The 144,179-nt window shown below is 43.9% G+C and overlaps 1 protein-coding gene across 3 annotated transcripts; it reads left to right on the forward strand.

Moving 5' to 3' along the window:
• The first annotated feature begins 11,335 nt into the window (after positions 1 to 11,335).
• On the forward strand, positions 11,336 to 102,831 carry LOC115775961 (spermatid perinuclear RNA-binding protein-like). Of its 3 annotated transcripts, XM_030723514.1 has the most exons (19): positions 11,336 to 11,587; positions 22,472 to 22,700; positions 49,024 to 49,119; positions 57,019 to 57,248; positions 59,015 to 59,180; positions 64,389 to 64,533; positions 73,439 to 73,557; positions 77,520 to 77,615; positions 77,789 to 77,900; positions 79,927 to 80,024; positions 82,409 to 82,502; positions 82,691 to 82,759; positions 88,647 to 88,855; positions 90,076 to 90,225; positions 91,982 to 92,116; positions 94,275 to 94,415; positions 94,703 to 94,826; positions 95,777 to 95,827; positions 102,255 to 102,831. In XM_030723514.1, the coding sequence occupies exons 3-19, from the start codon at positions 49,117 to 49,119 to the stop codon at positions 102,341 to 102,343; spliced, it is 2,031 nt and encodes a 676-aa protein (XP_030579374.1). In that variant the 5' UTR covers positions 11,336 to 11,587; positions 22,472 to 22,700; positions 49,024 to 49,116; the 3' UTR covers positions 102,344 to 102,831. The 3 variants fall into 3 exon arrangements, with proteins under 3 accessions (XP_030579374.1, XP_030579372.1, XP_030579375.1); XM_030723512.1 differs by lacking the exon at positions 22,472 to 22,700; XM_030723515.1 differs by lacking the exons at positions 22,472 to 22,700; positions 102,255 to 102,831 and adding an exon at positions 95,923 to 97,525.
• Positions 102,832 to 144,179: the final 41,348 nt, after the last annotated feature.

Raw genomic sequence — 144,179 nt, forward strand, 5'->3', positions numbered from 1 at the left:
TGTTTCTGCCTCGTCACAGTTTTCTGGTCAGCAGCTCGCATGTCAAACAGCAGCTAACCTCAGCACTTCTCAGGGCTTTAACACTGTTTGTATCCCGCTCTGACTGATGGCTGAGTGACGTGTGCATCCAGAAAATGTTGATCAGGCGGTGGATTTATCATCCACATGTTTGTTTCTGCAGGCAGACAGTTTAATGGCAGCAAAAAAAAGTTAAAGAAACTCTTTGAAAACACATCAGATCTCAATGGGAAAGTTATGCTGAATATCTGAACTGATACAGGCTGGGTGACGTGTTAGGAATGAAAGGAAGCCACAGTGTTTGATCCATCCATCCATCCATTCGCTTCCGCACATCCTGTTAAGGGTCGCGGGGGGGCTGGAGCCTATCCCAGCTGTCATAGGGCGAGAGGCAGGGTACACCCTGAACAGGTCGCAGGGCCAACACGGAGTGACAGACAACCTTTCACACTCACATTCACGCACTCAGTCACACCTATGGGCAATTTAGATTAGCCAATCAACCTAACCCCAGTAAAGTGCATGTCTTTGGAATGTGGGAGGAAACCGGAGTACCCGGAGGAAACCCACGCAAGCACGGGGAGAACATGCAAACTCCACACAGAGAGAGGGAGAGGCCTGGGCCAAGGTGGAATCGAACCCAGGCCTTCCAGATGGTATTCTAACTGTGAGGCAGCAGTGCTAACCACTGCGCCACCGTGCTGCCCGCAGCCACAGTGTTTGATGGAAATGAAAATGATCAACCTACAGAGGCTGAATTCAAAGACACCCTGAAAATCAAAGTGAAGAATGATGCAGCAGCTGCAACATTTAGCTGAAATTTCATTGCAGCAGCTCACAGTGGTGCTCAGGAGTTTGTGTGCATTCCTGACAATGAATGTTGACCACAGACGGTGTCAAGGGTTTCATCCTGATACCTGATGGCGGTCAGGGTGCCGTTGCCTAGCCTGTAGAGGTCTGTGTGTCCCTCCACGGATATGCCAGCACAGACCGTCAATGACCACCACCAAACCGGTCATGCTGAACGATGTTCCAGGCAGCATAATGTTCTCCACGGCTTCTCCAGACCCTTTCTCAGGTCTGTCACATGTGCTCAGAGTGAACCTGCTCTCACCTGTGGAAAGCACAGGGCTCCAGTGGAGGACCTGCCAGTTCTGGTATTCTGTGGCAAATGCTAATCGGGCTCCACGGTGCCGGGTAGTGAGCACAGGGCCCAGCAGAGGACGTCAGACCTGCAGGCCAGCCTCATAACGTCGGTTTCTCTGCTGGAGGTCATTTTGTAGCTCTGCAGTGCTCCTCCTGTTTCGTCCTTAGATAAAGGAGCAGATACGGTCCTGCTGATGGGTTAAGGACCCAGTGATGTCATAGTTACCTTGAAAAAGTAATCTGATTTCTGATTACTGATTACTCCTTTAAAAGTAATTTAGCTACTTTACTGATTACTTAATTTTAGAAGTAACTAAGTTAGATTACAAGTTACTTTATTAGTTACATTTGACAGCTGCCGGTGTTGTGCCAAAAAGTGATCATCTGCCAAAAAAGCGATTTCCGGTAGTTGCCAAAAAATGATCACCTGTATTTAAACGGCTGTAAATGACTTGTGGATCTGTAACCTGACCTGTAATCTGTGAAGTATATATCAAACATTTCTCTCATGAATGACATCAGGTCATTTTGAGTGAGAAGCAGCATTTCTATCACAAGGTAGAAGCTGCACTCAGTTCTTGGCAAAGTGACTTTTATATATTCATTTTTTTTTTACATTAAAAATGTCAGACAGTTTCAGAAATCTGTCTCAGAAAGCTGCAGAAATCACAACAAATATAACATCACAGTTCAATAAAGATATTTGAAGTGACCAAAAATTGATTATAATGTAGGTACAATAACACAGACTCCTAAAGATTGTTGAAAAACAGGTAATTTCTGCATTTTATATATAAGCCCTTCATAAATCATGCTGACTGCACTCTGTTTACCAATATAAGCAAAGACATTACACATAAAAACACACAGAAACATCAGAATCACTTTATGACAGACGATCACTTTTTGGCACAACACTGGCAACACCCCCGCTGCCTCAACATAAAAATGACAACCACAAAACAAGGGCAAGTCAGCCATGTTTAAGGTTAACTGTGTTTAAAACACAAAGTACAGGGAACACGAGACTGTCAAAGTAAAACAGGAAGTAACCCAACATGGTACACGCAGCCTTAACACCTGCTGTAGGAGGATGGCACACAGAGGGAAATAAACAAGGGTCAAGACACGGGAAGACCAGAACACAGGGAAATCAGAATAAGAAACAAATAACTATAATAATATAACCAAAAACAGAATAGAGTTTACACAACTTAATGTGTTTAATTTCTCTGAGCATTCAGGTTCACAGTGTGGATCGTTTGCTGGGACTAAAAGGACAGATCATACTTCTCCCATATTCGCTTCTCTTCAGTGGCTCTCTGTGCAATCATTCTGCTCACATACAAAGTCCTGAATGGTCAGGACCTCCCGTATCTTCAGCACCTGTTAGTATCGTATTACCCCAGCAGAGCACTTAGCTGTCAGGCTGCAGACTCACTCGTGGTTCCCAGAGTTTCTGAAAGTAAAGTGGCAGCGCCCCGAGCCCTCAGGCTCCTGAAACCAGCTCCCAGTTTGGATCCAGGAGGCAGGCACCCTTTAATCGGGGCCGGATCCGGCTGCTTATCATCAGCTTCTCTATTTTTTGTTTCGTCTTGTTTGTTGTTTGCAGTTTCTCTGTGCACCTCTTTTCTGAGTTTTTTTCACCCACCTCAACCCCACAGCAGGTGGCGGCCCCCCCCCTGAGCCTGCTTCTGTTAAAACAGAGCTCTTCCTCCCCACTGTTGCCAAGTGCTGCTCGTAGGGGAATATCTATTGAGATCCTCTCTAATATCACAGGATCTTCACAACATAAATCATCTGTTGTGATTTGGCAGCATGTAAATAAAACCAAACAGAGCTTTTTAAATAGTGACCCCCCCATCTCACTCTCTTTCTATTGAAATCAGTGAGAATGAGGATTTGAATCTGAACGTGGCCTAAAAAGCAGTCAGACTGCACAATGTAGCAGGAATGGAAGCCTAAATATCAGGATAGCTCCTCAAAAGTTTTCGCCTTGCATAAATCCACAGGATCGTGATAAGTGTGAAACCAGAGCAGCCAAGAGTGGGACAATCCAAACGTGTGTGTGTTTGTATGAAAACAGGCTGCAGCAGTGAGGGAGGCTCTCTCACTCCACAGTACACCTGCTGTTAAGTGACGCAGATAGGGCTGCACACACACACACACACACACACGCACTCACCCCTGTAACCCAGCACTTTGCTGATGCAGCAGTACAACAGCCAGCGTGTCTCTCCATCTAAACAGTGTTACTTGAGAGCGGTACAACATGACAGATAAGCCTCGTCCTTCTCTCTGCTTGAAGGGCTGAGACGGCTGCTGATGCACACCGTTACAGACAGACGTGGGGGACCTGACGTCTGTGGCGTTAAGCACACACCAGATGGAGGGAGTCAGTTTTGTGTTTGTGTGTGTTTGTGAATGTGAGAGTTGAGTTTGCATGTGAGAAAAAAAAAGAAATGAAGGAGGAGAAGGAAAGCTGAAAAACTGTGAGTGTCCTTGCTGCAACACGAGACGTGGCAAACACAACAATGGTGCGCACACATCGGTTCAGACCACAGGAGCCTAAATGATCAGCTGCCACATGTCATCTTCATCAGCTCCAACTCTCAGCTAAACCTGAGTGTGATTATTAATTAACAAGAACAGCCAACTAAGCATGGAAATTGCTGCAATTACTGTTATTTTCAACACGACATGGCATAAAGTCATCAAAATCAACTGCTCATTTGGGTAATTTGTGATGTATATGAGTATGCTGCATATTAATCTGCACGGTGGTGGTGACTCACCCACAGGATTACTTAGGGTTACCTGAATTGCCTCGCCTTCTGCTGCCAGAGAGCTTTTCTGCTTTTGCACCTGAGATCAAATCAAAAAGCAAGATGCTCTACTCTGCCGGAGATTCTGGGAACCAAAAACATATATCAATATAGATCATGAAGTATTAATACCATAATATATGCGCATTATTGCCATAACATCAATACTTCATTTTTAAGTATCACAGTCACTGTCAGGAGATGATTGGCACCACTAAGATAGCAACAGGGAGGCTCATACACAGGTATGGATGTGAGAGTCGTGGCTGTTCCCTGTGAAGGCCCAGTGACCTGTGGGGTGTAAACTTCAGGAAGGGCTACACCAGAAAATGGGAATCAGATCAAGGACGTGATATTTTTGGTTTCCTGGCCTTTCCAGCGCCTCACAGTGACGTGTGGGGCTGTAGCTGCACACCTCTCCAGGTCAGCGATATGCTGAAGTCATAGACAGGAAACCTTTGTGTGACAGCTCGGTCTGATGGGAAAAGGTGAGATGGTCACAAAAACACAGGCCAGCTGTTTGTGTTTGATTTGTTCCTTTTATTCTTTTATCTCCTGCACCGCGGTGCACTCTGCCTGGATGAAAAAGTGTAATATATTATTGCTTCTATGGTGATCAGAATATTTACCATTAGCTGATGATGGCTGGTGGTGGGAGGAGTATTTAAAACTGTTCCTTTGCTAAAAGTGCCGACGCCACGCTACGAAAACACCCCACTACAAGTAAAACTGGAATATTTTACTTAAAGTATCAAAGTAAAAGTATTTGTTTTGCTGAAAAATGTTGAAGTTACATGAATTGAATCACTCCTGAGGTCGGCTTTAGAGGTCAGAGTTCAGCAAAAAAATGGCCTCTTTAAAATGATCTAGATTAATGTAACAAAAATATCACAGCTCAGTTAGAAGGTTTGAGAACTCTATGACAAGATCAACAGGGAAATATAAATATAAAAAATAAATAAGGAGGTGTGTTAGTGAAACAGCTGTTTAGCACATCTGTACAGCTAAGTGGTTTCTCTTAATGAAACCTGCAGCTGCTTCACGGTGGAAACCTGATCTGAATATCTCTGAGAGGGAGTGTTTAAAAAGGTCTTCAGACTGCAGTCAGACTCGTCTACATCAAACATGCTGGCAAAGATGATTAACAACAGAAATGCATTTGTGTAGAAGTCAGAGTAATTGTTCGTATACTTGCCACCGCTGCCTCTGTTTCCACGTATCTAACACACAGATCATGACTGATCTCAGGGCAGTCAAAGCAGAGTCAGGAGCAGCTTATCTGCATGCTGGTCTCCTGTCAGGCTCCCATCAAAGGCCAGAGGGTTACGCTTTGTAGATGGAGCAAAGACACACCCGCCAATCATCAGTCGAGCTCGATCCAGAGACGACGACCAGCTGCAACTTCAAGACGACAGAGACGTACAGGATGGAGGCGTGAGCATGAGCTCCTTCATGAGATGTAAGGAGAGAGGTCACCCATGGCCCAGGGTGTATCCCAGCTTTTCCCAGCCGGGATAGGCTGGGACAGCATGGATGGCTGGATGGAGGGACTGATGTAAACAGAGAGATACATACCTGGAGATAAACTGTATAAGTGCTTGCATGGACATGAATGCTCCACATTATCTGTCAGGTCTTTGATAATTCTGTGTCCCATGCTGCTCACGGAGGTCCAATGAGAGCATTTCAGAATTCCCAGGTGGCTCTTGCAGTTCCGGGTGTTCCGGGTTGCAGCTCCAGATTAGGTCATCCAGCTCAATGAGTGCATTCAAATCCCAGCTGGACACATATCTCTTCTCAGTCACCTTTCCAGTCTCAGATTAGTTTCAATTCACCAGCGAATAATTTCTTTTAATAATCAGCAAATAATTACATTCATTAGTATCACTACAGTGTAATGTTCAGTTTGCTGATGGTTTACCTGCTGTGCAGCACTTTGTTTAATTATACACAAACATATGAAATGTATATAAATAAACTGACTTGACTACATGTAGTAGAGCGCAGTGGTTCAGGTGTGCCATGGAATTTGGTGACTGTACTTTATTGCTGTACTATCAGACTGCTCAGAGAGTTATGAAGTCACTCGTTTCCCCCGAAGGAAAAAAAATCCTTTAAAACCTTCTGTCAGGGGCAATTTCCAGATAAATGATGGAAGTGAGACACATCAAAGGTCGTGTGTGATATTGACGAGGTTAGTAATGGGGAAAGAGGTCACTTTCATTTATGGAGCAAACCACAAATAAATTGGGGAATAAAAAGTATCCTGAAAGCTTTCGGTCTTCAGCCCTCAGAGGCTGACATCCCTCTGAGGGAGCAGGACCCGAACCACAGACAGCAAGCAGTTGGGAATTTAGATGTCCAGATGCCACAAAGCAGCTGTCAGTACTGCCCTCATGACAACTCAGTGTCCTGGAGGCTATTTTGTGCAGATGAAAATATCGGTGTACCCTGAAATTTGAGCTTGCCCTTTGGTCTGCCTCAGGCACAAAGGAGCTTAAAACCCACCCAAAAAAGCTTTTTTCAGACGTGGGATCATCGCTGGCTTCATCCAGCGGTTAAAATGACATCACTCAGGCATGACTCACGTCTGTGTTAATGTTCCTCACAGCTTCACTCCAGCAACACTAACATAAGAAGCCACAGGAGTCTCAGATATGAGGGCAAACTGTCCATGTAGATTTAAACCAAACTATAAGTGAAATCATGGGTTTAACTTTGCTGGGCGTGTTGGGCACAGGGGCGGTCGGAATGGTTGGAAGCTGGGCTACGTGCTGCAAAAGGTGGAATTTGTGACATCCTGTATTTGGGACATACCAGATCTTCTTCTGCGATACTAAATAGCACGCTAATATGGTTACTGGACCACACCCTCCATGTGCCCTGTTGGCCACACCCCCACAACAGTGACATCCTTAGAAGGTCTAAAAATCTCCTTCCACAGAGAGCACCCAGACTGCCAGGCCTTTGCACTGTAGACGTGTCTGTCTGCATGCTCACAGAACACATGCTTCCCCTCTTTCCTCTCTAATTTACAGACATGTAAGAGTTGCGTTGCTGTGAAATCAAAACTTTAACAATCTTCACACCTTTGCTGTGAATCTTCACACAAATCCCACTGTCCCGCTCTCGTATTTAAATGAGCTCCACATGACCGAATGCAGCAGGAAAAATGAAGAGTTCTTCTGTTGGATTTCATCAGTTCCAGGACAGAGGCTGCACTCACACCCCGAGGCAAACATTTTAGGGCACATGCAGCCATTTGTGGAAAAGTACCTCCTTTGCTGGGGCAACCTATCTGTTTCCATCTGGGCTGTCCTGGCGTCAGTGGTTGAAGGCAGGATACACCCTGGAAAGGTTTTCAGTCCATCACAGTGCTGACATAGACAACCACACACCCATCCATACCTAAAGCCAACTTAGACTCAACAATGAAGCTAAACAGCATGTGTTTGGACTGCCTGAGGACAGTTCAGCTCTGCTTTGGTGCCTTTTGAGAACCACATGTCTGCAGGTCTAAGAGCTGGGTTCTCGGTTTATGTGCTGTTACCATTAGAAGCTGAGCTCATTTCTGCGAGAAGCAAAATCATGGCTGCATCTGCCAATCACTGGTGAGTTCTTGAACTTTGTGGTATGCTACTCTGGTGCCAGCAGCCACTCTGTTTTTGGGCACAGAGTTACCAAACTGCTCCTAGATTGGCACCGTCACCAGGTAAGTGGAAATGGAGTAAACACGCAGAGGCTGCAGCTGACAAACAGGTTTGAACCATCAACCTTTTTCTTTCTTTTTAAGGATATTATCTAATTGCAGTTCATGGTCTTCTGGTGACTTCAACATTTTATTGTCACTTCTGTGAGTGCTGTTGTCTGCCTGGTTGTGTTGTTTGTTGTTACATGTATGTGGCTGTGTGTTTGCTGTATTGTTTATGCACCTTGGTCCAGATGGAATCATATGTTGTTCACGTGCAGCCTACACTCTGTATACAGAAGAATGACAGTAAAGTTGACTTGACACTTCCTGCTGTGAGGCTGCTTTGCTAACCGCTGCACCACCACGCCGCTGCAGCACTAAACATCACAATAACTTTAGACTGATTCACAGAATAAGGCACCTTTAAAAACAGAGAAGAGGAAGTATACTCAGAAGGTCACTTTAAACAGAAAGAATAGTTACATCAAATAAAATACATCCATCTTCTTCCACTTATCCAGGGCTGGGTCGCAGGGGCTGCAGCCTAAACCCAGACCTCCCTCTCCCCAGCCACCTCCTCCAGCTTATCTGGAGGAACACGGAGGCGTTCCCAGACCAGCCGAGAGATATAATCTCTCCATTGTGTCCTGGATCTGCCTCGGGCCTCCTCCCAGTAGGACATGCCCAGAACACCTCAGCTGGCTCCTTTTGATGTGGAGGAGCAGCGGCTCTACTCTGAGCCCCTCCTGGATGGCTGCCCTCTTCACCCAGAGGCCAGCCACCTGAATAACATTAAGGTAAATTAAAGCATGTCCACAAGACTGCAGCGTTTCATAACCCCTCTGAGGTTGTGTTTGGTCCAGACTAGCAGAAAGACTTTTGGGAATGATGACGCAGGCACCCGTATTTACCTCTTAGCGTGACTTATCAGCCACAGAAATCAAGCCAAAACACATTTCAGATAGGCTCACATTCCTCCTGTGATTTCAGCCTTCATATGTGGGCGTTGTCCCATCACCGTGGCATATTTGATTGGCAACACCGATGTTTTCTGCTCTGCTCTTTCTGCTGTTCTTCACTTGTGTTATTTTCTACGTGCAGCCAACCCTCTACTTATGCACGCAAGTCTATTTCCCAAACACTCATCTGGCAGGATTTTTACATTTAAAAAAAGTCTTCTGAAAACGAACACAGTGTTCATGCAATCTTTGTCCTCAGCCCTGAAACAGTGAGAAGGGCCGCAGAGAGGAGAAGAGGTAAGGCTAGGATAACATTCCTGCTACGTAGCTCGGGGCCAGACCCAGACGGGCTTCAAAAGCTCTCAGTAAAATCTTAAAATCAGTGATGAAATGACCGGGAAGCTAGGAACTGGATGAGGTGATGATGCCATCTGCAAAACTACTAACAGCCAAGTTTGAGGGGCGAGAGTGCCTCTTCCTTTACTGCAGAACGGAGGGAATGATAGAAGTCAAGGCTCCAGAAAAGAAGCGGGTTGGAGTGTGAGGGCACTGATTTGATTCTTGAGATGGTCCTTAATTGAAAGAATGACTTACTTAATGCTACTAATTTTGTAATACATGCTACAGATTGTGTTTTATTCAAAGTGTTGAATTCATGCCTTTGAAAGCTGGTGTGCAGTTCATGGATGAACTGTGCAGTTGCATCACATTTTCTGTGGATAATTCAGCAGCAAAGTGATTCACAGTAACTGGTGAGTGCAGGGAGTGACTTTGTTGTGGGCTGAAGTCAAATTATCTTTGAGAATATCGCATTACAAGCAGTCAGACTGAGGTGCACGCTGACCGCCACAGAGGCCTGAGTGGCTGTTCTGCAGGAACCTGCGAGTGACTGCACACAAAGTAAACAGTGAACCAAAGCACGGTGTGATAGTTTTCAAATTAGAGGCTGCAGATGGAACATTGAAACAGATGAATGGAGGGCGTGCACGCACAGTAAGAATAGCTGTGGATGGTCGTCCACTAATCTGAAACCCAGCAGAGACCAGCCTCCTGATGCGGTTACATTAAAGTTGCAATTTTGAGCTCTATTTTTAGCACAGCTGTGTTATCTGTCTGCAGGGAACTTCAGCCCCCCTCAGCCTTTACACCTCACCCTGTGCAAGCTGCACATCTCACAGAATCCACATCTCAAAGGCAGAGAAGCTCTTCCCAGCACAGGTTACTCTGTACTGTACAGCAAATTTGAGCCCAAGCGTGGAAGATCTGTTATGCTCAAATTAAACCTCCATGGATGAGTGAAAATAATGAAAACAAGTGCAGGTTTATTACAAATGGACAGAAGTTGCTGCGTGTAGGTACAGTAGCTGAACATCTGAGGACCTGAAGCAGAACCGATCAATAAAAAGTTCATCGACAGAAAATTATCCACCAGTTATGGCTCAGGTAGAGCACAGCGAGTGATCTGATCCCTTGCCACTCTGCATGCCCTCCATGTGCCTTTGAGCAAGACACTGAATGCCAAGTTGCTGCAGATGGCACACCAGCATCTCCCATATGAGCTCTGTGGACGAGTGAGTAAATAAGTCTGTAGACCCACAAAGGTTAACAAAGAGCTACGTGAGCGTGGTGCATCTACACCCCCCCACTGTTTCTGTATTATGAACTGAGTTTTAGCTGCAGACTTACAGCAGATAGATTTGATAGAACAGAAGCTTTTCTGCACTTTTTCTGTTCATTACTTGAGAAAAACACAAAACTCGATTAGATTAAAAAAAAACTTGTGTAACTTCTTTCAGCAGGAATTTCCCGGTTAAAAAAATCTTTAAGGATACAAAAGAAAATCCTACGTGAACCAGTCCCAGAGGATTTATCCTAAAGACTTTCACATATATGATTTTAATAGATTTAATCATTTTAGAATTTCTACAAAATCATGACAGAATTCAACCCAAAGGACTTTTACTTGATTCACTGTATAAAAGTGCATCTTCTTCTGGGAGATAATCCTGTGGGATTAAGTGCCATAGACGTCCAAAACATGAGCAATTAGTCTTTCCAGTGCCTGAGCAAAAATAATTAAAGGATTTTACACTTAGTGGAATGAGTTTAAGTAAAAAAGAAACCTACATTCACAAAAGACTTTACAGACGGACAGATATAATTACATAATTTTAAACGTTGCCCCTTTTGTGCTTTTATAGGACTTAATCCTATAAGATAATGTTATAGGTAAGATTCATGTTTATGTGGTAAAAATAATCAAAGATTTTAGAGGTTAAAAACTAGCTAAACTATTATCATTACATTTCTTATAATAACCAAATAGAGTTTAATTCTCTGAGACTGGTTCCCAAACCAAACTGATTTATATGAAAAAGCTGTTTTTTTGTTTTTTTTTCTGGGAACTGCAACTTTTAAATCGTACAATCCTATTTATCTAAAAATGTAACACTGCGTCCCAAAGGCGGAAAATTACAGAAGAACATGTTTTTGTTTCTCGTCTGAATTCTTAAAGCGTTCGTGCCTTTTAATTATTCCTGTCCTTGTGCTCTAAAGACAGACTGACCGGGCCACCAACACCATTTATAGACACAAACTGGACTGGCGCTGCTGGAGCGCATCATCTTCTCATTAGACGATCTCCGTTTTTGCAGTAGCGCTCTTCGTGCGCATGCGCGGCCTCAGTCCCCCCCCGCACTGAGCGCTGACAGGCAGCAGGCTGGCCGGAGACCGTCGCTGCTGCCGCCGTTGTTTTTGCCGCTTCCGCCGGTTTCAGTCCACGTTGTGAGCTGCCGTCCGGATACAAAGTGACACCAGAGCGGGACTTAAATTCAGCTAAAGGAAAGAAACAACAGCCGCAAAGTGTTTCGGAGGCTTTGGACTCGCTGACCGGCTCAGCTTTCTCCTCTCCCGTCCTCCTCCCGGTCGTCAGCGGACAGTCGGTGGAGGTAAGTGTCCGCTTTTTGTGACAGTTTTCAGGATGAGCGGGCGGCTGCTGCCGCGCCGTTTAACTTCAGACTGGCTTTAGCTCAGCATCGGGACTCTGTCTTTTGCCTGAATGTGTGAGCAAACTGCTTGTTAACGAGACGGCCGGTTAAACGGGAAGTTTTCCTCCGTCCGCACCGCGTGGAGACCAGCCGACCGTCCTGAACGCGGTTTTCAGGGAAAACTGTTGTTTCACCGTCCGCACTTCCCATTCGGGTATAAAGCTGCAGCTGAAGGTAGTACATGTACTACCTGTTAGTAAGTGCCAAATGAAGTTGTCGCCTCCGTCCGTTTGCGGCTCTGACCAGCGGAGGAAGAGCACCTGTTTGTTCGGTGTGTTTCAGGTAGGCCCGCATAGCGCAGATGCACCTGCGCCCTGATTGATTCATCACATATTACCCTGCGGGTTTCCACTTAACAGCATCGCTACTTTGCAGCCTTGTTAGTGCTGCATGTTTAATCTGGTGCACCGGCTCCCAGTACTGCTGTAAATATCAGGCGCTCTGCTGGAAAAGGCTGAAATATGGATTTTTGGACAAAGAGCCTTAGTATTCATGCTACTCTGAGGCGTGTCCAGAGGGGGGCATTGAGGGGGTTCCGGGCCCTCCTGGAATATGAGTTCCCAAAAAACAAATATCAGCAGGACAAACTGTGAGAAGTTTTCAGATGCTGTGCATTTATATTCCACCGACAGCAGAGGGGAAAACTATTGCTGAAGGTGGGATCCGCAGAGCAGACTGTGGCCTGTTGTAGCTGTTTACTGTCACCAGGGGGCAGTGTCAGAAATATGTGGACCAGTTGGTCTGTGGAGCTACTCTTGCTTGTGTGTTGTTGTTGTTGTTGTTGTTGTTGTTGTGGTGCTCTCCAGTTCATCAAAAATCAAGATAGAGCTTCTTCCTGTTCTTTCCTTTCACAATAAAAGTCTTACACACTACACAGCATACACACAATGGGTCTTATGGGCTGTGCCATTTTATGTCATCCCAGTTTAATATATATATGTCTGTGACATAAAAGCAAGAAGGTCTGGGTTTGATTCCACCTTGGCCCGGGCCTCTCTGTGTGGAGTCTGCATGCTCTCCCCGTGTCTGTGTGGGTTTCCTCCCACAGTCCAAAGGCATGCAGTTAGTGGGGTTAGGTTAGCTGGTCATTCTAAATTGCCCCATAGGTGTGAATAGTTGTCTGTTGCTCTGTGTTAGCCCTGCGGCAGGTGTACCCTGCCTCTCGCTTTAGCATAGCTGGGATAGGCTCCAGGCCCCCCGCGACCCTGAACAGGGTAAGTGGAAGAGGATGGACGGATGGATATAAAAGTGAAATATTTCACAGTATCATTGCTACAGCAATGCCATGTGTTTGAGTGTCCTGGTGCACACAACAACAAGACTAGCCCAGGCATGATTGAGAGCAAGAGCCATGTGTCAGCCTCTGATAAAGATTTAGTACCTAAACAGGAAGCTCCTTCAACAACCTCGAAGAAAGCACGAAAGCACAAACTTGTTTCACCACTTGAGGCGAAAACACAACGTTGTGCTCAACGTTGTGTTTTCGCCTCAAGTGGTGAAACAAGTTTGTTGTTTGTAGCTTCAGCAGGAACAGTTTTCTTACATACTGTGCAAAGCACCGTGCTTTCTTCAAGGTCGTTGAAGGAGCTTCGAAGGAGGTGGGAACGTGCAGCCCAGAAGTAAACGACTGGGTCGGCCGGGCAGTCGGCCTCCGTATGACAGGAAGAGTAAACGCTGGGTGGAAATCAGCGATGCAGTTACATGGTGGGAAACCAGAGCTTTAAGCAGCTGGTTTAAAAGCTCGACCCCAGAATGCAACATCCCAGGTAGAAGATGATTTTCAGCTTTATTATGTGACAGTATTGTGCAGCTGCTGAACAGTTAGAAGGTTAAGTTACTTTAGTTATTGTTAAACTAAAGTGTGAATCAGTTAACAGGATTACCGAGGCTACTTTTGTGCTTGCATTTGACACATGCTGTGTAACTACTATCACACTATAATGCTGCTGCTGGCACCATGTTTCAGTAAATTAACACTTTGAATTAGTTATTGTGTCATCAGTGACCGGAGCTCACTGGGAAAGGATGGAAAATGATCCACACACACACACACACACACACACACACACCAGATTGTAGGATTTGAATCAAATCTGATCTTTGAGAGTTACGAGAAGGAAAAAAAAAAAAAAATCAAGAAAATTTCTTGAAACTATTTTTGCCCCCTCACTAAAGCTTTTTATTTAAGCTTGTGATAACAGCACACATCAGTCACACACAACAGTACACAGCAAAAATGTACATGAGCTACAGAGTAAAATACAAAAAAACAGAATTTATGGACTTCAGTGCAAATGAAGCCTAAAATATTAAAGACCTGTTGCCCTGTTTCCAAATTCAACTTTGAAATGGGAGCAAAGGGCTTTATAGATAAAAATACTGCAGTGGTTGAGTGTACAGAACGACAAAGCAGACAGTTTACTAAAATAAGACTGGAATAAAATCCTAAAGCTCTTAAGATGCATGCATATAAATAACATCGCCTTCGTCCTGCACTGGCATAAAAGCAACAAAAGTCTTTCTGGTCTCAAGATGATAAGAAGTCAAATAATGTTGGCATGTTTGCTGAGGATAAAGGGTCAGACCTGCGCAGCTGCTGCAGCTGTAATGATGATGTTCAGGGACGGGGAGAGGACACAGGCTGTGGTTATTTGAATGCACCCTGAACCGCGTCTGTTTAATGACAGGATTCACCCCGTGGAACAGAGTTTTAAAATGCATCCACCTGATTTGAAAAGTCCCAGTTAGGCCATCAGTTCCTTTTATATTTTATTTTAACTGTGCATTTTTTTTTATTTCAGTAAAACCGTGCAGGATAAACGTGCAGAAAGTCAAACCTGACAGCTGGAAATGAAAAATAACAAATGTCCTTTTCAGACATGAATATTAATATGTACAGTGTACCATTCACAAAATGCCCTGTAAATTATTCATTGTGTATTAAATGATATCAGGCATCTTATAGTTTTTAATTATTAATTAGGGGATTAATTCCTCGTCCTATAAATAGCTGCAGCTGTGAGTGGTGGTGTCGGAGAAGCCGGCCTGCTGACAGTTGTTTCTTTTTTACGTCCGCCCTCGTTACTCGTCTGCATTTAGAGGCTTTTGTTCCGTTCACGACCTTAAACCACCAAGTAAATCACATTTCCTTCTCTGCACTCTGTGCTTCTCTTTGTTGGCATTTTCTTCTTGTGAAACAGTAATTATACATGGAAATGATACAACTTCAGAGTGTATGCATCAGTTTATGGGTAAAGCTGATTCAAGATCAGTTTTATAAATGTGCATTTCTTTGTAAAATTGACCAAAAGAATGCATGTGCAGTCCATTGGTGTCCATGCAAAATATTCCAGTAACTGAAAGTTAAGCGCCGACCTTCAGGAAAACGTGCAGACCTTTCCTTTAAGACCAGTTTTCTCCAGGGAATCATTATGGAAGTTGATGTACTAGATGGTTGAAATACTGCAGCTGACCTGCTAATCAAGCAGATCATGCCAGTCACTGCTCTTAAGAATTAAGGCTACAATCTTTACGCACCACATACTTCATGGCTATCTGCCGACTGCAAACACCGGCTGAGTCCAGCTGGGAAAGACCTGCCGCACCGGTCATGTCGTGTCTTAATCACACGCGTAATAAGCCTGACAGTCGCTAAGTGTGTGCCCAGCTTTAGACGTGTGCTCCACCACCACCATCCTCAAAGCACCAGTGAACATCAGTATTTGGAGTATCCTTTGGAAGACTGGGGTTCACCGTCAGAGTCCTCGGAGTTTGAGAATCAGCGGTGAGGAGCGCAGAAGCGGTTCAGGTGGCCCAGAACACCTTACACACCACACAGAAAGCACCTGAAGAAGGATTTGCATGTTACCACGGCAGTAGTTGAAGCTTTGAGAAATTCAGGTGTCAAACTCGTTTTAGTTCACTGGCCGCATACAGGCCAATGTGATATAAAGCGTGCCGGACCGGTAAAGTACGGTGGCCCTGAGGGGTCAAACGCACTGCAACTTTAGGAAACACCAACAAATAGAAAAAATGCTGCAGAAGCTAAACACAACAGAAATGTTTCTGGGGAGGCGATAACGTGACGGAACAGCTGCGGGAAGGACAAGCTAACAGGAAACGGCTAATAGCAAACGTGTACCTGCAGCATTATATGAATGATGTGATTTAAACACATTACCTGCATCGTTTTCTCCCACACTCAAGAAGCCTTCGCTTCTTTTAAGTGTGCGTCACTGTTGTAGACAGGTGACTTATGTTGCTTCAGGAGCACACATGGTGCAGTTTTTAACAGAAACATTAGATTAGTTTGAAGTCATCTAAAGTCCACCGAAGAATGTAATGCTGGTCAGTGTGCAGCTACGCTAACACCTCCCTGTAAGACGCTGCCTGCTTGTGGTGAAAGTTTTCATTAAAGGATTTGACAAAAAGTACTTTAATAAGTTCAACAAAGCTTCTCTATAATGCCTGCTATTGGGGTGCAGATAATGTAGTACTACACATCCATACTACAGTACTGTCTGGAGTGATCACGGTGTTGGCAAACTGATATCCTTAACCTCACTGAGAGATGATTAAGAGCTGCTCTTATTTCCTGAGGGGGGGGGGGGCCACAGCTGATGGATTCGTATTTTTGAACTGGAATTTTACACCGGACCCCCTTCCTGACGCAGCCCCCCCCCCCCCCCCCGAGGCTGGGTCTGTGTCTCCCCTCCCAGTCTCAAACCAGGGAGCCACCACGTAACCAAACTGGGAAAAACGGGGAAAAAATGGGAAAAGGGGGGGGGGGGGGGGGGTACTACATGTTGTTTGTTTAAAATTGGGTCATTTTAGCCAGTTGCTAGGTGTTGCTAGGCAACCTGATGATGTCATGATATGGGACATAGATACAAACCTTCGGGGGGGGTGAGATGTATACTCCAGACGGTCCAGGAGGAGTTTGTGGACAAAGAATCAGATAAACACACACAGGCAGAGTTTGTGTGTTACAGGAAGAGTTGTGACGGCCTGAAAGCAGAGCGCTCACAGAGCAGCAGACAAAATAAAATCATTTCCAGCACCTGAACTCTAAACATGAACGAAATCATGGTTTTAATTTTGATGATGCTTTTTGGGCCACATCACCCAGCACGTGTCTGTTCTTGCATCCAACAAACAGGTTATATGACTTAGAGTTATGGACGGGTTTGTGTGAGGATGTTGCTCGAGTTTGGGCCAACTTAGCAGTGATTAACCTTTGGAGTCGTCACCAAGGATCCTTGGACATTTATCGTCTCATCTTCACAAATGCATGTCAAACGGAGATAAGAAACTCTGGGATTTCTCAAGAATCCCCCCCCACCTACCCAACCAACTGATCCAAGACTGAAGTCATCACCATGTGGAGGGAGTTTTTAGCTCTGGGGGAGGTTTCCAGTCTTGGACTGCGCTTGTAATGAGTGAGTCAGAGTCACTGAGAGGAATTCAAAGACCAAAAGCTGGTCTTTTTTTAATCAGGAGTAAGTTAATTTATTAATGAGTGTTAATGGTGCTACTGTATCATCTGTCTTTACCAGATTGATATGAACCAGCTGATTACGACTCAACAGTCATTTCTGATGCTGCTGCTGTTTACAGTTTGAGTTAAATGAGGATCAAATAAAGAAAGATGGGGATGGTACGGCAACAGATGCTCTCCTGATCAGGTTTTATGTCTTGAGAAGCAACAGTGAAGATGTTGCACGAGACATTGGGACCTTCTGGTCCTTACCTGCTCCTGTACTGGACAGTCACCAGCATAAAGGGTGGAAATATTCCTGTTTGGGAACAAAGAGGAGCCCTGTACTTCCTGCCGAGTGCAGCTTCTCTGCATTTGCATTTCCTGCGTTTGCCTGAACCTGATAAACACTCGTCACACACGCGTCACAGGTTCAGGTTTCAGCCGGGGTTCTGTGTGCTCGGTGAGCAGATGGCTGCTCCGATCCCAAGGAATGTAAATGGAAACGGTAACCGGAGCCTAATGTTTGAGGACAGCCTTCTCGGGACGGGGTGCAGCTGAAAGTGTTGACGAGGATGCAGCACTGCCCTTATAAATGAGGATCGTGTGTGTGTGCGTGCGTGTGTGACATTTTGATTTCAATTATCGTAGTCCTACGCTGTGTGTAAGGAATACACAAACGTTTTCTCAACAGTAAATCCTCAGCGTGGACTCTGGAGCTGGTTCACGTCACATCAGTACAATCCCATCACGTCTCTGAAATTAAAGAAAAACTGAGAAAATGTTAATGTCGATTTTAAGAACATGTCATCTGTAACTGGAGTATTTGGGATGTGCTGCTATTGAGCAGTTAACTCATTATTGGTGTCATTATTCATCCATCCATCCTCTTCCACTTATCCTGTTCAGGGTCGCGGGGGGGCTGGAGCCTATCTCAGCTGTCATAGGGCGAGAGGCAGGATACACTTGTACAGGTCACCAGCCTGTCGCAGGGCCAACACAGAGAGACAGACAACCATTCACACTCTCATCCACACCTATGGGCAATTTAGAGTAGCCAATTAACCTAACCCCAGTAACTGTATGTCTTTGGACTGTGGGAGGACACCCACGCAGACATGGGGAGAACATGCAAACTCCACCCAGAAAGGCCCGGGCCGAGGTGGAATCAAACCCAGGACCTTCTAGCTGTGAGGCAGCAGTGCTAACCACCACGCTGATAAAACGCGTTCATTTAAAAGTATCCAGACTTGGCTCCGATGTTTTTCTCTTTTCAGTCACCTCTCTGTGGAGTAGAACAATGACCTGCCTACTATGTGATAGTCTTTTACGTGCGAGTAACCGGTCATGTGACAAATGGAAGCCTATCATGGCCGAGTACAGACCGACTTCACAGTCTGAAGCAGCTCCGGTGAGCTGGCAGAGCTGTGGTTCGAAGATAACCTCACAGTTTCCCACTCACATTAATGCTCTAATAATGAGCGTGCAGTGAAGCTAACAGTGACAGAAGTACTTTAATAATCTCGTCTGACAGGTGTGTTTCTCTACCAAACAAGGAAGTCCAAACCATCGGGACAAATTAGGAGAAAAAGGTCAGAGGTCAAGCTGACCCTCATGGAAAACGTGCTGCTGGAAACTGTAACAGCTTTAAGGTGACGGTGGCAGATCAGTCGAGCACTGAGAAAACAAAGAGTGATAAACATGACAGCAAACAGAAGAGGGTCATGTGACCCTGTGAGGCTGTCACACCTGTCGCTCTGCTGTTTGTTTTCTTTAAACTTGGGCATTATTTAATATGAACACTCAGGTCCATCATATGAAAGTGACCGGTTCAGTCATGGAAGCTTATTTTCATCTGTTAGCAGGAAATGGAAATTCTCTGCTGCTCGTTTCATGCTTGAAGTCAAAATGTCTGATGCCCTGACACACACACACGGTGAAGGTGTTTTTGACTACAGTCAGTTTGAACTGTGTCTATTGTCTGCAGCCTTTAAAATCACAATAGAAATTCCCAGAACAACAGAGCTTACTTCACAAAATGTACATTTTGGGGCCGCTGCTCCCGATGACCTCATTCATTTATAAGCAGGGTTTTCTTATTGTAGATTTTTTTTATTAAACTGTTGTCCTGTGTTGTTCTGTCGTTGATGTTTGGGTTCCTGGATGAGCACAGGAACGTCCCTGCTGTAATTATCCGAGTCCACGGGGACTCAGCCTGCGTTTACACGAGAACGATCTGGTGGGAAAAAAGTAACATTCACGCAGAAATGTTTAAAAAAACGCTCGCCGTTCACACGGAACCGCACGATGTTAACAACGCCGTAGTTCCCATACCAGTCCACAAGTTGGCGGTGTGGGTATTGGAGTTGCAACCATAGTGCTCCTGTGCCAGCACCTCCCGTTTTATCCGTTTACACGGAGACCGGAGCGCTTCGAAAACGCTGCACTCTGGAACACGTTTTCAAATTGTGCCGTTTTCTGGGTCTCGAAACGCCGTTGTCGTGTAAACAAACGGCCAAAACACAACAAAACTTTATTATTTTCACCGTAAACGTGCTCATGCAAATGGGGCCTTAAGTATCTGCAAACATCTCGGGCTTAGCTGTGCATCCTGTTAATTTATTAGGAAGTGAGAGCGTGCTAACAAATGGTAGCTCCAGTAAGCAACAATCAATCTGGGTTTTTAACTAAAACTGTTAGATAATAACCCTGAAAAAATGGTTCCCCCAGTGAACCATGCATTTATAAAACTGATGAACAGCCTATCGAGATGAGAGGGCAATTTTCACAGTGCAGCTAAAGGGCTGATGAGCTCATGGCATGGCGAGGTGTCTGCCCACCTGTCCACAGCTCACAGATTGCTCCTATAATATTGGTCAGAATTTAAACAGACTCACAGATAACCATCATCTGATGGTCTTGAAGCAAACTGCTCATATTTGTTGTTTTATGGCCAGTAAGCTGTTAACTGTGATGGGTCGTGAGCTGGATGAGCTCTTACGTCATTGACGTTGTGGTTCCACATTATATCGAAATGCGGCTGCGGTAAATCAGAGGAAGCCGTCGGCACAGCTCCTTGGGCCTAACCGCTCTGTGAACAATAGGACTGTTAGTCATTACCGTGAAATTCCCTGTTATGGTTTATCTGCAGTTAAACACTGGGAGACTTTCTGACAGTAAATCTTTACTTTGGTGTAGAATGGCAGGGCGTGGGCGATAACCTTGTTGTTAAGAAGACTGTGAAACCAACAACAGTCCACACATCCGGCTCAGATAAATGAATAGTTCTCTCTGTGGACATGATTGATTCTTAAGGACAAAAATCAGTCGTCCTTTTGTTGAAAGCCTCCCGGTGTGCCAGATTGGACCCTTTGGTGGGCTGTGTGTTGGACATCCCAGCAGCTCAGCTTTCTAAACTCACCTTGCTCCATCTTTTCCCAACATGTCTGTTGTGACAGGCAGTTGTGGAGTCTGTTTTTCCGAATAATCTCCGGCTGCCGCGGGTCACTTCAGGCTCTGCGGTCCATGCAGGGGAAGGCAGCGATGCTGTCCTTTTGATTCTGCCTCTCTGCAGCAGCACACAGCATCTTTATGGCAGAGCTGTCTGCACTAAGTGAAAATCTCAGGGTGTTTCCATATTCCCCATTGATCTTTCATTTTCATGAATAACATATACTGAGCTTGGCTTTATTTTTTCAGCAAAGGTTTGAAAACACATTTCGAAGATTGTGTGAAGCTCTCTGTGGAAACCAGGAAGTCTTTGCTGTGACCCGGACAGACCCACCACACTTGCTGTGTAACTGCATGCATGGACGGTACATGATGGACTCACTTGCTAAAAACTGGATTTCAAGCCAAAAACATACCGTTCAGGATTCACTGGGAGTTAGTTTTTTTAAGGGCGTGGTTATTTTTTACTTTGGTTGTTTCTCCTTTTTGTGCGATCTAATGTCACCGCTCACACACTTCACTGCTCTGTTAGTTAACATGTTTTTTTATTGTTTAATGGTGGTGGCGAACAGCTTCGAGGTGCATTACTGCCGCCTTTTCACACCTCATTACATCATACCAGGTGTTGCTAACAACAAAGGAAAATATAATAAAGACAGTAAATTTTTCATTATTTTAAATAGTTTTCCTGGTCACCCCTTGTTAAAAAAAAAAAAAAAAAAACCCAACTGTCAAAGAGAGTCTAGCAGTGAAGGTCTTATCGTGTTTTTGACCTTGAATAGTGAACTCTCTCTGCGCCTCTTAAAGCCTGAAGCTTCCTGTTTGCCTTGAGGAGTGCAGCTCAAACTCGGGGTTTGGTGCTTTTATCCTGTGACAATAAATAACAGCAATAACCAGCTGCCAGTTTAGTTTCTCATCCAGTGGAGGAACCTAAACCCACTATGGGTCTACAGGGCGGTAGTCCTCGTAGTGAGTCGCAGAGCTACAGTAGAAGAAGAACTCGCGGCGGAGTCCATCCGACGGCGGGACGAGGACCTCTCTTGGGAAGCAGCTGATCAAAGACCAACACATCAGCGACCTGTCAGAGTCCTGGTCCACGACTCTGCGGCTCAGAGGAACCTGACGTATAAGACGCCACGACGCTGCTGCAGTTCAGGAAACCGCTAATAAACATAGTTATTTACACAGATTGAACACAAATCAGGGAGATGGAGCTATAATCCAATTTAATGTTTTTCAGTAATGCATGATTGCAGTACAGACCACTGATTTAGCCTGTTTTTAAAGACTGATAACTTTATATTTGGCTTCTATGGCCTCTGCAATTCAAACAGATTTTTTTTTAATCCTGACATTTGTTAATATCCAAACAGGATTTAGACGACAGCCAGTGACTCAGATTAAGAGTGTACCTTTTGACAGAGAAGCTGCACAGCACTGAACTCTTGTAACCACATAAATTATGAATTGAAACTAATATTTAATGATAACTACATCAGCATATTGTTTACTTGACCCGCTGCCAGCACTGATCATCAGACTCCTGTTTGATCTCCTGGACCGGCCGGGCTGCAGACGTCCCCGTCCTCGGTGTAACTGAACACAGCTGAAACCCGAGCAGAGACTTTCCTACCACCATCAGCTCCAGCTTCTCTTATTTCAGCTCATGCTTCGCCCTTATTTCACCAGCCCAGAGAGCCCAGCTCATCCTGCATTACAAACCTCAGAGTAACCTTGCTTTAGAGCCCTGATGATGACAGAATCCAATCTGGCGTCTCTTTGGCTTTGCTAGGCTGAAATGAATATCTCATCATCTGAGACACTGAGTGTTTTTTTTCTTTCTTTTTTACTTTTTCCAGAGCGTCCCTGAGGACATCTCTTCTCCCGAGCTGTTTGATGTGCTCTGAAAACAGAAACCCAGCAGCACTCTGGATGTTTGAATTGTGGTAGCTGCCAGTCAGTTTATTTCTGCCAGCACCAGGACTTGTTTACCAAACCCTGCATGGACTTTCATCACAGCACTGCTAGCTTACATTTACACCCAATTCCTCAATGGCACGCATCAAAGGCGAGACCTTTCCCCTTGAAGTATTTTCTCATTTCCTATTTAACTATTTTATATGTGTTGAAATGTGATAATGCCGCTCTGGCACTCTTCAGCAGCTCACTGTGATTGATCTGAACTGAATTTTACTCTAACGATTGGATTGGATGAGCTCCAGTGTTTCTGTGGGCGTCCCAGCTATATTAATGGAGTCTCAAGTGCGTCTGGCTAGTCGTTTTATTTTTATTTTGCATAAGTAATCAGTTTTTGAGTGGATAGTCGTCTCGCTCTTATTTTGAAAGTTCAGTCACTGCAGGGCCTCTCTGGAGTTGGGACAATTAGCGATGGGCTGTTTGACTGCTGGCTGGTATTTTGGTCTGAACTATAGTTAGTATTTAACAGGTTAACTTTGTATGATGGTGATGCTGCATGGATGTGCCACCACTGAAAGTGGTGAAAATAAAGAAAAGGTCAGAAAGAGGTAAACATGTCAGATTTTTAGGAGGGCACCGGGAGATGATGTAGCCAAACATTTTTTTTTCCTGAGAGGACAAAGTGACTGCAGCAACGGTCAGCTGAGGAGAGGGTGAGATGCTGAAGAGTTTTTAATTACTGTCAAGCTGTTACAAGCAAAATGCATTTGTATATGGTTGAATATCACAAACCACAGAAATTCTCTTTAAAGAGTTTTCAAAGCACGACTCACCTGTGTGTGCAATACAATAATTCCTTTATCAGAGTCTTTTATAGCCTCTGAGCCACAAAGAGGCTAGGACTGCTGAGAGAACAGGTAAGACACCAGCATAAAAAAAGTCAATTAAACTAACTGCAGTTTACTAGAAAACACATCCACATGAGCACAAGTGGTCCATGGATTCTGCATGAATTAAAAGCTGCAGTTTCGTGTGTTTTTAGCCTTCCTCTCTGTGCTGGCCCGCTGGCCAGGTCACTGCTGCAGAGGTCCTGAGTGTCATTCAGCTGCAGACAGCAGTACTTGATCTAACTGCTTCATGTGCCACTAACGACGGTTTACCAGCTTCAGTGATGAGAAATGTTACATTTCTAGGATCACAGACTTTAAGAGTTCCCTTAGGAAGGCGAGTGCATCCATTCTCACTGCAGCCGTGTTATGCTCGTGCACACATCAGGTTTCCGGACTCAGAATGCACGTTTTGGTATGATGTAGTGATGGCACATGTAAACATGATTAGTTAGTGTATAGTTAATGAACCCCAAATCAAACCCCACTTTAAAAGAGATTTTTATTGCAGTCATTTGACTCTGGGGGAAGACCAAAATCTCTATGGGGAGGGGTGCCAAACTCTTTGGATATTAATTCCCGCCACAGATGCAGTGTAAATCTGTGGGAAAAAAACTGTTCCTCATAAACTGATTGTCCTAACATCACCCTGTAAGATTGGCAATACCTGATATGATTGCTGTGAAGATGAGCGGGGGAGGTGTGCATCATTGTAGAGCTCCTGTTTCTGCTCGAATTAAAACGGTGCCGTCTCAGATGGGAGAGCCAAAACAACGGTACTCAGAGGAACTGCAGGGCTCCTAATAAATCTGTCACTTAATCACTTTACGCAACTCCTGTTATGTTTAAATGCTCAGCGTTTTCTAATGTAACTCCTGATGTAAGAGTATTGATTAGTCGAGCTTTAAGAGTCATAAACAGATGAACCAGTCGGCGCTCCTGTGGTGCTGTCTGATTCATAAATGAAGGTGCAGCAGAACACTTGGACAATGTGTTACTAATATTTAAAGTCACTATGTGCTTAACTTGAATGGGCATTGAGGTATAGTGCATTCCATTGGCTCAGCTTCCTGATCAGCTGTCAGGATCGATTTAGTTGTGAAAATCAAAGGAGGCATCGACGATCATGATTATCACGGTCAAAGGAATTCACAGTAAAAAAAATAAACTACAAAAACCTCCGCAGTGCATTAACTGCACTGACAGTGTAAAATATTAAACGGCTAGCTCCTTAACACAAACTCCAGTTTCATAGTTATCCGTGGTGATGGAAGCCTCTCAGGGACGTATGGCTGGGTTGGGTTGTCTGTGCCAAAAATCATCCTGGATGGTCGCAGAACGTTGCAGAAGGGCTGTAAAAAGGGCTGTACCCAGGGTATTTTCACCATTTTCTGAAGCCTGCACCATCAGCCTGACTGCAGAGGCCTGTGGACGTGCAATCCTGTCTGCAACTGTCCACTGTGTCCGCAGCCAAAAACAAGGCAGCACCTAATTTTTTGAAAACTTGTTCTGCAGACATGGCGGACGTCTGCGGAGCTCGGCAGCTGATGGTGCATCAGCGCGACGCAGGTTTAAGTGTCTGCAACACTGGGCGACTACTCGCCAAATGGTTTCAAAACATCCAGCGTTTACTGTAAAGACGAATGTTCTCAGATCGTGTCACCCTCTTCAGTTTGGCCGATGCTCAGCGAGTAGTTAGTGGGGAATGCTCCTTTTTTCTCGTGATCAGTGATTGCCAGGCAGCTGCCAACCAGCCTCTAGGCCATTTAAAAAAAGAGACTTTTAAACAGGAAGAGGATGAACCACTACTTGTTTGAGGTTTGCTGGAAAAGGCGCACAGAGAAACGGGGTGAAAGCTCTTTACTTCCACCTCTTTGCATTCACATTCAGCCAGCTTCCCACAACTGAAGGACAGAGCTCGTATACTGAATGAGCAAAAATATGGATTTCAGGTGACACTGCCACATTAAGCTGAAACCGGCCTTTTATTCAGCATCATGACACCAGCAGCCAATGATCCTTAAGCACAGCATGAAGACCAAAGAGCCCTGCTGTGACTTTTTCCATAGATACTTTTTTCTTACCATTCGATCACTCAGCAGGAAACGTGATCACTTTATCTGTTGACTACAATGTTGGTGTCTACTTCAGTTTTTTTAATTCACATTGATAGCTATGACACCCAATTAGGGCAATTGAAGGGAACTGAAATTAATGCTGAATTGAAATGTAATTGTGCCAAAACAATGTCCAGCTTTACGGTTTTCTCTGAAGTGAGTATGACGTGTTTGACTACATATCATCCGGCTGTCTGGCAAACGATGTGGGCTGCAAAGATAATTGGAAAACTTTATGGGGAAAACCTGGGCTGATTAAGAGAGACATGCATTCGGGTGGTGCAGCTCTCATATCTAGAAACACTGCTCAGTTTCTGCTCCGTCAAAGGGAAGAAAAAGGAAATTTCACTAGTGTGATGTCAGTGGAGAGTTTTAGTTTCTCATATTGGTCCACTCAGACTCTGCAACATGCTGTCTGTGTTTTTGTCTGAAGTGGACTTGGATGGTTTGGATGAAAGCTTTTATCACCATAAATATAATTAATGCTCTGGATATCCTTTTTTTTTTTTTTTTTTTTTTTGGCCCTCAGCCCAACCAGAGTCCAATAATAGAATAGGCAATATTGGATTGAGTGGAGTGCAGAATTTGTGGTGTAGCAGGAGTGGATGCACACACGAGCATGCACATGAAAGAAGGCGCACACACAAGTTCCTAAATGACTCATCTGCTGCATAAGTGACGACCTAATGATCCTGTTTCTTGGTCCATGCTGGATGAGGCTCCCATCTTCATAACGTGCTGTGGTTCTTTGTCTTTTGGTTTTTGAGTAGAAACAAATGCCTCAAAATTATCACATTTTCAATTCTGGTTCATCTGATTTCATTGTGGACATTAAACTTAGGAACAGGACTTTTCCACAGAGAGTAATCCAAACCATTCAGCAACACATTATTGACTAACCTGTGGAAGGATCATCTCAGATGCTCTTATGGCTGTAGTCTCTTCTTCCTGCCCATCAGGGACCGTCAACACGAACCTTTTATTGAGAGTAATTTAACCCTTATTTTGCCGTGTTTCTATTAGCCTAACCTCATCTCTTTTGCTAGCCACCGTTCTAGGTCAACTAGCCTGACTTCACTAACCTTCCAAACATTGCTGGTATTTAGTTTTCCATCTTTGTTCACATTCAGAGTTATAGCAGAGCAACTTTTATTTATTTTTTTTATAGTATATCATCTTTAGATCGAAACAACATAACTAACTTACTGCTTCTACTACTTCAGACTCTGCTAATCCTCATAAATAATCTGTTTCATGGATGTATTGACATTAAATTTTATTGTAACAGCTGACAGAACAGTCACATTGATTACTGGAGCTGAAAGAGTTAGCGCTCAATGGTCCCCCAGTGTTTGTTTGCTTTTGGGAACTGAAGGAGCATTTGCACCCTGAAATGGATAATGACATCAGACTTAACAAGAGGATAAAGCAATAGTCTCGATGTTTTGTGACAATAGATAACAGAGCAGTAATCACCTGCCGGAGAGTAGATGGACTCAGAGTCCACTGTCTTGTATTGCAGCTGACAAACCTCTGTAGCCTCGGTGAGCTTTGCTCTTCCTGTGGGTTCTGTTTAGAGGGAATCTCGTAGAAGTGACGTCTCAAACTGCGATCCACGACGGTGGAGTTGGAATCCATCAGGCCACAAGAAGTGAGAGCTTCTGTAAAAGCAACATAATGATATCCAGGACCATCACAGCAGCTTAGTATGCCACGAGTTTGCAGATATTTGCTGATCAAATTTTATTAGTTAAACCAATATGGGTACCTGCCTCCAAAATTAAAGGATAACCTGGTTTCCATCCATCCTTCCACCCCCGCACCCCCAATCCAAACCAATCATCACCTCGGTGCTTACATCTTGGGGTCTGTGTCTCAGGGTGTCTTCTATAACATTGCTTCTACTGTCGGACTGATGAGGGTTTTAATTCCAGCTCTTTGCAGACCCTGAATGGAGTCTCTCATCTTGTGCTAGCTTCAGTTACAAAGCTGGAAGTCCCACCTTTGAAATTACTTGCTGCTGAACTTCAGACCAAATCATTAAACTCAGGTGAAATCTGGAGGAAAATAAAAACTCTTGTTGGTGTGTATATGACGTCAAAGCTGAGGTCATCTGGTGCTGCAAGGATTGGTGAATTTATTTTTAGCGCGGCAAAGAAAAAGTCAGCCATTGTCATAGCCTTGGTGTTGGTGACGTCTGGTCCACAAAAACGTTAATGTTGACAATACCTCGAGAACGATGTGACCTAGGATGTCCACATTCACACTATATACTATATACTGTTCAAGCTAGACCCATCAACCTTCACACACTTGCTCACTGATTTTACTATAAACCCCCCCCCCCCCCCATTACGAATCCCAACATCGAGCGTTGGCACCCGCTCCGCTGTGCTTTTTTTTTTTTTTGTCTCTTTGCCTCTTTTATTTCACACAGCAGGAGTGATGTGAAGAGTATGTGAGCTGAGAGTGTGATGAGGTGGAGTCAAGAGGCTCGCTAATGAAAGCCATTAGTGGACTGAACTGCTTCAGATAAGACTCTCCCACAGCTTCACCTGAGCGCGATCCAGTACGGGAATTGCATCATGGCCCTCAAAAGCTGCCAAGGCTCAAGCTTTCATCTTCACAGCTCAGAACATGAAAGCTCAATTTTCTTTGTGTTTTCCATGGTGTATTTATGTTCTGATAGTGAGCAGGTTTGGCTCCGGCCTCAGACTTTGTTTCAGGCTGTTCAGATGGCCCAGCTGGTGGAAAGCACAGCAACAAGAAGCTGGCTGAATCTGAAAATGCTCTTTATATGTGGAAAATGTGCATTCACTTTAAAGTGAACGCACCTATTATGGTAATTTCCAGCTCTAAGTGTTTATTCATAGACACCACCAGAGTGGCTTTGCATGATTCACAGTTATGATTCATTTATCTACTGCTGTGCCGTGCTGCAGCCCCTTTATAAAAAACATCTTGTCGTATCTTAAAAAAACAAAACAAAACTTTTTTTGACTTTTAAAGTTAATCCTGGTTGGAAAACTGCTGGTTTCCTGCTGGCATGCTGCCCCTGTCAGAAGTCTGAGTGTGCAGGGTCCCAGATGGCCTCAGGAGACCAGCAAAACCAGCAAAAAGAGCTTGTTGACTCTCTTATTCTTTTGTAACCCAGGAAGAACAGCTGCAGCTAATGGGGGATCTTAAAGCTTAGAGTTTAGCTTTTGAACACATGTTAAAGTGTCCATGAGTTTGCTGTCACCTGTTTGGGTCCAGGTTACATAAATTCATGCCTGCCTGTGATTGCACAGACTCGAGGTCACAGCTGAACACCGCTTTCTCACTTTATGGCATTTTTTTAAAAGTTAGTTGGGGCTCCTCTTCCTCACATATGGAGGTCACCATTTTGAAAAGATTTGTAGAGCACAGAAAAAAAAAATAATTCCCACCCTCCCTGCAGGCGGTCTTTGTCCTCCAAGCTCGGGTCCTCTACCAGAGGCCTGGGAGCTTGAGGGTCCTGCAGCATCTAAGCTGTTCCCAGTATTGCGCTCTTCTGGACAGAGATCTTGGATATTGTTCCTGGAATCTGCTGGAGCCACTCTTCCAATTTGGGGGTCACTGCCCCCAGTGAGCCGATTACCACGGGGACCACTGTTACCTTCACCTTCCTCATCCTCTCCAGCTCCCCTCTGAGCTCTTGGTGTTTATCGAGCTTCTCCTGTTCTTCCTGATGTCGCCATCACTTGGTATTGCTACATCTATCTTCCTCTGCTTGTTCACCACTGCTACAGTACCAGTCAAAAGTTTGGACACACTTCTGACTGGTACTGTGTGTTCTGTTGGTTATCCATTGGCAGTTTGTCCGTCTGTATCTGGAAGTCCCACAGGATCTTAGCTCTGTCATTCTCTGCCACCCTTGGGGGCGTGTCCCATTTTGATTTCAGGACTTCCAGGTCATACTCAGCACAGATGTTCCTGTATGCTATGCCGGCCACTTGGTTATGGCGTTCCATGTGTGCCCTGCCTGCTAGCATCTTGCACCCTGCTGTTACAGTATGTGCCCTGCTAGGTTTAGATACCCAGTGCACTCCACTGTGGGAAGAGATCAAAATAGATTCTTTGACAATACTAGGAACATCTTACAAAGCCTAACACAACATGTACCACAGAAGATTTTGCCTCCATTTCTTCACAACCACAGCATCACCACCTCGTGAAGGCAACAGCCGTCTGAGCCAGCTACGGGGTAGGGGGGACTCATAATACCTGATTATTGGGCTTTCATTGAGCATCCAGAGCAGGTGCTGGAACCCCTCAATATGATATTTAAAGAAGGATTCTTTCATTATGTGTTGTAGTAGAATTGGATTCAAGGTGCCAAAGTAAACAAAAAATTGTCAGGCATATATTCAGCTTTACAAGCAGAATGTATGTTTTTGTATTGGTTTCAACACAGTACAGTACAAGTCTTTATGAAAACAATGAACTATTTGCACTTTTTTTTTTTTTTTTTTTTTTTTTTTTTTTTTTAATTGTCCAGCAGTTTTGAAACGGTTACAAAATTACAAATAATGGTGATTGAATTTTTTTTAAATCCCAAATTTCAGGGCCACTTCATCAGTCATGCTTCTCGATGCCAAACCTGCAAATGTTAAACAAAAGAAAATGATTAAAAAAAAAAAAAAAATAGTGGAATATCAGGACAGAAGCAGCCCCCGAATCCCTGCACAGGCTGTCGGTTCATCCCTCTGTGACTGCCCCAAACTTTGAAAGTGGATTTCAGAGTGTAGTTCACAGCTTTATTTGATTCCTCAGGTGTAGTGGCAGCAGGTCTGCTGGAGCGCTGCAAGGTGAAAAGTCTGGCAGGGAGATAACTCTCTCCCAGGCGCTGGACTGCATGGGGTGAATGGCTGTACTGAATTGGGCTCAGTCCATGAAGGCTGCCTGGACCGGAGCCCAATACTACGCTGCTGCGTATTAAAATTAGCTTCTTACACTGGAACTTATTCAGGGCTCACACAGAGCTTCCAGGGAAGTCTGGGGAAGGGATTCATTCAGTCCACACCGTTCAAAATACACAATGGCTGCACTAAAATAAGAAAAGAGACAGAAAAACCACTGAAAGAAATTGTTTCAGGCTCGTTAATGAATGAGTCAAATATTTATCAGTTATGTTGAAAAGGGATGAACTGAAAGCTCAGTTATATGCCTTATTTACCGTCTGTGGACAGATTTTATTTATTGATTTATTTTTTAAATTTGGGGAATTATCACAGTGAACTGTCCTGACGTGACTCTTTTCCCGAGCTCCAACACATTACCTTCATGCAGCTTTGCCCTTGCTAAACGGAAATCTGCACTTCCTCTAACAGCCTGCTGTTCTCTGAATGTCAGCGTGTTACTTTAAGGAATAGCTCGACAGCCGTTTACCCAAATCCATAAACTCTTTCAGAAACGCGGATGTGTCAGATCGTTTTGGGAGGATACGGGAAAGCAGAAGTGTCCGTGCTCTCTGTCCTCTGAGCTCCACTCTGCTGAGCTGTGAGTGGTCAGCCATGCATGGCCACATGATGTCTCCATTACCTGGCTGAGAGGCGGACATGCCGCGTGCCACACACACACTCATATACCACCTGCTGCTTGTACTCGCCGCAGGCGACTGGCTTCATTGGTCGCTGTCGTCTGATTGGTTGTATACAGGAGGTGGTTTACAGCCGCACGTATATGAACGTGTATTTGTTATTGTTTAACGAGTCCTCTGCAGAGGCCGAACAGGTTGGGTCCTCATTACAGTCTGTTTTATTATGAGGAGCTGAGGGAACATTTGCAGACGTGAAAGGAGAAAAAAGTTTCTCCGGTCACTCTCGTCTCATTTAAACTTCTGCCTGATTATTTTGGTGTCTTGGTGTTTACAGTGAGGACTGTGAGCATGCTTCCAAAGCAGCTCCCTAACTGGGTTAGCACATAGCTGCAGTTGTCAGGTTATTTGGATGTTTAGTGTGTTTCCTCATATACATGGTTACAGTGGTGGATGCTCTTGTTACATATGGTCATAATTTCCAACAGTAAGGTCAGCATGTGCACAAGTAAACTGCTTTGAGTATTAGTCAGTATTAGGGCTGCAGCTAAAGATTATTTTATATCTTCCTGCAGTGTATTAGTTACAAAATCACACGATAAGCAGAATAAAATAGATGGATGGGTTTAAAATTACGACGCTTCAACGATGAAATTGCACGTCGACAAATTTTTGTAGTCGATGTCATCGATTACGCCGATGAATCGTTGCAGCCCCAGTCAGTAAAAGGTTGCCTCAAAGGAAGAGGTTACTCAAGGAATGAGAGGGGCTGCAACAACATCAGTATAAAATAAGGATTATTTTGAACTGTAGATCATGCAAAACTACTCTAGTTTAAGTTCACAGTAACGATTTTTTTTTTTTTTTTTTTCGGTCCGAACTGTGATCTTTAGTATTTAATGCAGTTATTGAACTTAGAAGCACGCCATTTTACAGGGGGTTTCCTTGAACTTTCAATATAATTTAAATGGAAGCGAAGTGGGAGACACAAGGGTGTCCAGTAGGGAGTTTTAGACCCTTCTATGGCAGCGACAGAACATCAGAGCCAACCGCTAACTGTGATCAAGTTAAACTCTGCAGCCATGTTGGAACAGGAAGGGGCCATCCCCAAACTGTTCCCACAGAGTTGGAGCATCAAATTGTCCCAAATGTCTTGATAGATGGAGAAGTGTGATTCATCCCTCCAGAGAACACGTCTCCACTGCTCTAGAGTCCACTGACGGCGTGCTTTACACCACTGCATCAACACTTTACACCACTGCATCAACGCTCTGCATTGAGCTTGGTGATGGAAGGCTTGGATGCAGCTGCCATGGAAACCCATTCATGAAGCTCTCACTGTTCTTGAGCTGATCTGAAGGACACATGAAGGTTGGAGGTCTGTAGTGATTGACCCTGCAGAAAGTTGGTGACCTCTGTGCACTATGACCCTCAGCATCCTCTGACCCCACTCTGTGATTTTCTGTGGCCTACCACTTCATGGCTGAGCTGCTGTCGTTCCCACTCGTGATTTGGATGAGTGAGTGAATCCTTTTGGCAGTATAGTGTATTTATAGTGGTTTAAACTGAGCTAAGCTCAAGTCTGAGCTGTTCTTGAGTAAAAACACTGGAAGGAAAGGGGCACTTGATTTTATATCATAATAAATAAAGCAGGATCTTCATCTTGATGAATTTTTGATGAATAAATACAGAGTTGGATGATAGTGATGTCTTCAAGTATAAAGGGCCAAACAGCATAAGACAAATGAGGATTATTCTGAATTTTGAGTCATGCAAAGCTACTATAGAAGAGTACAAGAATAAAAAAAAAAAAGTAGAGAGCTGGAACTGAGTCGGGTCAGGTGAACAAGCTGAAGACAAATCCCTGAAAAATGGCTGCCTGCCCACTGACCATAACACATATTCAGATAAAACTTTAGCTTTTTGTTTTAATAAAACAGGAGCAACAGGGAAAGTTCACAAACCCCTGAAACTTCTCAAAGATTAATACAGGCTTCGTGTTCTCTGTGGCAGAATTAGAAATAACTGTTAGAAGAGCGTTCATCAGTGAAGCCAAACCTGGCCTAACTCTGCAGACACAGTGCGTTAAAACAGGAGTTTCTATTCAATTACAGTGAGTAAACATCCACAGCCAAACGCAACTTTCCTGTTAATTTCCTGCAGCAGGGCACGCAAACAGAAACACACACATGCATGAAATGTAAACTTAATCTGCTGCATATAAAACTTTCCAGGGCAGAGGCAAAAGTGCTTTCCAAACACTATAAGGACAATAAAGAAGATGGTACAGCAAGCAATAAAAATGCAAGGCGAGCTTCCTGCTATGGATGAGAATAATAAAGCAGCTGCTCGCTGTTCTGTCTCATAATTTCCAGGTAGAAATTCTCCTTTGAGTCATTGTCGATACACAGACGGCTTTATCTGGGAGATGGTTAAGCTTCTACTTTATGACAGTATCCTGACACTCAGTTTGACTCAGTTTTTGCTCACAGAGAAACTTTGGTGGGAAAAGTTTTGGCCGTTGTCAGCAGAGTTCGGCAAAGTTTGAATTCCCTGCAGGGACTGAAAAGCAAAACTACAGCTTAGTTAATGAATTCAGCTCCCGAATTAACTTAAAATGATCCGAACAGATGAAGAAGGTAAACGTGTCGGATTAAGTGGCAGCCGAGCACAGGCAGCCAGGCTGGAAGTCTCACCTGGTATTTATTTTCCTGTGGGAAGGCTCGCAGTTTTCCGAAAAACGGCAAGTGTGCACACATCCAGAAAGTTTTTTTTTTTTTAGGTGCTGTACCCAAAAATACAGCAGTGTTTTCCTACATATTAATTTCACTTGTGCTGGTTTGAGTTTCTTTATTTATGATTATCTTTGTAAAATCTGTGCAAAAAATAAACAGATTTACTGGGATAATAAAGACAGATCACGGCACCTTTTACTGTACTTTACTGTACCCAAAGGATCACTTTATTTTAATTTTTTTTCTTAAAAATTATACAAAGAAGCTCTGAAATCATTTTCAGGTTGTAGATTTGACTCCTCAGAAATGGAGCATAAACCCTCTGAACGTGATCCTGTGGCTGAAATTCAGCATTAAAATAACCCAGACGTGAATTTTGAGAATATAAGTGGCTGCTTGGATTTTTCAAATGAATGGCTCCAGAGGGACAAACATAAACTTTGGTGCTTTTACAGTCATCTGCAGTGGTGGACACGTATCAGCTTGTGTAAAATCAGTGAGCAGGAACAGGAAACTAATAGGATGCAGGCTTGAAGTCTCCTTGTGTCAAAGTGCAAAAACCACATCAGAGGCTTATTGAAGGGCTTCAAGCTGAAATCTTTATTCTCAGCATCAAGAACCTTCTGGTCCCAGCAGATGGGCCACAGAACTGTTTACATTTAGGAAGTCTTCCTCCAAGTGTGACACACACACACACACACACACACACTGCTGCTGATGCTTTTAGTATCAGCCAGGGATGAGATTGTTGTGCTTACTTGGATGTTTTCAGGCTCTCAGAGCAGCGCTGATCCATTAATGCATTAATGAAGGTCTAATCCTCTGAAAAAATAAAACCTACTGAAGCTGCTGTTTCATAACTAAACAGCTGAGTTTGTGTGGGCGTCGCCCGGCTGGGCTTTATAACTTTACCTCCCCCCCGAAAGCGCCCGACTGCAGGTGGTGGTGCAGATAGTCTGCTGCTGAAACTGCTGTCAGTGATCAGAGGTTACCTGGTCTGTGGAGACACCTGAACACGCCACCAGGCGCCGGCCTGAAGCTTCATGTTCAGTTTGTATGCTCTGCAGAGATGACAGCAGTTATTGGTGTGTACATGTTAAACAGGCTGAAGACTAACATCTATAATTAAAAATAACACATAAAGGCATCACTCATAAGTCCTGAATCATATGTAGGCATTTTCAGAATAGTTCAGATGATTGTTGCCTGCAAGTCTTTTGTGGTATAAATTTAAACGGCCATAGAAAATAACAGGACTGGAGGCTGAAACATGCTGTGCCAGTCTGAAAAACACCACAGGGTGTTATTTTTATACCTGTATGTACAACTCACAAGTCCAGTACATCAGTGAAATATTAAAGTACCGTTATTCCACTTGTACTTACATGTATACTAAAATATTTCAGAGGAAGACGTTATTATCTCGCCTAACTGTATAGTTCTTACTTTGCAGTAGGGCTGTGAATCTTTGGGAATCCCACGATTCGATTCAGAATCGATTCTTGGGGTCACGATTCGATTTTTTTTTTTTCCGATTCTTTCAAATCCAAACGATTCGATTGAAAAACGATTATTTTCCGATTCAAAAACGATTCTCGATTCAAAACGATTCTCAGGATCTACTCCAGTCTGCTGGCATGAAAGCAGAGTACATTTATAAAGATTTTATAATTACAAAGGTTTTATCGTGAATGAATGAATTATTTAATCATGAATTTGAAGCAGTTTCTCTCCACTGCGCTGTATGGTCACGGGTCTTTTGCGATGAAACAAGCGATGGTTTTTGTTATCATCTTTGCCCGTTCACAATTGAGTGGCAGTTTTTCAAAGTGGTGAAGCGTGCGCTGATCAGCTGGTCATGTTGGCGCTGTCTTCACTGGATTATCCAATTCTACCAACAACTCTGGGTGATGTCTTTCCAGGTGAGAACGGGAATTTGAAGTATTCCCGAAATACTTTACCGTTACAATCTCTGCAAATCGCATGAGTCATGTCGTGCCCTTTCTTACCCGGGCCGGGTTGACGGTAAAATCCAATGGTTGCTTTCGAAGACCGCGGAGGCGGTTGGATTTCTTTTTTTCTTCATCCTCCATAATTTAGCGGCGCAACAACAAACACCGTATCACGACACTACACACCCCCCTGTAGCCTACTAGGCTTGCGTGCCTGTACATAGCCCACGCTGCTTCCTTGTTTTGCCTACCACTATGGTGGCTGAGAAGGCACACCCGCACCTGCAAAAAAAATCGATTTTTTTTTGAAAATGAGAATCGATTCTGAATCGTTCAATGTTAGAAACGCGATTCGAGCTCGAATCGATTTTTTTCCTGCACCCCTACTTTGCAGTACAATTTTGAACCATCCATCCCAGCCACTCGTTCTCCATCACTCACTGGTTGAGGTATTAGGTCTGAGAGTGTGTTCTTTCAGAAGCCCAGACTGGTTCTCAGCAGGAACCAAGCAGAACATCAGTGAATGTGTACTAAGCTGTGCACGCAAACGAGCAGCGCCTGGGCTACTTACAGAAGCTCAGCATTGAGTGTACAGGTGTTGTGGAGGTCTGCACACGGTGTCCTTTGGTGCCATAACTGCTGTTGGATGCAGAGAGGTAACATTTGAGAGTCCACGTTACGATGCTGGAGCGATGGCGGTGGTTGGAGGCCAGCTTGGGAGCGTTTGTGTTTCTCAGTGTTGTCGGGATTAGCCAAAACCCACATTCAGTCATTCCTGAATGAGAAACTTTCCCCACGAGCTACACTACACAACCTACCAGCATTAAGCTACTGTAGCTTATATGTGTAACATATAACCATTAGTTACACACACAATAAGACCCAGAAGGAGTTGGCTAAGTGAGTCGCTGTTCTCACATCAGCAGCAGACAGCTGCCACAGTATGTAGTTTAGTGGGTGGATAGCCAATGTTAGCTCGGCAGCAGCACTGGGTCCAACAACTTTAGGTGGAAATCCAGACACCCCCCCACACACACAATTATTCATTTCCAGTCAAATGTTCACATTTTTGTAATATTCGATCATATAATCAAACTTTGACAGTCCTGCCTGGCTTAGCGTTGACTCACTGCCGTTATGGTTTGGGTTAAAACACTCCTTCAGAAAATTAACCCAAACCAAAGGCTCCTTAAAAACAAGGTCACAGTGAGACCTTTCAGCAGCTTCGGCGAAACGGCAGCATTTGATGCCTAGGAAGGAGAAGCAGGTAGAACATTTCATGATTTCACCAGAAGTTTGACGGCTGTACTTAGGAAAGCAGTTTAATGCAGACGGTGTAGAGCAGTGGTCAGTGTGAGAGTCCTGAACAGGAAAGGTGTGCAAACATCTTCATGCAAAGCTTAACGACACTACTATATATACTATGTAACTATAAACTATATACAATCTGCTGATTAATAGCCTGTCACACACACAGTCTTTATTTGAGTGGGCTGTCCTTGTGTATCGATGGCTGCCTGAGTCTAGTTTGTCATTTATTTTTATAGTTTCAGCCGTCTGAGAAGACGATGCAGTCCGTTTACTGTTGGACAATCCTTCACTTTTACTACCCACCTTCTGTCCTTCCACCTGACGTCCTGCTGGTCCTGGATGTTGGTCAGTTGTGTCTCGTTCTGCTGCCGGACAGACTCAAACTCCACCGTCTCAGACCGCATCCAGCAGAGGTGCACCTTTTTCTGCTCGAGATGCTTCTCTAATCAGAATCTGCAACAGGTGGAAAACGGCGCCGCTACACTGATCACTTAGAGAGCAGAACAAGGACTATAACTGCAAATGTGATTTATTCAATTATTCAAATAAGCATCAGTGCACCCCCTTCCAAACACACATACACACACGGGCCCCCCACTGTCACTGTGGCTGCTAATACAGTCTGATTTTTGTGGGAAACACCATCAATTTACATTCAGCAAGTTTTTCTTGAAGCTAGTGTAAAAGATGACGTAGCCACCCACTGGTTACTGAGTTTCCACTATGAAGCCTCGAGCTGAGCGTTGGTGGTTCGATCTCGCTGTGAAACTGCACGTTCATTGGCTAAAGACTTTGATTGTACCCTCTAATCCTCCTGATCCTTTCCAGCTCTAATAAATGACCATCATTTACAAAGTGAACTTCATGGTTTATTAACTCTGTCGTAAAAGTTGGGGATTGAGCCCATAAAGGAGCAGTGAGGTCATAGAAATAGTGAGCTGGGGGCCATTTTTCCAGACCTCTGTCCTACTTTTTCTTTTTGGACGGGTTTTTGTTTTTTCTTTACCAAAGTGAGGCTCCCACTGTCAGACCCACCTACAGGCATGCAAGCACAAATAGATATAGTTATAGCAAATGAAATTCACAGCTCATCATAAGTCTCGACCTTGACTAATGGATCTTTACATCCCGTACCCCTTTACCATTTAAGCACAGTTGCAGACGAAGCAAGTGAGCCCAGAGAGCCTGTGCTGTGAGCTCTGAGTCGATGTGCTCTGGTTTAAATTGTGTGTTTTGAAATGTGAGCTGAGGTATTAGGATCGTCACCCTTTGTGCGTCGCTTTGTCTGCTTAAACCGCGACCAGGGTGCCTGATGTTCAGAGCCCTCTGCCTCCAATTAGCACGTTTCCAGAGACCCCGATGCGGTCTCGCCTCTCATCTTTAAAACAAAGGTGCAGAAACGCTGCAGATCCAGCCTGTGATACGGGATAATGGCTTCTTAAAAAAGACTGTGAGCAGCAGCTAAAACTTCTCACGACTGGGTGTTAATTAACATCCCTCCTAATTTTGATGGTATTTTACAAGCTATTTTTAGATCTCTGGCTCTCACCCCCGACTCTTCTTTCCCGTGCTTGACTTCCTTAAGATCTGGAAATTAAGTCATTTGTACAAAATTTCAGATGCTCACTGAAATATGTCACATTTAATAAATCATTAAACTGCCTTTTTCTCGCATTCTGGTCTCACAAAGGGAACTCTGGGCCTGGCTCAGACTTATGTGCGACTCCTGGCTGTAAAATCAGAGCCTGCTGTGATATTTTTTTAAGGTAAACACAGCCTTGTTCCTATAACCAGCAGCCTTTCTGCCTCAGATATGTACATCTCTGTTCCTGTTGCTGAGTGTTGCTCTCCCCTGCCAGCTGTGGCTCACTTATATAACATTTGTAGTTGGTTTTATTGGCTCTGCAGCAGTCGGACATCTCAGGCTCTGCCAGGAGATCAGAGAATCTGTGCAGCTGGTGAAATATGTTCTCAGCTGTGCTGTGAGGCGTCATAATGTTCAGGGTTACAGTACCTGCACTGAAACACATTATGATTCTGCAGAGCTGGTTGGAGCGCCCACACAGAAAGCTGCAGAGAATGAGGCTCTGTCACTGAGGTTAGCGGGTCAAGACTCACGTTGTTTTTTAAATTAAGTGTACAAGAAGGAGTTCTGGTGTTTCTGACCCGTCTTCACATCCTGCACATCCCTCATAATATGCACACTCACACTGAAAACCTGCAGCATGCCTCAAACATGTCAGAAACCAGAGTGCATGCATCGGGCTCGCAGGCAGGATGCAGGCGTCTGAGTGTGCACAGGCCGAAGGGGGGGTTCATGCTGCCAGGAGTAACGGGATATATTTTTCTGTGCAGTGCTTATCAGTTTGATTTTTCTGTTTCAGGAATCTTTCAGAGGAAATTGGAAAAATGTACAGTCAAGCTTTTTAATGTAACCCCCCCCCCCCCCCCCCCCCTTAATTATTTTTATTCTTTAAATGAAACACATATTTGTATGAATCATTACAAATAGGAAAGTGTTATTTATGCATGGTTGCTTGAGAGAATAGGTTCCAGGGACCCACCTCAGTTTGAATCTGATTGGCCTGTAGAAGCAGCAACTTCCTGTTTTATTGCTTACATCACGTGTCAGACTCGAGGTCTGCGGGCCACGTCTGGCCCGCGATATAATTTTATACGGCCCGCAAGGTGATTTCATTTAGCTATTATTAATGGCCTGCGGGTAAATAGTGCTCCCACCACTTATACTACAAATCCCATAATGCATTGCAACAGCTACTGCGCAGGCCAAGACCTGTGCACCAACTCATTTTCCATGTTGCCAGTGACACATTGATCAGTGATCAGTGGATAGAAACATCGGTCAGCAGTTTTTACAGTAACATTTAAGCTGCCTGATCCCCAAAAATGGCCAAATGAAAAGTGGAAAACAGGGATTTTTCCAAACAGGTGAGGCAGAGGACCTGATCACTGACATCAGAGAGGTAAACCATCTGTGTCACAAGCACCGTGACAGACTGAACTTTATAAGGGCCAAAGGTTTAAATTACTGGCAGTTTTGGAGGAAATAGCCTCTGAATTTGGTGACGTGCCTTATACACAGGTGTGATGAGCTACCTGAGGAAAGACTCAGCAGGGCTCTGCGATGAAAGGTGGCCGTGAGAGTCGGCTTTTCTCTGCGACATAATGAAGCTTCAGTGACTGGACAGCGTGATTACGAGTTTGACCCCCCCCCCCCCAAAAAAAAAAAAATCAGCTGCGCTTTTTGCAGATAAGCTCGACACACTGCACAGTTTACGCTGCGTTTTTCCGACTTGTGAAGCGCAGAAATTCACATCACAGTCTGTACCTGAAAAATTTGCACATTTTCATCAGCTTGATATATTTTCAATGTTCTTGATGCTATTTTTAAAGAAAAATATAATTTTATATTTTATTTAATGTGTTGAGGAAAAAGTTTCTGTTTTCTGTCCATTCAGATTCATATTGCTGAGTAAAATTATTATTTTTAATCCTGCTCGGCCCACGACTGTCTCCAGTTTTTGCCCGTCCTGTGACTGAGTTTGACGCCCGTGGCCTACATGGAAAACCAAACCAATATTGTGGGATAGATTCGTAGATGGTTTAAGACATGGATGCAGCTTCCTGGTCGGAGTAAAGAAGTAGAATCTGAAAGTGTCTGCGTACAGCTCTCAGTTCTAGCACAATCAAGCAGGCACCAGCTTGTAGTTATAATTTATAAAGACACGGACCGCTAACATACCAGAATAAAATCAGCAAAATAAAAATCTCTGTTCTGATGCATTCATCCAATCAGCCAGCCCTGATGATCAGACATTATGTGAGCGTAGCAGCATTTACACTGTTTTGCAGCTGACTGCTGTAGCTGTGGCATTTAGTTTGCAGCACACTGAGGTTCTCCATGTTGAAGGCCTCCAACAGGGACACTGATAGGTTTGGTTACTTTGGTCAGAGCGGTTTGGTTTCCACTGCTGTTTGCCTGTTAGCAGAAAGCCTTGATTCTGATCAACTCTGAGGGAAAAGAGCATTAAACTTTGATTTACCAAGCCAAGTGATATTTATTTATTTTTGTGTAGCCCAAAATCACTTATGAAGTTTCAAAGGGCTTCACAGGCATAAAAACATATTAAGAAAAGGAGAAAATGGTAAAAGAATTAAGTCACTAACATACTGAAATTGCTAAACATACAAAAACTCAATAAAATCTTTGGCTGTTTCCAAGTTTGGACTCATACAGGCTGCATCCTGACAGCAGAGCTGTGAGTGAGCTGCAGCCTCCTGAAAGTCTTTAGGAATCGTAGTAATGCAGCACTCGAGACAGACAGGAAATGACTGGGAAATAGTTCTTTGCTTCAATTTACAGTCACATTTCTGTAAAGACAACCTGCCCACAAGAGCGAGTAATACACCCAGTAACCCCAGCTCCTAGCCCCACATCCTGGAGAAAAATAATCTCTCAGCTGCTCCTGTGAGGAGCTGAGACCCCCATCTGGCTGCCCCTCCATGAACCTGGTTCTGCTGGAGGTTCTTCCAAGGAGGTCGTCTGATTGAACCCCAGCAATCAGACGATCCTCTAACAGTGTAGGGTTTTCACCTGGCAATAAAAAGCATTCAGGTGACTGCTACTGTGAGTTGTTTCTATATAAATAAAATGAATCTGGGCCTCGTTTGATCTGGTGTGGAATTATTCACATCCACATATTTGGTTTAGAAAATGGGTCCAGGTTTGGGAGCAGCACGAGGCGTGTGCTGGTTTGGTTTGTTTTGGAGGAAATATTAATGAGTTTGATGGTGTTGTTGGGAACTTTTTAATATAGTTCTGACTGCTGTGGTACAAGCTAAAATCAGATGTAGTGTAGGGAGTGTTGGACCTCACAGAGCTAACAAAGCTGCAAATCCTGAATCCTAAACTGGAGTCTGGTCGAGCACTCGGGCTTCAGTCTTCTTGTATTTGAATTAGCATGAAGCTAAATGGATGAATTGCAGATACATTGCAAAGACAACCTTCTAAGGTATTGTTTAGAGTGAACTGACGCCCTGTACCCCCCCCACGCTGAACGGCACACCTCCCTCTGGGTCTGCATGAGTGTGACACACAGGCAGCTCTGCTGCATTAACATCTAATTTAGTGAGATCTGCACACAATGAAACGTTTCCTCTGCGTTCAGCACTCAGGAAGGCGACGCTCACACTTTTACTCGTCCTCATCGTGCAGAGCTGTAATGTGGAAGGTGAGGCGGTGTCATACTGCAGGTAAAGTTGATAATTTCTAAAACGCGCGCCTGTTTTAGGAGAGCGGCTCATTACCTGAAGGTCATTCAGCTTTGTCTGTCAAACAGAGCCGATCTGTACTGTGATACGAGGTTTTATATAACCCACTCACTCATTATAATATAATAATCCAGCCCTTATCCTTATCTACGCAGGAAATTTACAGATCTTTACAGCAGTCTTCTTGTGTATTCCTGGTTGGAAAATAAAAACTGAACTCATGGTTTTTATTTTCATTAGTTTTTGAGCTGTTTTACTTTAGTTTGCACACTTCGCTTCAGAAGCCAGTCCCAAGTGCTGGAAACCGTGTCATCCCCAGCGCTTGGATTATTATGAGAGTCTGCGTTGCCTTTTGTCAGCAGATCAAATGTTGGTGAGAAAAGCTTTGTATGAGAGAGCAGCCCTTTTTTCCTTCTTCCCATCCCGCCTGGTGCAGGCTCACAGGATTGCACAGGGCATTATTTGAAGCCTTGTATGAACATAAAAGCCTGCTCATAAAAGTTCCCTGCAGTGAAAACGACCTAAATAAACACAGCCCTGAAATAAAACTCTCCCCAGGTTCATCTAACCTTTCCTCAGAGCGGAGGACGGGGACAGGAGAGGCTAGAAGAGGCATTAGGGACCGAGTACCTGAGCACGGGATGGTTTTGTAGTGGCGAATGCAGCTATTTGGTGGATGGAGCTGTCCAGAGTGCATTACAGCAGCATGAGTGGTTGCATTTTTAGCCAGGCTACAGTCTGACCTGTGACTCTGGTAGTGTTGGTGGTGTTTCAGTCCCACTGGGAATGGAACCAGTAACACTTCTGCCTTCCTGCACACGCCGTCGCACACAGTGGCACAGGCCGTCTGTGGAGGGTTTTCTATTAGAATTTCAATCAGATTTCTGAATATATGTTGAGCTGTGAAGCTGTTTGTTTGTCTGAATGCATCATTCATTCATACCTGAGTCACCTACTGTGGCTCACGCAATCCCAGCAATCTCTTACTACAGCTTCTATCCTGCCAGTTGTTTCTAGTTTCCAATCTTCTGACTGACACCGGCTTTACTGCATCTCCTCATGCCTCCTGCAGGTATTTGCTGCCTTTCTATATACGGCCATATTCCACAGAACAGCATAATACAAAGTAAACATGTCTGAAAATGTGATCTCCAGTATGGAAAATACTGTCATTCAGGCCATTCTCACTCCAGAGGCGTCCGAGACTCACGATATTTACAGGGTTTCTGTCACAGCACAGTTTTTTTTATTTATTAATTCAAATTTTATTTGTAAGCTCAGTTTAACTCCTCACAGAGCGACACTTAAAGGACTCCTTGGTGTCATATTTACAAGCAGTGGGTGAGTCTAATTTTTCAGTTTTGTAACGACCAGTTTGTGACAGCAAAGTTTAAAACACAAAGCTTCCAAACAGGACAGGAAACACACTCAGGCTAACTAACGTGTGACCTTCTCCACCATCACCTCTTTATCCTCCTACTTTGTGCTTTTTAAAGAAGGCCTCTTATCTCTTGGTGTCTAATAATCGAGCAGCCGGTGCATCAAAGCATGCGACATTTTGTGTCGTCCTCTGTGAAACCAGCTGTAACTGACAGAACAATAAAAGAGCGAGCAGAGCGTCTGCAAGATGTGCCAGAACCAGCCTGATCTGCAGAGGCCCCGACCCACAGGGGAGCCTCTGCAGACCTGAGAGGGCTCTACTCCATGCTGCAAAATATGAAGCACGAGGGGGACCAGCCCAAGATTAGGTGGTTCGCATTATTGTTGTTTGGCCTCAGCAGGACAGACTATAAGATGTGTAATAAACACTATTACCAGTCCACTCAGCTGTTACCAGACATGAGCTGCTCCACACAGCTAACTAGCATAACCAGCATGTGTCTAAGAGTAATTAGCATAGCATTACATAATGCACTTATCAAATCTATTCCTCAACTGCTATTTTCCATCCCGTACTCACACACATGCTGCTTACACCAACACAAAGCACCACAAAAAGGACACAGTTAGACTGCAGTTCACCACAAAGCATGCCTGACGTAGCAGTGCTGTCCTTGCAGTTACAGTGATTAAGGATCCCCTCATTTCTTTGCCATGTCTGCCACTTAATCCCACCCCCTCCTGGTGCATGTGCTCCTACATCCATGCACAGTCTCTTTTACAATCCTTTGATGCTTCTGTTGGTAAAGTAGTGAGTGCTGAACAGCAGTGGTGGTGGGATGGTCACGACATGGACGGCGGCTTCGGTTTCACAGCCGTTCACGCCTCTACTTTCCACAGGTCTCCTTCAGATTTCAGTCAGTGTAAACCTAAACTGCAGCTTTCCTCATTTTAATTCTTATTGTTGGCTTAAAAAAAACATATTTTAAACACACATAATTTGCTTTGTTTTTCATGTAACTTGCGATAATTAAAGAACGCTCCCTGCAGGTCTGTTACGCATTGAAAAAATCAGCCAGATGTAATAAAAGTGTCACGTCACACTTGTTGGCAGATACTCGATATTAAAAGCCGGGGTCAGGATTGTGGGATCTTTGTGGTCCTTGTTATCTAATTAGGGACATGTAAGATCCCGCCGTGTAACCGATCCCCTCTCTGTGCCTGTCCTCGAAGTCGACGTGTATTTGCTGCACAGCCGCTGTCGGGCTCGACCCTCCTCTGTTATAAATAACCAGTCTTCATAAGCAACCAAGGTTATTTGTACTCTGCTCACAACATGCACTACATTTGTACCACGTCACTGAACCGCAGTGAAACTAATTTTGCTTTTGTTGCTTAATTCTTGCAAACATTTGTCTTTGGCAGGAGTTTAATGATGTTAATGGCTGTTTGCTGGAATCAAATGAAACGCACTCGCAGAGTTTTTGTTCTGAGATTGGAGAGTGCGTTTTAATTTATTGTCCTATAATGTGGGCGTTTTGAAGCCCTTTGAGACTCTAACTGTGATTAAGGTTTATGCAAATAAACCTGACTCAAAGAGAGTGCATGCATTTAACGTACCGATTATTTATTATGGAGGCTTTTTGGTGTGAAGCGCGTCAGTCCGATGATAAAAGTTGTGTAGAAAGTGTATTTTTAGCAGCCTTGCTTACTAGTGCTCATTCCCTGGCCTGCTTTTTATTTTTTTAATCATCATTGTCTTTTTGTCACACGCTGAGCTCACCATCTGCCGCTGCCGCAGCACCGTCAACGTCCTTAAAAAGTCATTGCTGAATTCTTAATTATCTTGCTTTAATCGCCTTCCCTCTTCAGGGAGATGAAAGGTTATTAGAAAATGAGCCCACACGGGGATTTTATTAAAACTGAAGCACAGCTCTGTATGCAAGTATGTACAGGCACGGATGGTGATGTGGGTCCTGTTGTCCTTGTGCCGTGTGATTCCCTTTTTATGGCTGAAGCGACAGCCGCCACGCTCGGTTTCTTCCTCCGGCTGCGCGCACGTCCGTTCTGCGTGACTTGTCTGTGTCTGTCAGGTCCCGTTTGTTTGGACACGCCACCTGAGAGTTTTTGGACTGCGATTGATTTTAGATCGTTCAACAGTTCCGATCAATTCCTCTTCTCCTCATAAAATTTCAATTTAGGAAAACAAGATGGTCAATGAGAGAAGTTAGTTTTCACTCAGAGACATTTGCACTGATGGAACATATGATTACGTTCAAAAGGAGGCTCACCTTCTAATAAATAATACTGTGACTATGAAAAAGTGGCACAATAATCAGCTGCCTCTGTTGTGGATGGCTCCGGTGTCTTGGACTGCAGTTTGCGACAGTCGTCCTTGTCGTGCTCTGCAGCTTTGGTGAGATCAGCGTAGCAGCACGCGAAGCTGTGCTCCACCTGCTGCAGGTCCTGGTTGGGGTGGTCTGTTGTTCACGATGGTGGAGTTGGACACTTCCTGGATGAGGGACTCTCTTAGGAGGCAGCTGAAAGACATTAATGACCACGAGATCAGTGACCTGGTCAGGGAGGGAGGGAATGAGGAGACAGGAAGCTGGTTAGCAGTGACTCGGGAATTGTTCACTAAAGTGTTACATTATTGGATGGATGGAAAAAGTAAAATAAATATACTTGGAGAGCCATTAATACACCTGCACAGCCTAAATAGCCCAATTAATGTCCAAATTAAGCTTTTGGGCAGAAAGTGAGGCTGGCCTGGTTTGTGGGTCATTAGTTGGCAGGCAGTTCAGGATGTGAAGATATTTTCCAAAGCTCACAATTTCCCTTCTCTCAGTAGTTTTGGGTATTTCACTGGCAAAAAGAGCTACAAAAATATTCTATATCATCAGGTTTAAATGGCCCACAGCAGTGAGATTTCATTTTTGCTCTAGTTAAAAATCACTCGAGTGACTCGACGTGTTTACTTCCACAAGTTTTCCATCATTTTGTCTCCAGATGTGTCACTTAAATGAGTGTAAAGTAATCCATGGCCTGCCAATCTGTCTGTCTGCCAGCAAAAGAAGTTGTAACACATCACCTTACTGTGTCCTCCATCCTCTTCCTCCTCAGTAATCCATCACTGACACTCAGTCAAGTCACATTTTCATATCAGAGACGTGTAAACCAGATTAGAGCTGAGATGCAGCAGGAAAGTGGAGCGAGGAGGCCTGAATCCTGTGGCAGAAACGCAGCTCTGTCTCTGCTCTTAGTGTGAGACGGGGGCTCGTTAGCATTCATGTGTTGCGTTCCTGGTCTCTCACACGTAGCAACATCCTCCATTATTGAGCAGTAGTAAATGCTTTGAAGTTGTGCTGTTTGGGGAGTTCGTGCTCCAAAAGAGAGTAGGAGTGGGGACGCGAGGCTTTGAAAGGCAGAAATCTCAGCTAGTTATTGTGTTGTATTGATCAAAATCCTTTTTCCTGATATTTCTCTGCACACTGTTGCTCTGTTTTCTCTTTTTACTGGGTGGTAAAAACTGCAGTTCCACGTAAAGCAAAGGAAGGCAGAGCTGCTGCAGCATCAACCTGCTCTGCTCTGTCATTGAAAACAAGGTCAAGGTGACGGAGAATCTAATTGGTGCTCGGCTTGACCCCGCCGTTTCCCCTGGGATGTTTTACAGCAGCGCTGCTCACTCTCCCTCCTGCACCGCCGCGGTCACGTGGTTGCACCACGAGCTCCGGTTCACATCTCATTAGCATTTGACAGCGTGGGCAAAAGCTGCAGCTTCATCTAATGCGTTTAATGGTGAGGCTATATTCAGGGTAATTTAATTAATGCTTTAGTGTGAGTCTCTGGTCAGATAACATTAAAACAATTTCACAGCAGCATCACAATCAAAGCGCTCTGTTTCAAATTGTTAATGGCTGATTTATTTTTATTCATAATGGGGAGTGCATTTTTGAAATCAGCCATAGTAATCATAAAGCACCATCAGTGGGTCAGTCACTAGATTAATGTGGCCAAATTACTTATAGTTATGATATAAGCTTTTTATATATATATATATATATATATATATATAAACACACACGAGCTGGGTGTTAAGATGAATGTATCTGTTATTGGGTGTGTTTCTCTATAAATTTGCTAGTTTTGCTGCGTGCTTCAGAATTCAACTCGGGGAAGAATTTTAATGTAAAGATGCTGAATAGCGCCACACAGTGGTGCCTGCTTCCTGTGGTGGAACATCCATCCATCCATCCATTCGCTTCCACTCATCCTGTTCAGGGTCCCAGGAGCCCATCCCAGCTGTCATAGGGCACCTTAGCCAAGGTGGAATCGAACCCAGGCAGCAGTGCTAACCACTGTGCCACTGTGCTGCCCTGTGGTGGAACAGCTTCCTATTAATCACATTGGACAGAAATTGGCTGCAGGTCCTGTGATAGCCCTCAGTGAATGGAGCTAAAGGGCTAAAATCCTTATCCTACCTCCAGACGAGGGTTTGAATCCGCCCTGACGCCATTTTACTGCTCCTTCCTCTCGGTCTCTCAAAACCTCAGCGCTGAAATAGGGATACAAAAAGTCAAGAGTGGTGCATGATGGGTAGCTTAAACAGTGTGTAAGTTAAATACAGGAGTGGTGTCTCTCTTCCACAGTGTGTCTTTTGTCCTCTCTCCCCCCTCACAGCAGATGACCCCCCCTCCCTGAGCCTGGTTCTGCTGGAGGTTTCTTCCTGTTTAAAGGGAGTTTTTCCTTCCCACTGTCACCAAGTGCTGCTCATAGGGGTTTTGGTTGTCTGTGTTATTGTAGGGTCTTTACCTTACAATATAAAGCACCATGAGGCGACTGATACCAGCCGTGTCAGATTTACATGTCCTGCCATCACGTATAAAGTGATTGAGTTTGTGGAAAGATGAGTGTCTGTTATCTTTGCTTCACTCTGAAAGTTATCTCATTTTTTCAGTTTCTTGTTTTAAAGCTTCACAAATATTTGTGATAAATAGATGTGTGACATGTAGTACAATGGCCGGACATTTGGGATTATCATTTAAGTCTCGATAATGCAGCTTCACATTTATAGCATGTAGCTGCTGTTTATTTAGAGCAGCTTAGAATAAGCTTTAAATCCTGGTTCACCCACATTATAAGCAACAAACTGTACAAATACAAAGATTAAAGCAATGCAACAAATGAATAAGCTTGTCTCTCTGAATGTGTGGGTGTAACAAAGGTTAATGGAGGGAGCTGATCTTTATTTCTGTCTCTGCAGAGAGACTCTGACCGAGGAGCCGACAGCCGAGAGGTGTTGGACTGCATGAAGAGGCCGAGTGACGGGACTCTGGACCTCCCCTAAAGCCTGGACATGGTGAGCATCTGCTGTTTGCCTAAGTTGTGTACTTGTAGTTGTCAATACTGTGTTTTCGGATAACCGTTGTATACCCATATTCACCTGTGCTGTGAACATTGATCGTAATGGTTTTCAGGAAGAGGAAAAATCCACTTGAAAGTAAATTAAAATGCTGGGTTTTCCCAAATGTAGGATGACAACCTGATGATAATGAGTCACTCCACTTTTCCAAATCCCGTTTTGGAGAAAAAGCTGATTGGACAATATGAACCACTTTAACGCCCTTTGATTTGATTATCATCCCAATCAATAGCTATTATTGGTGGGTTTCAGCCCCACATGTATCCCCAGTGGGCTCCTTCCCCTGCCTTTAATTGGCTCAGTAGACTCTTACCATCTATTGTAATCCATGATCAACGGAGCAAACCAGATTATTCCGAGATCTAGTGGTTGTGTGAAGAAGTGCATGGAAACTCTCTGATGGAAAATGTTGTGATAAATGTTGGGACATGTTGTAACAGGCTGGCTTTTAACCCATCCATCCATCCATCCATCCATCCATCCATCCATCCACCTATTTATCTACCAACCAATCAACCAGCTGCAGTTCCTCTAGCTGCCACACGAGGCTGGTTCCAAAAGCAAGTACAGTAAATCCCCATGTTATAACTTTACATCTGAAATAAATACGTTTCAATCGTGCCATAAAAATTGTTCGGGCCTCTGTGGCTTTTTCCCTCTTCGTATGTTTTATAACTTCATCACTGCTAATAAGGCTTTAGGTTCAGTGTCTGGCTGCTTTGATTTAGAGCTGGATGCCAATGCAGGCAGCTGTAGCTGATAGCGTTCTGTTACACTTCACCCCCACTAGCTGTACATCTCAAACATGCTGGTGCTGATGGTGCCCTTTGAAACATTTTCATTGGAATTGTCTAACACGGTCATTCCCAAAGTCAAGAGTGCTGCGGCCCTCTTGAAACCCAGAAAATCCCATGTCATCCCAAAGGTGCTCTGCTGGATTGAGATCTGTGACCTGTTGTCTAATTTTGGCGAGCTCGTGCCATTTGTAGCCTCATTTTCCTGTAATTAGCTGACAGGAGTGGCACCCAGTGTGGTCTCCTGCTGCTGCCCATCTGCTTCAAGGTTTGACATGTTGTGGGTTCAGAGATGCTCTTCTGCTCACCTCAGTTGTAATGAGTTGTTATTTGAGTCACTGTGTCCTTCCTATCTGACACCAACAAGGCCCACAGATCTGTTGTTGACTCTGTTTTTGACCGTTCTCTGTAACATGAAATACAGTAATAAAGTCTGAGTCTCACCTGTGAGGCTGTCAAACCTCTGAATCATCTTCTCTTAAAGTCAGCAGTTTGTACACTCTTTTTAAACCCCAAACAAAAGTGTTAAATGCTGCCAATCAATCAATCTTAGTGCTGAAGGACACAGTAAAAATGGACTGAAGACAGTCAGACAGCCACCTTTTATCATCGTCCTGTATGTGTGAGCCTTAAAGTTTTGTTTTTAGCCAAACAGACTACATAAACTAACATTTTTGCTGCTGTTTCTGTACCATAATAAAAGTTTGGAGTGTACTGGCAGGTTGGTGGCTTGTTTATGTGTCAGACAATATAATTAATTGTAGGCATATTAGACGTGTCGGGCAGAGGGATCGTTTTTCCTTCCTGGTCTAAAGATTAGTTGAACTTTTGTCAGACTGCTGAAACAGAATAACTGGAGTGATGCCCGTGGCTATATCACCATCTTATCTCTTTGTGATTCCTAAATATTAAAAAGAGAGGATTGTTGTCCTCATCAAAAACATGGCTTCTATAAACAAATACAAAATTCATATTTTTCTTATGTGATGGCCAAAGTTTCCACAGTGGGTTTAATTCATTGTGTCACGAGGTCCATCAAAGGTTCTGCATCTTTGGCTTCATTTGGAGCATGTTTGCGGATTTGCCGGGGATTGGGAATGCCGACACTGAGAGCGGATTCAGGGCAGGAATTTCCAGCGTATCTGAGAGGGGTTATAGACCAGAGCCGGCTTTAAGTGGACTGAACTAAGGATTTGTAGTGTTGAGCAGAATTGCCAACAATTTGCATTATGTTGTCATCATTATTATTTTTATACAGTTACAGTTTTTTTGTCTGTATACAGTTACAGTTTTTTTGTCTGTATACAGTTACAGTTGGTCAGGTTTTCAAGAGTATATCAAATATAAACATGTCAGAGGGATTACACAGTGAAAACAAAATGGTAAAGGAATTACTTTCGATTTGTGTGTCAGATTTAAGGGCAGGGGATCCTCTGACAAACCCCACAATGCAATTAATTAAAGTGGTGAATTTGATTATCTCCTAATTGCAGTGTGTAGCTGAACTCCCAGCTGACTCGTAGGCCACAAACAAAAGGAACCAGCCTGATATGAAGCCAGGCCAGGATCCAAATCAGCACCGATGCCGCGAAACTCTTAATCTTTCATGTAGATCTTGTTAATGTTTGTGTGTTATGGTTGTCGACGCTGCCCACACTTGCCGCTACACAGCCTCGAATGCCCCGTGGCAGTTCAGCGAGAGATTAGCTAGGTCGTGATGAATGACCCCCGCAACTCCAGCACAAGCCCTCGAGATTCGTGGCCATGAATTATTAAAGCACCGTCATAAATAACTCACCGTAATGAGGGGTGCTTACACACTGCAGGCAGGGAGAACAGGAGGAGAGGAGAGAGGGGAGGATTGGAGTAGAGGAGGAAGAGATGATTGAGAGAGGTAGCAGTTTGACCTTGGACTGAAAGCCTGCCGTGATGTTCGCCCGGCGTACGGATGCACTCAGGCTTGTAAAAGCGAGCGCCGATACGCTTTGCACATCGGCCCTTTTTCATCTCCCCCTCAGAGAGATGGACTCCATCCCTGAGCACATGCCATAAATGTTAATGTTAAGTAACAGCGGCTGAATGTAGGCCACGCACAGATTGGCAGCAGCGCAGGTTGCTTCAGGTGCGTTGCTGTCATCGTGCTGACTGTGAGGAATCTGTCAGAAACGAGCGTTTGCAGCAGTAACCGCAGATACCGTTGCACACAGCGCCGGGCGTCGAAGGAAAAACGGCACGTTCGACTTCAGAGAAAACGATCTGCTTCCTCCTGCAGCATCTTCAGCCTGCTTTGATGATGGTGTTTGAATAACAGCGCTGATGATGATGATGATGATGATAATCTGTGTTTCAACCATCAAACCAGTTTTCTGGTATTTTGGTATTGATGACCTTTAAACTGTGGCTGCTGATTATCTGCAAATGTGTGAAATCTGTTTTAATCATTCATCAAATTTGGCATTTCAGTAACATAACCACTAAAAAAAAAGGACAAGTCTATGAATGTGCTGCTTTAACAGCCTCCAGGCTTCTGGGGAGACCCGTCCTACATATGGAGTTAATCATGATGTCATATTAATGGTGGTCACAATAGCTCGAATACTGAAAAGATAAATACTGATATGTACATTTAAAAATATTGTAAATCATTGTGTTCTCTACCTTCCAACACTCTTCTGTTTGTCATGAGATAAAATGAGAGGTGGCCTGTTGTGTTCATGTCTATATTTTTGGGCTCTGTTAGAGGAGCTTTGCATGACTCACAGTTCAAAATAAGTCCTCTTTTAAAAACTGATGCAGCCGCTCAGTTCATCCTCCATCTGGAAGCCATTTTAGCTCCACCCCCTATCACCTAAGACTCCTCTGATTGGCTGCCCCATGTAAACAGAAGGTTTGAACAGCTGTGTCTAAGGTGACCATGTGAGGCTATCCCTCCACCCAAAATCTGATTCAAGTGAAATTACTGATCATTCATCATGTTGTGTTTGGCTATTAGATACAAAGTTCCCTGCAGTGTTAACAATGTATCCTTCATCATTTTGATTTTGCAGGTTGTGGGCCAGTAAAAAGAACTGTGTGGACCCGCCTCACATTTGATCTAAACTGCATCATCAACACTCGTTCATTGAATGTTTTATTTATGGCTTTGAAAGCCCCATGGACACCTCACGAACTCAAAATGAACTCAAAGGAGTAACGAACAGAGAACACACTCATGGTTTGAATCATCGCTCCGCTGACAGCCTGGTGACGATCCAAATCATCAGCGCTGAATAATTTCACTCGTCGCTGGCAGATGAGTTATGAGAACCTCCATTTCCGGAGTTGTTGCCGATTGTGTCTCCACTAACTCAGCTGTCGTGACGGAGCCTGTTGTTGTTGCAGGATTGGGGTTATTGCTCATTACTCCTTAAAAAATGAATGCTTCATTTTACTTACTGTTCCCTGTAGAAAGTAATTTGTTCATCGTGACATTACTTTTGTGATGCTCAACTGTGTGCCTTCCAGTTACCACTATAAAACAAACCTTTTCAAATTTCCACATGTCTACAAATCCCTGTCCTAATCAGGAGAACACGCATATAACGAGGCTTTTAGTATCCTGTAAAAGCCGACAGCAAAGTCAGACAGGACTGCAGGTATAAGAGTCCTTCACAGGAAACTGCTGTGGTGTCGCTGACTCTGCTGTAGAAATGTGCAGCCCTGCAGGACTGTTGACCTCTGCTTTTATTACCTGTTGAAAATGAAGCTTTGGCGTCTCGGTCGGGGTCTGCATGCGGTCAGCTGGAGCATCCCCGAGGGCTCCCCGCTGCTGGCTTTGTGTTAGCATCATAGGTCCTGTCTGTGGTTATCATATCATACATGCTGCTTTTGCAGAGCTTTGACGAGGTGTTGAGATATTTGATACTCAGTAGTTGGATATCGATACCAGGAAAAACTCAATGCAGTTTTCAGTAAGACATTAACATAAATGACAGCTCTATTTTAAGCTGTGCCAAAGTATATACTACATAATCTGAGGTGTATACCTTTGACATATTTTAAGATTGTCTCAGGTAGTCCAACAAAGACCGCACTGTTAGGCTGTCTGAGGTTTGGCTCCAGGTTTTAGCTGCTGATTGGAGTCGGTGAGCTCGGCTGCTGCTGATTATTAATGTTACAGGCAGGACTGATGACAGCCCCACATTCATGTTATCATTTTATTATTAGCCATAGCCACTAGCCGTTACCTTAATGATAACTTAACAGACAGCTAATGTGGCTATCAGATGAAGGTCCTTTGGGCTACTACCTCGTTTCCACAGTGGATGGATGTGCCTGTTTGATTTGGTGCACATTTTATGTCCTTGACATAATCTTCCCATTTATCCCGGCTTAGAGCTGGCACTGATCCTAGCCTTTGACCCCCTGAGGCTGGGTTTGTGGCTAACGGGTAACTGCTAATAGTTAAACAGCTTTGTTAGCTTGTGTGCCGGTCACTAGGGTTTAATCCCGGGATCCGGGATTCCCGGGAAATGCGATCAGAACCATTTCCCGTTTCCCGGGAAACGTTAGACGGGAAACCGGGAAAAAAGTCGCGCGCGTCGATTTGACTTTCAGAAAGAAAAGAAAGCTTCAGAAAGATAAATTTAAGGAAATATTGAGAGAAGGGTTTGTTTAATGCGAAAAGCATTACTCTTCATTTCAGGCACGTTCAGCCTCCGTTTAAGGCTTCAGCCTTCATCTCAAGCGTTTTAATAGAGGTATTACACAGTTGTGCTTTTTTCCTCTTTAATTTGTTAAAATCGTAGGCAATGTGTTTACCCTAAGGTATTTTGTATTATATAATTTTATATTATTATATATTGTTATATTGCATTATATAGCCTATAAAATATGCCTGCCCTGAACAATAAAGAAATATCTGTTTAACTTCGAGTGTTTCTTTTCCTCGTTTGCAGCCGCTTACTAACAATCATGAATTAGGATACGGGCCTAATGTGTGAAGAAATTATCATGAAATAGATTGCTTTAATATATTTCGCTTTTAAAATGGAGTTGAGTAAAATGTATATTTTTTAGGCTATAAGGATTGGCCAGTTTTTCAAAAGACGATTCACAGCGAACCTACTTTAACCCTCAGACACGGTGTTATAAATTTGTTGTTGCCAGAATGGCAATGACCAAGTCGTGGTGCATTACTCAAGGCCCTGTGTTATGCCATATTATAGTGTAGTACGGTAGTTAACTTTTCAATGACTATTACAGCGTTCCACTGGTGGAGATATAGCGCAACAGATGTCGCCACGACAGCGTGGCTGAGCCGTATTGTTTTGCACCAGCAGTTGTAAAATATCTTGGTATAATTCCATGTACAATGGAGGAATATTCGAATTATATTTGTTAAGGGAGTGTTGAGGAACGATACAACACCGCATAGCTCGAGCACTCGAATGTCCAGATGTAGGTTTTATTGCGTTAATCAAGCCGACGTTGCCCCCTACTGGGCATAACAGGACATAGCTGGAAAGCTACCTCTACAATATCAGAATAGGTTAAGGCCGACACAGGCTACAGAAGGCCTAATTAAAATAAATAAATAAATAAACTTTTTCCCGGGATTCCCGGGAAATGGCTCGTCATTTCCCGGGATTTGATTCATGTCATTTTCGGGAAAAATATTAAACCCTACCGGTCACAGTAACGTTTATGAGAACTGTTCAGTGACACTGGAGCTAACCCACAGTGTTGTTCAGTGTTGTGAACTTCAGTTACTTCAGCTGTTAGTGAGGGGCGGGGCTGTGTGCCTACCTGTCTGCAGGTGCTGTGTGAAGTTGTGTGTTGGCTGGAGGATGTAGTAATTTTTAGTATTGTGGGTTTATTTGTTTTGTCTCTGGCACAGTTTGCTCTTTACAGTCTCATTCTTTGTTGTTGTAGATCGCACTGTTGAGGCTGCTGTACAGCAAAAATCACGTTCAGATCACGATTAGCTAACAGATGGAAAACGTTAAAGGAAGAAGCCTGTCATTTTAATGAAGTCGGCTTCCTTGATGTTTAAACAAAAATAAATAAATAGCTCACCACAGGCTGGTAAGGAGTGAGGCAAATTATGTAAGGGGGGGCACTGAGGTGTTTCCAGGATGGACGAGTTGTAATCTTTCCAGCATCCTGTGTCTGCACAGGTTCTCTTCCCAGTTGGACATGCCTGAAATACCTGCCCTAGGAAGCATCCGGGAGGCATCAGATGCCCCAACTACCTCCACTGGGCTCTTTCTACGTGGGGGAGTAATGTCTCTACTCGGAGCCCCTCCCGTCTCACCTTATCTTTAAGGCTGAGCCCACAGAGGAAACTTATTTCTGCCAGTTGTAGCCTCAGTCTTATTCTTTTGGTCACTACACACAGCCGTGACCACAGAGGAGGGTCGGAGCAAAGATCAACCAGTAAACTGGCAGCTTTGCTGTTATACTTGCATCTATCAGCATCCACTCCTCCTCCTCCTCCACAAGAGCCTGAGATACTTAAACTCCTCCACTCAAGGTGACTGCTCATTTCCAATCCCGTAGTATGCATTCTGCAACCAAAGGTTAATCTGCAAATTATTTTAGCAGTTTTTGTTTTATATTATTCTTGAGAGATATTGGTGACCTTTCACATCTCAGGTTTCCCCCCTAGCCTGCTCGCTGCCCAGCGTTTTGGGGTGACGCAGCCTGCAGGGATGGGCGTCTCTGTTAGCTAGGCGCTAATTTTATCTGTCAGATTTGGTGAATACAAAAAAGAACAAAAACATGTGGGCCCAGAGTCAGTGAGCTGTGGTCAAACCATACTCTACCATTTAAAATAGGAAACTCTCATACATGTTTTAAACCGTACCTTTGATTGTTTTTCATTATGTCATCATGTAGCATTTATACTGTTTAATAATGATAAAGCAAATAGGGATCTCAAAGGCCGCAGGTTTGAGTCCATTTAAGTCCATCAGTGAAGATATTTCTCTGAATCTCACTCTGACCTCCACCTGCTCTCTCTGTGATTCATGCCTAATGCCTCTCCCTCATCTGACCTCAGAGGTCGTTTAGATCGTTTGCAAACGACGACCGCCACGTCATGGCCAAGCACGCCAGCATCTATCCGGCCCCCGAGGAGCTGGAGGCTGTCCAGATGTTAGTGTCCACTGTGGAGGGAGCCCTCAAGAAAGTTTCTGATTGGATGGATGACCTCAGCAAATCCTCAGGACAGGCGACCGCCGATGATGAGGCCGGGGACGACACAGTGGAGGAAGACGCTGCTGAGAAAAAGTAGGTCCCACGGGGAGTGTTCTTTCAGTGTTTGTACCATGATCATTACAGAGGTTTTATTTTATTGCAGTATTTTACTTCAGCTGTGTGCTGTGCATCACTCACTCCTGTCATAAAACTGTTGTATATCTTCATCAGGTATTAATTTGTGATGACTGGATAATTAAACACGCACAGCGGTCGTAAATTCACAGCATTTGGCCTGTAGCCCAAACATCCACACAGAGCTTCTATATTAGCAAAGCACCTATATGAAGATTTAGTACTGAGCTGGTTTTATATAAATAAAAGGCAGCCAGGACGGTAAGGGAGAAACATCTTTCTCATCACTCATGAACATGATTTTTTTCTGTCCATATTATAAAAAAGTGTTTTCTCGTGTTACTTTTTGGGCATCCTAGAGGAGCTTTTTGATGTACATGTGGTACCTGCTGCTCTCCTCAGCGACCTCTGCAAGCAGCATATATATGTGTGTGTGTGTGTGTATACACACCATCACACTTGTAGTATAAACTGTACTTCATGTACATTCTGTAACATCTTTTTGTTTAAATTATGTAACCCTGAAAGTTCTGCTTCCAGAAAAGTGGAGAAAAACTGAACGTAGTTACTTTGTTTCGCTTTAATCCATAGACTGTATAAAAGATGCCCAAAAGCAAAGCCTGCATTCTTTTAAATGGTCAGCAGGGGGGGCCTCACCTGGTTGTACAAATACTTCTGGCTGTATTGAAGTCTTTGAAAAAGTGGCCTCAGCTCCATCTTCTTAAAACACTGAGTGCAAATAAAATGTGTCATTGCAGTTTAATTGTTTCACTGCTGCGAGGACAACAAACTGAAACATTTATTTTCACTGAGGTGTGATCGCAGCATCCACGATAAGAAGCTGTGCCGATTTAAAAGTGATCTCCTGTTCAGCGTCATCTTCTTGGGAACATCCAGACAGATTTTAGATCCGGTTCAGTTTTAGGTTCCACGGACTTCACAGCCATGAAAACCTATAAACAACCAAGAAACCCATCGATTTCAAATAGACCAAATTTAAATCAGTTTTACTTTAGATTTAGTGTGTGTGTGTGTGTGTGTGTGTGTGTGTGTGTGTGTGTATGTATTGATGCTGGCGTGCTTGGCCATGACGCAGCGGTTGTCGTTTGCAAACGATCTATATATAATATAATATAAAAATATAATATAAAAATATTAAAAAAAAAAGATGGGCAGAGCTGCAAAACACTGATTGCACTGCATATCTTATTTTTTCCCTCTGATAGGCAGGGAAACCTGCATGAATGAAATGTTTGCATTCATTTACAAAGCTCTCTGTTACAGGTTCATTCAGCTGCCAAATGTCATTCCATACTCTCTCTTTTAAGGGATCATTAACCAGAAATGCTTGGATATGTTTTCTGCGTAAACCATATGTAAAATTACCTTTTTTTTTTTTTAACACTTTAAAATAAATTTTGGCCTAAAAAATTCAAACGGAGGAAAAATGAGGAAAATAAAGGTGGAATAATTAGCTTTAGCTCAGATTAGGATTGTTAGCTCTGCAGACAGCAGAGATCGAGCAATGCTAAATGGTGCTAATCCACATTTGGAGGTTCAGACTGTTCAACAGCTCAGGCCTCGTTCTCTGGCTTCTGTGTGTGTGTGTGTGTGTGTGTGTGTGTGTGTGTGTGTGTGTGTGTGTGTGTGTGTGTTATCACCTCTAAAACTCTCTGCATGGCTGTGGGATGATCTGACGCTGGCTGCCGTCCCTCTGCCCCCAGGCTGGACGCCACCTCGGTGCTGTGTGGGGTGACGCGTGTCGGCCTGGTGGCCAAAGGCCTGCTCATCAAAGGGGACATGGACCTGGAACTGGTTTTGATGTGCAGAGAGAAACCCACCAAACTGCTCCTCTACACTATCAGCGCCAACCTGCCCCTGCAGATCCAGGTACGGGGGGTTTAAAAGCATTCATGATCCAGGCTTCAGTGGAACAACACTCACAGGAGTGTGTGTGTGTGTTGACACTGGAGAGCAGATGTGATGATGATGATGATAAAATAATAGCAGAGCTCTCATATGTCTCAGGTAATGGAAGGTATACAGTACTATATTTACAGACAGTTACAGTGTGTAAAACCCAGCAGATGGAGTGATTATAGCATCTGCCATGAATATCGAGCCCTTTCCCTTAAAAAAGTTTAAATTAATTAAAAAGTTCTTATCAAATTAAACTTTATATTAGACTGAATCTGCACGGCTGAAGCTGTGATGGCTGCTCAGAGGGAAACACTCGTTATTTATTACTTTACTACACGTGGGTCCGTCTGACCTGCATCACAAATACACAGGAACTGTTTCAGTCTTCTAACCTCCACCCGAAGGACTGCTGAGAGGAATCTGACAAACACGCTGCACATCAGCAGGTTCATCAGGCTGTCAGTGTGACTTTTAAATATCATTTTAAATAACTGTAACTTCAGAGCTCTTCAGCAGGTTTAAAGGCAAAGCTGATCTATTACAGCATTTTAATGTTTACAACAATAAACAGTCAAACTTGTCCAGAGTGCGTTTTTCAGCTCTGATCTCATAACTGCAGCATGTAATAGGATCCTATCATATGGTATCAACAGTTCATTTTTATTTTTTAGATTTTTAATATTTTGATCGTTATATGTGCCATTTTCAGTGTTTTATTTCCTTTTTTAGCGTCTTAAAATGATGAGAGGTCCGAGGTTATGAGATGCCCCATAAACAGTCCAACAGACTCAGTCATACGCAGCAAAGAGGAGCATCAAATATTATCTGTTGTATTTACACTGAACTGTGAGCTTGTTTTAAACGGTGTAAATGTGAAACACAATTTTGGTTTGTTTAGTTTTTAAAAAGAATCATTTGTAACTGATGCAGGAGCTCTGTGTTTATCAGCAACGCATGTAAAACCAGTTCATCAACATAACAGACCTCACAAAGTGTAATGTGGAAGCAGTATGACTAAATAAAAAATAGCAATAGGTTATAATTGGCTCTAAAAATTGAATTAACTAATTAATTCAAAAAAAGAATTAGTTAAATTAGAAGTAACCACAGGTAAATGCTCCGGCAGGGGTCAGGTGGGCAGAATCCCCAAAAAGATTCATCTTACTGTCACGTGCAGTGTTGGTGTCATTACTCAAAAAAATGCATGCACAGAAACGGAGGCTGCACACCTGACTGCGCAGCAGGTTCTGTTACCTGTTGAAGATCCGGCTGCTGAGCTGCAGATCGCTCCCTTATTTTCCTTCTCACTGCACACAAACTGAAGCTGGCTGATTGTGCAGGGAATAAAGACACTTCATTTTATCAATATGCAGATAAAGAACTTGTGTGAAGAAGGAAACATAATTGCAGTTGCAGTGTGATTACTGGATTCATTGTAAGGCTTCAGTCACGCAGGCCTGTGGCATGGTGGGAAACCTCTGGCCCTGAGGAAAGATGTGTATCCACCTGGAGAGTGGTTGCTGGTTGCTGCAGATTGCTGTGGCCACCTGCGGTTTGTTCGCCTTCAAATTAAAAGTCTGGCCTTTTGAAACATATTGGTTGTAAAAGTAAGGCACAGATTTACTTTGAAGGGTTTCCGGTTTGCGGTGCACTTTCACAGTTGCACTACCACATGGTCAGTTATTGGCAAGTGTTTGCAGACAAGTAGGCGTCTCCTTCACATGTCAACAACCAGAGAATCACATTTCTGTGCTTCACTCTCTCTGTGACCAGTTTCACCCAGCAGCTGCTCACCCACCCGGTCAGGGCGTACGCATTTGACCCGAGTGGCTGGTAGTTGGTGGGGTGGGGGTGGGGACTAGTTCTTATATAGCGCTTTTCTACTCTGAGCACTCAAAGCGCTTATACAACACGTTTACATTTACCCATTCATATAAGCACTTCCATGATTATCTAAGCTAAGTACTTACTAACATTCACACACATTCACACTCCAACGCTTGCGTTGGAGAGCAACTTGGGGTTCAGTATCTTGCCCAAGGATACTTCGGCATGCAGCCCGGAGCAGCCAGGAATCGAGCCGCCGACCTTCCGATCAGTAGGTGACCTGCTCTGCCTCCTGAGCCACAGCCACCCCAGAGGCTGGTCTCTGTGCTTACGTGCCTGAGGCCTAATGTGATCACAGCAGTTACATACAACACTGCCAACAGTCAGAGTTTCAGACTCCAGATCTGTTCCCTGATTGGCTTTAAATACTGTGTTTATGAATTAAACAGTTGTGTACCACACTTGCATTTGGATTTTTTTAAAAGCCTAAATTTAATAGATAATTTTTTTATTAAGGTTAATTAACTTTAGTATATAAATTGACTTTATTGATATTCCAAGAAAAAAAAAATCATTATCTGGACCTCTAATTAAGAGTCATGCAGCAGCACATTTAAAGATATTAAAAGCAGAAACCATGGCAGGATCTGTCAGGGTGATGGTGGCTCCTTTGTCTTCAGCCAGGATTATTTTCTGTGGGAGAGGAGAGGGTGCAGAGGAGATGATTTGAAGTGCATGTGATATAAGGAAGTGGCTGCTGGAGACGAGGCCGTACTTGATTCGTCTGTCGTTCTGTTTCTTTGAGGCATCTGAAACCCAGAGTGTAATCTCACCCCTGCACCTCTGACTGCTGGGACTTCCCCTTCTTTTGCTCATTTCACTTGAATATGATGCGTCCTGACGCTCTGAGAGCTCAGCGAGTTTCAACAATCCAGCTCTGAGTCGTACAAATAATTTCATCAGGAGATCTCCTCCCTTCAGTGTTTCCCCAAAGCAACTGCAATCGCTAACAAAGCAGCAGTGCCATCCACAGAGCCTAAATTTGCTTCCTGTTGCCCTCATCTCAGTTAATTACCTGCCATCGCTGCCGTGCGTGCTTTATCATCAAGGGAGGAAACCATTTGAAGCGCTCATTTCCTGGGCCAAACCGGGAGAGATTGACAGGCAGAGGGGTGATGGATGGGGTCATTTCTCTAAGAGATGTGATAGAGAGGAAGCTCTTGAAAACATGCCACTGAAGGTAACAGCAATCTTAAGGGGGGAAATAAAATAAAAACAGGATAGTTTGGCATGCTGGGAACCGACTGGCAATAACAGGCGTGTAAACTCGAGATGAAAAGCTGCGTGTAAACACGACTGTTTGTGCCTTTTGCTGCTTCGATGGCGCTGCTTAGCGTCTCTTTGTAAGATATATTTTGCCAGTGTTTCTCTCAGTGCCTAAAGGTCATCATTTTACATGCATTTCCATAAATTATGAACAGATAATCCATTATTTAAATAAAGGAAGGGTTGGAAATAAACACAGGCTGTTTAATAATAAGGTCCGGAGGATTAATTCCCTTTAATTTAATAACTCGTGAACAGGTAAATTCATGATGTACAGCCCCAGCTCGCCCGGGGAGGGCAGAGCAATGTTAGTGAAGCAGGCAAAAGGTTTAGTGAGCCAGTCTGAGCAGGTTTCGCAGGTCACACGTAAAAGCAGCACACGGGAGTTCGAGTGGCTGCAGCTCGACACAAAGAAACAGCGACTTGTAATAAAAGCATAAAAGCTGCCAAAGCAAAATAAATGAAATCCTGAGGTCAGTGACCGGCCTGAAATCTAACAGTGCGGTGAGTGGAAATACGAGGAGCTATTAGCACCTCACCCAGCCTCCCGGTGTTTCACAAATGGAGAGCAAAATGAGCAGGTTACTGAAACAAGCCTCACAGACAAGAAGCCGGCAGCACACAAAGCCTTTCTATTAATATTTCTTACAAAAATAGCAGGCGTCAAGTAATCTTAATCAAACTGCAAACGAGAAAGAGGAACGGGGCGGACCGCTCGCTGGACCAATCAGACTGGCAGTAGGCAGGACACAGGAGGAGCCCAGAGGTGAGGGATGAGCAGGTCTGCACCGACCAATCAGCACAAAACAGTTAAATTACACAATCAGGGAGGAGTGGAGCAACCAGAGCCTTCACAAAAATACTCAATTCACCAGCGTAGCAGAGGTCAGAGTTCCTCTTTTCAACACAATCTCTTTTTTTAATTTACTCACATTCATAATTCACTGTAAACAATACATTTCACTCAAATTCCTACCAGTAACCCTGCATTCTTTTTAATGACCAGCAGGGGGAGACTCCTTTGGCTGCAGAAAAGAAGTCGTATTGCTCAGAAAATGGGAAAACTGCTCCACTTCTCAGTGGATCTGCGCTCTCAGCACACGCTCTCCTGATGGTTCGGGTCTGACTGAATATAACATGATGCTCAATTTATAAGTGATGGTCTCCATTAATGTCGAAGTAGGGTCCTTAACTTTACTGCAGCCTCTTAGGAGACCAGGGAAGAAGTCAGACTCTAAATGCTAAATGGGCTCTACCTGAGTACTCAAAGCACTTTATACAAGACGTCTCATTCACCCGTTCACACACATTCACACTCCGATGATCATAGAGGAACTTGCAGGCTGGAGCAGCCAGGGATCAAACCCCCAACCTTTTGACTAGAAGATGACCCGCTCTACCTCCTGCACCACAGTCCCCCCAAATCTTTAATAAAAAAACAGGAAATGGTCATAGACGGGAAAGCAGGCAGGAAGGAAAACGTTCCAGGTAAAGAGCATGAAATGGTACAAAAGGTCATACACGAGAGGAAGAGCAGAGGGCGGGTGAAAGTCAGGAGGTGTGTATACTGAGGTGACTGATAACTGAATTAAACACAGCTGATGCTAATGAGGGCGGAGCAGACGATCACAAAGGAGTAACGAACACAGGAAATTAAACAAGTAAAACAACAAAAACCGTGACGTTCTTTTAAAAAGTAGCTGCCTGATCCTCAGGCAGTCTTAATATTCTTATGTCTCCTTATTTCACCTATCTGGTCGCTTCTGCATTTTAACTGTGTATTATATGAATATAATCCCTATCTTGCACTTCTGGTTAGATGCTATTTCGTTGGCTCTGTATTTGTTTACTCTGCACAATGACAATAAAGTTGAATCAGAATCAGAAAACATGTCTTCATATTTTACTTATTATATTCTTAATTTAACCATAAAGTCGGAGCTCCCGGAGCCTGTGGTAAACAGCAGCAGTCAGTGTTACAACTGTGATTCGATTTTTAATTAATCGTGCGGTCCTGCTTTGCAGACGATGACGGACGACAAATATGAGGTGCGGTCGTGCGTGCCCGAGGCAGCCATCCAGGTCTGCAGCACCAAAGACCCCCGACTCACGCTGAAGATCACCCTCTCCTCCTTAGCCATGAGGGAGGAGCAGGGCACCGCAGAAGAAGGTATTGACTCCTCTTATATCCCCTTCCACCCCCTGCCGCCCACCCACCTTCATCCTGTGCCTCCTGTTTGGGAGCTGTTTTTATTTGAACTTTTTATCACCGGGGGGGTGATGTAGAGGTAAACCTGAGCTTAAACTAAAAGGCAGTCTGGGGAAAACGGTGGAGGATGATACAGCACGAGGTCTGAAAGCTGAGAGGCAAACAGGGAGAAAAGAGGAGAAGGATGATATGGATCTGGGTCAAGTGTGGTAGAAATAGCCGAGGAAAGATGATTTCCACAGAGTGTGTTTGGCTGGGATTGATGAGAGGAGAGATTTCTGTCTCGGGTGTCCTCCTGTATCCTCCTGCATCTGTGATAAGAAAAGATTCAACCTTCTCTTTTTAAACAGATGTATTTTAAACAACTGTGGCTGTACGAGGGAACCAATCTGTCACCAGACACACATTTCATCTTATGTAACCAGCTGTGGGGAAAAAAATCATCTCAGGTGACCAAAAATTGATGGGAAACGTGCTCAAGAGCCGCCAGCGTTTGCCATCAGCGGTTTCAGTGTTTGTTCTCCCCCCACAGATGGGAAGAAAATTAAAAATGAATGATAGGCGAGTCGGTGCTGACGAGCTGCCATTACAGAAGAGCGAGTCCCGCAGTGCTTCCCGCTCCCGGTGGGAAAGATTGAGCCTTCACAGAAAGGTAGAAAAATGCATTCTGCCAAACAGGAGAGAGGCGGCAAGAAAGGAAGAACAGTTTTCCTTCAGCTTCCTGTCAGGACGCACAAGGACACTGTTCTATTGTTTCATATCAGTGTGAATCCCACAAACAGGACTGACTGAATGTGCTGCTTTCATTGAAATAATCTAAACAGACTTCGGTGAACCACAGAGTAGCTCACTGAAGAAACACCTCATTTAAACACCTCTTTTTATTACGCTTGTTTTATTAACCTCGATTTAACCTGAAGTGGGACTCCTGAGAGTCCACAGACACTCTTTGTAAGTCTGTCTAACCTGGCATGTTTTTCCATGCTGGGAGGAAATGAAACTATTAGAAAAACCACGCAAACGCCACACGGTAGGGACCTGAGCCACCGTGCACCGTATTCCCAGACTGGATGTGATTCCAGGTTTCCAAAGCACTTGGATACATGAATTTATCTGTGGGCTGCCCTGAATGCCATTTTATGTAGTAACAGCGCATACTTGAAGCTGCAGGGGAGCTCTCGTCCTGATCTGCAGCCTCGGTGACCTCCACCAGACCACCACAGTGGTCCTCGAGCTCACCGTGGGTCTCCGGCTGCAGTCTAAGACAGCGCAACCGGAACGTGTCCAGCTCACCGGAAGGTGGCTGAAGGAGAGCCGGCAGTAACAGCCATTCAGGACATACGACAGGGGAAGGGCTAGCTAGTTAGCAGCAGCTGAACTTTCAAAGTAAGAGCTGCTAACTCGTTTTCTTGGAGGGATGAAGAAAATACTACAAGTTGTTGTGATGTTGTAGGATATCGTCCACAGATGAAGAAGTTGGCATCAGTGAGGTGAAACCGGAGGCAGAGAGACGTCAGACAGCTGTTGGTTAATATTCACACATCAAAAATCCCAAAAAGAAGAATATTTGTCTGCAGCACCGTTAATCTACTGGATACATAAAGAACATGTTTCAGCCTGTCCTCAGAGCAGGTTTATAAAAGGTAACCTGCTGCTCGGAGCTGGTGTCTGAGCTCAGCTGAAGCTTGTTTGTTACATTAAAAAAAAAAACAGCACTCTGCAGCACTAATGCATCACTGTGAGTGTTTTTGTGCTCTCGGCCGTCTGCTGTCAGTCAGCTTATTGCATAATCTGGGAGTCAGCATTTGGAGTCTCCCAGCTACACTTTCAGAGCTGTGACGAGCAGGAGTCCAAGAAAGAGATTTACTTAAAAATATAAAAACTAAATGGGTTTAAACTAACAGCAGAGGGTGGGAGTCAGTAGTTTCAGTCATCTGAGTGGCGAGTGGATTTGGGGTTTAGTGGGCGATGTGGGGTTTGTGGAACGTGCAGACACTAAAGCACATTTGGCTTTTGTTTTAAATGTTTTAAAGGATGAGTAGATGTATGGGGCTAGAAGGCCCAGGCCCCACCCATAGATACACGCTACAGTAAATAAAAGCTACATTGGAAGCTTCAAGTCAGTGTTTTGGAACCAGACATGACCATATTTGATGAGGATGGAGTGCAAAGTTATCCGTTAATGCATCCGTAAACTGTACGACTGGCAGACATGGGTACCTGCTAATCACTGTCAAATAACAGACAAATAAAATACGACTTTTAATCACCACAACTGGAGCACAGACTTCTCACACAGTCAATACTTGTCAGATAGTTTGATTAAAATCCTCCAAAAGGCACCAAGAGCACCACAACATGAGGCCTAGTAGACTCTACAGCAGGGATCCTCAAATCCAGGCCTCGAGGCCCGGTGTCCTGCAGGTTTTAGATGTGTCCCTGATCCAACACACCTGAATCAAATGGTTGAATTACCTCCTCAGTCTGCAGTCAAGTTCTCCAGAGTCCTGCTAATGACTTCTATATTTGACTCAGGTGTGTTGAAGCAGAGACACATCTAAAACCTGCAGGACACCGGCCCTCAAGGCCTGGATTTGAGGATCCCTGCTCTACGGGCTCCAGCTTCCTGTGTCAGGACACCTGCCAAAGCAGCCACACCTGTAACTGTGGGGAACTCTTCACAGAGGTGTTACTGACTGCTGACTTTGTGCTGTAACTTTGCCCGTTTTAACCTGGGAGTCCTCGGAGGACTTTTGGAGCCATCTTCATGTGGCCATTAGAGGAACTGCAGCTCCCAGTGGGTCTGAGCTGACTGTGTGCAGTTTGAGGCCTCTTTGAGTGTTCATCAGTGTAAACTACAGACCTGCAGTACTGCTGCAGAGGACTCCTGCACCTCTCCCCCAACATCAGATTAGTGTTGGTGAATGAATCTGAGGATAGACACTGTTGATTAAGTGACCAGCAGGAGGATTTGGTTTTGCTGCATTCACAGAAAACGTGACTCAAACAGAATCTGGAACAATGTGAAAAGTACTGTAAGAAGTACTTATCTCATTCTAATGTGAGAGAGGAACACTGAGGTGTGTATGCATGCATACACCCAGGAGGGATAACTAAATAAACAGTAATTGTGAAAATTGCAAAGGTTTGGTGCCCGACAAAGTTGGTACTCAGCAGTCCCTCTATGGCAGTTTGCAGATGCTTTTTATAGTCAGGTAGCAGTCTTTGTCTTCTGTCTCTCTCAGTGCAGATGTTCAGCTCCAATGGCTGTGAGGGGAAAGTGTGAAAGCTCCGGCTTGTGCTCCTTATAGCAGCTTAAAGTGGATTTTGATGTCTTCTTTGGGTCTTTGTCCTGTTGTGGAAGTAATCTCCTCCTCAGTTTCATTTTCTTCACTGACTGCAGGACATCTGAATGCAGTTGATATTTAGTGCAATCCATCTTTGTCTCCATCACTGTAATGTTGCTGTGCCACAAACCCAAAGCAGAATATTTCCACCCCGGTGCTAACAGTCAGAAATTCATTCAAACACTGCTCATTTTCTCCCTCCAAATGCATGTTTGTGATTGTGGACAAATGGCTCCATTTAAAGTCATTTGTTTCCGGTGCTGCTTTGCAGACTACAGATATTGACTTTAGTGTATTTAGTGATGAGTTGACTGAGCGGCTTTGCGTTTGTTCCCAGCAGACTTCCAGTTCGGTGTCTTTTTATCGTTTACTTCACGTTCAGATTGTCAGTCGGGCGCTCAGATTTCAAGTGTTCTGCTTGCATCATCAGCCCTGAGTCAGTTTGGGACCAACATGATGTTGTGAGTCCAGCAGGTCAGAAATTATTTGTCTGTAGACAAAAAGCATGCAGACGAAGTCTGTTTGAATGGCAGTAATTTAACACCCTTCACAGGTTTTGTGACCTTTAGGTTACTAAACACTGTGCAGAAATGACCTTTAATGTTTCGCTGCTGCAGCTGGTGCATTTACATAAAAATGAACACACTGTAATTTCCTTAAGGTAATTATTTTATCGTGTTTTTTGTTGAACATCGAGTCCTTCCTTCACCTGTGGCCACGAGCTGTGGTTAGTTACTGAAAGATGAACTGCTGAGTGGTGCCCAAGAGCTCAGAGTGGAGATGCTGCTATTCCCCCTCAAATGGAGCCATCTGAGATGTTTTGTGCGTATCTAACTGGAGAGGAGGCCCTGGGACAGACCGGGACATGCCGGATTATGTCTCTCAGCTGGCGTGGTAATGCCTCAGTGCCTCCCTAAGAAGAGCGAGTGGAGGTGGACAGAGGGATGGAAGTCTGGGCATCTCAGCTTAGACTGCTGTCCTGTGACCTGGACGCAGATCAGAGGCAGAAATCATAGTTGTATGGTTGAAATGGATGGATTATTATCAAAAGCCCTAAAAATGGTATTTGGGGCAGTCAGAGTTAAACGTTTCCGAGTGCTTTGCAAACCTGGGAGCAGAAAAGACTGGAGCTGTTTTCTCACACAGTTTCAGGAGGATCAGGTCTGGAGAGTTTCCACAGTTGGCAGGACATCACACCCACTCGCTAGCTGTGAATTCACCGAAATATTAGCAGCGTTATTCGCACATCAGCGAAAACTGAACTTCCAGACTTTGTGCTGGAGAGCTGGCAGGTTGAACACGAGCTGTGCCGGACGTTTGCGTTCTCACGTGCTCCTCTCAGCGCTGCGGCCCACGTGTGGCTCGGCCTCTTTTATTTGAGCCGTTTTCAGGGATGACTCTCAGAGCCGGGCCTGGATGAGCAGTAGAACGTGGATGGATGGAACATTGGTCATAACGCAGTTCCCCGTCTCTCCTCCCCTACGTGGAACCAACCTGCTGTTCATACTGTTATAGAGCAGGGCTGTCACACTGTGTGCCACATACTGTTGTCACTGGGCCGGCCCAGTGACAACAGTACAAATCTATACTTTTATTAAAAAAAGTCAAGTTTTTCCCTGTAAGTGTAAAGAAATACATCCTAAGCTAGAAGCTCTTAAATTATTCTTATTGAATGTTTTCACAGTGAAAAGGTGCAAAATAAATAAATAATATAAATAAATAATAGTTTATTTCCACCTTTAAGATTGAAACATGTCTGCATTAACATTTCATTAGAAAATCTGAGCCTTTAGTGACTTTGCTGCAGTTTCCAGACGACATGTTTGACACGTGCTGTTTATCTGATTCTCCTTCTTAATTGATGAGGTTACCGATGAGGTGTTTCTTCCTTCTTTGCCATTTAAAGGTAACAAATCCAAATCCAGTTTAGTTGTAACGTCAGTTTTTTAGAGATGTCTGTGAGTAACCCGGCTCCCCCCTGTCTGTGCTGCCTTACACAGTGTTTGTTTTCTGGTGACTGACCCCTGACAGTCCTGTAGCTGGCCTCTGCTCACTGACTGTTGGTTTTGTTGCCGTAGCTCCGCAGGTCACCTCGCCGCGTGGACTGACGCATCTCTGCGGCCCCGCTGCTGACGAGGCACCCCCCACACCCAACAGCAGGAAACCCCGGGTACAAGGGGCTTCCCCGACAACCAAATCCAACCAACCCACTCACTCTCTGCCTCTGACCTGCTCCTCTACCCCCCCTCCTCCTCCCACCCCTTCCTCTGTCGACTGGACTTCTCACTGGGTCACCATGAAATTCTGGTCCATGTCTACTGATAGAGCGCACACACCAAAAGGACAAAATGACTACATTACCCAGCAGCCCACGCCCACATCTGTGCTTCCTCCGCTTTAATTGCTGGGGCTGAGCCCCGGCTGCTGATCAGTTTTTATTGGCTCAGAGTGACATCCCATAATTTCATGTTGGAAAAATCGTGTTAATTGAATTAATCTGATGTCCCGGTCACTAATTGAAATTCCCCTAAGCCGATGATGTCGAGGAGAATTTAGTGGGGGGTTGTCCTTATTTGTATGTGGTGTTGACCTCTGACCGACGGCTCCTTCATGGCCTGCCTCTGGGAAACTCTTCATTCACACATATTTTTCCTGGATGATTGAATCTAAATGTGTTTTTAGCCCCTCTGCTGTGGATGATCGTTCCTGTGGAGTCTGGAGTGTGCCGCCAGAATAATTCAGTTTTTAATCACTGACCAGCTGGTCAGTCTGAATCTGGTTGTTGCTGTCATTTAGACCTAATTTAATTTGTAGGTGGCGCTCTGCGTGCCTGCGAATTAAATTACAGATAATCATCTTTAAGTGAAAGCTAATCAGAGCATTTAAAACAAATGCCAAACCTAGAAACAAGCTAAGCGTCTCCATCGGCTCTTTTCACGTCTGCGTGTTTATATTTGACTCTGGTTTAATTGTCACCAATTAATCAGTGACATTTATGGTTTATTTAAATTCAAACACAGCGCGCGGGGTTAAAAGGAAGTCCAGCACCGATGCGCTAATCCCCACAGCTGGAGTCAAACTGACTCAAACACAAAGAGCAGAGACGGAGTCGCGTGGATCCGGATGAACTGAGGCACCAACAATTATTTATCGGCCACATATTACCTGTCTGTTCAATATCTAATCTAATCTTGGTGTTTTAGACTTTCTTTGGAGCACAAACTAAAGAAGCCGCCTTTGTAAATTTGATGGCTGTTTCCCCTTAAACCTGTTCCAGGTGTTCCATTTCCTAATCTAGTTCAGGATCTCGGGGTCAGCAGCCTATCCCTGCTGACTCAGTCATGAGGTGGTGTACGTGCCGGGCGGGTCGCTGTTCGGTCTGCTAACGCAGAGAGACGGTCACATCCACACCTACAGCCAGTTAGAATCACCAGTTAATCCGACGCGTCTTTAGACTGTGAGGAGAAGCCGGGAGAACCCACGCTGGCACAGGGAGAACATGCAGAACCCACACAAAAAGGCCCCAAGATGTTCTTTCTGTGAGGATGCAGTTCCAACTACTGCTCCGTTCTGCTGCCCAGATAACTGCAGTAATAATGGTAACACAGTATGATTTAAAAAACCGGGAATATTAACTTGGTTCCTGAGACTCTGCAGATTTCCCTGTGGTGAGGTCACGTTAGGTCCCTGCAGTTTTAAATAAAACTGAATAATTGACAAATAAAATGATCATTATTGTGCTGGCACATTTAGGACTCCACAGTTTTCACTTAGAGCAGAGGATGACCTGCAGTAAAAGTTTGTAACACTTTTAACATTTTAAATAAAGTTAAATAATGGATTTATTGAAACAAAATGTGCATCCATGGTAAACATGGCAGCTTGTGTAGTCCATAGTGTTTGTATGCAGTCAGTTAATCTTTGTAGATGGTTGGTGTGACACCGGTATCCAATTGTCTACTTCGTACTGCGTCTTTAGTTTATTGCTCCAAAGTAAGAGCCTCTTAATGTCGGGTTCACACTTTGATTTGTTTCTGAGGTCTCCACATGTGTCGAGTAAGCCGAACGTAAAGAGTGCGCCCACACATGCAGGATTAAAACAAATCACGCCATTAGCTGCAGACTCGCTGCCAAAGTGGTAAATGGTAGCCAGAAGTCCCGCGGGCAGAACATGAAGGTCCTCACTCGGTCGTGGTCTTGGAGGAGGAGTGACATGGGAGAAACCCCCCCCCGTCTCTCTCATCAGCTCCTTCGTTTGTCTTCCACCTCTTCATCCTGTTCAACTGTCACTGCGGTCTCTGCAGCAACAGACTGCCAAACCACACGCATCGCTCCTCGGCTCCCTTCGCTGCCGCGGTGCCACATGGATAAATTGGGATTTGAATCCTTGTGGATTTAGAGGCTACGCTGCTGTTTCCTCTCTATGAGCAGGAGCGTTTTAATGCTCTGCGTCAGCACTCCTGTCAGCTTTAGTCCCAATTTAATCTCCGCTGGCTGCTGCTCATTGGAAGAGTGCTCTGAACCATAATGACACCGATTCCAGCGAGATGCTGCAATATCTGATATTTGCAACAATGTTTCAGCTTGCAGATAATTCACACTCTCAGATTTATTTGATACGAGATAACCTGCGAGCCTTCACTGAGCTCTGCAGTGTGGTCTGCAGTCTGTTCCCCCTTTGTTCATCTGCTTGACTGTCCCACAGCGGGCACCCCTTAGCCGCTCCCGAGAACAAACAGCCTTCACTTTCTTTCCAGGGTGGCGTTCTCACTCTCAGATGTTTATGTTGTCATCTGCTGTCACTCTTCTTCTGCTGTCGTTCTCCCATGGCTCGGCCTCCAGTCATGGCGGGAGCGCTCCCCACAGGAACCCGGTGTGGAGAGACCGTTTCAGTCAAACATAAACATCTGACCGACCCCGCAAGAGTGAAAATACTAGCATGGCGGCCCAGAAAACTGCTGAGCCTTAAAAGCAGGATGAGTTTGTCCCCCCCCCCTCTTCAAGTGGAATAGCTAATGTGCCTACACATCAACCCTGCCTTTCCCTCAAACACAGGCCCCCCTGAGCCAGTTTTTCTCAATCTCAAAGTGTGTCCTTGTTCTAAAGTGTTATTTTTAATCTCTAATCTGGCTTTTGGTCCTGACTCATTGCCATGCTCTCATTTTCGTCCTGCGCTGTAATTGATAACACACTAATCTGGCGTGTTCCATCGCCTTCAGCCACTGATCTGCATCTAGAGTGAGACTTCGGCCGGGCAGCAAGACGCATGCGCTCACATCTACTCCGGTTCCTCCTGTCAGTGTCATGAAAGATCCTGCCTTGTGCATGAGAATCCTCCCTCTCCCAGAAAAATCACACAATTTCTCAAATTTCCCCTCCTCTTAGCTCATTCGGTCAGATCAGTGGGTTTGCCTAATAATTAGCTGTCCGACCCTGCTGCCTGTGTGTCTGTGTGTGCGGGTGGGAGGTCAGCGTGGTCACGCTCAGTCTGTCCTGTCTCATCCTGTCCCTCTCTCCAGAGGAGGGCGAGCAGGACGCCGACAAACGGAGACAGGAGGACGAGGAAGAGGAGGACGTCCTGGACAAGCAGCGGTGCCAGGCGGCTCTGGCTTCACTCCGACACGCCAAATGGTTCCAGGTGAGCACAGCTGGGCTGCTGACAGACCCTCCTGCAGCCTGAGCTTCAGTGTGTGACAGCAAACGGGTTTTGAAGGAAACATAATGCCACCCAGATTTTGTTTTCATCACCATGACAAACAGCACAAAGTAATGAAGCCCATCCTTAGCATGCAGGTGTATGAAGCTCTTTACTACTCTGCTGATGCTCTCGTGCCAACACCACAGCAGCAGCACCACCACAGCCTCCTGCTTATGTTCCGAGTTCTTGGTTCTCCTGATTTGTATAAGATATAAGATACTCGCGTTCCTACCACAGGAACGTCCCCTGTAGGACTTCTTTCAGGGCTCATTTCACAGGGAACGTGTTTTCATCCCTTTTTCAAAACCCCCCCACACTCCCAGTTAGCTGGTAATTTGTAGAGTAGCAGGTTTCTGCTGTGAAGGGGCAGATTTGAACCCAACCATGGCCAAGGAGCAAGTCAGCAAGTAAAACACAACAGACCACACGGGGTCATGCACCAGGCTGGTACAGCGGTGTGGATGATGGCAGTTATTTTCCTTCCCTAAGAGGTTTTGTGTAGCAGTGAGACAGCGGTCTGACAAAACTGCATTATTAGATATTTTGGGCCCTGTTCTGATTCCCATCCACATGTACAAGCACACAGCATGTCCTGAGGGAGAAAAGACATCATCGCAGAGTATAAAGGTGCAGACGTGTGAGCCTGTGCTTTGGCACGTGTGTTTCTCCTCACCTGTCTTCACTTTGAACAAAAAAAAACCAGTGATTTAAAAAGTGTGTGCGCCTGGACCAAGGTGCAAACACGTATCAGTGAGACAAAATAAACAGTAAATACAAAGGACACAATAAATGGACTGAACACGAGCTGTGAATTGTTGATCACAGCATATTTGTTTCATAGTGTCTCTGTCAGATGCAGTTATGAGATAGCGTGGTGGTCCGTGTGAAAATGGCTGGATGTGTGCAGGAAGTCTAAATTTAGTCATTCTGAGGTTTGCTGGGAGGTTTTGGGGCAGCGGGACGCTCAGGAGCTGCTGTCTCCCAGAGAGGGCTGAGGGCTCGGATGAGTCAGTCAAGCTTGTGCTCATTGTGTGAAACTCACCGAGCCACAGTGAGCACATTAATAATAGGTTAAAATGAACCTTTTTTTTTTTTCATTTAAACATCTTCACTGGTTTTCTGCTTTCCTAATTTACTAAAGTCAAACATTTAGTGACTGAAAGTGTGGACGATTATTTTTGCCGCCCGCCTTGGTGCACGATTGCAAAATACAGGCCGGAGCGTATTTAAAGCCTTGATTTACTCAGAATGCACCAGTGCATAAAGCTGGGAAAAAGCATGTGTTGTTATGCTCTTTGTACAGCTGTGGCAGTTGCCTCCAGGTGTGTTAAATTTCTTTGGAATGACAGGTAGTTTTCTGAAGGAGCACGTAATCCGTCTGGGTGGATCGCTTCAAGCTGCGAGGGTGTTGCTTTGGCTCTGTGCTGTAACTCTTAACCCTGAATCAGAGCACAAGACAGTAACTTTCAACAGGACACTTTGGGATTTATTGATTGATTGATTGATTGATTTTTGGTATGTGTTTGTGTGTAGTGGACCTGATTCTTGGCCAGTCCGTGTTTGTAAATGAGAACTGGTTCTCAAACATTTTACCTGGTAAATTAAAGGTTAAATAAAAACAAGCCAGCCATGGCTCTGTTATTTTGCACTGTGGGCAGAAGAGTTTACACTGAGATCTGCAACATTACAAATCAATTCATGTATTGGTTCTTTTACAGAACATATTGATATGTCTGCTGAAGTGATGTCAGAAGAATATCTGAATCTTAAAGAGGAGCTTTCAGGTGTCACTGAGCTCGATTCTTTCACTTGAAACAGTCGAAGCTTCACTCATGAGAGTCCTGCTCTGTTTGATTTCTCGCTCACTCGGCGGGTCGGCTCGTTTTTGACCCCCTGTTTGCCTTTTTTTTTTTTTTTTTTTTTTTTTTTTTAAATTAACTAATTGCACATCGTTAGAAGATGGCCTGCAGGACCTTCCAGTTCCTTCAACACAATTATGCAATTGTGGCATTATGCTAATAAACCTTGTGTGTTTGCACTCTGTGCTTCTGCAGTAGTTTAGTGGCACATCAGTCATAGTGCTCATAGCGGTGCACCTTCCTGCTCTTTGTTCTGCTGATTTCCTGGAAATGAGATTAAATTTTGCACCACATTTGACCAGTGAGTCTATCAGTGGAGTAACAGAGTGGAATATAAATGTTTCCAGGATGAGCTTGTAGAGTTTGTTAGAAACAGGGCAGCATGGGGGTAGAAACAGCAGAAGCAGTGAAGTTTTTCTCAGTGTGGGAAGGCGAAGAGCCTGAGAGTGAGATGTAACCGGCGGATACGGGGTCACAAAGAGGTTCATCAGGAAATCGAGGTTCAGACGAGCTGCACCTCTGCCGTCCTGACCGAACTGAGAGTTTTTCCTCTGCTCGAGAGGCGGTGGAGAGAGATGAGAGTCAAGGTCAGGTGAAGCGGTGAGTAGTTTCCCTTTGGGGAAGGAGAGCTAAATGCCAAGTACTATCAGAGTGAAGGGCTGCACTGTGGCCTGAAGGTGTAGCAGCACAGGCTGGATTCTGTTTCATCATATTCAGACGGGGCTGAAGTGACCCGAGGACCTCCACTGATTTGTAATAACTGTAGATACGAATGGTGACGTCTGTCTCATCCACCTTGTCTGTGTAGTTTCACTGAGACCACCTGAATGAAATTACCATCTTTATTTTTATGAGACGCCATCCTGTGCAAATTAAAGTGTCAGTAATCTCCGGCTTCATTTGCTTTCTATTAAAGTCCAGATGCAGTAGCTGCATCCACCCTCTTCTTTGGGGGGTTCAGCAACAGGTTTTCCTGTTTGACGTCTTCATTAAATGCAGAGGTGTCAGTGAAACATCTGTCCTGATGTTAGACATGATGTCCAGTCTGTGTGTAGGAGGAGAGGAATTTGTCTAAGTGGTCCAAAAACAGCAGCCTGAGGCGAAACGTCCCTTTGGTCTGACCGAGCAATTCCATCCACTCCGGAATACATCGGCATCTTCCTGTGTCCGCTCTCCCACCGCTGCACCAAAGTTCATTAAATCCTGATAGTTTGAGCAGAATCTTCTTGACAAATGGCTCCGAAACCAAACGTCTGCCTCGGAGTGGAAAGCAAAACGAAATCAGCGTCGTCTTTTATTTTTTCGTCACTCGAAAACGCCGGTTTCACTGAGATTCAGTTTTTATGAATTTAATAATCTAAGAATGATGCTTATGAGGAAGATGATCCAAAAACAGACTTGGAACAAACCAATTTATTCTCTACATGAATATTTATGCAGGCACTCGAGTTAATCAGATTTAGAAAATTCAATTTCACTTGTATTATCATTGTTCATTCATTTCTTTGGAGAAACGTCCCATTTATTGGTCTGGTCACTATTTTATTCTTGGAAGATTTTGGTGGAGTTTTTCAGACAGAACAGAGAGACTGTAATTTGTTTCTGGCTGTCCAAAGAAGGATTTTTAAAGCGTCCGTCAGAATCACTCAATTTTCATTTAGAATAAAGGGACGTGCACGGGGTTAGCAAACTCAAACTCTCACTTAAGAAAAGTAAAGTCAGCATCTGAAATTGTAGTTAATGAGGGAAAAACACAAGACACCAACGTTAAGTTGAAATCAAGCAGAATGAGACTGTGATGGAAAACTGAGCCAACGCCCTGAGCCTGAATGTAGGGGGGCTGCAGTGATGTGTTCACGGGCAGCCTCAGAGACGTATTAGCAGCATATTGAAGTTTCAGGGCTCATGAAAATGCCTCTCGCAGCGTCTCTGAGGCTGAAAGCTCCACTCTTCAGAGCTGGTGCTGCTCGGCCGGACTGCCACTGCCGCCTCTTTAATATGCTCCTCGTGCTGCTGGTGAGTTTTGCCTGTTTTTCCCCCTAGGCCCGAGTCACAGACCTCAAGTCCTGCGTCATCGTTTTGAGGATCCTCAGAGACATGTGCAACCGGCTGCCTGTGTGGCAGCCTCTCAAAGGATGGGTAGGTGACGGCCTCAGAATCAGAATAATGTTTGATGCAGACTGCAGGCTTTATCTAAAGTTTGTCCTTTAAAAGTGCTGCGTATGTGTGACGTGTGATAAACTGTCCCAGCTGCAGAATCCTGACTGAGTGATTTAGTTTATGCTTCACTGATGAACTTCTGTCCTCTGCAGCCTTTGGAGCTGATCTGTGAAAAGGCCATAGCCACCTGTAACCGGCCGCTGGGTCCAGGTGAAGCCCTGCGCCGCGTCATGGAGTGCATCGCCTCAGGGATCCTCCTCCCAGGTCAGTGATCATTTACACTTTCACTCCTTTCTCTCTGCTAAACTGTGCACAGCCACATTATAGAGTGCTGAGTTAATGTGTACTTTTTCCAGTTTGGCTTAGATTAGATTAACATGGCTAAATCTAAAAATCTGAAGAAACTGAAACAATAACTTCCAAGGAAGCAGCCAAAGAAGGCTCCCCTTTCCACAGGAGTGACAGTGGTTTAAAAAAGAAAAACTGAGGCTCAGGCTAAGGTGGTCATTTACCTGAGGAGCAGAAACATTTTGACATAAGTTAGGGGAGAAGAGTCAGCTAAACAGAAAAGAACAGTCTGAGCTGAGACAAAAACGAAGGAAGCACCTGATCCGGAGAAACTCACTGCAGTTATTGGGGAAAAATTAATGAGAGCATCCAGCAAGGCCATGTTTTCTGTTTTAACTGATCTGAAACAATTTTTATGTTACATTTATTACCGTGGGCAGCACGGTGGCGTGGTGGTTAGCACTGCTGCCTCACAGCTAGAATGACATCTAGAAGGTCTGGGTTCGATTCCACCTCTGCCCAGACCTCTCTGTGTGGAGTTTGCATGTTCTCCCCGTGTCTGCGTGGGTTTCCTCCCAGAGTTCAAAGACATGCACTTACTGGGGTTAGTTTAATTGGTCACTCTAAATTGCCCATAGGTGTGACTGGTTGTCTGTCTCTCTGTGTTAGCCCTGCGACAGGCTGGCGACCTGTACAGGTGTACCCCGCCTCTCACCCTGTCAGCTGGGATAGGCTCCAGACACACCCCCCACCCCCCCACCCCCCCCCCCCCCCCCCCCCCCCCCCCCCCCAACCCTGAACAGGATAAGCAGAAGAGGCTGGATGGATATATTACAGTATGCCTTTGCACTGGGAAAACCTAGTGGTGAAGGGGGGGGCTATTACAGTAATCTTAATTACAAAATAATTTTCAGGTAATATTTTATGCTCTCAACATGTAAATGAATTCCTTAAGGGGGGAGTTAAGAGTTTTTTGGGAGTGTGTGTGTGTCTCCTAACTGCAGCTTCTCTGTAATGCTTCTTTGTGACACTTGTTTGAATGACAGGTTTTCATTGATCGCTGCCCATAAACATTTATTTTTCATTTACAGCCTCAGTCCAGTCACCATTAACGTGTCTCCTTCCCTCTAAAATCCAAAATAATTGCAGTCATTTTCTCTGTGTTTAACTGAAGAGCCACAGATTTGTATTCACGTGTTGTTTGTGAGTGAGGTCCAGTGATGGAAAGAGTTTGCATCCAAATACAATGAAGCAGTAACGAGCTTAAAGTCCTGAAAAAGTCCAGAAAAAAGGGGACACGTGGGGAATCGCAGCGAAGGTGAACAGGTAGCTAAAACTGACAGGACGCAGCCGCAAACAACCACAACTGAGGAAGCGGACAAAGACAGGAAGTAAAATCAGCAGCAGCACAGAGAAACAACAAAATAAAACAGGAAGTGACTAAAACAAAGACATGAAGAAGGAAACACAGATGACAGTTATAACTGGAGTTTTTCCATGATGTAACCTCTCAACATATATGGTCCTAAAAATTCCTGGCAGGCTGTGGCGTGCACTGCAGGAATTCCCGGTGGATCCACAGCAGCATGATTTCATTCAGTTAAAATTGGTGATGGAGTATTTTTTCTGAATCATGGGAACATTTATCCCCGGAGACCACGAAATGTTTCCTCTTTACCTCCAAACAGAAGCAGAAATCTGTTCTCACGTTCAGCTTTCCCTGTGCTGCTCACGGTCGAGGGCAGTCTGTTTCCTGGATGCACTCGCAGTCACTGATGAGTTGTTGTTCGGTCTGCGCGCGTTAAAGCAAGGTGAGCTCGTTTGATAGCACCTTTCAGCGCGGAGGCTTCACTGAGTGCTTTACATAAGACGCATTAAGGCGGCAGGAGTCACGTTTACCTGTGGAGTGGAATAAAAATGAGTTCACAGTGTCTGACTCTGTTTCCTGTCTGAGTCAGGACCGTCTGTGGAGACACTGATGTGTTTTTCTTTCTCCTTACAGGAGGTCCAGGAGTTCACGACCCCTGTGAGAGGGAGCCCACGGACGTCCTGTCTGACCTCAGCGCGCAGCAGGCCGACGCAGTCACGCACAGCGCTCAGGTCAGCGAGCGTTACCGTCCACCCGCTCTGGTGCCGTCACACGTCCTCCTCCTGCAGTGTGAAGCTTTGTATACTAAACTCTGCGCTACAGCTACTGCAACTATTGATCATTTTCAGTTATTTGGGCCATAAAAATGTGAAGAAGTCCTACAGAAATATCCCAGAGCTAAAGCATCCGTGTTTTTGGCATTTTTGACTAAACCTGGACCTGATAGGCTGAAGACGGCCGTTCCAAAGTTTAGACACTGTAGCCTCGAAAGTGTTTAACAGTGACCCTGATCACATGAGCAGAGACCCTGATCACATGATCAGAGACCCTGATCACGTGATCAGAGACCCTGATCACATGATCAGACGCTGAACACTGGAGGAAGGTCTCAGCTGGTCTGCTGGTTATGCAGGAGACTGACCATGGCGGGCTTTGCATGTTATTAATAAAGTGCTTAAATAAATCCTGATGAAGGGAAGCGAGAATTGGGATGATGTGTGAGCGCTGGCTAGTTTCTGTTAGGAGTCCAGCTGCTGCCTCCTGGACCAAGTGAAAGGGGGGGGTTACAATAGCACACTTTGATTTTTCTCCCGTCTCAGTTAAAGTTATTGGACGACAGCAGAGGTCTGATTTTTGTGATGTTTCTTAGATGAAAGGAGCTCGATACGCTTTGAAATGTGAGATTCAGAGTTCAAATGCAGGTCAAAAATAATACGAATGAAGATCTGATGTTGGCAGCGAGCGGGCCGACGTAATGACCGGGCCGGACACCAGAACCTCGGTTTTGAATAAATTTAAAGACATCCAGTTATTAATGGATGCACGGAGGGAGGAGAGGCCGTGGAGTTATTAGTAGTAATGACTCAGTAGATATCATAGTCATATCTGCTGTTTTCACTCACATAAAGGCCCCTCTGTGTATTGTGGGGGTGACTCTCTTTGCCCCCTGGGGGGTTTAGTGTTATGTACTCTAACTTCCACATTAGTGACTGTCTTGAACAGGGATGTTGTTACTATGTAGTAACCGAATTCAGGGAAACTCGCGTTTTTCATGCAGAGATTATTAACCTGTGATCGTCCCTCTGAAGAAGTCTTTACTTCCCTGTTGCACAGTGACCACAGTGAGGTCCATTCATTTACTAAACCTATGGACCTAACTGTGCTTACACTACAATATTGTATTACCATTTATCCCCTTTGGTTCAGGTAAAATACATTTACCTCTCGCTCTTTGGCTCCAGCTGTTAAGAAGTTCCCATCCATAATATGCAGTTTGCTCCAGGGGCGTGAACCTTAAAAGCTTCAATTAAAGGACTCCGTGTCTCACCCCCCCCAGGCCACAGCGGTCCAGGTTTTAACTGCTCCCACAGGCAGTGAAAGCATCTTCGGTTTCATCAAGTCTGAGTGAGAGAAGCAGTTCGTCTGGGCTGTTTGGGTTTTACTAAAATACACAGATTTTTTTTTTAATTTAGTCTAAATCACTAAAAAATTTAAAGTCCAGTTGGGAATTTTTCAGTATTTTCAGAGCTCAGTGAAGTCCAAACTCAGTTCCTCCCCGGAGAGCTGCAAGACCACAGATGTGCTCTGAACTCGGAGCTCCACTTTCCATCTAAAGCGCCCTTCTTTATGGATGTTAACGTCACATCTTTCCCTGCTATAAAAGCAGCCGGAGCTAACGGAGTGTAATCAGCTCGTGGTGAGAAAGAAAAACTCAGACTCAGCCATGCAGCTCGTGAGACCGTGACCACCCCCCCTCCAAACTGCACCAAATTCAGTAACTGTGCTTCCCGCTGCACCGATTGATGGTGGGTTATTTAAAGCGAGTCTCGGGCCTGCGCCGGTGAAGCCCGAGCTCACGTCAGCACTATAAATAGCTAAGTGTCCGCAGAAGCTCGGTCTGACCTCAGATAAGCTGCCCCTCAGTGCTGCGGAGGCTTTGACAAACTGGCAGCCTAATTAGCCGTCTAATGAGCGTGGGAACACTCCCCCTCATGTACACCCACACCAGCACTGCTACAACTACTACCACCACCACCACCGCTGCTGCACATGAAACACCAAAGTCTGCCCCCGGGCGGAGAGTGTGAGGAATATAAAGACATCCTCAAACTCATGTTTGTTTTGGTCTCTTGATGAAATGCAAGTCTGGGAATATATTTTTCCTCTTTTTTTTCCTGTTCCGCCTTTGTTTGTGCCCACAGAGTGTTTATGCCTCCTCTCTGTAATGCATGAAGTTTCTCCCAGCAGAATTAGTCGGCCTGCACAAGTTTTCCCCGATAATTAAAGCACATCGATCGAAGACTAAATGGCCCTGCTCTGCTGTGAGTGCAGGAGGGTTTCTGTTGTTAACCACCACAGCGATGTGCCCTTATTCTGTCTGCTGTGTGTGTTTCAGCATGCGTTACGCCTCCTGGCCTTTGGACAGCTTTACAAGGTCTTGAATATGGATCCTCTGCCCGCCAGCAAGCCCTCACCGAGGCTGTTAGAAGGTGCGTGCACAGCTGTTTGTGCTCTTTGTTTATGTATCCACCTGTATCTGTAACTCATCTTTATTTAAGCCCTCTCTTCAGATGCAGTCTTGGCAGTATTAATAAAAACAGCATGCTGAGATGGCACGTGTGTCTGTGTGGGCCGCGTCACCTTCTAAGTGCTCTCTCGGTTTGTTTCCGCTCTGCAGGCGGCTGTCAGAAGAGGCTCCGGGAGGACGTCGGGTCGGACGACAGGGACTTCATCAAAAGGATGAAAGGTGACTTTGACCGTGAGCTCGCTCGTTAAACAGAATCACTGCTCCATGATTGAAATCCTCTTCCTCTCACTTGTGAGGCGCAGACTGATACACGTGGCTGACTGCAGGGAACATTGAGCAAAATCTCATGTTGACTGGTTCGCTCTCATTTAACTTTAAAGTTGATGAGCCTTTTGTTTCTCTGTGCTGTCATAATATTTTTTAAAAGTTTCCTACAAAATATTCATCAGCCTACTTCGACTACAGCTGTCCACAGTCTTCTAGATGATGGGTGTGATGATGTTTTTAACATTATAAGGTTTGATTTTATTCATTCTCCACGTCGCATGTTTTGCGGCCTTAAAATGAGATATCATTGAGTGCATGCAGAAACCTGCTGCTCCGCTCATCCTGATCTCTGTGGATGGATCTTTGGCAGCTTTGTGAGGCAGGTGCAGTTTCAGGTGATACCTGAGCCCGTCTAAACTAGTGTGGCATAAAGATCTAGTTGGGATTGTGGTGCCAAAACTCCTTTCTGCGTAACGTGACTGAAAACCATAATTAATGACATCAGAATATAAAGGAGGCAGCAGAGGTAAACTGGCCCCACCTCAGTCACTAAATCAGTCTGGTTTCTTTAGGCCTTTAATGAGCACTCGTTAACTGAAAAGTGAAGCAAGAAGACAAAATAGAAAAACACACGTCAGTAAAACTGCAGTTACACACTCAGAGTACTACATGTGAGTGAAAGTATGTGTGTAATGTTAAAGGGCTGAAATAACAGCACACATGTATTATTGTTTTATTATTGCTATTTTTAAGAGCTCTGTTTGATCTTTCTCTGCAGTTATTTGTTAGAGACGACTCGTTTGGGTCTGAGAAATAACTTCACACACTCGGATAAATATTAATTACACGCAGCACCCTCCGAATGTAAGATCGTTAACGGCAAACTAAAGATTTGAGATGAAAGCTTTTATTTAACACCATATATGATTATACATATTTTCACACATTAGTATAAATATAATGTTAAACAACAGTATGACCAGAAAGTTGTGAATCTGACGTTCACGTTAAAGGTCCGGCTCCGGCGCTCCGGGATTTCAGCTCAGGCTCCAAACTTATGCAAACATCAACTTTCAACCTGATCCAAATTTTATGCGGAGGCTCATCGGCGGGGCTCAAAGCCGAGTCTCCGGCTGCAGCCGAGCAGTTTTCAGTGGAAGAACGAGGCCTTTTATTTTTCAGCATTCGCTTTGCTCCACGAGTTCATCTCCACGCTGAGACTGTCGGAGTTTAGCTGTAATGGCCGCACCATCTGATGGAGAGAGCTCAGAGGAAACGCTCTGACCCGGTACCTGCCAGCACGCCGTCCCGTGCCAGCACGGAGCGCTTTGAAAACACGGGCGCGGTCTTCACTCATCACGGGGCTGCGTGCCAGCTTCGCCTCCCGGTGACTTTGTCCGCTCATAGAAAATGAAACCTGACCCAGTGGAGGAGATCCAGCACTCATCACTGAGCTGAGGGGACACAGCTGAGTGATCTAAAAATGAAGCTACACTGAAATCTGCCAGAATCCAACAGATGAAGTTTAGATTTTTACGAACGCAGTCCTGAAGCTTTTTGGATCACACCTCATATTCAGGGTGTGTTCAAGTATGAAGCGATGCGGTTCAGACTTGGAATAAAACTCCCTTTTTTATTATTTATAATTGTCAGGTTTTTATGAATCCTGACTCCCTCCCATCAGCGTGTCTGCCGCGCACACCGCTGTAATAACTTTGCAGAGCTGGGAAACCCGGCTCGTTTATTTTCTCTTGCTCTCGATGAACAGTCAAATGACCTCATTCACAAACAAAATCTTCCAACAATGTGCACTTGTGCATATCTGAGTGGTAATTAAAGTGTTGATGAATTGACTTGTGTTGGCGACACAGGAAGCCGAGTTTACTGACACGCCGCTAACGCGACGTCTTTGTTTGTTGCTTCCTCTAAAAGGCTAAATGGATTTTAGGATCTCTTCCCAACACGATGACATTAAAAACTGTGGCTGGTCTTTAAAATAGAAACATTTTAGATGTAAACACAGAAGACTGCACGGGTCAAATCTGCACGTCGCACAGAGGCTGAGTTCCCCGGAGAAAGCTCTTCACAGGAGATAAGTGGATATTGACTGACAACTCAGAGACAAGCCGCGTGTGTGTGTGTGTGCGTGCGTGTGTGTGTGTGTGTGTGTGTGTGTGTGTGTGTGTGTGTGTGTGTGTGCACGCAAACTATAGCTGTCCGTAAAAGAGGTCTTTGTGTAAAAGGTGGAAAAGTGAGGCAGTGGAGCTGAAAGAAGTGCGCAGCGCCGCTGATCTTTTCTCAGAAATCAGGACGTTTTGTTGTGACGGGGATCAAATCGGCCTGTCAGGCTGAAGAATAACGCGGCACATCCGCTTCAATCTCTGTATCAGAGGAGAGAAAATAGCCTGACCCTGCTGAATGCGATCCATTATAGGCTGGATGTGTGAAACCCGGCAAGCAGCCACGTCCGATATCTTCATGAGATCATATTAGGAATCCATTTTAGTCACCGGCTCATCCCTGTCACTGTATCTCAGAGCGGCATCAGTCAGCAGCGTGAATCAGGTTGAGGAAGACTTCTGGCAGCAGTGGCTTTTAGGTGAGCTGCATCCTCGAAGCAGAAAATTGTGTGAAGTTATCAGATTTCCACAGAGCTGAGAGAGAAGCCGGCGAAGCCTAAAAGACATTCGGCTTCAGAGAGTTTTAGGAATCAATCAGCTCGGGTTCACAGAGGTCTGTGTGACACTGACTTCAGCCCAGAACACAGAGCGATGTCAGACCGCCCACATCTTTATTATATTTCTTTCCTCTCAGTGTTTTGTGGCAGCTGTTTGGACGGCTCTTAAACAGGCGGCACCGTCACCATCAGCATTTCTCATCAGTGACGGTCTGTGCCGTGACGCTGCCTTTTTGCAGCTGAGGCTTCTCCTCATATTTCTTGGCTGACATAACTTCATATGGTGCTGTCAAGCCACGATTTACAGTGTTATGTGCCCCCCCCCCCCCCCCCCCCCCCCCGCTGCGCTGCTCTGTCAACACAAACCACACAAAGTTTTCCAGTTTAGTTTTCACGTAAAACTTTTCGCTGCCGCTTTGGCTCAGCGGGCGAGCAGGCGACCGTGTGCCGCAGGTTAGAGTCCGACCCGGGGCTCTTTGCTGTCCAATAAGGGCACGGATGCACAAAAGAAACCAAAGTTTCCAGTAATTCTGACCCCTCAGACTAAAAAGACCAAAGTGTTGCTGTCACCGCGCCTGCAGGGCGGCCGGCCGACTTCCATCTTTGTAATCACAATAACTCGAGGACAGCGTCACCTACGAGTTTCACATCAACGTCATAGATGCAGCTACTAAAAACATCCGTAATAATGCCAATCATGATTTTATCATTTCTCATTCCTGGTTCTCACTCAGCCGTTTGCTTTGGTATTGATGTGGTGAATAAAGTCAGAGGCTCCCCGTGAACATCTGCTGAGACCTGTAATTAGAAGTTCCAGAATCGGCTCAAAAAAGCAGAAAAATACGTTTTTAAAATCGTGTTTGGCTGCAGTTGCGTCTTCAGTTCAGCATCTTTCCGCCGTGTCGCGCTGGAAACGCGGGCTCCTCGTTTCTCAGTCTCTCTCGCTGCCGTCTGCACCGACCGTCCTTTTTGTGTGCCGGTTTGTGTTTGTGAGTCTGCGGGTGCTGTGAAGGTTTGTTTGGTTTGTTGTGAGCGCTCGCTGCGTCCCTGTGCAGACCTCGGCTGAGCTTAGGTGCCGTTTTGGCCCGCAGGTCCTGAGTTTGATGCTTTTTTGTGCAGGATATTAAAATCAGTATTTTTAGTTGTGGATTGTGGGTCAAATAAGACATTTAAAGTCTGCTTTTTCTGACATTTTATAGACAGTTTAATGCAATAATTGCTAAAAAAAAAATTAATAATAATCAGCAGATTTACTGCCAGTGGAAAAAATAATTAGCTGCAGCACTCTTGGCACTGATGGCCGTGGCCTCTTCACTCCTCCCTCTCTGACTCGTGTCTGTCAGTGTCACAGTAATTAAATCGGCCCTCAGTGGGACGATCGTCTCCGGCAACCCTCATCTGCTTCCAGTTCAGAGGAGGTGACGAGAGGCAGCGATAGAGGAGGATTAATACTGCTGGCTGCTGCCACGCAATTATCTCACCGCCTCCCACCCCACACACACACACACACGTATGTTGGGTTACACACACACACACACACACTTGCAGTGCTTTAACACCTCCCACTGCCTTCCTCCCAGCACCTGTCCACCGGCACCTTCACATTTGTTTTCGTACATGCCGTTTGCATCCATATTCATACAAACCGCACTTAAGTCTTGAGTGCCTGTCAGACCCTCTCAGTAATTACCCTCAGTGGCTGCAGAACCAGGCGGCTGCACACTTCACAAGCTTCAAGTGTTCCTGCTGTAACACCTGCTGAAGTCTGTGGGTGGCCATATGCAAGAAGAAGATCACCTCAGCATCATCGATAACTGTAACGCTTCTCAAGAATCTGAAATTATACATGAATGTTTCTGCCGGCCTTCTTCCACTTCAGCTTTGCCCTCTCCATTAACCTTCAGTACGATGGTAACACCTGTAATAATGGTGCACGGGGGGCGGCTATCACACAGGGCTAACACAGAGAGACAAACAACCATTCATTCACACCTATGGGCAATTTAGAATCACCAGCTAAGCTAACCCCACTGACTGTGGACTGTGGGAGGAAACCGGAGTACCCGGTACTCGCAGGCATGAGGAGAACATGCAAACTCCACACAGGAAGGCCAGATGGTGGATTAGAACCCAGGACCTTCTTGCTGTGAGGCAGCAGTGGTAACCACTGCAGCACTGGTCCGCCCGCCCTCAGAAGAATAAACTGATTACAGCCACCTGTGATCCACCTATCAGGCAAAGCAGCCGTGCTCCTTTGTAAAATCCAAACAGGTGAGTTAGAGGTTATAACGAAGTCTGTGTGGGGTTACTCAGCTTTGTAGCCGGCCTCAAGTGGCCAACAGAGGAACTGCATCTGTCAGTCAAAGCAGCCATAACGTTAAACCTTACTATTATCACTCCAGGATTAAAAAAGTGAACCCCCTATCGAGTTTTTATGAAAGAGGCCCAGATGTTTTTATAGCAGCCTTCTAATCGTGTTCATGTTGTAAAGTCATGGGACTGACTCACTTTTGGAGCCAGCCTCCAGTGGCCATTACAGGGACTGCAGTTTTTGGCATCTGTCTCTCTATGTAGGCATGCAGGCTGTTTGAACAGCTTGTGTTATCTTTATGAAATTCATAGATAAATGGCAGAACCTGGCTAATTTGAGCAGATTTGTGTGAGCATAGGGCTCTGTATTCGTTATTTTTTATTCAGGATCATTTTTAGGTAATGAGCTTTCATCAGGCCCTTGGAAACATCAGCAAACGGAGTCCGAAAATTTCTACATTAAAAGTTTGACATTTGACTTCAGTCCTCCTGTTTATATTTTGTTTGTTTACAAAGTCAGATCTTTGGTGTCCTCGTGGCACAGCTGACAGGGTTGGACAGTTGTGTTGTAAACGATGGCACCAGGACTCAGGTTTCATTTCCAGTTCATCAGTGAGTCATTACTGCTCAGGAGTCAGCGTCAGCTCGTCTCTCGTCACCGTGTAGGTGTGAAGTGTCGCTGGCTCCGAGCGTGTCAGCGGCGTAACCCCCGCCCGGTGTCATTTCAGCCCCATCAGCTGCCTGCTAACAAGGAGGGAGCTCAGCCAATGAAACGGCTTCCCATACTTCCTGTTTCTGGAGTCATGACAGGTCTCTGTGTCATTACTAACATGTGCACCTCCCCTCTCTTAGTGCTGGACTGGAGGATGACTGATCCAAACCACCCCATGAACGCTCTGATGCGTTTGAACCAGATCCACCCGGGCCTTCAGTACCGCCTGCTGTCCCAGTCCGGCCCAGTACACGCTCCAGTGTTCACCATGTCTGTGGAAATCCAGGGAACCACCTACCAGGCCACAGGGAACTCCAAGAGAACTGCCAAGCTCCAAGTAGCCCTCAAGGTACCAACAGAATTCAAAGAGCTGTGGGGTCTGGGGGCTGTGGAGAGGCTCACAGACTCTAGATAGGCTGTCTGCTGGGTTTCAAGTCCATCGTTAGGTTAACACAAACATTCACACCTGAGGCCAGTTTAAAAAATCACCAATTAACCTGAAAAGCATGTCTTTGAGCTGTGGGAGGAAACCACAATGTGAGCATGCAAACTCCTCACAGCAAGGCCCCAGCTGAGCAGCCAGTGCTGCGAGGTGGTAAACATTATACCCACTGAACATCTGTGAGCGCTCCCACTCTGTGACATCCTACAGAGCCGAGAGTAGGAAAAAACTAACTGCATAAAACTAGCCCCATCAACACTTATAAGACGCATAAGGGCAGATACAGGCATCACCGCTCAGAGTGGATTTGGACCGTCCTTCGGTGCAGCCTCGTCTGATTTCAGGCTCCCGTTTCAAAGTCTCATAAAGGAACAAAAGACTCCTCAAACTGTTGAACTCTGTGCTGTCTGCCAAGATTAAAGAGAACAAAAGAAAACAGGAATACAAAGGAAATCCAGTTTGTCATTAGTCGTAGAAACTCCACTAAAGGAAAGTGACATAAAAAATAAAGGAGTGTAGAAGGGCCTCTTTAATATCAGTATTAATTTCTTTGTCTACCTTTAAAATTATGACGTCTGTAAATGAAAGGAGTGAAAAGGGGTTGAAAACAGCACATTAGCATCCACTCCTGTCTCTGCGTGTTAGTCAATAATTTTGTACTCCGATGTTTTAAAAGCTGAACATTAACTTGGACAAAGAACCAGCTGAGCTGTTCTCTGGATCGATGGCAGAGCACGCGGCGTTCTTTCTGTCGCAGATCTTTTGTTGAGCTAGAAGTTTGACTGCTCACACTTACGCAGTCTTTTCACACACATTTATTCATTCACTCGCGCTCTCAGCGCAGCCGGTCTTTCTGTTGTTGTTGTTCGCTTTGCAGCCTCACTGCAGCAGCAGCAGCTGGGGTTTGAGTGCCTTGCTCAAGGACAACTCAGTCATAGATGATGGATGTGAAAGTGTGACTCATCTCCCGTCAGAAAGTTTCTCTGCTGCTTTTATAATCCGATGACTGTCGGGCCGAATGCAGCAGGAACTCGTCCGCTGATGAAATTTAAATGAACGCTTGTTTTTGTTTGTGCCGCACTCCTCCTCTTCCTCCTCTTCCTCCTCCTCCTCCTCTTCCTCCTCAGGCGCTGCAGGCTCTGGGCTACGTGCTCGGCAACGACGGGGACGTGGACTCGCTGAGCGCCGACGAGAAGTCAGACGGGGAAGGGAAGAACGACAGGATGTCCACCAGCTCCAGCTCCACCTCCATCACCTCCTCCACAGACACACAGGAGGTGAGGAGCGCACACACACACACACACACACACACACACGGGGACAGCCTGCGGCCTTTTGTGAAAGGTTCCTTCCCGATTACAGTCACGAGGTCCGTTAAAGATTCAACACAATTAAAAATTCTTCTGCAGCTTATGTCATCCTGCTAACAAAAGCTGGAAACCTTGGATTAAACATGTTCTCTGCAACTTTCTTCATTTATTAGACTTTTTTTTTTTTTTGCCAGTTTGGGAACAGATTGTAATGACTTTAAAAATGTAACCTTCCCCGACTCTCCGTTGCCTCTAACAGCCTGCAGACTGAGTTCTTTGTGAAGGATAAATTTTCTGAAAATCCAGAAGGTTGGGATGTTTATGTGATGTTTTACCTCAATGCTTCTCTTTCAGTCACCACCAAAATTCATTTCAGCTTTATTCATATCGCACCAATTCACAACAGCAGTGGCCTCCAGGTGTTTTATATTGTGAAACAATTTTAGAGAGAGGATCCCCGAGGAGCAGCGCTTGGTGACGGGGGGAAGGAAGAGACCTCCGGCACAGGTCTTCAGTGGATGTCAAGAAATGTGCTGCTGTTAGCAGGAAGCCTGATGTTGGTGAGAAGAAGACCAGATTTATTTAATGAAGTCCATGAGGAGAAACTACAGTCAATACGTACTCTCTTTTTAAAAGGTGACACAGGAAGTGTAATTAATGTCGCCCACTGATTAGTGAAGCTTTAAGCGGAACCTTTTCGATATCGCCATCTTACTGTTGGGAAACTTGTGGGAATTTCTGATGCTGAATGCTCTCTCTGCATATCCTCATATCCTGTCATGTGACGGATGCTCTGATGTTTCACAGGACCGGAAAAGTTCTTCCTAATAAGGCTTTTATTGTGAAAGAAGAGTTTATGGGCTCAGTCGCTCATTTTAAGTCATAATAAATAAAACATTAAAACCATGTTGTATGTACAGTATGCTCATTGGTTAATGACTTGTGATCAACAAGCCGTTAGCCAATGAACATGAGACTTTAGTCGGATCCACTCATCACACCGAGATGGTGAAACCTGTTGGTGATGTCACGGCCCATCTTTTATCATGTCTGCGCTAAGAAGGAGACAGATGACCTGTGCTAGCAGGCGCTGCATGCAAACTGTTACCCTCTGCAGACCCACCATCAGTACAAATACAATCATTCAAATAGTACAAAGAAAATATGAAGTAAACCTACTGAATAAACATGTGGATAAACTGTGCGGTTTCCAAAATAATGAACTAAAGAAGAGCGAACGGTCTCTGGATTCGTCTGTGTTTCCTGTTCGGTGTTGAAGCAGCCTAATATAACAGTTTATTACGCTAAGTTATAAACAATAAACAATAAAATAGGTATTCAGCATGTTGAGTTTTATGTCGTCAAAATAGATAAAAGACCCTTATTAGGAAACATTGTGTCACAGAAGTCAAAACATTAATCAAATGGCCCGAGTTAAGAATACATTATGATCGGGCAGAATATCTCAGTTGGATAAAGATTACACAATAGCAGGAGCTCAGTTAAATAGAACAAAGTGAAATGACATAAACTAAGTTTTGTGATCAGCTGTGGATGCTGATGATCTTCCTCCCTCTGCCAGCGTGCAGGAGGGATACCTGACGTGAACGGGCCTCTTGGATGTCATGTCTTACTTTGAGGAAACATGAGCCCTTGAGCACATTCAGGGTGATAAAGCACATCTGAAGCCTGCAGCTGATTCTCTCCCTGCATGCGTCTGCAGTCTAGAGCTCCTGGACCGATCCTGACGGCGGGAGGTAAGAACCCGGTGATGGAGCTGAATGAGAAGCGCCGCGGCCTCAAATACGAGCTGATATCGGAGAGCGGCAGCAGCTACGACAAACGCTTCATCATAGAGGTAAGACAACAAACCGCTCTGCTTCGTTTCACAGTCTTATTAGGATCAGATGAACGAGGGAACGTGTTTGATGGTGTGTGTGTGTGAAAACACTGAACGTGAAACTGGACAGACCAGTAAAATCAGTGTGAACCATTGCAGTAGCTCATTTTTTTGCTTGCGTTTTAAGGTAAAATGTTGCAGCGCTGTATGCAATAAGCTGCAGGTTTCTTTGGGGTTTATTATAAGAAAAATATGCAGTGATGCTTTCCCGCGGCATGCAAACAGAAGAGCTGCGTATGCAGATGTATTATTAAAAAGCACCAGAGGTGGCGTTAATGACAGGTGTGGGACTGAATTATGTCACACAGCAGATGTTTTAATTTCCAGTTTCTCTCTTGTAAATGAGGTTATTATTAAAACAGAGGAAGAAATCTGATGTTTTCATAAACTGAACCTTAATACATTTTCAATGCTTTAGGAAAAAAATGCTAATTTGATGAAGCTGGATAGCTTAATCTATAATAGCATAGTATGATTTATTAGTTGATTTATTTAAATATTAATAATCTAAATCTGTTTCAAGGATTTTTTTTTTTCTTCTAAGAAAAGTCATATAGTGTGGGTGGGGCACTGCTGACTCCAGCTGAGGATATTTGGGGCTCAAGGTGTGTCAGTGGGCTTACCTGTAGTGGAAGCAGAGTCTGGGGAAGAGGGCAACAACGTGGTGGCGGGGCCCCTGGGGTGGATGAGATTCGCCCTGAGTTCCTGAAGGCTCCAGATGTTGTAGGGCCGTCTTGGTCACTGTGTCAGCGTCATATGGAGATCTGGGGTGGTGCCACTGGATTGGCAGACTGGGATTGTGGTTCCAATCAGGGTGTGCTCCAACATTCCTCAGCCTCCCGGGTGGTTGAACCTCAGATCCAAGAGGAACAATGCAGTTTTCATCCAGGTTGTGGAACGCTGGACCAGCTCTTTCTCCTCTCATGTTTTAAGTTTGCTCATCCAGTCTACATGTGTTGTGTGGACTTGGAGAAGGCATTTGATCGCGTCCCTCAGGGTATCCTGTGGGAGGTGCTGGGGTAGTATGGGGTGTCTGGCCCGTTGTTGCGGGCCATTCAGTCTCTGTACAGCCGCAGGGAGAGCTTGGTCCGTATAGCCGGCAATAAGTCAGACTCGTTCCCCGTGGATGCTGGACTCCGTCAGGGCTGCCCTCTGTCACCGATTCTGTTCATAATTTTTATGAACAGGATTTCTAGGCGTAGCCGGGTGGCAGAAGGCTTCCAGGTGGGGGCCTCAGAATCTCATCTCTGCTCTTTGCAGATGATGTCGTCCTGTTGGCTTCATCAGGCAGTGGCCTCCAGTTCACAGTGGAGCGATTCACAGCTGAGTGTGAAACTGCAGGTATGAAAAGCTGAAGTCCTAGAGATGCTACTCCCCCACACTGAAAAGTTTGAATGGTTTGGGCATCTGATTAGGATGCCTGCTGGGTCCCTCTTGGTTGAGGTGTTCTGGGCATGTTCTACTGGAAGGAGGCCCCAGGGCAGACCCAGGATACACTGGGGAGATTATATCACTTGGCCAGCCTGGGAACTCCTCAGTGTTCCTCTGGATGAGCAGGAGGAGGTGGCTGAGGGGTGGGAGGGCTGGGTTTGTCTGCTTATGCTGCTGCCCCCACGACCTGGCCATGGAAAAGCAGGGAGGGAGGGATAAATAACCAGGTTGCTCAAGTCTGTTTGTGCAAATTCAGTGAAAATCAGGTAAATCCACCAAGTACTGCAGATTTTTGCAAGCACGCTGTATTTTGTGCTGAAAGTGTTTCAAACTTTTTACATGATGGGAATCGAGGCAGTGTAACCCCCACTACAGTTCAAGCAGTTCAGTGCACACAGATTGGCTTGTTGTGTTTACTGTACAGGTACGAAAAGTAAGTTAATGTTTTAAAATAATTCAACAGCCTTTCAAAACTCAGCAGAGCTACAAAAAGACAAACAGATGCTGTGCAGTGGAAGCAGTCTCTCCCTGCTGAACAAACTTTTCTCCAACCCTCCAGGAACTGATTAGGTTTCTTCTTCAGTTTTGATTGTTGAGACGGTCTTATAGTCAAATCCCAGTAGCTTCAGCTGAACTTGTCCTAAGCAGCAGAATCCTGTGCTGAATCATCTCTGTGCTGTGACAGGTGGAGGTGGACAAGCAGGTTTTTCGGGGGACGGGTCCCAATAAGAAAGTAGCCAAAGCCAGCGCTGCGCTCGCCGCTCTGAACAGCCTGTTCTCCGGCTCCAAGTCTACGACCAACAAGAAGAAACGGCCAAACCCTCCAGTGAGTGAAACCATTAAGGTTCTCAGAGTGACTCTTAAATTGATGTCCTCCAATATCTTTGTGTGTGAATGTCTGGGAATAAAAACCTGCTTCACAGGGAATTAACGATATAAATAGGGTTGAAATAACAGGAAACACTGTGGAAACCAGATATTGACAGATGAGACGCATCAGAGTGTTAAATCAATCATTTTCCTTTTAGCAGTCTGATCAGGATGTGACCAAAGTGCTGACAATCTCACCCTGAAAGAAAACACCATGTTCTGTGCTGGTCTGTCTTTGTGTAGCCGAAGCGACCCGTGACCTCGGTCCTGACCCTCCCGGCCCTCGCCGCCAGACCTCCACGGGTCCCTGTTATCCCCAGAGCTCCCTACATCAGCACTCCACCCGCACATGGATACATCCCACCAGGTGAGCACACAGCAGTCTTACCTCATTGTTTAATATGTGTGTTATCTGTACAAACCGACTGTAGACTGTATTATCCAGAGTTCAGGAGTCTGTGTTAGCTAAGATGCTCTCATTAGATATGAAGAACCTGCCTAATGTTCTACTGTTCTACCTGTTCAGGTGAGATGTGTCCTTTTATGGGCCGTTCCATCTAATTCATCAAAGGAAAGAAAACTTTCCCTGGGAAAGATACACTTCCTAATCGGAATCATGCATTTCAAACATTCGTACTGGGAGAGTGAGAGAACATCGTCACAAATGTTTGGATATAATTATTCTTTAATTATATCTCAGGCATCATCCCTGAGAAACTGGATTTAGATGGAAATGTGTTTTTCCCATATTCAGGCATTATTATCTGTAACTGGATTTGGCTCGTTTTACAGGATATTATGTTCCTTGTTTTTGGGGATCTGGAAATAAAATCAGGCCCCAACCTGGAAAAGTCTGGTTTTCCAGACCTGCTTTCAGTGATCCAACATCCACTTAAACACACAAAGTTCACTTATTGAACTGACAGCAGGGACCTGAAATGGATACTGGATTTCTTTCAGGCAAATCCATCGCGGTCAGTTGGGAATTTCCTTTTTTAAATTTGATGAAGTGACATGACCCTTATGTCCACCAATTACAGTAGATTAGATCGTTCTCTTCCATATGTAACCAACAGTCACCATTATTCGGTACTCTCTCAGTGGTAAATAAACTCTCCGGTTCCATCTGTGCCTCATAATTAGGTCTGTAGCAGATTGATAGTGATGCAGTAATTGAGTGCAACATTGAATTGTCGGTCAAAGCTCGGATGACCACATTTTCTGGTGGTGGTCATAATAAATTGGCAGCTGAGCAGACAGCCTACAGAAAATATATAAAAAGTTTAAGCATTTAATTATGACCTTTTTTCCCCTCAGGGTTTGGTGCTCCTTATGGTTACAGCCCTGCAGGCGCCCTCCCTGCTTACGGTAATCTCACAGTTTCACTCTCTGATCTTTAATCCATCCATTTAATCTGTTCCATCATCCCAACATTTGAGTTTCTTTCTTTCGCTCTCTCTCAGGTTTTCCCTCCAGAATGCCCTCAGTAGTTGTCCCAGTCATCAGAGTCCCCACAGCATACCCCGTCTCCCACCTCTACCCCTATTAGGACTCTCCCTCATCCACTTCACAGGAAGTCACTTGTTAAAGGAATATCCTGATTTTGGCTGCAGACTTTTAAGCATCAAATCAGGCAGTGGGATCTTTGTGCAGCATGCTCCCTCTGGGCTAAAAAACCAAGCTTCACAGTCATGTTGTCATCCATGTGAACACAGAGTTTGACAAAAAAGCTCTTTTATCATCAGAACGCTACACAATAAAAAGTTCTGCATTCAGTGAGCAAACGCTGGTGAGGTAAATATTACAAATTAAAGAGTCCTACATGAACCGCTGGGTTATAAATTCAGCAGGGAACACTTAAAAGGACCCAGACAAAAATATATTACGGTCTTCAGTAAAGAGCAACAAATAAATGGCCATGAGCGGGTCTCCTATTCCTAACAGTACAGGGCGACTGCGTGAAAAAATCAAATCTGTTCCTACAGTGTCAGAAAACGTTATTGTAATGATCCAAAGATGCTCTGTTGGATTAAATGAACAGGATATTGGGATGTTTAGAGCTCAGTGTTATTTTGTTCCCTTCAGTCAAATATTTAATGAAGATACTGCAGAGAATGGAATAAACGCGCATTGCAAGGCCTCGAAGACAGTGAATATACAGTGAGGCCAGTGGGAAATTAAACACACAAAAATGTTTGGAAGGGAACTAAAAAAAGGACAAAATCTCAGTTTGTACAGAGACTAACAATTTAAATCTACTTTAGTTCCCACTGATTTGTTGTCAGTGTGCAGCCAGAGTTAATGAGTGTACCACGTTCTGTTTGAATGAAAAACTACTAAATGTAGAGTATAACATGTAAATAAGAAAACTGCTTAAAAGTTTACTTAAAAACAAGTAAAAATAAGGGAACTAAATGGACAATACCTGCAAACTAACTAACTATAACTCCATTTTCAAAATAGTCCTCAGAATAAACACCTACCTTTTGAATGATTTAAAAATAAAGTAATTAGTACCTGAGGGAACTAAATTAACAGCAGCTACGTATTGACTACAAAGTAGCCAATGTAGCAAACTAAAATATCCATGAGATTATTGGATCTATTTTGAATGAAAGAAACAGACGATCAAACATGCAGAAATCGGGGAACTAAATACGGATCTGCAGGGAAGCAAAGAATCCGACACTAAACACCGACGGTCATCAGAGCACCAAAAACCCACCACAACACTAAACGCACAAAGTCGGGAAGTAACTGAAACTAAAATCAGTCACTGTGGGCAAACGAAAGCAGGTTCCTGAGCTGTGAAAGTGATCAGAGCTTCTTTGTTGAACTCCAAGTATTCCTTTAACAATCACTCGTGTATGTGAATGTTGTTTTGTATTTTCACTTCTGTTTTCTGTTTCTGTGCAGAGGCAAAAAGGCAGGTTTACAATATTCGGTTGCACTGACAAACATTTTCCTTTTGTTTGGATATCGAGTGTCCGAGTTTACACTTACTGTTGAGTATGAGCCATTTTGTGTTGAGTTCAAATACTTTCTTTTCAGAGAGCTATTTTATGTTTGTAGGTAATATTCTTTTTAAATAAATTAATATTTTTGTCAACAACTGAGTATCTCGTGGTACCTAATTTGTTGCATGCTAAAATTATAAATTAATAAATGCTGCTGTGCTCACCCTGATTCCTCTGTTACAGGGCAGTCATGTCCAAACATTGTTTTTACCATGAATATTAATTAATGTATGCTTATTTCTTAATTGCTTCCTGATCTATAAGGCCCAGGAACACAGGTTGCTAGGGAAAAGTGTGTATTCCCTTAACTGAAGGTCTCTGTAGGGGAATTGTTCACAAAGAGCTACAATATATTCCCAAAAGTATCCAATCACCATCCAGATCCCTGAGTTCAGGTGTTCCAGTCACTTCCACAGGTGTATAAACCAGCACCTGCATGCAGACTGCTTCTACCATCATCAGTGAAAGAATGGGTCGCTCTCAGCTCAGTGAATCCCAGCGTGGTACCGTGATAGGATGATACCTGTGCAACAAGTCCAGTCACTGCTAAATATTCCACAGTCAGCTGTTAGTGGGATTATAACAAAGTGGGGTCAGAGGATGCTGAGGGTCATAGTGCACAGAGGTCACCAACTTTCTGCAGAGTCAGTCACTACAGACCTCCAACCTTCATGTGACCTTCAGATCAGCTCAAGAACAGTGAGAGCTTCATGAATGGGTTTCCATGGCAGCTGCATCCAAGCCTTCCATCACCAAGCTCAATGCAGAGTGTTGATGCAGTGGTGTAAAGGGGTGTGGGGCGGGGGGGGGGTTTCAGGATTTGGGCTCGGCCCCTTAGTTCCAGTGAAAGGAACTCTGAATGCTTCAGCATACCAAGACATTTGGGACAGTTTGATGCTCCAACTCTGTGGAACAGTTTGGGGATGGCCCCTTCCTGTTCCAACATGACTGCACACCAGTGCACAAAGCAGCTCCATAAAGACATGGATGAGCCAGTTTGGTGTGGAAGAACTTGACTGGCCTGCACAGAGTCCTGACCTCAGCCTGATGGAACACCTTTGGGATGGATTAGAGTGGAGACTGTGAGCCAGGCCTTCTCTCCAACATCAGTGTCTGACCTCACAGAGGTGCTTCTGGAAGAACGGTCAGAAATTCCCATAAACACTCCTAAACCTGTGGAAAGACTTCCCAGAAGAGTTGAAGCTGTTATAGCTGCAGAGGGTGGGCCCACATCATATTAAAGCCTCTGGATTAAGGATGGATGTCACTCAGGTTCATGTGTGTGTGAATACTTTTAGCAGTGTGGTGAATCGTGCTGCACTGAAAGCGTTACGTTGCTTTGGTCACTCACAGCTTGCTGCAGTTGCCTGTAGTCTGCATGGGAGATGCTGACATGTCGAATAAAGTTTTTATTAAAGCATAACGAGACATAGCGACAATCAGCAACCCCACCTGGTCTGTGTTACTGGAGCCTTCTAGACCAGCAAAGGAAAACTGTGCATCAGTGATGAACCTCCACAGTCGGGCCAAAATAACTTCAAGAATTTGTCCTTCAATCACAGAAATGCAAAAAAATATTCACGTGTCCACTGAGAAACCCACACAGGTGACCTCAGCTTATTATAACTGTTATATCCCACTTTCATTGCTCTGGCATTTATCAACATCATTACATCATGAAGTTAGTTACCAGTTGAGAAACCAGGAGTCAGATATTCAGTCAGGTTTGAAAGAACTGCTTCGTCTTAACATATTTTTACATTCAATATCACATTTAGGATGTTTAAGGCCAAACATTATTTTTATAAAATAAACTTAGATGTACAGAAACAACATTTTGTCATTGAGTCATGAGCAGCTCAAAAGTGAAGGTAAAGCCATCCTGGTGCCTCCAGAGAAGAAGCCGTATTATCTTTAGTATTAACGTCTCGCCTGGTGATTATTTTCAAGCTTCTATAATTCATTATTTAAGGCTTTTAGTTCTTGCAGGACATGCAGAACAATTAATTGAATAAAACAGATTCATATTGATATTTCAGTATTAAAAATGTATATTATAGTGACTGATTTAACACATATTCATGTGCATAGGTGTTTTATTTTTGTTGAGGTCTTAAAAAGAATTGAATCTGATTTCTAAATTTGTGCAGAAACCATTTCACTGCAGCTGTGAGCAGTTTTCCTGCAGCAGACGTTTCAGTTTGAAACGCTGCTCCTCCGCCATGCATCAGGGTCAAAGAGCCACAAAGACCCTAACCCAAGCTCAGGAGCCATGAACGTAAAGGTCAGGTTTTGGGTTTGTGTCCATGATGAGAGGGTTAGCGCGCATCTGTAAATAACAGTTTGTATCCTCAGTAGATATAAAGAGTGGACTGAACTGCATTTATCTGCCGCAGTCGCTCAGCTAACAAGTTTACCCACAAGTGCTGCTTCCACTGCCACAGTTCATCAAGCTGAGAGGAAGATGAGGAAGATGACTTTAGGAAAGCACGTGTTGGCCTCAGGCTTTTAGCATGTAACAGCATATTAACACACATGAAGCTAACAGCTACATGTAGCTCTGATTTCATCCATCAAAATCCATCAGAAGAAGAAATGAGTTAATACACTGTTTATAATATACTGTTTATAATATATATACTGTTTGGAGCCAAACATGACGTTCCATCTTTGTATCCAAATAAAATCTTTATTCTCATTATTAGAATCACCAGTTAACCCCACTAACTGCATGTCTTTAGGAGGAAACCCACACAGACACAGGGAGAGCATGCAGACTCTGGATTTGAACCCAGGACCTTCTTGCTCTGAGGCAGCAGTGCTAACCACCATGCGGCCCCAGTCTCGTTATTATCAGTGTAAAATTACATGCACCCAGTAAAAACAGGCTGAAGACGACGAAAGTCTGAGGTGAACATCTCTGTAGTGCTGCTGCAGACCCTGCTCTCCTTCAGAGGGTCAATACATGTAACCGGGCTGCATCGAATCCACTTAATTCTTCTGACCTTTAACAATCCTGAGAGCCAATAAAACGGGTCTAAAAGCAGCAGCACCTGCGTGTTCAGGTGTCCTGCTCTCTGGTTCCTGAATTGATGCCACTGGTTTATATTTAGTTTAAAAAAAAATCTTGAGAACAAAGAAGAAAATAAAGTGTAGTTTTCATGAACTGCATCACCACCATTTAAATGCCAAAACTGCTGTACTGTAAGGTTGAATGCTCTGGGGTCTGCCCAGAGACTGAGTTTAGTTTAACCTGAGATGAGGGAAACTTTGGCTTCTCTGTACCAGGAAGAGAGTTTAAATTCAGGTTCATCTCTGATGCTCCCTGTGAAGCTGCTGAGGATGAAGCAGATCTCTCACTCTGATTCATTTCCTCGTGCATACAGCTGGTCCCAAAGCCCACATCTGAGCATTACTGAGCATCTACTGCACAGTGAAAGGTGCAGTTAGATTTACTGCTTACACGCCTTCAGGAAGAAAAACTTACAGCACCTACAACATATTTAGACATCAGTAACAGAAAGGGCCTCAGCATGCTAATTTTTAGCTTCCTTTATTTAGACTTTGGCTCTGCTAGAGCAGCACTGCATTATTCACAGCTCTAAATAACCTTTATTCCTCCTGTATACTGTGCCTCGGTGCAGCTCCCAATTCATCCTGTGTGTTAATGAGCAGTTCCACTCTTTAACACACCAGTGACATCAGACTCGACTAAATCTTACATTTCAAGATGCTGTGCTGCCCGTCTTTCCTGTGCTGAAAGCCTCCCATCTAACCTACGGTTTGGACCAGCAGCTGGTTAAAGTTAACACATCAAAATCACATCCTATCTCATTGTACATCCTGTATAATGACAATAAAAGACATTCTATTCTATTCTAAAATGGGCCAAACTAAAAACGCTGCTGGGTGAACTTCCTGTTTTGTGAAGCCTGACATGGTTGGAGATGATGGGCCCCTCTCATCATCATCAATGTTCTGACTGCTCTACTGCTGATGAGCACACAGTGTAACTACTACCTGTGTGTGCGTACAACTCTGCAGAGATGGACAGTAACAGATGTGAGTGGAGCCGGGAGCACAGACTGTTCATAAAAGATGGACGTACCCGTGATCGCTGCTGTTGCAGAAACAAGAGGCAACTCTCTCTCTTTGTGACCTCAGTAACATTTTTCTGATGACTTCATGGGCTCTCGCACTAGTTTCACAACATACTGAATAAGATATGAAGTTTGTTTATAAATTATGGCCATTATTATATTCAGAAAGGAGGATTATCCCTGGTAAGCTCATTGGCTAACAGCATCTCAATCAGAAGTAGTCATCTACCCCTACCACACGTCTGGTTTCAAAACACCAAGATGGAGACTGTGAACACAACCAGCTCCTGCACAGAGACCTCATCAAAGGTGACGTCATGGTGGTGAAGTACTCTCTATAGGCAGGAGCAGCCTGATCAACACCACACTGATCCAAACAGATAAGAAGCCTTTGCTGACAGGAAACCCACCCTGAATTGTGAAAATGATGGAAATGACAGATTCAGTGGTCAGTAGTCAAGCTAGCTTCCAGAGACAGTAACCAACTGTGGCCACCAGATGGCAGGCTGAGATGGAGCTTGCTTTTCCTTATGGCACTCTTTAGAACAGCATCTTTTGGCTTAGACCTCTTCTCAGTGGATTTATGTTTATCTCCTCACAGAAAAAAGAACCTCAATTAGCTGATAATGATTATTTCTATTCCTGCTGATGCTGATTGCTCATGTCTCCTCTCTGCAGGCGGCCTGTACATCGACAGTGCCTATTACCAGCCGCAGACCATAGCCACACCTATAATCATCCACCTGGGCCCTCAGGATCTTTTCTGACCCTGCCAGCACACAGAGACAAGACACAGGAACACACTCCAACCTCCCGCTGAACCCCTCACCCTTATTAAACTCTGTGGGCGCCTTCGGTTTACGGCAGCACGGCTCTCCCGGTCTTCTCCTTCCACAGCAGCAATATTGAAAGCAATATGGAAGAAGAAGAAGACGCCTCGGGCAACACTCTGCCGAGTTGGTTTTTAGGCCACGGTCGAGACTTGGCTTTACCCAGCTGGCTCAGAAAATGTCAATAAAACAGGAAGCAATACCCCCGCTGCCTTCGGGAATCTCATCGTGTCCCAAAGCGGCTCGACTCGGAGCTGCTGAACTCAAACAGGCCATCAGCACATTCACAACAATGTGACCTACTGTATGTAAATATGACATTTACTATCTGTACATATGGATGTGTGTCTTTTAAATATACATACATATATATATATATATATATATATATAAACATGTTAATAGATTTGAATATGTAAAACCCAACAAACATTTATAATCTCTGAATGTAAATACACTAGTGACTGAAGTAGGTTTGTATTTAAAGCACTCAGATATGATATCTATAAATATTAAAATTACATACATTTTACAAATTGTCTATAACTGTATTGCTATATTGATAATATATACTCCCAAATTTAACATTACTGCATATAGTAGATGAAGTAGTAATTTTCCATTCTGTCTTCATGTTTTCCATCTCTGCTTGTATGCTTAAATCAGTGGTTCCCAATCTAAGGGCTGAGGACCCATAAGGGGTCACATGGCAAGAGGGGTTAAATTTTTGAGGGGAACGCCATTATTAACCCCTTAACTTGAACAGTTCAATTTAACTTAGCTGTGAACTTATCGATTCACAATAACAGTGACTTTATATTGAGAGGTAAAGACCTGCAGCACTTGGTGACGGTGGGAACTCCCTTTTGTGTATCATTTATATGCATCTACATGCACTCTGTATTTATTCAGATACACTGCAAGTAAATTATAAGCTAACACACTCCAAGGCACGCTCTCTGAAGTACATTAAAAATGCCTTTTATTCTCCTGGCGAGGACACGTTAGCAAACTTCTACCTGATGTGAGGCTGGGATGTTCCACCAATAGGAAGATCCAAGGATCGTCCACCTGGACTTCCATGATAGGAGCCCATCCAAATTTCAGGTCTTTGGAACTGACCGCATCCTTCTTTCCATACAAAGAGGTAACAAATAAAGGAGACTTCCACAAATGTAAGCTTTCGATGTATAAATTACAGAGCCCCAAACACCCCGGCTTAAATGAGGACTGAGATGTAATCACAGGTGGAAGATTGTACTCTTACCACAAGTGGAAGATTCCTATCAGTGGGACACCACTAGAGAAAGGCGACCGTTTCCATCCCCCTTTCTAATTTTCCCAGATTGCACATCATCGATTCCTCTCCCCACGTCCCTCCCACCAGCGATTTGAGCGGAGGAGGCGATGAAGGGAAGTGAATGCATCTAAAGCCCATCCACTGCTGTAATATATGATCTCAGATGTAACTGTGCTCACGACATGTTTTATATTTAGGGCACTGAATTTAATTCACAACATGATTCAGTGTGACAGGATCTCATACCTTTTTTAATCTCACAGAAACACTGAATGTGTGACTAAAAGGTTTGTTGTTTGGAGCGCTCCCCTCCCTCTGTGGTCTATATAGTCCAGCTGTGTGCTACGCCTCTGTCATAGTGATATATAAAAGGATATATCTGCACATCCTCCCTGTGTGCCTCGACCTGTCCTCTCTCCTCTGTCCTCCTGATGCATTTTGGAAATTGAGACATCCTTCAACACGGAGTGCTGAGATTGATTTCAGGGTCACAGTGAGGGGGGGGCAGAGGAGGCACAGATTAGAGCCTGAAACCCTGCAGGCTTGTATAGCAAAGTTCATTCGAGTTTTCGGGGTACAACGTGACCGCGCCATGAGAACGAAGACATTAAGTCTTCTTTTAAAAGCCTTTTTTGATTTATCAGATTTCATAGAGATGACTCTGCTGCTGTCGGAAACACGTCAGGAACGTTGGGAACCGCTGATTTAGAAGTTTGTAGATTTTCCTGAAAGGTGCACATGCTTGTTATCAATGCAAATTCAGAATTATAATAATAATGGCTCCTTTGATATTTATGGATTAAAGCCTTTATCACAGTATATGTAATGTTATATCATAATGATGATATATCTATATCTATATATATGTTTACAGTACAATTTAGTCAACACTACAGAAAAATGAGTTTTGACAAGAAATCTTGGCTGATATTTATTTATTTATTTATTTCATGGTATCACAAAAATCAGTTCATGGCAAAATGTGTTTATTTAAATTTGTTTCTAACCAATAACACACTAATCACATCAGCTGCAGCTACTGCGAGCATTAAACACTTTCTGTTTAGTGCCGTATCCAATTAAAAAAACAAACCTGTATTTAATCAGGGAGTGAAACTCTCGAGCAGCATTAATCTAGCCAAGCATGCAAAGCACACAGAAAGGTGGCGGCCATGTTTGAAACCAGGAGCTAAACTCTGAGTCACCCTCGTTAAAGCTAAGTTAAGAAGCCCTCTGATCTGATTCACGCTGGTCCAGTTTTACAGGCCTGTGTGATTGTAGCGGGGAGGCGTGATGCCAATACCGAGGCCTCGGGTATCTGTCACTCTGGTACCAGCGTCAAGTCTGGGAATCACTTCTGTGTTTACGGCGTCAGGCTGGACTGAAGCACGGCTTCCCTAATGTGTAGAAGAGTTCAGGAAGTAATATTTCTCGTGCTGGCTGTAACAGATGTGTAGCACATCACCGCGTAGCTCACAGCTGTTCAGTGCACATTTCAGGCTCTGATTGAACAGATCAGCCACGTCTGACCAACATCCGCTCCAAACACTGGACTGCATCCCTGTAAATACTCAGTCTGTTCAAATATGGTCACAGAGCTTAAGTCTAAGGTTCAGCTGTAGAGCAGAAACACCGAGGTACAGATGCTAGCTGATGCTAAGAGGGAGCCAGAGTTTGCTGGAGCTAAATGGACGTGTGTGTGTGTGTTTGTGTGTGTGTGTGTGTGTGTGTGTGTGTGTGTGTGGAGCAGGAAAAAGTCCCTCAAGAAAATGTTTTAAATTTGGTGGGAGCAAAACAGCGGAGAGAAATGAAGAGAAAGTCTGAAGCAGATTTTATTACATTTCTGGTGACTGGAAGCTTCTTAAGCAATATTCAACTCAGGAACATCCGAACCATGAAAAAGACAGGAAGGCAAAATCTGATTATGGGATGTGGAAAGTGCCTACAGTGCATCTGCGGAGGGGATGAAACAATGTTGTGACAGATTATGAATGTGGATATTTTAATGTAATATCCAGATTGTTGAAGTGTTGAATGTAAACCCACATTTTCCTTCTTCTGCAGCTGATTTACCAGCACAACAAATCCAAGAGATACATTTTAATGGAAAATTTAGACTTTTTGTTTTACTTTTCAGTTTCAAATTGAATTCAAAAGATTTTAAGGTCCAAATTTCAACTTTGAGGATTCTCTTTTGGCTTTTGTCCTGCAGATAACATCACGAACGAGCCCGACCCCTGATAGCTGTACGGAAGTTCATTAACAACAAAAGTATATAACATAAGATTTATCAAAGCACACAACAGGCTGCCATTACATAGAGCATCCTTCCATCTCAGTAACTGTCCTTTTAACCATTATAATAAAACCATGTGAATATGTTTATTAAATTAATTTTAAATCTGATAAACCAGCACCGTCCACTTTATACAGCACACTGGATTATTTTTTATATGGGGAGTTAACTTTTAAAGACATATTTCACATGTCAACACATGTATTTATCATTCATGAGATTTTTTTTTATAACACCTGAATAAATTATGAATAAACTGTATATTGATAGTTAATTATCTTCAGCCAATTTACTGTTAAACAATGAATGTATGATTACACTGAACTTTTTGTCTGCTACCTGAGGAAAAACAACTGATTTATATTAATGTGGGTGCGCTGATTCCAATTATGCAAACAGAATTTCTCTAGCACGTCAGGATCTTGAGTTATGTAACTATAAATGCCAATCGCCAAACTCAACGTCAGTGATTTTATTAGAAAAGTACAACATGAACATACAACTGGTGAAAAAGACACAGATACCGAAATCAATCATATGAAGAATCTCAAACTAATACCGTCCACAGTTAGTCTGCCTAAACAGTTCAAACGTGTGACAAACACTTGCTCTTGTGCTTCATGAAGTTTGACGCTGTAGAAACCAGCATGTAGAAACCAGTCACCATCATGTTTGTGTTATAGGGCCCCTGGTACCCAATCTCCATCTCAGAGATATCTTGATGGAACCTTTCTCCATGCTCATCGCTCACATCACCCAAACTGGGTGGAAAGAAGTCATGATGTGAGTGAAGGAAGTGAATCTTAAGTGAATCTGCGACCCATGTTTGAATGATACGAGCATGTCGTCAACTAGTTCTTCATAGTTTGTGGCTTTGTGGATGCCCAAGAAATTCTGTCCCACCTGAACAAATGATTCCCGTGCTCTTGGTTCAAGGGTCTGAGCTGAGATGGAAAGTCTTTGTCTCTGATAAGCTCACGGACTTGGGGTCCATCAAAGATCCAGCTTTAAGCTTGGCGTCACTTTGGACCGCCCCAGAAACACTACTCATCACTTGATGTAGCACTAAAACTTTGTTTTTATCTATTGACAGATCAAAGCAGCCACTATGAGAAATTGCACATTTCTGGAATTGTTAATCCTCAATATTGGCACTTAAACTTTAGCTGATTGAATTTTAATGGCCATATTTGGATCCAGCACCCCAAAATCACTTAAATTATTGTTAAAATCTGTTCAATTTCACAATTTGAAAATCTTAGCACACTCTACATTTGTGTGAGAAGAACCAGTACAGCAATACATTAGCTAAATATTGACATGTGCATAACTCAAGGACCTGACGTGCTAGAGAAATTCTGATTATAGATTTGGAATCAGCGCATCTGAAATGCCTTATATCAGGTATTTTTCTCCAGGTAGCAAAATCATTGTTGACCAGTGTTAGTAATGGCAACTGGCAAAAACTGTTGGCTTGTAAACCAGTCGCAACTTAACAAAAACCAACCGATAACGTCCGGATGATGGTGATAAGTGTTTTTAAGTGTGTATAAGCAGGTGGATGATGATATGTCAGATCATCATGATGTCACACTGTGAGCCTTTTTGTTTTTATTTGTGTACTTTAGATTTTTCCAGCTGTCTGATTACATTTAAGAAAAAAATGTGCTTTTTTGGTTAAAATATGACAACTTGTAACTGAGACCCATCCTGTTAGCAACCATGCCACATGAAATTATTCAATCATTTGTGTTACATAAATTAATGTCATGATAATACATTATACAGTAAATAAGTAAAAGTTATTATTTTGACATTTATTATGATTATAATAAAGTGTGACCAGTTTATCTGCTGATGTCAGACAGGCATAAAGAGAGGTTTTTTTCAGTTATTCCTATACTTTAACACAAAATAATGTAACATATTATATTAATAATGTTAATAATTAATATGCCACTCAAAGGACCAAAAGCTGAAAAAAAGTAAATGTGGGCAATTTTAAAAATGATCTTGCTTCTGCATTTATTTACACTTTTAATTATTGTGTTTACTTCTCATTCTACTTTCTACTTTATTAATTTACTATTTTTGATTAATTTATGTATTATTATCACATTTTATTTTCCCTCTTGCTAAACTTTTTATTGATTTATTTATTTTACATTTAATCAAATGAGGGGGCTGTGAATCATAGTTTTTAAATGTATTCATTATTTTAAAATTTGAAATAAATTTGAAAAATTACTTTATTAGTGTATTTATTATTTTCACATCTGCATCAAATTTTTATGGAAACTTGTTTCTGCCATTAAAAAAAAAGAAAAAAAATTCACCATCCGTAACTCAAAATTTTGAGTTACGTATCTCAGATTTTCGCGTTAACTCGGCTTAGTGCTGCCAATCAGGAAGCTCTGAGAAAGAGGTTATTTCCTTGTTACCTGGAAGCAGATGCCACCAGCACATGCACACTAAAAATGGGGTAGCGACAATATCCGTGAGCTAGCAGTTTCTAGCAAACATGAACAAATTGCCGGCATCTTTTCAATCGTTAATGGTCATAATTTCTTCTAGTAAAAAACAACTGCATAAAAGGTAAGGAATCAATGCTTTCCTGTCGATCTGTTGGACAGTTGATACCTTCAGCTTCCTGCTTCCAGTTAACAAGGAAAAGATGTACGGATCATGGAGCTTTCTGATTGGCAGCGCTAAGTCAAAATTTTGAGTTATTAACGTGAAAATTTGTGATACATCACTTGAAATTTCGGGTTAATAACTTGACATTTTGAGTTACGGATGGCGATTTAAGAAAAAAAAATTTTTAGCGGTGGAAACAAGCTTCCATACATTTCTCCCTAATTTAAATATATTTTTAATTTTACTTCAATTTTAACATTTCTTTATGCACCATAAAGAACAGAGGCACTCATGTAATCCAAACTCACAGTAATTAATCATAAAACTTATGTTCAGTATTTCTGTTTCTTATATCAGCCTTGACCCGTTGCACATCTACAAACAGACCTTAATTGCATTCACGTGTCTGTATTCTCTCTTAGGCTGGAATTCTGCATGCTTAACTTGACACTGCTGAAATTCTCTTGGTCGACATTTTTGTCACTTTTGATCTTCCATACAGTTGTGAAATTGCTCCGGCTTTTCTTGTCTTTACTGTACAAAATCAAAACAGTTTTTGTAACAGCCAAGCAAAACACAGGAGTTGATTAAAAAGTGCAACATGAATAGAAGAAAAGGGATGAAAGGAGTTGTAGAAATGTGTGTGTGCTGTTTGCTCTTTTTCATCAGGGCGAGCGCCTCCCCGGTCACGCTCAGCTGCTGCGGAGCTAATTACATCTGAGTGAAAGAAATATCTGATTACACACTGCGAGAATCAGATAGCAGCGCAAAACACGGCATTTAAACTAGCTGTTTGTATAAAAAGCTGCAGCACTTAATGAGAAGAAATGTGTAGAAAGAGTGTTTGCAGCTCTGCAGGAAGCGGATTCGCTCTCCAGTATCCCACTGATGTTTCCTCCGGCTCACCGCGATGCTGCGTGACAGCCAGGAGACTAAAAACACACTTAACGCATTTTAATTATCCACTGAATTAAAGCCAGCGCCGTTATTGTCGAGGTAACATCAGTTACTTTTTATTGCCATCACAAATCAAAGTGTTGCTTTTTCACCTGCTGATTCATGACTCAAATGTTTATGTCTCTTTTAAATAAACGTTTATTTCCCATAAGACAGCACGTGTCCGGGCATTACACATCACTGCCTGGTAAAAACTCTTCATTCAGAGCTGAAACTGGTGAAAAACTGAATTTAAAAGTTTGCTGTGAAGATACCGAAGAACACAGAAACAGTGAGAATCTGGACCTTCAGTGGATCGAGGTGCAGGTGTTACAGCAGCTCCTGCTGCGTTTGTCGTTCAGACTCCCGCTCAGGGTCGTCTCCCTGTGCACCTCTGAAACCAAAAGTCTGAACTTTGGAATTCTTCCACTACTTAACCTCCGGGACCTTTGAGTCTGCAGTTTCCCCACAGACAGCAAACGTGTGCAGCGAGCAAACATCAACCTTTTCCGCAGGGTTATTATAGCTGAAAATAACAAAAAACAAAATGTTTTGCACTTAAAAAAATAACTAAAATAAAAACAGGAGTTATGGGGTGGTAATGTTAATGGGATCAAACTTCAACACATGCGCCATGAGAAGCTGTTGGTGCAGACCTCGATGTCTGCATGGCTCTGAGTCAGTTTTCAAAAATTAAATTCCAGCAGTTAAAAATTGACATGAACACGGTGGTTATCACAGCAAGAGGGTCAAATCCACCATCGGGCCTTTCTGTGTGGAGTTTGCGTGTTCTCCCCATGTCTGTGTGTGTTCTCCGGTTTCCTCCCACAGTCCAAAGACATGCGGGTGGAGGGGCTGGGTTAACTGGTGATTCTAAATTGCCCATAGGTGTGAATGTGAGACCTGTGACAGGCTGGCAACCTGTCCCAGGTGTACCCCACCTCTTACCCCATGACAGGTGTGATAGGCTCCAGCTCACCCACCAACCAACCAACCAACCGGACTGTCTGAGCCCAAACATCAGTTTCAGTGGACGCTGGATAAAACACGCGATGACAGTTTACCCATGTTTAATACCTGAAACTGTTATGGTTTAGAAAACATTTAGCCTGACACATCTGTGATTGCAGCTGTCACAAGATCATATTATCACTATATTATCACAGAAGAATTCTTGATAATGATGTTGTTGTTGTATCTATTGAAATACTGAAAAAAATGCCACCATTAATGTGATTAGTCTTTGTTTATTGCAGCCGTCTTTTTTAATGAGGTCAACAAAAATGCACGTTGGTGGAAGCATGAGTGTGCAAAAGACCAACAAAGACTAATTACACAGTGATTTACAGCATGGTTATATGTGTATTAGAGCCACAATATCAATATTCAGTTATCATCAACACACAGTTATTGCTTCTCTCTGTGCAGTTCTTGAAATAGTCACAATAATAATGTAATAATTCACAACACAATGCGAGTTCCACCTCCCCTCGTTTGTGGTGTGAGCTCGACAGCAGCTTGGACAGGAAGAGCCAGGTGGAGGTGGTGCAGTGAGGGCCAAAGATGGGGTTTCTTTGAGTATGACAGTGAGACAGAAGCGAGCGTCTCGTTGTGGATGATGGCAAAATGTGTCGAACACTTCTCAAGGGGAAAACCACCAGCCTCAAAGTCCACCTGAGGCTACAGAAACCTCTGAACCTACGACGTAACCTGAACTGCACATGGGGTCCACGCAGCCCGGAACGACTGCGATTAACCTGTTCAGAACTGCCGTGAATTTCCGGCTACTTTTAGCTGCAGTTTTTGGATTTATCTATGAGAGAATAACAATCAGGAATAATAATCAAAGCATCAAGGACTCACAAATTCCTGGAGGGAAAAAGTATCAGAATGGACATGAAGGGATGAACAAAGTGAAAAAAAAAACAGCAACAAAAAGCTGGAGAGACAATTATGTTTACAGCCAAAAAACCAAAACAAATACTGACCACAAAGAGGGAGGAGCCAGGAGGGAAAGAAGTCCCAGCATTTTTTGTCTCTGTCAGCACCGCAGATAAAACACTGGGACACAACAAGGTAATTAACACGCACAATAGACATCAGCCCCCACAAAGACCCAGCACAGACTCATTCAGGCCTAGTAGTGAATATCTAACCGAGCCAGCATCATATTTTTGAGATAAGAGTTTATTGTATTTTTCTTGATGTTGTTCCCTTTAATGTCTCATGATGCTCACGAGTGTCCTTAATGTTACACACATTTAGCACATAATGCTGCCATCCTGTGACCAGTTGGTTGTTGATGGTATAATTTGTTGAGGTCTTATTACACAGTAGTTACACTTGCACCTTGATTCTTGCACCTGACAAAGTATGAAAAACTAAAACTGAGCCTTAAACAAAAAATAAAAACTAATAAAAACTGAATTAGAGAAAAAAAGAACAAAATAAAACTATAATGTAAAATCTATTATAACCCTGACACCAGCTACTATGAGACTGTTCAATGCACAATAACAGATTTGCACATTAGTTATTGGCTGTTTTATTTATTTATATATTATTTACTTTATTAGAAACTAAGATTGGTTTGGGATGTGTTATGTCAGAGTTGAAGCTAAAATTTCCTGCAAAGGATTAATAAACGATCTATCTGATATATATATATATATATTTCCCACAGTGTGAAAGACTGACAGAGTGATGCAGTCCTGAAAGTGAGCCTTTGGCACACAGCACTGTGACATGTGCTGTTTACGTGCAGTACTTTCAGTCAGCAGTCTGAGGGCTGCTTCCCAAAACCATCCAGAGAAAAGCCTGAACATCAGCAGCCCTGAGATCCCCTCCAGCTGACCTCCAATCAGACATACCAGCCAAACTGCTCAGACAGAAGCTTCTCCCACCCACCCCGCCCGCTGAGCTCTTCTCTCTTGTTTTGGCACAAACTGAGACAGTGTGACGCCTCAGTGTGAGATTAAATCAGAGGTAGGGATGTTTTTTTGTTGTCGTGGTTTTTTCCCTTCCAGTGTGAGGCAGGAGCATGTGAATGCAGACAGTAAGGATGGTATCAGATGGAGATCCAGATCCTGCTGGTATTTTTAGCCTTAAGAGAGAAGCCAGAAGGTGTTGGATTACGCAACGTGGGCACATGCCGCCTCACTGATGGCAGTTTGTCATCTTATATCAGCTCTCAGGACCACGATGCAAGAAGTGTACAGTTTATTTATCTTGTTACCCAAACAGCTCCAACATCAGCTCAGAGCATGAAACACATTTAGTATTTATATTTATGATGACAGAAAAAATGTTGTTAGAACTTTCAGACACAAATGTAAAGATTGTTTTGTAGACAGAAGCAGTACATTACATTATGTATGATTTTAAAATAAAGTTTTTATATGTATAAATATGCAAATATGCATTTACATGTTTTAGATGATTAATACCACATAAAATGCAATTTAAGACCTACTTCACCATCAAACCAGCAGGTCGAGCTGGGATATATATATATATATATATATATATATATATATATATATATATATATATATAATATCTATATATATATATATATATATATATATTATATATATTTCTATATATATTATCTGTATTATATGTTATAGAATATATGTATATTATATTATGTATATATATATATATGTATATCTTAGTACATATATATCTATATATATGTATCTATACACTATACTCTCTTGTCTCTTCGCTCTCTGTCTCTCTCTCTCTGTCTCTGTCTCTCTTCTCTCTCTCTGTCCTGTCTCTGTCTCTCTCTGTCTCTCTCCTGTCTCTCCTCCTCTCTTCTCTCTCTGTCTCTCTCTGTCTCTCTCTGTCTCTCTCTCTCTCCTCTGTGTCTCTCGGTCTCTCGCTCTCTCTGTTCTCTGTCTTCTCTGTCTCTCTGTCCTCTCTCTGTCTCTCTGTCTCTCTCTTGTCTCTACTCTCTCTCTCATCTCCTCTCTCTGTCTCTCTCCTCTCTGTCTCTGTCTCTCTCTCTCTTCTCTCTTTCTGTCTCTGTATCGCTCTCTCTCTCTCTCTCTCTCTCTTCTCTCTCTCTCTCTCATGTCCTCCCTCTCTCTGTCTCTCTCTCTGTCTCTCTCTCTCTCTCTCTCTCTCTCTCTCTCTGCTCTGCTCTCTCTCTCTCTCTCTCTCCTCTGTCTCTCTCTGTCTCTCTCTCTGTCATCTCTCGCTCTGCTCTCTCTCATCTCTCTCTGTCTCTCTCTCTCCTCTCTCTGTCTCTCTCTCTCTCTCTCTCTCTGTCTCTCTCTCTCTGTCCTCTCTCATCTCTCTCTCTCGCTCGCTCTCTCTCTCTCTCTCTCTCTCTCCGCCTCGTTCTCTGTCTCTCTCTCTCTCGTTCTCTCTCTCTCTCTCTCTCTCTTCTCCGCTCTCTCTCGTCTCTCTCTCTCTCTCTCTCTCTCTCTCTCTCTCTCTAGTCCTCTCTCTCTCTCTCTCTCTCTCTCTCTCTCTCTCTTCCTCCCTCCTCTCTCTCCCTCTGTCTCTCTCTGTCTCTACTGTCCTCTCTCTCTCTGGCCACACTCCTGCTCCCCATCTTACGACCAGTTAAAAAAATTGCACAGAATCTTAAGAAAGGTTCTCAGTAGAGCTTGGAGGACAACGGGTTCTGTGCAGTATCTTAGCTGTTCCCAGTATTGCGCTCTTCTGGACAGAGATGTTGTTCCAGGAATCTGCTGGAGCCACTCTCCAGGTTTGGGGGTCACTGCCCCGAGTGTTCCCATTACCACGGGGACCACTGTTACCTTCATCTTCCTCATCCTCTCCAGCTCCTCTCTGAGCCCTTGGTATTTATCCAGCTTCTGCTGTTCCTTCTTCTTGATGTTACCATCACTTGGTATTGCAACGTCTCTCACTACGACCTTCTTCCTTTGTTTGTCCACCTCATGGATGTCCGGTTGGTTAGCCACCACAAGTTTGTCTGTATCTGGAAGTCTCACAGGATCTTAGCTCTGTTGTTCTCAACCACCCTTGGGGGCGTGTCCCATTTTGACCTCGGGACTTCCAGGTCATACTCGGCACAGATGTTCCTGTATACTATGCCGGCCACTTGGTTATGGCGTTCCATGTATGCCCTGTCTGCTAGCATCTTGCACCCTGCTGTTATGTGCTGGATTGTCTCAGGAGTATCTCTGCACAGCCTGCACCTGGGGTCTTGCCTGGTGTGGTAGACCCCAGCCTCTATTGATCTTGTGCTCAGAGCTTGTTCCTGTGCTGCCATGATTAGTGCCTCTGTGCTGTCTGTCAGTCCATCTTTGTCCAGCCATTGGTAGGATTTCTCTATGTCAGACACTTCTTCTATCTGCTGGTGGTACATGCCGTGCAGAGGCCTGTCCTTCCATGATGGTTCCTGTTCTTCCTCCTCTTCTTTCTCAGGTTTCTGCTGCCTGAGGTACTCACTAAGCACATGATCCTTTGTGGCCATCTTCCTGATGTATTCATGGATCTTTGTTGTTTTGTCCAGGACAGTGGTTCTGACACTCACTAGTCCTCGTCTCCTTCCTTCTGCTTAGCGTACAGTCTCAGGGTGCTGGATTTGGGGTGAAACCCTCCATGCATGGTAAGGAGCTGTCTTGTCTTGATGTCAGTGGCTTCCATCTCCTCCTTTGGCCAGCTTATTATCCCAGCAGGGTATCTGACAACTGGCAGGACATAGGTGTTGATTGCTTGGGTCTTCCTCTTTTTATATATACATAGCCTGTATATAAAAAGTAGACATAGCTGCTGTGACGTCATCCTTTGGTGTGTGAAGTCTGCATTTTAAAGCCTCGACTTCAACTTCATGACCACTGCCAGCTTGGCTTCTTGAACCAGATGTGAGCATGTTTGGAGGAGGGAGCTTAGTTAGCTGGAATAAAAATAATAACTAGACTGTAGAAAAAAGAAAACTGAAACAATATTGTGTGTTTACAAAAAGAATGAACTACAATAAAACTAACTGAAACTACACTGAACACAAAAATAACACAAAGCTGTAGTAACTCAGGCTGGCTCACCTGTAAATGGGCACAGCAGCCACACCCCTAACTGCCATACAGCTGTTATGATTGGATAAATTACCTACTTAGGCAAAACAGTTTTTTTGTGCTATTTAAATTAAATTAAATTAAATTCTATTTATAAAGCACAAATTTACAACAAGTCACCTCAAATGCTGTGAAACCCAACAATAGTAAAAACGTGCTTTTCTGTGGTAATGTTGTGAGTTTTAATACTGGAGTCTGTGGGAACTGACTCACTTTTGGAGGTAGTGGCCACTAGAGAAACTGCAGTTTTTAGTACTTCCATGTTCATTTGCTTATCTTTTCGGGGTCCCTAAGTTTCAGAGCCCCACCAGGCATGTTTGTGAGCTCACAGCGTTAAATGTCATTTTGCTTAATAAACCACTGTACTGTGGTTTATTTAGCCCAAAGTGTTCTACACGCATCAGGTTACGGCATCAGTGAGAGGGGTCCGTCCTGTGTGAAAGATGGAGGCAGCCACCATGACATCACCAGCTGGTTTGCAAAGTCTCATTCTGAAGCTGCATTTAACAAAGCTGCACGCTCATTGGCAAATAACCTCTGAGCATACCCTGCATAATCCTCCTCTTTGAAATTTACAAAATGGACTGAATGGTTGATTCCACACGGCCAAGTAAACTTTGACTGAGCCAAAAAAGTATTTACAGGGGTCATTATATGGAAGCTGCCATCCATAACTTAAAATTTAAAGTTAAGCATCTCAAAATTTCACGTTACTAAGTCGAAATTTCCAGTAAATAACTTTGAGTTAACTCAGAACTCAAAATTTCAACCTAACTCAAAATTTTGAGATCTGGATGAAAATTCTTCAGTGGCAGAAACAAGCTCCCAGAGTTCTCCCAGAGTTCTCCCAGAGTTCTCCAATAGAACCAGAACCTTTCTGTACACACCACAGATTTGATCTGCTCTCATAGTGCTGAGCGTTCAGCAAATTGTGAAACAGCTATGATAAAGCAGTTTTATTTTTTGTGTTCATGGACACATGCTCTGTTTTCTTTTTGTGTGTTATAGTTTAGTTTTGTGTCACTGCAACAGTGCGCACAACTTTAAGAACACAGCCTGAACTCTGAGGCAGCTTTCTGTCTTCAGGAAACGTTCTCCAGACTTCTTTGGATGTTTCTGCCTTTCGTTCTGTTCCCTGTCAGGATGATCCCACACTGCTTCATTAATGTTCAGGTCTGGTCTATGACTGAGGTTTGTTAATTTACATTATTTTTACAAAATACAAATTTTTTTCCTATTTTAAAGTTAAGGTTCAGGCTTAAAATCAGTCATGCAGGTATTTTATTTGGATCATTAAATCAGAGTTTTAGTGTGAGACCACAGCGCCCCCTGCTGGCCACAGACACATTTACTTCAGAGAGGTCGAGAAAGTCAAAGACGAATCTGTGAAATAAACAGATGGCAAAAGTACTGACATTCTGTACTTAAGTAGAAGTACAGAGGTGGGGGGCTGCAGCTCAGTAGGTAGAGCAGATCACCTACTGATCAGAAGGTCAGCAGTTCGATTCCTGGCTACTCCAGGCTACATGCCAATGTATCCTTGGGCAAGATACTTAACCCCAGGTTGCTCTCCGACCGTTCAGTCGGAGTATCAATGTGTGAGAATGTTAGTTAATTAAAAGCACTTAGCTTAGTAAAATATGGAAGTGCTTGTATGAATGGGAGTGCATGGGTAAATGTAAGAACTAGTCCATTTTACAAGTACTTGTGTAAAAAAATACTTCACTACTAAAAGGTGAAGTACTGGTTCAACTTCTTTACTTAAGTAAAAGTAAAAAAGTACAGGCTCTGAAATGTACTCAAAGTAAGAAAGTAAAAGTAGTTCTTTGGAGGACGTTTCTACCTGATATTTTTATGTAAAACTAACTGAACCTTATTATATACCTTTCACCCTATGATAGCTGGGATAGGCTCCAGCCCCCCTGTGACCCTGAACAGGATAAGTGGAAGATAATAGATGGATGGATGGACAGATGGATAATATAATACATGAGAATACAAATGTTATTCCAATCTAAATATTAATCCTAATGAATGCTCTCAGCTTGAATCTGTTATGTAGGACACAAACTGTTAAAGGGAATTTAAACACAGCTCTGTTCTCTGTGTCCTCCATAGTAGAGGGTGACTGTGTCTCCACCTAAACACCAACATGAGGATACTCAGGGGTTACAGTGGGATTCAGAAGGTGGAGGACCCCTAAGATCAGCTGTAGTGGCTCTGCATGGGGAGAAGAATCACAGCTTTCTATTGTAGCTGCAGTAAATGATGTTGGTGTGCAGGCTGTGATCAGCTGACCTGCTGCTGCTGCTCTGAGGTTTACTGCTCTGTGTGGATGAAGTGAACTCACAAAGATGTAACCCAGTATTTCACAGCTCTCTGAGCTGATCTCCATCCCCTACACTGACAGCATACAGGCTGTAGAAATGTTGGATTCAGTGAATGAATCTCAGCATCAGCAGCTTTGATTCAAACTCATCTCTGCTGCACTGATGTAACCTGTAACTCTGACCATGAACACAGCCTCTGTGCATCAACACAGAGCTTTACTGTAAATACAGTACAACAAGCTGACCTGTTTATCACACACTAAACTGCAGTATTTTCATACAATCTTTAAATTACACAAAGTCAGCATACTTCAGTTTGTTTTGCAGTCCTTACCTTTAATTCTAACCTCTCTTCTTCCTCTCCTGTCCTCTTTCTCCATCTCTGAGTGAACTTCTCTCTCTTTGCTCTCCCTGAAATGCAGCAGCTCTTCGTTTAGCTCGCAGACACACTGTGTGACAAACTGCACACACTTTGTGTGTTTGCTGATATTTGTTGAGCATTCAGAAACATTGCACTTAAAATTACCTGCCACACGTTACTCCCTTCATGCTCGCTCCTCTTCAGTAGCGCTAATTAAGATGTTTATGTCCCATGAGCACAATTTACGGACTCGGTCCGGCCCGCTGTACCCCTGATTATAGCGCTATAAATGATACATAAATTATATGGGTTTGCATATTTAATCCCTTTGAGTACGATTGTCTCTTATGTGATTTTATTCCTCCGTTTAGGCTCAGATCGTTTGATGTTGACGGCGCACTGACCGGAAATGCAAACTTCGCTCTGACGTGTTAAAAAGTAACGAGTCTGTTTGAAAATGTAAGAAGTAGAAAGTACCGATACTTGTGTAAAAATGTAGGGAGTAAAAGTAAAAAGTAGTCAGAAAAATAAATACTCAAGTAAAGTACAGATACCTGAAAAATGTACTTAAGTACAGTAACGAAGTATTTGTACTTCGTTACTTCCCACCTCTGGAAATAAACCAAATTATAGAAAAGAGCTGAAATGTTTCATCCTTACGAGTTTTACTTTCTCGATTTCCTGTCTAAATTCCATCCATTCTGCCCGCCTTTTTTCTTCATTTGTATCATGATCTAAAACTTTTCTTCTTATCATTATTTCTCTTTTCTTTCCCTTCCTTTTGCAGGATAGAGTAGGATTACCAAAAGGAAAAGATGCTATAAAGATGTGAAGCAGGAAGAATGAAGAATGGAGGTAACAGCTGAGGAAAACTGCTGTTTTTTTTTTAAGACGAGAGTAATTCCACGGAAAATAGATCAGTACCCCCCCCCCCCCCCCCCCCCCCCATCAGCTGATTCTTCTTTAACAAAAACTTCAGTATAGTTAATTCATCCATGCAAAATCTGACCTTCAATCTGTGAATATTTCCCAAATTAAACCAAGAACACGGGGCTGCGATTTTCCATGCGTTTGATTCTTCACCCTCGTAATTCCTAAGTAGAGCAGATATCCACTGGAAAATTTCAGGGCAGAAAAAACATGGATGATCTGAGACCACTGAACTGAGACCCTCTGTGATCATGATGATCAGTCCTGATGATGATGTTGCTCCATTTCCATCCATAAGCTACATCACGGGTGTTAAAAAGTGACTTCCACGCAGCAGGATTCACGGCTAGAAGATGAGGCTGGGACCAATACGCAGTATCCCACATGGTGATACGATCCTTGAAAGTTTACCCAAAATCCACCTTTTCTACTGTTCTCTGGTTAATTTTCAGCTGGTTTCTGTTCCAGACATTAAACTGGTTCCTACTGAAACTCTAAGATAAAAATGTTACATGGCTTTGCTGAACAGAATAAAGTTATTGTATAATAAAAAGCTACTGATTCTGAGGCAGCTCTCTTCAGATTTGCTTGATTTTATGTGAGATATCGCCCGAAGCAGTAAACGAAGAGAAGCAGATGATGAGAGTATGGAAGTGGAGAGAGCGGAGAAACATCTCTGATGTTCAGCAGGTGCTAAAATAAACCAGAGGATGGCAGCAAAGCTCTGAGAGTCTGACTGAGCTGCAGAAACACTGCTCGCTTTGTCTCCTCACATTCTGCCAGCGTTTAACTGTGAAGTGAACAAAACCCGTTATTGTCTGAGCCAAAGATCCGCGCGTATACACGCAGATATCACAGGGTGTTTTCACTTTATTCAGCTGCAGCCTCAGTGAGTCAGTGAGCTCCTCCGGCCAAACACGCTGGCGCTTCTCCAAAGAGGCACCTTGTGTTTTAACCGGCAGCAGTAAACAGCTCTACATGTTTGTCACGAGGAGCATCTGAAATGATGCAACCTGGTAAAAATCAGCTCGTTTAGTTTCTGTAGTTTCTCTGTTCTGCAGGTCTGACTTACAGCATATAATCGTTAGTGATTTTGACCTCTGCTCAACCACCGCCACCCTCAGACAGCTGAATGATAAACTGCAAAGAAGCAGGCTCAGTGCAGCCTTCAGGGTTTTAATCCCTGTAAGCTGTAATATGACGTAATGTCACAATAATGTTTTATTTTGTAATCAATTGATCTGAAATGTAATAACTGACAGCGAATATGAACTGAAGGAACATTTACAAAAGAACAAACATTTCCAGCAACCGTACCTGCTTTAGTGACACAGTGTTACTAATTCAAGTTTTTCTGTAAAAATCAAAGACATACAATACACACATAGCCTGATGTCATCCATTGGTTTTGGAGTTGGGAATGAAAGGGGGAGGGGCTAAGTTAGGAGCTAATGCCCGCAGGCTTCATTAGCAAAGTCTGACAGTAAGATATTAACGAGATAGTAAAATTAATCTCACAACACTAAAACAGATTCTTGGATGGCCGTCTGTATTTCCACGTGTCCTCTGGGAGACCTGAGCACGCGCAGTAACACTTAATGTTTAAATATAACAAGCTTCAGAGCTCTAATCTGCATATATATGAATCAACAGCAGCACTGAGAACACACCAGGAAGCCAAACTAATACAGCTCGCTGTGCATCTGTGATGATCACAGATTAGCAATAATCTGCAGCTTCTCGCTCTCTTATTGGCAGCTCCAGGTTGAATTTTACTGTTTTATATATATATTTACAATCTTCACAGATCGTAATCACCTGTTCTGAAAATCTCTCGTGTGAATGGATGGCGCCACATTGATCCGTTTAGCACACAGGAGTGAAAGAGACGCACTGACGCCCTCTTTATGAGCAGACACAGAGCCTGAAGCAGAAACCCGGCTCAAAGAAAGCTCATACCTGTTCTCTCTTACTGGGGTTTTGGGCTTTATCGAGCCAGCTAACTCAAAGAAAGCCTGTCTCTGTTGAACTCTTGTCATTCACCCCTCAGTGCATCAGTTCTGCGTCCACAGCGTGATGAACAGACGCCTCACAGATAATCAGCTGCCAGCTTTTCAAACAACTTTCAGGCTCGTCTGAGTTGTACAAACTGTTTTTGCCTTATATACTGCACATTTATACGCCTCATATTTTTATGCACAGAAGTCTTTATAGGGCTTTCATGTGTCTTGTCCAGCACAGATGTGCAACAGTGGAACTGGTCTTTGCTCATCTTGGTGCCAACTTACACGACGATACAGAGACAGGACCTCTGCCCGGAGGTCCCGCCTAAACACCCCGATCCACCCCGATCCATCGAGACCCGTCTCACCATTTCAAAAACCCCAGGAGTCACAGTGTGATATTTTATGCTCATTTCTGCAAGAACATAAATCAGGTGCTTTCATTTGTGTTTGTGTCCTTATTTGGAACCTTATTACTGATATAAAATTAACTAAACATTATCACAAGTCCTACAAAACTGTGGAGCACAAGTCTTTGCCAGCACATTTCTGCTTCAGTCACTGAAGAAACACCTGCAAACATGGAGATCTCCACATGCAGAGATCTGGAGCCACAGCTGACATGATGCTGCACAGCTTTAGTTTGAATATGGAGGAATGCAAATTAAAAAAGAAGAAGAAGAAGAAGAAGAAACAGAGCAATTACAATAGGGCCTTCGCACATTTCGTGCTCGGGCCCTAAAAAACACCTGTGCACCTTTTTATGCCCAGGTATCAACAGAATGACTCGGGTGAAGTTCATGTTCGTATACCCCAGTGAATAAAAGAGATTTCACAACTAAAGTCTGTGTGCAAAGACACAAAACTGAAACCATTAAAAATAGATTTCACACTATTTGACCCAGAACTGGTGCCTCGGTTTCCTCTGCAGCAGCATGAAGGCCTGAGCCTGAAATATTAATGCAACCACAGACCCAGAGCCGGTAACACTGTACAGCAGCTGTAACCGCTTCATGAAGACAGCAGCACTTTGGCTGTTACTCACAGATTAACTGACAAAAGGAACAGACGAGGTAACGGCAGGCTGAGAGGTGACGGGGTCAGATAAAACGAGTCATCTGCATCTCAGAAACACTGACTAAAAATATGATTCAGTTAAAGTCAGAGGGAGGAGTGTTCACTCACAGTTACAGCTGAGGTGGATTCGTAGCAAACAGAGCAGCGAAAGAGTCGCTGAGTTTACAGGTGTGACTTACACATGTATCCCTGCAACTTTACCTCCAGCTGTCTCACCGCTAATTTAATATAAACCGCATATGATTTTTGGTGTAACTGAGCTTTTCCCGCCTCCTTGTGATGTGAGACCAGGTAAGCATTTCACCTGTGAGCTAAGACCGCGTTCCCGCCTCAAATATATAAAACATGCCAAATAAAACTTCATAAATCCAAACAGAAAAGCAATTATTTTATAATCACTGCCTGAATGCACATTGCTTTTTCATAAGGTACCCACCATATGGTTATTTTAGCTTGTGTACCACACAGTACTGCACAGTCAGAGTATATGGTGTTTAGTTGCAGGAAATGTACTGACACTGGCACAGGGGTGCTGGTGCCTGTGATGAGGCAAAGGTCAGGGACTTTCAATTAGTGCCTGAGGGTTCAATCACATGCAGGAATATATTTGACTTTCTTTCATTTGATTTTACATGTGTGTTTCTTTTTCCCACTAACTAAACAACTTTAGAAAAAGGTGTTTTTACATCCATCCATTCTCCTGCTTCTGCCGCCTCAGCAGAGTATTCCAGATGTCCTCCTTCCCCAGCAACACTTTCCATGCCTCAGAATCTTCTTGGGGATTCCCAGGCCAGATATCTCTCTTTAGAGTCCCCTCCCAGGTGGGTGTGCTTGGAAACCCTCCAAGGACAGGCACCCATGAGACATCCAAACCAGACGCCTGAACCAGCCCTACTCCGAGATGCATCTGGAGGTCTGAGCTCCTCACCCCTTCTCTGAGGCTGATTCCAGCCTCCCCACAGAGTAAACTCATTTTGGCCACTTGTATTCACGACTTTGAAGTTTCAGGGATCTCCTGACCACGAGGGCTGGAACATAGACAGAAAGGTAAATCTAAAGCTTGCCTGCATTACTGCTGACTCCCACCAACCCATCATCATCAATAAGGTCCCGAGACACCATGCTTCGGGTAGTCTCTCTCTCCCCAGCCCAGAGGGAGCAGTCTGTTTTTCTGGCAGAGAACCACAGCTGCAGACTCTCAACTCACTGTGCTGCAGATCGCTCCAGCGGTTCGCAGCACAGTGAGTTTGCAGCAAATGCTCGAGTCCCTTGCCCATCCTGGACAGGAGGGATTTGGGGTGAGGGCGGCGTCGGTTTTGGGAACCCCAGAATAGCATCCCTGCTTTTTGGAGATGATGTCGCTTCATCGGAGTGTGACCTTCAGCATGCACTGGAGCACTGACCCTTAACAATGCCTGTTTTTTTCACTCTGCGTCACAGACAGTTTGATACAACCTGTGACGATGATGCTGAAGGTTGGTTACAGAAAAAATTCTGCTCAACAAAAACAAGATTTTTTTTTTTGTGTTTTTGGCCACAGCAGCTTTTCATTGACAGAAGAGGGAGACAGGAAACAGGGGAAGACACTGGCGGCAGGCCAGAACTCGAACCTGCGCCGCCTGCACTGCAACACGGCACATACAGGTGCTGGTCATAAAACTAGAATATCATGAAAAAGTTGATTTATTTCAGTAATTCCATTCAAAAAGTGAAACTTGTATATTATATTCATTCATTACACACAGACTGATATATTTCGAATGTTTCTTTTAATTTTGATGATTATAACTGACAGCTAATGAAAACCCCAAATTCAGTGTGGTCTCCTGCTCCACCGCTGAGCCACCCGGGCACCCCACAAAAACAAGATTTTATCTTTAGATTGTGATTGAATTTTGGTGCAGCTGCTGCTTTTAAACAGAGCTTAAATGTGTTTTTAATTAACAACTTTTGATCCACCAATGGACTGTAACTCTGAAAATATATGAAGAGTATGAAGCTCAAATTTTGAATGGATGACTCACAGATTAGTATGTAATTAAAATACACAGTTTTCACACTCGTAAACAACAAAATACATAAATGGCATAAAACAAAAATAAAAATAAATTTCCTGAATAAAAGCTACAGTGACATAAAACTGAATACATTCATTAACGTGATTAAAACACAAACATGTGACTGAACAGGACGACGCTCCGGCGCTAACGTGGTTTTTGATGTTAAATGACAGAACAGCAGAGCTGCATGATAAAGAGCTGTTTTGGCCATTAACTCAATGCAGAAAAAAAAAAAATCTAATTTCTGTGTTGTCACATCATTTTATTGATTTATTGAAAGGATTATTTTCCAGAGGCACTATACAGCTAAACAGCATAGAAAACCGTCTGTGGGGTGTAGCCACTCCTGTCAATGTACTGCATGTAGAGCAGAGAGCCTGTTAGTTCCAGCTCCCTGTACAGTGATCATAATGTGACTGATGTTTGTCCACATGCATCAGTGCAACCACACGGTCCATATTCTCCACAGCGGCCCATAGATTATGCTCCTGCAGATTTCAGTGATTCATTAGCTGCTGGTTCCATTATTGATGCTGTGTTTGCTGCAGAGAAACCTTCGAATAATAAACTGAATCTGAGTCTGCTGCTGCTTTGGGGAGGAAAGGTGGAGAGCGAGGGAGCAAGGAAATAAGGAAACAAACTAGGATGGTCATCAGAAGACATCACGACCATCTTTATTTACTCTGCAGAAACCAAATGTAAGAATGTATTAGTGTTTGTATGGTTTTAAATCAGAAACACTGTAACTGAATATCTTTCTCATTTCCTTCTTTTTATTAACATAACAATCTTTCAAAAGCAAACAAGCACCACAATTTGTTCTTCACATAAAAACATTTCCCAAGATGATCATGATTTAGGATAACGGCTGTTTTACCACCGAATATAGAGTTTCCTTTTATCTTCATTTCTCTGTTTTATGGAAAGGAGTTTTAAACCTGTGTGCTCCCTGTGCCTTATTTTTTTATACAAAAAATGTACAACAATGAAATGAACATATGAATAAATGAATACACTGGATACTGGAATTCTTCCAGAAGCACATCTGTGAGGTCAGACACTGATGCTGGAGAGAAGGACTGGCTCACAGTCTCCACTCTAATCCATCCCAAAGGTGTTCTGTCAGGCTGAGGTCAGGACTCTGTGCAGGCCAGTCAAGTTCTTCCACACCAAACTGGTTCATCCATGTCTTTATGGAGCTGCTTTGTGCACTGGTGTGCAGTCATGTTGGAACAGGAATGGGCCATCCCCAAACTGTTCCACAGAGTTGGAGCATCAAACTGTCCCAAATGTCTTGGTATGCTGAAGCATTAAGAGTTCCTTTGACTGGAACTAAGGGGCCGAGCCCAACTCCTGAAAAACACCCCCACACCATAACCCCCCCTCCACCAAACTTTACACAATGCAGTCAGACAGGTAATGTTCCCCTGGCAACCACCAAACCCAGACTCCTCCCTCAGATTGGCAGATGGAGAAGTGTGATTCATCCCTCCAGAGAACACGTCTCCACTGCTCTAGAGTCCAGTGGCGGCGTGCTTTACACCACTGCATCAACACTTTACACCACTGCATCAACACTTTACACCACTGCATCAACACTTTACACCACTGCATCAACACTTTACACCACTGCATCAACACTTTGCATTGAGCTTGGTGATGGAAGGCTTGGGTGCAGCTGCCATGGAAACCCATTCATGAAGCTCTCTCTGTTCTTGAGCTGATCTGAAGGTCACATGAAGGTTGGAGGTCTGTAGTGACTGACTCTGCAGAAAGTTGGTGACCTCTGTGCACTATGACCCTCAGCATCCACTGACCCCACTCTGTGATTTTACGTGGCCTACCGCTTCATGGCTGAGCTGCTGTCGTTCCCAATCGCTTCCACTTTGTTATAATCCCACTAACAGCTGACTGTGGAATATTTAGCAGTGACTGGACTTGTTGCACAGGTATCATCCTATCACGGTACCACGCTGGGATTCACTGAGCTGAGAGCGACCCATTCTTTCACTGATGTTGGTAGAAGCAGTCTGCATGCCTAGGTGCTGGTTTATACACCTGTGGAAGTGACTGGAACACCTGGATTCAGTGATCTGGATGGTGATTGGATACTTTTGGGAATATATTGTAGTTGATGGCAATGGTAATTTTATTTATATAGCACATATGTGCTTAACATAGAAAATAAAAACATAAAAACCTGTGTAGGTTTTACTGCCTTTAGGCGGTGAAAACAGCAAAACAATAAAACTTACAAAAACTGAAATTCCCAGTGGAAAACCAGCTGGAAAATCATTGACGTCAAGTCTACACTTTGCTGAGAGATAAAATCATTTCAATGTCAAAGTAACCTTTCATAAATAGCTACTTATCTTTTCTACTTAAATCACACTCTAGTTAAAAAAAGACAACAAGTCAGTTTTATAAATAAGTCCATGTGAAACTTTACAAACCAATCAAAGAATCTTGAAGTTAATTTTGTTCTTAATTGGTAACCACTAAAGAGGCCAGAACTGCAGCCATATGGTCTTTCTTCTTAGTGCTACATTTTCCACCAGCTGCACAATAATAAAAAGTCTGTTTTCCTCCAGTTTACGCTCTGCAGTTATAATGCTGCTGAAATGCAGATGCAGACTAGACTGATTTTCTTTTATCTGATATATTAGTGGTTGCCTGATAGGTTTGACAAACTAAACAATCATCCTGTGGCTAAACATTTCAACAATTTAAACAATTCTACTCAAATCATTCAGCTTTCAGCATTCATGCTGCAGTTTCTTCAGGAAATGCACTGTCCAGTTTATTTTTTATTTATTTATTTTATATAATCCTATTTTAAGATTTGCAGTTTATGGCTGTGAAATGAAGAATACAAACAGTGGTGTTTGTTTTCTCCATATTTCCATGTACTTAAGGAGGGGCACAAAATTATGGAGAACACCCAATAAGTACTTCCAGAGTCTGTAACTCTGGCAAACAAACAAACAAAAAAAAAATCATAATATGAAGTTTGTGAAATAACCAAAGTTGTTGTACCCAAAATATCAGCAGTTTCTGCAGCAGTCAGGTAGGAGACACTGGTTGATTTTACATGGAATGTCCCATATAGCAGTTTCATTTACAAACATTAGCTGTTCTGTGGTTTAATATATTTAATATTGACTGCAGAGGTCTTGTTCACTTAATGTAAAAACAGCATGAAGCAGTCAAAGCCATCCTGAGCAAGCAGTCCTCATTCAAAGTCAAATGCAGTGTGCAGTTCCCTTTTAGTCGATTCACTTGGTACAACACATATAGTATGGGATATCACACCCTCGCGTGTCCTGCTGAAGACACCTCTATTCACGCCTCTAAGGCAAATGACCTGTGATGACATGTGTGGCTTCGCCCGCACATATATAACACTGTCATCACAGTCATTCCTCAGTTTTTACGCTCTTCACCTCGCTAAGAACACCTCTGCCGAGGTGAGCTAGCTAGCTGCTGCTAGTTAGCTCTGTTGTCTGCCAGCTTGAAGTTAGTTTAACTGCCCCTGTTGGTGTTAGCCCCACCGCTCAGTTGGTGTGTGGACTGCCCGCGGAGTGCTAATTTTGAGTCTTCTAGTGCAGCATTTTGTGCTTTGCGTTTTAGCATGAATACTAAACCAAAGTGAGCAGAGCAGAAATCTTCTGTTTGCCCCTGTCCTCAGGGGTGCGGTTTCTCTCTGCACGACAAGGACCAGCACGACGCGTGCCCCGTCTGCCTGGGGATTGTCCACGCTAGGAGAGCGTTGACTGAGCCCGATGTCTGTGCGTTTTGTCGCCAGCGCTGGTGCTCGACCTTGGAGAGACGGGTGACGTTGTGGAAAAAGTGCTGGGAAGGATGGCTGCTGCACGGTATGACCCCCTCCTCTCCGAGTCTGGGATCCCGGCTTCCCCTGGATCCGAAGGTGAGGAGTATCCGACTGATGTCTCCGCATTTAGCTGGGCAGACCATATGGAGGACACTGATGGGTTAGTCAAAAGTGAGCCGGAACCATGCGAGAGCGCTGGCCAGCTTCAGTCTGAGCTAGTTGCTTGCCAGGATGATGAGGACCTGCTGGACATCGGCCTGGATTTGCCACCAGCAAGAACACAGCCGATGGGTCGGGTTCCACGCCAGTCGGCTTGGACAAAGGCCCACCTTCGGGGCCCAGGAAGGATTCCGTGCCCAGGAGGAAGAATCCTCAGCCCTCCTAGCTCTGGAATTGAGTGGAGAGGGGCTCCAGCGGCAGAGAGATGCCACTTCCCCCCATCTGTTGCCGCACAAAAGGTGCTGTGTAAGTTCTGTTCAGGTTGGGTTAAATCAGGGATCCTCACATCCAGGCCTCGAGATCCAGTGTCCTGCAGGTTTTAGATGTGTCTCTGCTTCAACACACCTGAGTCAAATATAGAAGTCATTAGCAGGACTCTGGAGAACTTGACTCAATTCAGCCATTTGATTCAGGTGTGTTGGATCAGGGACACATCTGAAACCTGCAGGACACCGGCCCTCGAGGCCTGGATGTGAGGATCCCTGGGTTAAATGCTCAGGTGACCACATCAAGTGCTCCTCCTGTATTTCATTGTTAGGCCCCAATAAAGGTGCCTCTTACAAACCATATAAGTGTACATGTTCCTGTACTATGATCAATAAAGAATGCATATTCACAAACAAGTGCAAATCCTCAGCCTGCAGGCCAAATGAGCCGAGTCAGGCAGGTCATACCTTTCCCCGCAGACACACTGGGGGGCGACATTGCCTCAGCTACAGTACTGCAGGTAAGCCGACTGGTGGCCCACCTCCCTCAGTGGCACGCTCAGGGCTCTCAGATCGGGAGGGTGTTGTTTTGCAAGGTGGTGTCCACAGATGCCTCCCTGAGCGGGTGAGGGGCTCTGTGCGACGGCGCATCGGTGAGAGGGGTCTGGACTGCTCTACAGCGCGAGCTGCACATCAGTCACTTAGAGCTGCTAGCCGCTTTTCTAGCGCTCGAGCATTATTGTCCAGTTCTAATGGGCCAGCTTGTTTTGGTCCGGACAGACAATTCGACAGTGGTCTCTTACATAAACAGGCAGGGAGGGACACGTTCCCTTCCCCTGTTAAAGCTGTCTCACTCTCTACTGTTACGGTGCAGTGTTTGTTTTCTGTCGCTGAGAGCCACTCACATACCTGGGACTGGACCTTCTCTCCAGATGGGGTCCCCTGGTGAGGGAATGGAGGTTGCACCCCTTGGTTGTGGCCCAGATTTGGGACATATTTGGCAGGGCAGACACTGCACGAAAAGAAGCATATTCGTCCCCGTATACTGACGCGGGCGCCGCTAGTAAACGGCAGCTTTCGTCAGCATACGGGGATGCGCATTTTCGTTCGCCTGAAACGGATATGGTCATTTACGGTAAAGGTATGGGGGAGCCGGCAGGCATTGACTACTTTACATATGAATAGCAGCGCTGCAAGCCGAAGCAGCGGCAACAGACCCACGTGGCTTCTCTGTCATTGGATGAAAAAAATGCCATCACAATTCAGCACTCACATGTGATTGGCTGGTAGAGCTGTCCCCCATTGGCCTTTATAAAGACAGGCCTGGGTAAGCCCCTCCCTAATAAATAATAACCCAGTAATAAAAATTATTTTTAGCTATTATTTCTGTGATATACCTTGTATGTTATGTTGTATTCATGCCATGCTAATAACCTCAACTAAAAGGAATTCAATTAAGAGAAACAAATTGTGAGGCACAAGTTTGAATTTCTTTTTTTTTTTTATTTACAAAGCAATATGCACACACACACATCATATATAAGAAAACAAAAACATTATGACATAATGCTTTGCTACTTCTGGGCCATGTGGTGGTGGCTTTCTCTCAGAGCATGGTCCAGCATACAAACACTTATGGTGCACAGTGTTGTATTTAGGGTGAGCTTCTAGTCTGTCTTGCAGTTTGGCTCAGAGGTCACTGAGCTCCTGGCTGGGGAAGCTTGGGGGTTTTAATCCAGCCCGACACGCCCTCTGAGACGCCATCCTCCTCATCCAACATGAGGTCAGTGGTGACACCGTCCCAGAAGGCAACCTCCTTCACAGCCAGGACACTCGCCCTCGCCTCCAGCAGCTGTTGACACAGAGCACACATTAAGTCATTATGAAACTATATGAAATATTGTGAAAAATCAGGAAACTACACTGAAAGTTTGAGTCTCTTGACTTTGAATGTACACATAGCAGATAAGACCCTGAATGCAAAAAAAAAAAATTAATCAGCCCATCTTTGTCATCAGAAACAATGGTTATGTGACAAAGTACCAACTCCTGCATCCTGTGAATAAAAGACAAATGAACAAGTACTTTAAAAAATGTAACATTGATAAAAGTACTAAAGTGATTTTGGTCATTAACCCTTGAGGCACCTTTAAACTGATTATACACTTTTTATCTTTTAGGTCCCAAAATGTTACAGCTGCTAAAACTATTTAGCAGCGTAGACAAAGAACGCCATTCAGTTTGAACGGAAGAGAACGACCGCACTGGTTTCCTTTGGTCTTGCAAGACCTTCAGTGTGATCCCGCACGTGATCTGTGTTGTCCAATCACAGGCGAGGAAGCTGCCACACGGAATTCAATTCATTTCATTTCAATTCAATTCAATTTTATTTATATAGCGCCAAATCACAACCAACAGTCACCTCAAGGCGCTTTGTATTGTGGGTAAAGATCCTACAATAATACAGAGAAAACCCAACAGTCAAAACGACCCCCTATGAGCTGGAAGACACACATCCACTGTCCGTTTTTTTTTTTTTTTTTTACATTTTACTTTTTTTTTTTTACATTTTTCTCATGAAGGTTTTGCTGATATCTCTTATGTACATCCATGTATAGCAAAATAAAAGTTTATATGTTTTATATGTTTATATGTTTTCTTATTCCATCTGCCTTGGTAGTCTTTAATGTCATTAATGCATGTGAACATTCACTGAACGTTTATGGCAGCGTTCATGGGATGTTGTCTGAATGTTCAATGCTAGCTGGGAAGCCACTGCACAGGAGAGGATGATGGTGTGACAGACTTTTAGTTACAGCGAATTAGACTGAAAACTGAGTTTGCTTTTCAATGAAAATAATGCTTGTAGTGTCACCAAAATCAAGTTATAGCCTTTGTTTATCTCCCTCAGTCCACTAAAGTTCATGGTTCACAAAAAACTCCATGACAAAGGCTCACAGACAGAAGCTCACAGACAGAAGCTTCACAGACAGAAGCTCACAGACAGAAGCTTCACAGACAGAAGCTCACAGACAGAAGCTCACAGACAGAAGCTCACAGCCTTATTGGAAAAAGGGACAAAAGCTGAAAATGTCCAAAAGTATATTTCCAACTAGATAATACTAATTTATAAAATAGAATGACTTCTTCTGAGTTTAGTCTTGTTTGAATGTTTCGCTGTATAATAATTTATGTGTAGTCACATTGAAATGGAAAAAGGCTTAAAAGATGATAATGTAAATTTGATTATATATATCTCAAAATAAAAATATGCTGCTTACAACTGTTGGGAGGGGTAGACCTCTGGTGAGTACTGGTGACCACTGGTGAGTACTTGATTTGCATTTGTATGACTCACAGAAACCTCCTTTACATATGAGAGCCTGCCCTAGACCTGAGGAGAGGGGGGAGCTGAGGGAGCACTGACACAGAGAGTCCACGGCAGTTTCCTACAGTTTACTGTTCTGGCCAAAGCCTCCTGCTGACAGCCCTAAAGCTCAAGGCGCGCGGCAATATTACATACAAGAAACTGTCGAAAACCCAATTTTCATGCAGTGACATCAGTAAAGTTAGGACAGATGTTTCCTGCTGTAACATCTGGGAACTGAGCAGAGCAGCTGCTGGACTTCTGGGGCAGAAATGCTGTCCCATCCTCGTCTGATGGAAGATTCCAGCTGCTCAGCAGCTCTTTGTCGTGTTTGTCATGATGCTCCAAAGGTTTTTAATTGGTGGTCTGGACTGCAGGCAGGCTGCTGTATGTGGTTTAGCATCATCTTGCTTCAATATGAAAGGCCTTCCCTAAAAAGATGTCTTCTGGATGGGAGCACATGCTGCTGTAATACCTGTTTATGTCCTTCAGCACTGATGGAGCCTTTCCAGATGCCGCCAATTCCACAGGTACTGATGCACCCTCGTACCATCAGAGATGCAGGCTTTTGAACTGAGTTCAAGAATTTCAGACTGACCTCAGAGCAGTTTTCCACTTTGCCTTCGTCCATTTGAAGTGGAGAAGGAGGTAAAGCGCCGTCTCAGATCAGAGGGCAGCATTTCTGGATCAGGGTCACATGCAGCATGGCTTCTTTGTGCGGAGGTGTTCCTGCAGGGATGTCCGTGACAGAGTCATGCCTGTTTTTACTGCACTGCTCTGAGGATCACGGGCCTCCAGTGTTGATTTTCAGCCTCGTCCCATCGCACACAGAGATTTTGATGATATCATGCACTGCAGATAATGAGATATTCAAAGGCTTCAGTTTTACACTGAGGACCATTATTCTGTAATTGTTCCACAGTTTGTAGTTGATGAACCTTTGCCCATCTTTACTGCTGAGACACTCTTTTTAAACCCAGTCATGTTACTGACCTGCTGCCAGTTAACCTAATTAGTTGTTCCTCGAGCTGTTTCTTTATAGCACTACTTATTCTTCCAGCCTTTTGGTGCCTCTAACTGAGCTAATATTTATCATCAAATAGTAAAATGTCTCAGTTTGAACTTTTGATATGTTTTTTTATATTTTTACACAACATGCCAATTTTTACATGCACTCATTTGCACAAACATACTGATTACCACATGCTCACATTAATATGATTTATAATTTAGACGGTGATTTCCATCCTTCACTAATCTCTGAGTGAGTGCAGTCAGTGTGAGTCAGACTGCAGTTGTTTGGAAACAAATTGCCGCCCACCAGGTGAGGGTGTTGTGAGCGCCACCTCTGGGTGACCAGTGGACCTCCGCAGCTGCTTGCAATCGGTCACCAAATGCAAAACAACTCAGTACAATCACAGGAAAGCTGAAAGGTTTCCATCCTTTACTCTAGTGTGACTGAGCCATCAGAACATTTCTGCACTGATACTGAAGGATGAGACAATTTATTTCCATATTGGGAGAGTTGGAAAATGAAATGTATCTTTCATATCTTCATAATTTAACTGTTTATTTATCAGAGTTCAGACGGCCTCTCATAAACTGTCTCACACAAAGATCCTCTTTGGTCCACGTCTAATTTGTTGGGATCAAATCACAAAAATTTAACCATCAACTTTATAGAATAATAAAATCAAAGTATTTGCTTTAGGTTTCAGTTTATTTTTACATAATCTGTAGCTGCAGCAGACAAGCAGATGACAGTTTAATGACTCTCAGATACCAGGGGAGTAAAACAATGGGGGTGTTACTGGAAGTGATTCCTGTTGTCAAACACGGTCTGCGGTCACATGGGTATAAAGTTGGTTTTAACATCTCTAAATCCTTCAGTGAGACGACATCTTTGTGGAAAACTCTCAGTTCGAGTCAGAAAAGGAAAACAAACAGCGGAGCGGTTAATATGATTTCACCGCAGCGCTGAGTGGAACTGGATGGTGCTGAGTGTTATTACAACATTTATTCAAATCACTTCAAAGTGAAAACAGCTTTGTTAACATGACAGCTGAGGCAGGTTCGTGCCAACGCTGCACAACAATCTCATCTGTCAAGCGCAGCAGGAGGAATGTGAGCTTAACGGTGATGAAAACACTCATTATGAACTGTGAAGAACCCCTTAAAGCGAGTGTGTCCTGGTGATTTTTGGCTGTCAGGGTTATCCCATCAGCTCACTAAATGCTCATCAGATTTCCACACGGAGCTCTGCTGTTTGTTTTTGCCAGTTAGCTGCAGTTTAAAGAAGTGTGCATAATTCACAGATGTATGAATTTTATTCCACTGCTTCCATTTTCTGACACTTGCGCTCTCGTGTATTTCAGAGGGAAGTTTTTATGATTATTCCACTACTTAGTTTTGCTATCTTCTCTAGTTAAAGTTGGCCTTTAGGGGGCCAAAGGTTCAGGTAATGAGATCAGCACATATATATAAGTAATCACTGAAGTAAAATCCCAGGCTTCAGACTATCTTTTTTTTTTGAAGCCTGTCATGTCTGGAAGATTTTGCAAGCAGGACTGTGATCTGAATGCACTGTTGTGCCAAACATATTTGCTCTTTCAAGACAAGCTCTATAGATTCTCTATAGGCTCCTCTTGTTAATGTTTATTCCTTTTAATTTATTTATTTGTATTATTTTTCACATACATACCTGTGCTAGAGCTGAAAGGCTGAGGAAAAAAGAAATAAAAGAAAAAGAAGGAGAAGGAAAAAAAGAGAACGGGAGAAAATAGAAAAAGAGGAGAGAGCACAAGTAAATAAACCAAAATGGTTTATCAACTGCTGAACCTGTAAGAGAAGAAAAAACAACATACAAAAAATAAACAATACTTGGAAAAAATGTATGTGGGAAAAACAAAACAAACAAAGCAAGACTACACAAACCAACAGTTTTGCTGTATTGTGATTGCGTGATTGTTTGTGTCTGTGTCATGAAATGTACTTACTAATGAGGGCCGAAAGCTGCAGCTCCGCCCATCAGAAGCCAGAGGCAGGCAGAGAAAGACCCAGGAAACCCGGGCCACCCGCAGCCCATCAAGAGCCACGGCCACACATTCCAGCGACAACTGCACGCCCACCCCAGCAGAAGGGAGAGGGAGGTCCTAGACGGAGCCCCCCAGCCGAGGAGCAAGGGCCCCAGAGAACCCGAGACAACAGGATGCCAACCCCCCCAAGAGGCCGGCCCCCTGTGTAGGCCGGCAGCAGGGCCCCAGGCGCCCCAGAACCGCCCGACGCCCCGCAGAGCCCCACCCTCCCACGCAGAAGAAGCCAAAGCCACCCCAGACCACAACCTCCAGGGGAGCAGGTCAACACCCATGCCAGAACATCCAGCCCTGCTCAGGAACCCCAAGGCACCTACACCCCGGAGGGGGGGGTGCAGGAGCGACCAGCAAGGAGCAGCAGGGAGGCAAGGCAGAACAAGGCCCAGGTCCAGGTCCAGGTCCAGGTCCAGCCATACACACAAGCACGCATGCATGCACACACACACACACACACACACACAAGCACGCATGCAGGCACACACACACACACACACACACACACACACTCGCCCACCCAAATACACCCACGAGACTGTGACAAAGACACACAGTCATCCACATTCTACCCACCCTCTGAAGTTGGTGTGAGTGGACCCCCCCCCCCCAAGGGCCAACAGCGACCCCAGGACACCGCCAGCCCGGCCCCCGAAGCACCACCAGGTGAGGGGTGTTGAGACTGTCAGTATCTGGATTAAACACCAGGCTGAAGTCTCCTACTATTCTAAGTGTGGAGTCAGAGTGATCAGAGAGTGAGGTGAAGAAGGTATGAAAGAAGGAGGGGTCATCAACATTTGGGCCATATATGCTAGCAATACATAAATCTATATTCTGAATAGATAAATTAACTATTATAAATCTACCTTCTGGATCTCTTGTGGTGTTGCTAATGTTAAAGTTTATCTTCCTGTTAATCAATATTGCCACGCCTCTTTGTTTGTAGCAGACTGAGTACATGTGAGGGAACTGTGGAGAGGAGAGAGTATGCCCAGATGTTTTGGGCAGATGTGTCTCCTGTAGAAACCCAATATCAGCCTTTAAGTCCTTTAACCGATTAAAAATTTTTAGTCTCTTTTCCCTCGAACCAGCTCCGTGTACATTTCATGAGACAAATCTGAGCGTGCTCATGTTTAAACTAACAGGTGAAGTGGTGTGTGTTCACTAAAGATGGGTGTGTATGTGTTTGTGTGTGAGTGTGTGTGTGTGTATGTTAGAATGGTAAACTGCAGCACTGAAAGTTCGTCCACTGCAGAGTGTGGAAAGAGAAAAGACGTGAAAAAACTGATCTAAGTGAAATAAAACGGTGCAAATACCAAAAGACCGTTTTTTAAAAGGTCACGGCACTATGCTGATTAATTCGGCGTTAATGATCCTATTTAGACAAACGAGTATACATTTCAAATACGAGTAGAGAAAAGACAGAAAAAAAACTGAGAAAAAAGCCTTAGTGTGGACACAGATCACCTGATAGATCAGTAGAGCCATGGCGTGGTATTCTGCTGTCCGTTTACATAAAGTTTATCCACAGCAATCACAGCTGGAGAGGTTCCCTGCATGAATTTTTTTCTGGATTGGGAACAGGACCTTGTGTCGCTCAAGGATCTCCTTTGGAAACTGATCGTTAATGCTGAGGTCCGTTCCTCTCAGCTCCCAGCCGCGGCTCTTCACCAGCTCTTTTTGTTTGTGATGTTTGAATTTGGCCACGATCGGTCTGGGTCTGCATCTGTTGGGTTGCTTTCCTCCCAGGCGGTGGACTCTGTGGAAGGCGATGCTGTTCACGGTGTCCTCCGGGAGCTTCAGGTGAGTTTGGATAAACTCTTTCACTGTAGTTTCCGGGTTCTGACTGACTCCCGCAAGGCCTGAAACTCTTTGTGGAGGATTTCCACCAGGGCCAAGCAGGCGTCAAAGCTTGACAGTTTGTTATTAACAGACTCCAAAATTTCCACAATGTTGCTGGTAGGTGGAGATGCCGCCTCGGGGGAATCTTCAGGGCGGCTTCGTTTTGTGGATGGAGTTCCTTTGCTGGTGGAGGGAGTCCGCATCTTGTCCGTTTTCCCCATGACGACTCGCTCCAAACACCCGTCAATATAAAGCAGCAAACTGTCCAGGTCCTCATCATCGTCCTCCAGATTGCTGAAGATGATTTAAATTAAGCTAGAAAATTATCTATATTTATTACTTTTATGGCTGTCTAGTAACGAGTTGGCGAAAAAAAAACTAATCACGGAAGAGTTTGTAGTTAGAGTCGCACCGCCATGTACAATACTGCCGAGACTCTCGCGTTACTACAGCATAGCCCACAAGGTGGCTTCTTCCATCGCTGACTTCAGACTATCTAAACACTCTGTTTGACACAGTTCTTCCTGCTCTTGGCTCTGTGTGATGTCAGAGAGAATGGAAACCACTAAGATATGAGCTCACTCGGCTTGGTGCAGCCAATCAAAACTACTCTTAGGTTCAGAAAAGATACATTCATTTCAAAGTGATGCTGACTATCATGGGAAAAACTATTTATATCCATGAACAAACAAACCGCTTGCCTTCTCATCACTATAATATAATGTCATGGGACCGAGGTCTGAGCACCTCTGAACATACCTGACTGTCATGATCCCCGGGTTCCTGCTGAGTATCAAGTTCCTTATTTCAGGTATCATCCTCCATTCTTTGGTTCTCGCTTCCTGTTTGTATGAGAGGTTTTGTTATTCCCTCAGTGTTTCCTGTTGGTTCTCACTTCCTGTTTTATTTTGATAATTTCTTACCTCTAATGTGTTTGATTATCTTCACCTGCATCTTGTAATGCAGCTGTTTCCACTTCCTCTAAGTACCCTCATGTTATATATACAAAATCTGTTAACTGTAATGATAAGTGTTAACTAAGGTGTCACCAGCAGGTGTCAGTGTTGTACGAGAGACCATGTAGGGGAAGTGAAGAGAAGAAGTGTAGAGAATTAAGATGGCAGTTCATGTTACATGTCAAGTCTGAGTCTGTTAATAAATGGCTAGCTAAAGCTAGCCCAATGTTCTTCAAAATCTTTTATTATAACTAAGACGAGAACATTACATGGTACCAGGATCGGGGTCGAGTAAAGAAGTAACACAACAAGATGGATGCAGTAAAACCGCCGGGTCCGCTGAAGCTGACTGGAAATGTGGATGCAAGTTGGAGAGCTTTCAAACAGCATTTGCAGCTGTACATGGCGGCAGTCGGAATAGATCGACGAGCAGAGGAAAGAAAAATCGCCGTGCTCCTCACCGTTGACGGCCCAGAAGCGATAGAAGTCTTCAACACTTTTGTGTTTGCTGAACCTGCCGACAAAGACAAGTTTGACGAGGTCGTAAAGAAGTTTGATGAACACTGCCTGAAAAAAAAAAAATGAAACGTATGAAAGATACGTGTTTCGCTCACGCCTACAGCAACAGGGTGAGTCATTTGATAATTTTCTCACAGACCTCAAGATTAAAGCTCAGTCATGTAACTTTGGCGATCTGAAAGACTCCATGATAAGAGATCAAATAGTTTTTGGGACTAATGAAAAGAAGCTCCGAGAGAGATTATTGAGGGAGTCAGACCTCACGTTGGCCGAGGCTGTTAAAATATGTCAAGCCAGTGAGCTAGCACGATGCCAGATGCAGACATTTCGAGGCCCTGTGCTAGGAGAAACGCACCAACAAAATGGTGTAGTGAACGCTGTGGCGCCAAAAAGGACGCAGCGGAGCAAGTTTAATGACAATGCCGACAGGAATAAAATGAATAATAAAGGTTTGCAGAAAAAAATTGCTCCCTTGAAAGCTGTAAATTAAATGTGACAGTTAAAGGCAAACAGCACAACCTGCTGTTCAGCATTGTGCCTGCTGGACATGAATCGCTGCTAGGAGACAAAGCATCAGAAGACTTAGGTCTGGTTAAAAGGATTTACCAGATAAACACAGACAGCCTGGAGATAGCTGAACAAAGTAAAAGTGTTACACCGCAGCACTGTGAAGGGACTTCTGCTATAGTGGAGAAGTTTACCTCTGTGTTTCCAGAACATGGAACATTACTTACAAAATTCAGCTGAAAGAAAATGCCATGAAGGAGAGTACCAGCGCCACTCAGACCAGCTTTAAAAAAAGAACTGGAAAGAATGATGCAAATGGGTGTCGTTGAGCGTGTGGAAGAGCTTACAGACTGGGTCAACTCTATCACGTATCAAGAAAAACACAGGTGACATTCAAGTGTGCCTTGACCCTAAAGATCTCAATGAAAACATCAAAAGAGAACATTATCAGATTCCAAAACGCGAAGAAATCATGAGTGCGATGGCTGGAGCTAAGTTCTTCAGTAAACTTGATGCCTCACATGGAATCTGGCAACTGAGACTGGACCCAGAAAGCAGCAAATATACCACCTTTAACACACCATTTGGGCGTTACTGTTTTCTGAGGCTTCCATGTGGCATCAAATCTGGTCCAGAGATCTTTCACAGAGCTATGGAATCTGTAATTGAGGGTCTTGAAGGTACCAGAGTCTACATCGATGACTTGGTCGTTTGGGGAACAACAAGGCAGCAGCATGATGAAAGGTTGAAAAAACTCTTGGAGAGGGTCAAAAAGAATGGACTCAAACTGATCAGGGACAAGTGCCTTTTTGGGGTCACGGAAATGACCTTTTTGGGTGACAAGATCACAAGTGCAGGGGTGGAGCCTGATCAGTCAAAAGTGCAAGCTGTACTAGACATGCCAGCCCCTACTGATAAGAAAGGTGTACTGCGAGCCATGGGAATGATTAACTTCCCAGGTAAGTTCATTCCTAACCTAGCTGTCAAGACTACATGCCTTAGAGAGTTGCTACGTCACGACACAGTGTTTGAATGGACAATGCGACACGAGGACGAATAGCAGAGATTAAAGCAGACTGTAGCTGCTGAGCCAGTGCTCACGTTCTTTGATCCAACAAAGCCAAAGAAAATTTCCACCGATGCCTCAAAAGATGGCTTAGGAGCTGTCTTGTTACAGATGCAGGAGGACAGTTGGCAGCCGGTAGCTTATGCATCAAGGTCAATGACAGAGACTGAACAACGTTATGCTCAGATTGAAAAAGAGACTTTGGGCTTAGTGTTTGGTTGTGGAAAATTTCACAGTTATGTCTATGGCTTACCAATGTTTGCAGTAGAAACTGACCACAAACCGCTCATAGCAATCAGAAAAAAGAACCTCAATGACATGTCACCCAGGATTCAACGCATGATGATGTTTCTACAAAGGTATGACTTTGAACTGATTTATACACCAGGCAAATACATTGTTCTGGCGGATGCACTGTCATGTGATGACACACAGTGTAGCCCTGTGTCTGTTGATGTTAAAATGCATATAAACATGGTGACTGCTTCTCTCCCTGCATCAGATGTAATGCTACAGCAAATTGCGCAGGAGACGGCAAAAGGTAATTCACCTGAGCCAGAACGGATGGTCACGAGGTGTTTGCCCGGGTTGGTATCCTGTGTGTGCAGATTTGTGTGTGGCTAATGGTCTGCTTCTGAGACAAAACAGAAGCAGACCATTAGTATATACTGTGATGGACTGAACAGCAGTGATACCCGCTGCCTGTGAAGTCACTGACTGCAAATGTTCATTTTTGTGCCTTTGCTTTGAGGCATTGCATTTCCTGACATTATAGATGAGTTAGTTGGTGAAGTAGTTTGGTAAGCTAGCCAATGAGGATCTCACTCTGAAATAATTTAGCCAGTGATTAAAATTAGCAGCCTGTCCAGGGCGTTCCTGCACTGAGCCCTAAGATAGCTGAAAAAGGCTCCAGCTCCTGTGAGAGCCTGAACGGGATAAATGGTAAGAAAATGGATGATGTGATTTGGAGCAGTCACAGAAAAAGAAATGTGAAGAGGCTGACGTTGCACAGCCAGCAATTACTTTGCCTGCATCACGTAAAGTCGCTAAATGTCTCAGACTCGCTTCGGTCACCGCGTTGCTGCTCGTCACTTCCTGTGTGGATGCCTCCTAAGCATCGCATCCTTAGAAAATCCCTCCTGCATCCTTCAGTCTGCAGGCTGTTAACTTAGAGAAGTGGAAAAGATCTCATTCTTGAAGTTACATTACAATCCACTGGCAATACAAACAAACATGAAAAAAAATTTGCATCCATTTAAAGTGCAAATCTCTGATAATATTTCATGCCTTTGGCTTAATTAAAACTAATACTTATCCCGGGCAAATGAGTTTTTAATTGAATTTCCTCCCTGCAGCTTGAACCAGCGACTGAAGCCTTATTTCCTGTCACAGAGTACTTAAATTAACTTAATTAGCAGAATGAAATGGGAGGGTTACATTAGGCAGGGCATAAAAATCTGTAGCAATAAGGGAGCGGCTGAGAGCACCTCAGCTTGTTCAACCCAAAGAACACCAAACATGTTAAATGCTGCTGAAACGTTGACCTCACACGACACTCATGGCGTGTATTTTGGAAAGCCAGCGACATCAGTGTGATAGGAAGCAGACGTGTGACTGGAGAGCTGACAGGGAAACGTGAAGGAGAAACACTTTAAAGCGGCCATCATGAGCGCTCGAGGAGAAATGCTTTGATGTGGTTAACAATGTCAATACAAAGTGCAAATCAAAGAACACGCACATGTTTGGCATATTTTTATGACACACAAACATTAAAAGTCTCCGCGTTCGCTCTTTAGTTCTCCTAAAATGGTTTAAATTGTTAAGGCACCTCATTTAGAAGGACGAGCCGGCAGCTGCGCTCCTAAAGAGGGAGAAACTGCATTAAACTGCCTCACTTCGTTTTATTGATTTGACCTTTGCTCTTTGCTTTTTCTTGGTAATTTACTCTGACAGGATCCGACATTTTTAACACACATTCAAAGCTTGTTGAATAAATCAGCTTTTCATACTAAGATGACACAGAGGGGATTTATACATACGCATTCCTAAAACTGCTCTCCGGACTTCTGGTTTCTCGGGGCAGGAATAGAATGAGAATTTACATTTTTGCAGCCCAAAAATGTAAACTCCTTTAGAAGATTTCATCATGTTATTGATGGCAGGGACGCAGACGAAGTTTATAGTTCAGTTTTGATATTTTCCAGAGACATGAAGGCACCATGAGCCACAGCAGCAGCCTCCTGACAGCACTCACCTCCAACCATCACAGGTTTCGGGATCATCTGGGCTTTTTTTCCAGAACTTGTAAATATTCATTTATTATAAGCTGGTTCTTTGATGCTGACCTCTGTTTCTCAGGCTCCCTTAGATCAGCTCTGATGGGTGTTGTTCAGGGATGCAAACACCAAAAAAGAGAGAGCTATGAAATGTGTAAAAAAAGTCAGTGATATCATAACTGACAAAAACTCATTTTATATATTTAAAAGGATTTTAAAGCAAATTTAAAAAATTGAAAACTGTGACATTGTGACTCTCGGGTCGCAATGTTGTGGCCTTCCACTTTATGGCTGAGCTGCTGTCGTTCCCAATCGCGTCCACTCTGTTATAATCCCACTAACAGCTGACTGTGGAATATTTACAGGTGCTGGTCATAAAATTAGAATATCATGAAAAAGTTGATTTATTTCAGTAATTCTATTCAAAAAGTCAAACTTGTATATTATATTCATTCATTATACACAGACTGATATATTTCAAATGTTTATTTCCATTAATTTTGATGATTATAACTGACAACTAATGAAAACCCCAAATTCAGTATCTCAGAAATTTAGAATATTGTGAAAAGGTTCAATATTGAAGACACCTGGTGCCACACTCTAATCAGCTAATTAACTCCAAACACCTGCAAAGGCCTTTAAATGGTCTCTCAGTCTAGTTCTGTAGGCTACACAATCTGCTGACTTGACAGTTGTCCAAAAGACGACCTTTGACACTTTGCACAAGGAGGGCGAGACACCAAAGGTCATTGGTAAAGAGGCTGCTGTTCACAGAGCTCTGTGTCCAAGCACATTAATAGAGAAATGAAGGGAAGGAAAAGATGTGGTAGATAAAAGTGTCCAACAACAGGGATAACTGCACCCTGGAGAGGATTGTGGAACAAAAGCCATTCAAAAATGTGGGGAGATTCACAAAGAGTGGACTGCAGCTGGAGTCAGAGCTTCAAGAACCACCAGCACAGACGTATGCAGACATGGTTTCAGCTGTCACAGTCCTCGTGTCAGAAGCGTCTCGCCTGGACTAAAGACAAAAAGGACTGGACTGCTGCTGAGTGCTCCACAGTTATGTCCTCTGATCAAAGTCAATGTTGCATTTCCTTTGGAAATCAAGGTCCCAGAGTCTGGAGGAAGAGAGGAGAGGCACAGAGTCCACGCTGGCTGAGGTCCAGTGTAAAGTTTCCACAGTCAGTGATGGTTTGGGGTGCCGTGTCATCTGCTGGTGTTGGTCCGCTGTGTTTTCTGAGGTCAAAGGTCAACGCGGCCGTCTACCAGGAAGTTTTAGAGCACTTCATGCTTCCTGCTGCTGACCAACTTTATGGAGATGCAGATTTCATTTTCCAACAGGACTTGGCACCTGCACACAGTGCCAAAGCTACCAGTACCTGCTTTAAGGACCATGGTATCCCTGTTCTTCATTGGCCAGCAAACTCACCTGACCTTTAACCCCATAGAAAATCTATGGACTATTGTGAAGAGGAAGATGTGATACGCCAGACCCAACAATTCAGAAGAGCTGAAGGCCACTATCAGAGCAACCTGGGCTCTCATAACACCTGAGCAGTGCCACAGACTGATGGACTCCATGCCACGCTGCATTACTGCAGTAATCCAGGCAAAAGGAGCCCCAACTAAGTACTGAGTGCTGTACATGCTCATACTTTTCATGTTCATACTTTTCATGCTCATACATTTCATGCTCATACTTTTCAGTTGGCCAACATTTCTAAAAATCCTTTTTTGTATTGGTCTTAAGTAATATTCTAATTTTCTGAGATACTGAATTTGGGGGTTTTCATTAGTTGTCAGTTATAATCATCAAAATTAAAACAAACATTTGAAATATATCAGTCTGTGTGTAATGAATGAATATAATATACAAGTTTGACTTTTTGCATGGAATTACTGAAA

The sequence above is a fragment of the Archocentrus centrarchus genome, unplaced genomic scaffold (assembly GCF_007364275.1).
Source record: "Archocentrus centrarchus isolate MPI-CPG fArcCen1 unplaced genomic scaffold, fArcCen1 scaffold_26_ctg1, whole genome shotgun sequence".
NCBI lineage: Eukaryota > Metazoa > Chordata > Actinopteri > Cichliformes > Cichlidae > Archocentrus > Archocentrus centrarchus.

Excerpts from the sequence above, each read along its gene's own strand:
- LOC115775961 (XM_030723514.1), top strand. Across the intron at positions 77,616-77,788 it reads GGCAGCCTCTCAAAGGATGG|CCTTTGGAGCTGATCTGTGA; the intron begins GTAGGTGACGGC and ends TGTCCTCTGCAG. Across the intron at positions 94,827-95,776 it reads ACATGGATACATCCCACCAG|GGTTTGGTGCTCCTTATGGT; the intron begins GTGAGCACACAG and ends TTTTCCCCTCAG.